This window comes from Zingiber officinale, chromosome 1A (genome assembly GCF_018446385.1).
Source record: "Zingiber officinale cultivar Zhangliang chromosome 1A, Zo_v1.1, whole genome shotgun sequence".
Lineage (NCBI taxonomy): Eukaryota > Viridiplantae > Streptophyta > Magnoliopsida > Zingiberales > Zingiberaceae > Zingiber > Zingiber officinale.
The window spans coordinates 26,683,317-26,827,495 of NC_055987.1; the positions used below are offsets into that span (position 1 = coordinate 26,683,317).

The 144,179-nt window shown below is 37.1% G+C and overlaps 7 protein-coding genes and 1 long non-coding RNA gene across 12 annotated transcripts; 3 read left to right on the forward strand and 5 right to left on the reverse strand.

Annotated features, from left to right (window-relative positions):
• Positions 1-16,935: 16,935 nt before the first annotated feature.
• LOC122021619 lies at positions 16,936-18,099 on the forward strand. The gene has a single exon (XM_042579761.1). It carries the CDS (start codon positions 17,233-17,235, stop codon positions 17,830-17,832), a length of 600 nt encoding a protein of 199 aa, XP_042435695.1. The 5' UTR covers positions 16,936-17,232; the 3' UTR covers positions 17,833-18,099.
• A 14-nt stretch (positions 18,100-18,113) lies between these two features.
• On the reverse strand, positions 18,114-29,461 carry LOC122021599 (protection of telomeres protein 1a-like). Of its 2 annotated transcripts, XM_042579728.1 has the most exons (11): positions 29,311-29,461; positions 29,031-29,173; positions 28,718-28,854; positions 27,725-27,914; positions 27,470-27,537; positions 27,306-27,394; positions 26,339-26,617; positions 26,184-26,257; positions 22,504-22,562; positions 19,703-19,858; positions 18,114-18,473 (listed from the first exon to the last, which is right to left on the reverse strand). In XM_042579728.1, the coding sequence occupies exons 2-11, from the start codon at positions 29,164-29,166 to the stop codon at positions 18,264-18,266; spliced, it is 1,398 nt and encodes a 465-aa protein (XP_042435662.1). In that variant the 5' UTR covers positions 29,167-29,173; positions 29,311-29,461; the 3' UTR covers positions 18,114-18,263. The 2 variants fall into 2 exon arrangements, with proteins under 2 accessions (XP_042435662.1, XP_042435672.1); XM_042579738.1 differs by lacking the exon at positions 28,718-28,854.
• A 3,284-nt stretch (positions 29,462-32,745) lies between these two features.
• LOC122021626 (protein LSD1-like) lies at positions 32,746-34,435 on the reverse strand. 2 transcript variants are annotated; one of them, XM_042579776.1, is made up of 6 exons: positions 34,105-34,435; positions 33,850-33,979; positions 33,549-33,665; positions 33,368-33,475; positions 33,161-33,270; positions 32,746-33,072 (listed from the first exon to the last, which is right to left on the reverse strand). In XM_042579776.1, exons 2-6 carry the CDS (start codon positions 33,905-33,907, stop codon positions 33,043-33,045), a joined length of 423 nt encoding a protein of 140 aa, XP_042435710.1. In that variant the 5' UTR covers positions 33,908-33,979; positions 34,105-34,435; the 3' UTR covers positions 32,746-33,042. The 2 variants fall into 2 exon arrangements, with proteins under 2 accessions (XP_042435710.1, XP_042435702.1); XM_042579768.1 differs by having other exon boundaries at positions 33,368-33,481; positions 34,105-34,423.
• A 2,316-nt stretch (positions 34,436-36,751) lies between these two features.
• Positions 36,752-41,836, reverse strand: LOC122021609 (pentatricopeptide repeat-containing protein At4g21190-like). Its single transcript, XM_042579747.1, has 5 exons — positions 41,542-41,836; positions 39,246-39,344; positions 38,474-38,617; positions 38,189-38,401; positions 36,752-37,427 (listed from the first exon to the last, which is right to left on the reverse strand). Exons 1-5 carry the CDS (start codon positions 41,749-41,751, stop codon positions 37,185-37,187), a joined length of 909 nt encoding a protein of 302 aa, XP_042435681.1. The 5' UTR covers positions 41,752-41,836; the 3' UTR covers positions 36,752-37,184.
• A 426-nt stretch (positions 41,837-42,262) lies between these two features.
• Positions 42,263-57,035, reverse strand: LOC122021642 (phosphoglycerate mutase-like protein AT74H). Of its 2 annotated transcripts, none has more exons than XM_042579795.1 (5): positions 56,524-57,035; positions 45,332-45,451; positions 44,998-45,157; positions 42,732-42,812; positions 42,263-42,615 (listed from the first exon to the last, which is right to left on the reverse strand). In XM_042579795.1, the coding sequence occupies exons 1-5, from the start codon at positions 56,969-56,971 to the stop codon at positions 42,537-42,539; spliced, it is 888 nt and encodes a 295-aa protein (XP_042435729.1). In that variant the 5' UTR covers positions 56,972-57,035; the 3' UTR covers positions 42,263-42,536. The 2 variants fall into 2 exon arrangements, with proteins under 2 accessions (XP_042435729.1, XP_042435722.1); XM_042579788.1 differs by having other exon boundaries at positions 42,266-42,615; positions 44,998-45,211.
• Positions 57,036-69,539: 12,504 nt separating this feature from the next.
• LOC122021655 (protein PAF1 homolog) lies at positions 69,540-75,566 on the forward strand. 2 transcript variants are annotated; one of them, XM_042579805.1, is made up of 12 exons: positions 69,540-70,760; positions 71,688-71,756; positions 72,203-72,310; positions 72,391-72,571; positions 72,662-72,741; positions 72,854-72,976; positions 73,291-73,396; positions 74,152-74,238; positions 74,436-74,504; positions 74,642-74,713; positions 74,786-74,944; positions 75,305-75,566. In XM_042579805.1, the coding sequence occupies exons 1-12, from the start codon at positions 69,853-69,855 to the stop codon at positions 75,437-75,439; spliced, it is 2,097 nt and encodes a 698-aa protein (XP_042435739.1). In that variant the 5' UTR covers positions 69,540-69,852; the 3' UTR covers positions 75,440-75,566. The 2 variants fall into 2 exon arrangements, with proteins under 2 accessions (XP_042435739.1, XP_042435744.1); XM_042579810.1 differs by having other exon boundaries at positions 72,857-72,976.
• Positions 75,567-76,167: 601 nt separating this feature from the next.
• Positions 76,168-77,881, forward strand: LOC122001511. Its single transcript, XR_006117395.1, has 2 exons — positions 76,168-76,556; positions 77,649-77,881. It is a non-coding gene; the product is annotated as an uncharacterized LOC122001511 (long non-coding RNA).
• Positions 77,882-126,329: 48,448 nt separating this feature from the next.
• On the reverse strand, positions 126,330-137,333 carry LOC122021671 (beta-adaptin-like protein B). The gene is made up of 15 exons (XM_042579820.1): positions 137,057-137,333; positions 136,002-136,199; positions 134,818-134,931; positions 134,421-134,671; positions 132,352-132,487; positions 131,764-131,943; positions 131,590-131,682; positions 130,609-130,820; positions 130,433-130,496; positions 130,185-130,364; positions 128,756-128,848; positions 128,289-128,683; positions 128,004-128,193; positions 127,652-127,855; positions 126,330-126,829 (listed from the first exon to the last, which is right to left on the reverse strand). The coding sequence occupies exons 1-15, from the start codon at positions 137,141-137,143 to the stop codon at positions 126,533-126,535; spliced, it is 2,694 nt and encodes an 897-aa protein (XP_042435754.1). The 5' UTR covers positions 137,144-137,333; the 3' UTR covers positions 126,330-126,532.
• Between the last annotated feature and the right edge of the window lie 6,846 nt (positions 137,334-144,179).

Here is a 144,179-nt window from a genome sequence, read left to right on the forward strand (position 1 = left end):
GCCAGAATCTATCCGGGGTGTGATTTACCGAAAGATCAAGGAATTGTCCACCTTACGGACACGCCGAGGAGTAGAGGCAAGTTATCCCCGAACCTCGTACATACTGGTGTTAGTGGTGTTTGTCTCTTTTTCTTGTATTATCTTTTCGTTTGCATATTTCCGCTGCGCTAACGATTTGTAGGAAGAAATTCTTTAAGCTTTTAGAAGAGGCTATTCACACCCCCCCTCTCTAGCCATCCGAAGATCCTAACATTTAGATCGGGTGAGATGACTAAGAAATCAAACTATGAAAATTGACTTAAACTTAAATCAAGTTAATCAACAATTAAATTATCTTTGATTAACAAAACTAAAATCATTTTAAAACTCAATTTCAAAATTATTTTAAAAACTTAAATTTCAAAATTATTTTAAAAACTTTAATTTCAATATTATTTTAAAAACTCAAATTTCAAAATTATTTTAAAAAACTTAAATTTCAAAATTATTTTAAAAACTTAAATTTCAAATTTATTTTTAAATTTCAAAATTATTTTTAAAACCTAAATTTCAAAATTATTTTAAAACCAAATTTCAAAATACTTTTAAAACTAAATTTCAAAATCATTTTAAAACCTAAATTTTAAAATTATTTTAAAACCAAATTTTAAAATTATTTTAAAACTAAATTTCAAAATTATTTAAAAAACTTTAATTTCAAAATTATTTTAAAAACTTAAATTTCAAAATTATTTTCAAAACTTAATTTCAAAATTATTTTAAAAATTTAAATTCCAAAATTATTTAAAAACTTAAATTTCAAAATTATTTTAAAAACTTAAATTTCAAAATTATTTTAAAAACTTAAATTTCAAAACTATTTTAAAACTCAATTTCAAAATTATTTTAAACCTAAATTTCAAAATTATTTTAAAACTAAATTTCAAAATTATTTTAAAACTAAATTCTAAAACTATTTTAAAACTAAATTTCAAAATTATTTTAAACTTAATTTCAAAATTATTTTAAAACTAAATTTCAAAATTATTTTAAAAACTTTAACTTCAAAATTATTTTAAAAACTTAACTTCAAAATATTTTAAAACTAAATTTAAAAATTATTTTAAACTCAAATATCAAAATTATTTTAAAACTCAAAATTATTTTAAAACTAAATTTCAAAATTATTTTAAAACTAAATTTCTAAATTATTTTAAACTCAAATTTCAAAATTATTTTAAAACTCAAAATTATTTTAAAACTAAATTTCAAAATTATTTTAAAACTAAATTTCAAAATCATTTTAAAATTCAAAATTATTTTAATACTAAATTTCAAAATTATTTTAAACTCAAATTTCAAAATTATTTTAAAACTAAATTTCAAAATTATTTTAAACTTAACTTCAAAATTATTTTAAAAACTTAACTTCAAAATTATTTTAAAAACATAACTCCAAAATTATATCTTAAAATTAATTAACTATAAAATATTTTCAAAATGTTAATTAATAATAAACCATAGGCTTAAGTGTTTGCTAAATTACTTCGAATACAATTGAGTAAGATAGAAAATCTAAGGAGTCTACGTCAATTAAGCTATCTTTAAATCCATTAAAAACCAATTCAAACTACTTCATGTGTAGGAATTGGATCAATGGATGTTGGATAGTGGATGCTCCAGACATATGACTGGAGATAAGTTGAAGTTTACTAAACTCAAGTACAAGAAGTTAGGATCAGGGTAAACTTAAAGTAATCGGAAAAGGTAATATTGAACTTAGTTCTGATTTCATTATTCGAAATATATTATTGGTTGAAAATTTTAACTTTAATTTACTAAGTATAAGTCAATTATGTGACAGCGGATATCTAGTCAATTTTGATAAATCTGGATGTCTAGTTAAAAACATCGAAAACCCTGAAATTAGACTTAAGGGACTTAGAAAGAATAACATCTACACAATTGACTTATCAATATCCTCAATAAAGTGTCTCTTGACACAACAAGAGGAAACCCAACTGTGGCACAGACACACACACTAGACTCATTTCAAAAATGAGTCAAAATGGTCTAGTTAGAGGTTTGCCCAAATTAAAAGTTATTGAAAACTCAATCTGTGATGCGTGTCAAAAAGGAAAACAAACCAAGTCAACCCACAAATCAACCAACCTAGAAAGAACTAACTCCGTACTTGAGCTCCTTCACCTTAACCTATTTGATTCACATGGAGCCAAATCACTAAGCAAGAATCAATATTGCTTAGTAATAATTGATGACTACTCTAGATATACATGGGTAAAATTCTTAAAAACAAAAGATGAAACCTATGAAATATTTAGTAATTTTTGCAAATTAACGTAAAATGAAAAAGATACTAAAATCAAAAGAATAAGAAGTGATCACGGGAATTTGAAAATCATAGGTTTACCCAATTTTGTAAAATAAATGGATACCAACATGAATTTTCATGTCCTAGAACCCCCCAACAAAATGGTCTAGTGGAACGTAAAAATAGAACACTACAAGAAGCCGCTAGGACTATGTTAAACGAATATAATTTGAATCATCAATTTTGGGCTGAAGTAATAAATACTGCAAATTATATTCAAAACAGAATTTTAATTAATAAACTTCACAATAAAACACCTTATGAACTTTACTACCATAAAATTCCCAATCTAAACTATCTAAACGTATTTGGGTGTAAAGTTCACATTTTAAATACTAAAGATTACTTAGGAAAATTTACACCCAAGTCTAACCAAGGAATATTTTTAGGATACTCCTCCACTAGTAGAGCCTTTAGAGTATATAATCAAAATACCTTGAAAGTTGAAAAAACAACTAATGTAATATTTGATGAAGAAAATAACCTATCCAATATAAATGAAAATATTAACATCACCCCAAGAGCTTTAGAAGATGATGAAATCCAACTTAACCTTAATGAGTCAGAAGAACCAGTTTCTGACCCACAGCTGAGACCAACTAGAGTAAGTACCTCTCACCCACCAGACCAAATTTTGGGTGACCCAAACCTAGGAGTCAGAACTAGATCATCCTATAGAAACCTTAGTCAGATTGCCCTTATTTCTAAAATCGAACCTAAGACTATAGAATAGTTCATTGCAATGCAGGAAGAATTAGCACAATTTGAGAGAAACCAAGTCTGGGACCTTGTACCTAAACCCATAGATAAATCAATAATAGACACCAAATGGGTTTTTAGGAACAAGTTGGATGATCACGGTGATATAATAAGAAACAAAGCTAGGCTAGTAGCCAAAGGATTTAGTCAAGTCGAAGGCTTAGACTATGATGAAACCTATGCTCTGGTAGCTAGACTCGAGTCCATTAGGATGTTATTAGCCTATGCAGCAAATAAAGGGTTTAAGTTATACCAAATGGACGTTAAGTCAGCCTTCTTAAATGGGTTTATCAAGGAAGAGGTCTACGTAGGCCAACCTCCAGGATTTGAAGACTTAGACTACCCAAACCATGTATTTAAACTAAAAAAGGCGTTATATGGACTAAAACAAGCCCCTAGAGCATGGTATGAAAGATTATCTAATTACTTAATATCCAAAGACTTTAACCAAGGACAAATAGATCCGACCTTGTTCGTAAAAACTATAGAAAAAAACATCTTTATAGCCCAAATCTATGTTGACGACATAATTTTTTGCTCAACTAACTCAAAATTTTTAAAAGAATTTGTTAAATTAATGGAAAGTGAATTTAAAATGAGTATGGTTGAGGAACTCAACTTTTTCTTAAGCTTACAAATAAAACAAACCAAAGATGGAATCTACATTTATCAAACTAAATATGCTAAAGAGTTAATTAAAAAATTCTGCATGGAAAATTCAAAAATTATAAATACTCCAATGGCAACCAACATAAACATTGACTCTGACCCTGAAGGACAACCAGTAGACCCAAAATACTATAGGAGTGCCATAGGTAGTTTACTTTACCTAACTGCAAGTCGACCCGACATTTTGTTTGCAGTAGGTATGTGCACAAGATACCAATCCTGTGCAAAAGAGTCACACCTAACATATGTTAAAAGAATACTTAGGTATATTAAAGGAACTCTAAATGTAGGACTCTGGTACCCAAGAACTTGTACCTTTGACCTTTATGGCTATTCTGATTCAGACTATGATGTGTGCAAATTAGATAGGAAAAGTACAAGTGGTAGCTGCCAGATTCTAGGTCAGTGCCTAGTAAGTTGGTCAAGCAGAAAGCAACATTGTGTTGCTCTATCAATTGTTATGGATGATGCATACATTAAAAGACTATCAACTAAAATATAAAAATACAAAAATCTTTATTGATAATATCAGCTTAATTAATCTGACCAAAAATCCTATTCACCATTCTAGGACTAAACACATAGAGGTAAAACACCACTTTGTAAGGGATCACGTAGCTAAAGGTGAAATTGCACTCAACCATGTTGAGTCCAAATCAAACCTAGCTGACATCTTTACAAAACCCTTACCTGAACTTGAGTTCAATGCACTTAGAAGGCAAATAGGAATATGTTGGGTAGAGTAGGTGTCTCATCTTGTTTTTATTGTTTTTCAAACTTCTAAGAAAAAATTGCTTTCAAAATTCCATTTTTTTTTAGACTTTTCAAAAAGCTGGACCTAGCCTAAGCTTACCCCCTAGAAATCATGTTCCCCTAGACTTAAGCCAGAGCATCTCACAAACACCTAGGCATACCTTGATTGTGATTGAAAAACATAGAACGGCGTGAGATGCATAGGGTACAGCCTGGACTCAAGAATGCTTATATCTGTGCATCGATATGAGTCTGAGCGTTAAATACGCAATATACAACAATCAAGTTAAGTCTTCTAGCTCTAGTCAAATCTATCTGGACCAAAGTGACTTAACTTGACTAACCATGTGAAAGTTGTTGCCCTATAGACAATCAGCAAGTAGCTAAAGGTTAGACAGTTGGTAAAGGATACTCAATTTTCTAGTTAAGCATGTTTGATCTTTAGGGCTCTGATACCTAGTAAGTTAATCTATTGAACATGACTCATGCATAGACTTAAGGACCAACTGACTTTGAATGAATAATCATAGCAACATTACTCCCTTCTTGTCCTAAAAATTAAATATTGTTCAAACTTAAGCTAAGTTTACTGTTAACCTAAGTTTTCAAAATTCAATACTTGTAAAGAGCTAAGCTAAGTTCCAATCTTAATTTTCAAACCTTGTTGAACTTAGCTAACTTTGAAATCTAACTTTGTAAATTCCTGCACAGTTTTTCAAAACTTAACTCAGTACCTTCAAAGATTAAAAAGCAACTTTTCTCCTAAGTAAGAATTATATTTTTACTAACTTTTAAAATCTATCAAAAAGATACACTTCCTAACAGTTTTATAATGTTAACTAAGTTTCCAAAGAGCTAACATCATCTTTTCACTTAGCTAAAAATAGGAAATGACTATTCCTCAAAAGTCTATTATTGCTTATTTTTGATATATGGCAAAGGGGGAGAGTAGCAAAAATCTAAATGTAAAATTCAAATTTAAATTAATATAAAAGGGGGAGCAACAGTTAAGGGGGAGCATATAGTTTATGCTAAAAATAGTTTATACTAAAACTTTAAATTCGTAGGGTTTACTTTAGCAAATTTGCTTTGTCAAATGTGTTCATCTATTCTAGCAAATTTGCATGTGTTAAAAGTGTTCATCTATTCGTTTGTTTACTTAACTTTGAATTTGAGTTGTCATAATAAAAAAGGGGGAGATTGTTGGTGCTGGAAGCATTCGACGATCGAACTCGTGTTTTGATAATGACAAAGGATTCAAAGTTAAGGTGTTTTATAATCTGACAAGTCTGCTTGAGGATTTCAGGAAAGTCCTAGCTGCAGTTAGGCAAAGGGAAAACCCTAGGGGGTGGTAACCCTAGGTCATAGGGGGTGGTAACCCTATGCGGAAAGTCTTGGCAGGTCGATGGCGGCCAAAGTCCTAGGGGTGGTAACCCTAGGTGGAAAGTTCAGTCGGTCTGGAGGAAGACTGGATCATCGGTAAGCGGAAGTCCAGCAGAAAGTTCGGGAGCCTCAGGTAAATCTCCTGAGTGGAGTAGGTGAGGACGGGTTCCCCGTAGAAGGAACAGTAGACGTCGGGTCGACCTAGGGTTTCCGGTTGAAAACCCGAAGTCAGACTCGGACAGCCCGGAGACTGTCTATACTTCATTTATCATATTTATTGTGCTAACTTTGTGTTGCAGGATAGTGTTTGGGACTAACGTATCTTGCAGGTGCAAAGGAGCAACCTAAAGTCTCGGATGAACAGTGTCCGAGGCGCCTCCATGGAGCTTGGAGGCGCCTCGGGTGCAAGCTGAAGCCAGCTGTCCAGAGGAAGGCGCCTTAAGCAGATGAAGTTCGACCAGTTCAAGTTTCATCCACGCGGAGGACTCGGCAGCATGGAGGCGCCTTGAACACCCTTTATAAGGGGGTTTCGACCAGCACTTCAAACAATCAAGTTCCAGGCTTTCTTTCTTCAACGTGCTGCTAACACAATCATTCTGAAGTGCTGCTGTAACATTCCGACGACCCGGAGCTCTATTTTCTTCTTTCTTAAGTTGTCGGTACAAAGTTATTTTAATACTTTCATTGTAATTTGTAATTCTTATCGATCTTATAATTGTTGCCCACCGGAAGCAATCAAGGATCGCGGGCCTTCGAGTAGGAGTCGCCTTAGGCTCCGAACGAAGTAAATCCTCCGTGTTCTTCTGTGTGTTTCTCAATTTCATTTCCGCTGCATTAATTTCTGAACGAGGTTTTAATTACTCTGATAGTTTTACGATTCCGATAAACGAACGATTTAGCCACGAGCGCTATTCACCCCCCCCTCTAGCGCGATCTCGATCCAACAAATTTATGTGGTGATAAATAACAGAAATACCCTAGGTATAAAAAGGGATAAGTTAAGAGAGGAATTGGGGTTTTTATTCTCTCTTGACCTAAACCTCTCCTCCTCTCGACTGCGCAGCGTCCCCTGCTTGGGCGAAAACAAAAAGAGGAAGCTAAGGCTTCGTCTCCGGCGGTCGGCCAAGGACCCAATTCTGAGGGCTTTTCACATCTGCACGATCACCTCGTCGAGGAGAGCGCGTAGACGCAAGGAGTCGCCGAAATTTACGAGATTCTGTAAAACCCTAGAAGCCAATCTCGGCTGTGAGTCAAGGGAACTCTGTAAGTGCTTCTCACCTCCGGTAGGAGTAGCTCTCGGATCTTTGTTTCCTTCTTTATTTTCGAAGCATGCTGTAAAGAATGTTGCTTTTGAAGCATGCTGCCGTGAATCTCAAAAGAAAAAAATAAATGTATAGATTAGACATGTGGTTTAGATTCTTCAGCCCTTATAATTAGCATTTCAGATTTAGATTTTCTTTTTACCTTAATGGGCACGATCGGCTCATTGTTAGCCTTGCAGTTTTCGGTTTTGTTGCTAGGCAATGAGCATGAAATGGTTTAGATTTGAGCATGTAGTTTTAGTTTCGTTGTTACTGCGATGAGCAGAAATGACCTAAATATGTAGCATCTCTGTTTTAGATTTTTTCCTTGCTGCAATGAGTAAGAGCAGCTATGTAAATGAGTATGCAGTGGAGTGGTTATATGCCCTATTAGATCTTTTAGAGGCTTATGGGTAGTTGTAGGTAAAGAAAGACCAAGGTCTTTATAGGATTCCGAATTCCAGAATTTGGATCCCCAGCATGCCAAGTGCTTGAAGAGATGCCGAGGCATTTTATATGAGAAGTATTAACATGTAACAAGTATTTTACTTGAAGAGGCTAGTACTCGACTTTCGAGGTTGTCATTAAACAAATCCAGGCGCCTGATTCCGAGGTCTCAGCCCTGGTAAGACCAAGGTCTTCACCCTCATAGGACTGGTGGCTCGCCATCCCAGTCTCTATTAGGGAGCACGCTTTGATACTACGCCTGGGCCCAAGAGGAAATTTATTATTATTTTGAAGTATAAAAGTATAAGTTTTGAACAAACGAAACAAGCTTTACATAGGTTTTAAATTTCCAGCAAGTGTTAGTTTTGCGCTATAAAAGGAGCGCGAACAGGGGAGCTTACTGTTTAGTTTTGTCTGTGCTATGCATTGGGCACGAACAACCTTTTCTTCTAGGAGTATTCAGTTAGATCTTTTAGTAGCTTATTTAAACATGCAGTTTGGATTTCCTTTGGAATTCTTTAGTAGGAACAATTTGTGTGTTAACCATGATGTTAGATCTCCTGTCGTTATTTTTAACATGCAGTTGTAGGTCCCTTCGTTGTGTAGTTTAGTCTTTCAGTTTCAGATTACCTTGTTAAATCCGAGCATGAACAACTTTAATTCAAGTGTGCAGTCCGAATTTCTTTTGCATTTCCATGAGCAAGAAAAACCCACAAAGTGCATATTATATTTAGATCTTTTGCCGATTTAGTAAGCATGAACAGTTTTTTTTCTTTAGTATGCAGTCCTAAATCTTTCATTGCCAGTGAATAGCCTTTTTGTAGTGGTGCAGATTTATCCTTTTTGCTGTCTTTGTTGAGTGTGAACGGCTTTATAATTGGCATTGCAGATTTCGGGTTCCTTTGAAATTTCTGGACACGAACAACCATGTGTTTAAGCACCTCAGTTTCAGACTTTCATTAAGCATGCAGGTTTAGTTTTTGTTACATATAGACATATATGCACATTGAGTTTTTGTGAGTTTAGACAACGCTTACTAAGTATCCGCTTATAGTTGCATTTCCTCTTACTGCAGATAAAGGAAAAGGAAAGCTATAGAGAAGGAAGGCGACAAGGAGATGTGTGATGGACGTGTGGTGACTGATGAATGGAAACCTTGGGACACTTCGTTAAAAGTTTACAAAGATTCTGTCTTTAGAGCGTTAGGGAAATTTAGATGAATTAATTCCTTTTCGTATTGCTAGTTTTTGTTGGTGCGGGAAGCATCCGACGATCGAACCTTAGTTTTGATAATGGCAAAGGGATTCAAAGTTAAGTTTAATTGTTATCTAATGTGTATGACTGAGTGTTTCAGAAAATTCCTAGCTGCGGTTAGGCAAGGGAAAACTCTAGGGGGTGGTAGCCCTAGGTCATAGGGGGTGGTAACCCTATGCGGGAAGTTTTGGCGGGTCGGCGCTTCGAGCAAAAATCCTAGGGGGTGGTAACCCTAGGTTAAAATTCTAGTGTCGCGAATCGGGTAGAAGTCTGGATGGGTCGAGGACCGGACATCCAGCATGAAGACCGGAAGTATCGGACGCTGAGCAAAAGGACGCGTTCCCCGGAAGAGGGAACAGTAGGCGTCGGGTCGACCTAGGGTTTCCGGTCGGAAACTCGAAGTCAGACCTGGACAGTCTGGTGACTGTCAAATTTATTTATATATATTATCTTTTGTGTTCTAACTTTGTTTTGCAGGAAACTAATATTTTTGTGCAGGGTTAGAACTGACCGCTATCGGTCAACCGAACCTTGGGATCGGTCGACCGAACCTTGGGATCGACCGACTGAACCTCCAAGCTAACAGATCAGGTCTCTAGAAGTTGGACCGGGCTTGACCAGGGATCGGTCGACCGAACCTGGGATAGGTGTCGACTGGATCAAGCCGAGGTAAGCGGGTCAGAGGAGACTGATCGGTCGACCGGACCCTGGGATCGGTCAACCGAACCCAGGGATAGAGCTTGACCAGATCGAAGCGGAGCGACAGATCGACGGATCAGATGTGGTGGAGATCATCTGATCGGTCGACCAAACATGAGGATCGGTCGATCGATCCGCTTCGGGTCAAAGCTGATCCCGAGACTTGGGGATCTGGATCAGACTTTGCAGAGCTATAAGAGGAGGCCTCGAGGTGCAGCTCATACATCGATCTCGAATAGAAGAATCTGTGCTTTCCAACGCTGCTCCGAACGCTTTCAACAACACTCTGCAACTCCGACAACCAACGTCTACATCTTCATTTCTGATAGTGTCGGTATAGTTGTTGCCCACCGAAAGTGGTCAACGACCACGAGCCTTCGAGTAGGAGTCGAGATAGGCTCCAAACGAAGTAACTTCTTAGAGTCTTCTGTGTGTTTGTTAGTTTATCATTTCCGCTGCGTAACTCTTTTACGATTCCGAAATCGATTGTGAAAGCCACGAGCGCTATTCACCTCCCCTCTAGCGCTTTCGATCCAACAATTTGTATCAGAGCGGGGTAGCATTGATCTGGTGCAACCACCAATCACGCATCTTTTTTCGTGGTTATTTTCAGTTTTTCGGAGTCGACCAAAATTAGTATAGTTACTATTTTCCGATCTATTTCTCGTTTGAATCGATTTTGCTCGAAGCTGGTGCAACACCACTTGAGTACATCTTATTTCCTTATTCCCGCACTACTAATCCAAGACCAAGTCTTGGAATAGATTTTTTTGTTGTTTTTGTCGTGCAAGGTATCAATGGCCCAACAAGAGGGTTATAGCATTGTCCGTCCCCCGCTCTTCACTGGAGAGGACTTTGGTTACTGGAAGGGCAGAATGGAGAACTTCCTGAAGATCCAGTTCGAGACGTGGATGATCGTCAAGACTGGTTTGGATTTGCCAACGGATAAAGACGACAATCCTACACCCTGCGAGGACTGGGAACCTGCATTAATCAAGAAGGTGGAGGCAAATGCCAGAGCAACTTGTACCCTCCAGTGCGGACTAACAAAGGAGGAGCTAAACCGCGTCGGTCCATTCTCGAGTGCCAAGGAGCTATAGGAGAAGCTGATCGAGCTTCACGAAGGGACCTCCGATACCAAAGTAAGTAAGCGAGATTTATTATTCAATAAATTGTATAACTTAAAAATGCAGGAAAATGAGACAGCAAGCCAGCTTCACGCGCGCATTCAGGACCTCCTAAACGGCCTTCACGCAATCAACCAAAGAATAGAAAACCGCGACATAATAAGGTACGCACTTAGCGCTTTTCCAAGGAACACCTTGTGGGCATCCATGGTTGATGCTTACAAAGTTTCTAACGACCTCTCTTCAATCAAATTAGACAAACTTTTTCGTAATTAGAATTGCATGAACAGACTAATGCACACCCGGTCGAGAAAGGTGTTGCTTTGATTGCAGGTACTAGCAGAACGCGTGAACCAATGCCAAGGCGCAAAACTAAGCCCAAGTCTAAAGTTGAATCAGATGCAGAGGACGATGACGAAGTTGTTTCCGAACTGATAAAGCTCGTACGGAAGATATGCAAGTAGAAAAAGGTGAATCAAACAAATACGAAGGACAAGTCTGAAGTCACCTGTTACGACTGTAACCAGAAGGGGCACTACAAGCCAAATTGTTCAAACAAGAAGAAAAGAAGGAAGGTATTAAAGGCGACCTGGTTCGAGTCATCAGATGAATCCGAGTCCGATGAAGAAGAACCAACAAGCTTCCTCGCGTTGCCAGTACAAGTAAATATTGACAAAACTGAGTCCGAGCGAAGCCACGGATCCGCATCTGTTTCTGAAGGACCGAACCCCACTGTAAGTGCCTTACTTGCCGAAACTCAATTTGATGATTTGCAAAAGTTAATTCCTTACTTGCTTAAGAAATTGGCTAAATCCAATGTTCGTGTCAAGTCACTCCAAAAGGAGGTAACAACCCTTAAGGAGGTGACGGACTCGAGTTCCTTAACTGAGCCTATTCGAATTGGAAGTTCAACTCAAGTCCAACAACTTGAGGAAAAAAATTCCAATTTGAAAACTCAAATTAAAGAACTCAAGGACACGTTGGAACAGTTCACTATGGGTTCCAAGAATTTGGATCTGATTCTTGGAAAACAGCGAGCCGTTTACAACAAATCCGGACTTGGATTTAAAACCAAGAAAAAAATATAAATCATATATATCTTTAGTAAATAGAAATAATAAAACCATAGTTCAAGCATGGGTCTCCAAGTCAAACTTGGTTAATCAAGTTGGACTTGGACTATATTGGGTCCCCAAGGATCAGATCCATTACCTTGATAGACCCTATCGAGGCTATGATCTTGGGGGAGCCAATAGAAAGACCATCTTTACCAATAGATAGATTGATGCTTGTTTATTTATTCTTCTTTACATTATGCATGTTTAGATTTAGGATAGTTTAAGGACCTAGGCATAATTTACACTTGTTAGTTAAATCTAGGGGTTTCAAAAAGAAAATTAAATATATATTTTCTTTGAACGGTTCTGTCTAGGAATGGGTGGATGATCTCATACCCAAGAAGGCCTAGAGTCTCACCCTGACCTGGGAACCAATCATTGAAATATATATTTAATTGACTTATTGAAAAAAAAACTAATTTTAACTCAAATGTAAATTAATCCTTAGAAATAACCTAAATTACAGATAACCATCTCACAAAATTATATAAGATTATCTGATTGATAACTTAGAATCGGGTGAGATGGATCTAGGTTAAACTTAGTCTTAAATAAATTCAATTTAATCAAATGAATCGACTTAATTAACTTAAATCAAATGAATTAATTATTTGAAAAATCTTTTAAATCAATTTCAAAATCTTTTAAAACTTAATTTCAAAATTATTCAAATATATATATATATATATATATATATATATATATATATATATATATATATATATATATATATATATTTGAAAAAACTTATTTGAAAAATCCTTTGAAAATTAATTTCAAAATCATTTGAAAAATCCTTTGAAAATTAATTTCAAAACTTATTTGAAAATTAATTTCAAAATCATTTGAAAAATCCTTTGAAAATTAATTTCAAAAATTATTTGAAAAATACTTTGAAAATTATTTCTTAAACTTAGAGTTTAGAAGAAATTTTTTTTAAAAAAAAATAAAAGAAACACTTAGACTTTAATGTTTACAAGAAAATTAATTTGAAAAGCTAAGTGTTTACTTCAGAACTCATTTTTTCTCCCCTCTTTATTTTGATATATGGCAAAGGGGGAGAGTATAAGAAAATTCAAAGGAAACTAAAAGAAAACTAAATTCAAAAATTCAAAACTAAAAGAAATCAGTTTAAGGGGGAGCTCCCATTAAGGGAGAGCTTCAATGTGCTTAGGTTTTATTTATGCTTGTACTCATTTATATTTACCTTTATTGCATTTTTTTACTTAACTTTGAATTTCGGTTACCATAATCAAAAAGGGGGAGATTGTTGGTGCGGGAAGCATCCGACGATCGAACCTTAGTTTTGATAATTGCAGAGGGATTCAAAGTTAAGTTTAATTGTTATCTAATGTGTATGACTAAGTGTTTCAGAAAAGTCCTAGCTGCGGTTAGGCAAGGGAAAACCCTAGGGGGTGGTAACCCTAGGTCATAGGGGATGGCAACCCTATGCGGGAAGTCTTGGAGGGTCGGCGCTTTGGGCAAAAATCCTAGGGGATGGTAACCCTAGGTTAAAATTCTGGTGTCGCGAACCAGGTAGAAGTCTGGATGGGTCGAGGACTGGACATCCAGCAAGAAGACCGGAAGCATCAGACGCTGAGCAAAAGTCTAGTCGATCTGGAGGATCGTATTGGCAACAGGTAAATCTCCTGAGAGGAGTAGGTGAGGACGCGAAGAGGAGGCGTCGGGTCGACCTAGGGTTTGCGGTCGAAAATACCAGACAGTCCGTGATTGTCAAATTTATTTATATATATTATCTTTGTGTTCTAACTCTGTTTGCGAAACTAATATTTTGTGCAGGGTTAGAATCGACCGGGATCGGTCGAACCTCCAAACTGCCAGATCAGATCTCCGGAAGTTGGACCGCAGGGGATCGGTCGACCGGACCTCGGGATTGGTCGACCGAACCTGGGATAGGTGTCGACTGGATCAAGCCGAGGTAGAGGAGACTGATCGGTCGACCGGACCCTGGGATCGGTCGACCGGACCTTGGGATCGGTCGACCGGACCCTGGGATCGGTCAACCGAACAAGGATAGAGCTTGACCAGATCGAAGCGGAGCGACAGATCGACGGATCAGATGCGGTGGAGATCATCTGATCGGTCGACCGAACATGAGGATCGGTCGACCGATCCGCTTCGGGTCAAAGCTGATCCCGAGACTCGAGGTGCAACTCATACATCGATCTCGAACAGAAGAATCTGTGCTTTCCAACGCTGCTCCGAACGCTTTCAACAACACTCTGCAACTCCGACAACCAGCGTCTACATCTTCATTTCTGATAGTGTCGGTATAATTCTATTATTGCTATTAAACTATAATACATCTTGTAAACTTTGCAATATTATAGTTGTTGCCCACTGAAAGTGGTCAACGACCACGGGCCTTCAAGTTGGAGTCGAGATAGGCTCCGAACGAAGTTACTTCATGGAGTCTTCTGTGTGTTTGTTAGTTTATCATTTCCGCTGTGTAACTCTTTTACGATTCCGAAATCGATTGTGAAAGCCACGAGCGTTATTCACCCCCCCTCCCTCTAGCGCTTTCGATCCAACAGTTTTGTTCATAGAACTCTCCCGTTCCCATTTGCTATACACATTAGTCTTTTGAGTTATATCACCGTAGCATGCATGTGCAGATCGATATGTTTCAGCTGATACTTAATTGCATGTTTTGAGTTTCCGAGAGTTCTAAGTATCACGATCAACAGCGTGAGCAAGACTAGTTAAGTAAAGTTTATAGTTAAGTAACGTTCACCTTAATGTGAGAAGTGAAGAGGAGGGTGGTCGTTCCACAATTTAGGTAATATGAAACCTAAATTACATGGTTCAGTAATTTGTCGTATGTAAATCGAAGTATAGACTGGGCAGCCAAGCAAACAAGCGACGAGTTATTTTTATAGATACACCCTTCGCATTTAAGATATGCCCTTTGCCTAGGCAACTTGCATAGTAGGTATGATAATTTCGTCTGAACCCGATGAAAAATATGATATGATATCTGACCAGAATGATGGAAGGTATTAACTCTAAGAGTCAATTATGATGGAGTGCTAATACTCATTAAGTATCATTAAGTAAGTTAATGCTCATTAAGTATTTTCATTAGATGAAGTACAAAAGGCATTTTTCTCTCATTTTTTTTTTGGATGAATTTCATTCTTCTTCCTCTCCTCTCTTTCTTTAGCCGAAACTCCTTAGAGGGTTGCTAGCACAACCTTGAGTGTTAGTCTTCTCCATTCTCTTATGTTCGTGTGGATACCGAAAGAGTCACGGACACGTGATCATACTGAGATCCTAACTGTTGGGAGATCAAGCGCACGCATCAAAGGTATAACACCCTATTATCATGAAACTTAGTATATATTGTTGTTTTCTTTCTTCGCATGGATCTTCTAATAGGAACTAGATATTTTCCGCTGTGCTTTCTCCGTGTTTAGAAACTAAATGATATTTGAACAGAATAATGGAAGGTATGGAGGGATTATATATATATATATATATATATATATATATATATATATATATATATATATATATATATATATATAGTCATGTAGGATATCAGTTTTGTTTTTTTTTTTTAAAATGTTTTTTTTAATTTTAAATAAAATAATAATAAGATTTTATTTTTATGGTTCATGTTTCCTAATTGGGTTATAATTTGTTCAGGCTTCCCAATTGGTTTATAGTATTTAGTAAAAAGAAAAATTAAAAATAAAATAAATTTAAGTATTTATGGAGTATTGTAATGTATTTAGGGGATATATTCATGGATTAGGGATTTATATAAAGAAATATTGATTTTTTTAAAAAAAATTAAAATCTCAAAAAAATAATAGATCTTTTTGTTTTATTATTATTTTTTTAAATTTTGAATTAAAAAATTAATTAAAATATTTTTTAAGATTTTATTTTAGGGTTGATGTTTCCTAATTGGATTATAATTTTCAAGCTATTTTAAAAAAAAAAAAATTAGCTCTAGGGTTCAGGTTTTCCAATTGGGTTATAGTGTTTAGTAAAAAGAAAAATTAAAAATGAAATAAATTTAAGTATTTATGGAGTAAGGTAATATATTTAAGGGATATATTTATGTATTAGGGATTTATATAAAGAAATATTAATTTTTTTAATTTAAAATATAAAAAAAATAATTAAAAAGTCTGATATGCACGTCATGCACTGTACCACGTGCAGATTCATATATATATATATATATATATATATATATATATATATATATATATATATATATATATATATATATATATAAACGATTTTTTCAAAATTATAAACTATTGTTTTTTTTTTTTTTTTTTGTGTGTGTGTGTGTGTTTAATATGTTTTTATTAAATATGATTAAATTAAGAGTAGACTATATAGAGGTTAATTTATTTTATATATATATATATATAATATGATATTAATTCTAATATATTTTTTTGAATGATGATAATTAGTTGGAAAGAAGTTAGTATAGACATATCCAATAGGTATAAATATGGAAATGATCAAATGAATATGAAAATGAGAATTGAGGATATAAAATATGATTAATCCGACACATTGTCACTCCTATTGCACACTGCATTAATCAAATTTGAACAAAACATCAACTATCAAGAAAGCTTTACAGAGTTTTTTTCACTGAACCGAAAAGATGAAACTGGAATGTACTCTGGCTCGCCATGATCCGAAGTAGATCAACTGATCAAAAACAAAAGCACAAACTATTTAACCCAAGGCATGGCACTTTTTTGCCCTTGGCTACGGTGCTACGACAAAAGAGCTTGCAGTTAGTCAGGTATTTATTGGTCAATTCCTGACTACGGCGAATTGTGAATTAAGACGTTGGCTGCGGGGCGACGCGTTCTTCTCACCTCCGGAGACAACCATGGGATGTTAGCTGCGGAGCGACGTGCCATTAGCACCTCCGGATTGAAGAGTTGGGTAACTCGATTAAAAAAAAAACATAGCACTTTCTTTGTAGTTTGGATACTCTGTCTCTTTGTCCCCGTGTCCTCTTGTTGATTGGACGGATCAGATTATATCTTAAGGATGTCTTAGACATCACGAGGATACTATACAATTTTAAGGATATCATGATGCCTAGAAATATAATCTGGTCCGTCTAATGGAACACAGAGACAGAAAAATTTCGAAACAGAGGATCCGAACTACTTTCTTTGGCAACTAGTAAAGAAGCTCCCTTGCCGAGAGAAAACCAACCAACAGAGCAAGGAAGAGATACCAAACCATTGCCCAAGCCACTACTTTGCCACCGATCCAAGGTTTCCCCGCATCACAAAAAGAACAACAAATCGTGCCCTCGATGTCGTTCCCCGCAGTTCGTGATGCCACAGCTCATCTCTGACCAAGGACGGCACACCAATCCGTTAGTCTGGCTAGCTGCGATTCTGTGCAGTGTCCTAGCGATCGCTGTCATCGCCGGCGGGATAGTGGTGTTCGCCATCTACATGATCTACAAGCCCAGAGCGCCTTACATAAAAGTGGCCTACGCGCAACTCAGCAGGCTGGATTACGACCAGTCTGGCCTCCTTGAGATCGAGATGGCCTTGGCTCTGGTAGCGGAGAACGACAACGAGAGGGTCCACACTAGCTTCTCCGACCAGAGCATCCTCCTCCAGTTCCATGGAATCGATGTGGCCGCGCTGCAGGCTGATCCATTTGAGGTCGCCAAGAACAGCTCTGTGGATCTGAACTATCTCTTCCGGTCGGGGCCGCTCCCGCTGGACGACAGCGCAATGGAGACCATGGACGTCGCTCTGAAGCGGGGAGTTGTGCCAATCGAGCTCAACGGGCACGCCAGAACAAGATGGAGAGTGGGGGTTTTCCTCTCCCTGAGGTCCTTAGCCCACCTCCATTGCAAACTCCGCTTCTTCTGGCCCAATGGCAGTGCCATCGACTTGGACTGCACCTCCAGAGCCCGCTGATGACACCTGACTTCATATACATTTGGCTATTGCCTTGTAGATTGTTTATTGGATTCAAGTAGGAAAACAAGTAGTACAGAGTAAGGCAAAGAAAATATTATAGATGAATCGTTTTCCACTGCCAAATGATATGATGTTGGACAAGCAATCACCTACAATCGGACCTTAATAGGTACATTTAATGGTAGTACCCTCATCCATAGCACACATCTCTACACTTGATAGAAATCAGATTCACGTATTCAACAATATAATCTAAAAGAAATAAGGAGACTAGAACATAAAAAGATGAAGACTCCAAATACGATATTCACATGTATAGTAGTAAGTCGCAGAAGCAGCATTTGCACATCCCAAGCATCTAAATTTGTACAAACATTTGCATGATGCTGGACTGGATCCCTTATTTCGAATGTGTACATCTTTTCTGTTCAGACAACTAGTTTGGTGCCAAATATTCTATATCTCCTGGTCTCCCTAGGTTGACTTTTGTCGAGATAATAAGAAGCCAAACAACACCTGAACCACGGTGGATTTCTAGCACAATTTGTTGGTCCATCAGAAGAATCAGGTATACCAAGAAGCTTCTTCATTTTGCTCGCCAACACATCAGAGCTTGGATAGCCATCAAAAAAATTCACCTGATATGCATGTATGAAATAAAAATAACGTAGGTTACAGTCAACTCATGATCTTTATATGGATAATAGGGATGCTAAATGTCCAAATTATGATACTCGAATCAATCATATAACAATGACTACAAATCAAAGTGAATAACCAGAAACACTTGGCCAGGCTATACTTGCCACTTACATTAAGTTCATTCCTTTTTTGGTTGATCAAAATTAGATACAAAGTGATATATTTTATGTAGAACTACATTGAGGAAGATAAAATATTTCTTACTATGTTTTATGAAGCTGTTTTATTGCGCATAGTTTGTGGTAGAAGCATACAATGATAATTGTATTTTCTTCTTGTTTATTTATCAGTGAAGAATATACTGATAATAACGTTATAAATTTTCAACAGCAACCTATTGCAGCAAAAGTCAGTTCTGTCTCACATGCCACAAGACTTAAAATCAGCAGAGGAGTAGACTATAGTTAAAATCATGCCATCCTGTCAATGGTCATTATTAATGTGCAGCATTCAAAGCCTCGATGTCATGGATTTGAACCATCATGCTACCTGAATTCACAGGGAACCTGCTGCCTAAAAAGCACCCTAGCTAGTGCCATGACCAACTCACTCACCTCCCCATTGGCTTTACAGAAGATCAATCTCGGCCACTGTCTGTGATCAACGATGCACTCTCAGCTGTGATTGAAGTCCCCATTTTTAGCCTCTATCCTCGTTGTGCATGGTCAAGGGAACTTAAGCATGCTGAAGTCAAGCATCTCCACTCATAGCATTGGCAGGCCAGAATGCAAATAGATTTCCGACTATATATCAAAGCTTTCTGGTAGATAAAAAGACACCATAACTTCACCTATAGCTGGATAACCGCTACCGGTATCTTTAACATCATATAGTCCATTCTTATGTTCAAACAAGCATTGCAGAAAAGAAGAATCTGTGCCTACATGGGTCCCATAAGAGGCTGTTCGAGTTTTTCATTGATATTTTGTGCAATGATACTAGTTGAGGACGTTTCAGGATCAAATTCATGCATTCAACTTCATGGATCAAATTGGATACATATTCCATAACTTCAGCCAGGAGTCAAATTCAGACTTCTCAAATTTTAGGGGTCAATTTGGGATCTTTTTCAAACTTCAGAATCAAACTAGATTTCACACTTTTATATCAACATCACCATTGCCTAAATTCAAATTAATAATGAAATTGAAAGCAAAAGACATACCCCATCTTCTGCACAAAGGTATGCACGAATTCTTCCTGTGGGATCTTCCAAGGTAAATCTAACACGGTAGCGTCCTGTAACTGGAGAAATAAGATCCTCAGCCTTCCATGGATATGCTGCTACCAATCGAACAATGCACATACACTTGTGTGTCACCTGCATCACATTCATCATGTACATTTCATAATTCAAGTAGATCAAGTCCATATATTTATGTTCTAATATATAATAGAAAAAGTAATACAGTAGAAATTAGACAGCATTAGCAAATTTATTTCGAATGAGACTTCTTTAAATATTCATAGAAGCATTAGCAGGCTCATTGTGAGACCATTTTTTACTCTTAGTAACTATTGTAAATAAAACACTTCCATCTAAAAAATTTGTCTACAAATGAGGTTTATGTTGTGAAGATGAAGATCCTGTCAGCCAAAATAAAAATGTTCTCTTTATTTTTTTTTTTTTATGTCTCGTAAAGCTCACTCCAAAAAGCTCTGAAATAAATACGCATCCCTGACTGACTGTCCCTATCAAATGTTTTGTCAATTCAATATTCATAGTTGAGCATTCAGATTCTCAAGCTCTCAGAATAAAGAAGGATTCGACATGAATTTTTTCACCTATCATCTCAAATACAAATTCGAATGTGACAACTGAAAAGTAAAAGCTAAATCAATTGTAAAATAGCTTTAGTTCCCTCAAGCAATGCAAACCAGGAATGCAAATTCTTTAACTACTGTATCCATATAATGAATATAAATTGCACGTATCTATAACAGAAGCTGACACCAAGGCCTATAGTCCATATTTTGTTTAGTATTACATTAGCAAGAAGGGCATCACTGTGACATTGTTATTCTTGCAAGTTACACAGGCTTGTAATTCAGTTGATACAACCCTTTTTGATTCCACTCCTTTTTTACTCCACCACACCTACCACATCCAAGTCGGTAGTTGAGATACTTCCTATCCCAATTACGTTGTCCATTCCATCATCTTCTACTACAACTTAGCCAACACAAGAATCCCAACCAATATGGACCTCTAGTAGATGACAATATATATCTAGCATTGTCTAGAGGAGCCCCATGGATTAGTTCGTACCTGTATGGGTGTTTGCTCCAATAGGTCTTGAGGTCAATTCCTAGCGGATAAAAAGCCTCGTTGGGTGTCTGAGAAAAGATCATTGTGCTAAGACAAAATGCCACCCGATGATACTGAGTCGTTTGGGTTGAACGATATCACCTTTTGCTTCAATAGGTCGTTAAGAGGCAGCTCTAAGGATTGCTAGATACCTAAACGCCACACTAGGATCTCTTTTATTATAACTTAATGCATTCACAACAGTGCCTAATTGAGATTCTCTCCTAGATTACCACATTAGGTTTTTGTATTCTTTTGGGAGGAATCCTTATATTTTAGGAAAAAAATGTAGTGGCCAAATCAATTAATAAAGGTAATAACTTTGTCGAGCTTATTTGTGTCTCAATCACCTAATGCATGGCTTGCGTATCTTGTCGTGGAGCGGACGATACTGAGTCGTTTGGGGTGAGGGATATTACCTTTTGCTTCAATAGGTCATTAAGAGGCAGCTCTAAGGATTGCTAGATACCTAAACACCACACTAGGATCTCTTTTATTATAACTTCATGCATTCACAACAGTGCCTGATTGAGATTAGGAGTTCTCTCCCAGATTACCACATTAGGTTTTTGTATTCATTTAGGAGGAGTCCTTCTATTTTAGGAAAAAAATGTAGTGGCCAGATCAATTATATTTGTGGCTCAATCACCTAATGCATGGGTTGCATATCAATCTTACCAAACGAAATGCAAATTACATTATGATAATCAAGATACCATGAACATTGCTTCCATATCCAACACTAGTTTCATGAGAGGACAAACCCAAACAAATAGTCCCTTTGACATAGAGGAAGTGCAACCTCAGAATATTGTTATATCATTCTTTTTAATTTGAAGGATCACTTGCCATATTTGTTAATTAAGGCTTTGGAGATCTTGAACATATTTATAATCAGCTGAGGTTCTATAATATTAGCCATCTTGAGGGAAAGCGTTGAGATGTGGTTGTAATAGGGTAATACACAAAGATTGTAAGTAAACATCCATCATCTAAAAGATATATAGGTAGCCAGCCCTACCTAGAACCAGCCCTACCTAGAAGTGATGATAATCTTTCACCAAGAAAGGGCAGCCCGGTGCATGAAGCTCCCGCCATGCGGGGTCCCGGGGAAGGATCCATTGTACGCAGCCTTACCTGCTTTTTGCAAGAGGATGTTTCCAGGATTCGAACTCGTGACCTTTTGGTCATATGGCAATAACTTTACCGTTACGCCAAGGCTCCCCTTCACAAATTATATGTGCAAATTTGAAAAGACCAAAATCTACAAGATCCTACCAAGTGTTAAGCAGCTACAAATAAATAAAAAATAAGAATGCATAGCATATGTCTATATGTCTAATGCACAAAAAGTGAATTATCCATTAAAATATAATAGAAGGAAAAAAAGAAAGATAAGGGGCACTAATACATTAACATCAACTGGCTTCCATGTACCTTTAGGTTTAAAGAATTAAACCAAATGTGATTAGGGTCTTAGGGAAGTAAGGTGTGTATCTTACCCTTCCCAAGCAACTCAATGAAAAGATCTTTGGAACTTACAACAAGTCAATATATTGTGTGAACTAAAGATCACAACATCCTAGTTAACATCAACAAAATTTTTCCAACAAAGAACCAAAACCAGCAAAAACTTTCAAATTAAGAAACAATTTAACCTCTGGATAAGCAATTGAATGTCTCAAAGTTATACATGCCACGTCATCACAGTCCACCACTGAAATGACATCAAAGATGAAAAATAGTTAGTAATTATATGCCAAGAATAAACCAAAGTGAGTAGAACTATAGCATTATTAAAAAAAAGTGAAATATTTTCGACAACAGTAGGACTCAAAAAACTTTAAATGGAAAAGAAAGATTTGTCTTATTAACATGGAACTAACAGCTAACTACCTCCTAGTGAATTCTTACTTGCAAAAGATTCATGTTCATCCATTTTGATTATTCCATCATTTCTTTTCTTATTACTGAAATCACATTTCATATATTCAATTTTAATTTTATTTAAAACCATTTGGAAAATTAGGAGATTCTGATTTCATAAAATAGGAATTAATATTTGAAAATCAAGAGATAATCTTTGAGATAATGATTGCATAAAATCAAAAAAGTATTTTGGGAAATCAGGAAATAATTAATTTTAGTAATTTTCATTTCTTATGTTTCCTTTCTTTTATTTGTTTCTATTTCAGCACTTTGTATCTTCTATTTATTGATGTAATGTCTAGTTGAAAAAGAATAATAAAACATTACTCTTCTTCTAATTTTTTTTCCTTAATCTTCTCAGTTTTCTTCATGGTATCAAAGCCCTAGGTTCGATCTAGGGTTTGTTTTTTTTCCATGGCAAATCAACATCTATGGAAGACTGCCTTAACCGGCACCACGAGTAGAGATTCAATGGTGTGGAGAAGAAATGATTGTCAACTCAAATTTAAACCCATCGTATCTTTCAATGGTTCGACGAATGTATTCTCTAATTCACTTCAAGTTAATATTCAGCGTCTCAACAAGAAGAACTACCCAAAATGGTCAGACACCTGGTTTTAGAAGGGAAAGGTAAACTTGGATATGTTATAGGAGAAGTGATAAAACCAAAGACCCAGATTTAAAGGCTGGAAATCTAAAAATTCGCTCCTTATCATATGGTTAGTCAAATTCCATGGAGCCCCCTATCGGAAAGTCATTTATATTCCTACCTACAGCCAAAGAGGTGTGGGAGGCAGCTAGACACATTTATTCAGATTTGGCGAACTCTTCGCAAATTTTTAGCCTAAATCAAGGCTATGGCAAGCAAAGCAAAGGGAACGTGATGTGACTTACTAGTTACTACTACAATGAATTGATGACATTGTGGCAAGAACTAAATATATGTTATGATAATATTTGGAATTGTATTGATGATAGTGTTCATTTGATGAAACGACAAGAGAATGATTGGGTGTTAATTTTCTTGGCGAGACTAAAAAAAGATCTAGATGAAGTAAGGGGTCGAATCTTGGGAAAGACACCTCTATCAACAATCCGTGAAGTATTTTCAAAAGTTCGAAGAGAAGAAGCTCGACAAATGGTTATGCTTAACAAATATATCTTAGTCTCTACTAATTAAGTTTGCAAAGCTCTACCCTTGTTACTAAAGGTTTTCAAGAGGAAGCAAAGAAAGATGGCAAAAGTTTTGGAAAATCATGGTGCGACCATTGTAAATGCCCGTGGCACACGCAGAAAACATGTTGGAAAATCCATGGGAAGCCCAAATATTGGAAAAAAAAAAAAGAACTGATGGTGAAGGTAGTGCACTTCAGACTATTATCTCAGATCAAGAGGGGCACTCTATTCCTAGTGTACTTCACCAAGGAACAAATAGACGAACTGTATAAACTCCTTGAATATCAGAAAAATCATTCTTGTTCAATAGCTCAAAAAGGTAATTGCATGACAACAACTTGTTGGATCAATACGCATATGAGAGGGGGATGAATCACGTATTTTTCAAAAACTTATTTTCTTGTTTTTAAAATCGCGACTGCGAACGCAGCGGAGAGTAGATAAGAAATCGAAAACAAAAACCACAAGAAATCACAGTCGATTTACTTGGTTCGGAACCTTCAGCGACTCCTACTCTAAGACTCAGGTCCCGCAGATCTACCCATGGGTAATCGAGTACAAAAAGAGGGAATCGAGTAAAAAAAGATTAGAACAAGTGCAACACACTGCACTTGTCCTTTTGTAGAAATTAAGTACACAGAAAAAATTCGTTACCGACACTTAAGGATTGAAATGAGAGCGTTCGTGTGTCGTTGTCGGTCTACCGGCCGCGATCGGAAGTCCTCGGAACAGTTTTCGGACGCAATAGCTTTGCAGTAGAGTCGTAGCAGAAGCATGGAGCAGTCGGAAGCTCAAACGGATGCGCAGTAGCTCATATATTAGTGTTCTATCAAAGTCTTCTCGAGACTGCCTTAAATAGGGCTTGGAAGGCGCCTTCCATAGCTGTGAAGGCGCCTTTAACCTGGTAAATTTGATCCCGAGTAGCCCGACACTTATCCGAGACTGCGTCCAAAATTTGTCCTCCAGAAGGCGCCTTCCATGGCTATGGAAGGCGCCTTCTATGAACAGTATGAAAGCGCCTTCACTGCTTGAAGGCGCCTTCAGACATAGTTCATCCAAAGGCAAATTTTCTCCTTTGTCCTGCAAAACAATATTAGTCCAAATAACCTGCAACACAAGTATTAGGACAATAATAATAATTAATAATAAAGAATAGTAATTAATTTTTGTCCTCCCAGAACCAGGAACTAGTTAAGGTCTTAGTTTAGGGATCCCAAATGGACTAAACTGGACCGATGCTTACTGTCCCTCAACCGGGACGCCTCCTCACAAAGTCACTCTCCTCCAGTGACTTACCTTAACTTACCAACTTACTAGAGGTCAGCCCATCAACCTATCTGGACTTCATGCCAGCTATCCGGTCGACTCGTTGACCTAGCTGGACTTCTCGCCAGATATCTGGTCAGCTCGTCGACCTATCTGGACTTCGTATCAGCTATCCGGTTGGCCTGTTGACCTAGCTAGATTTCCTGCCAGATATCCAGTCAGCCCGTCGACCTGTTTGGACTTCTCCTGCACACTTAATCAAGTAGTTAGATCACAACAAAACCTAACTTAACTTACTTGTCATTCATAAAAAACCTGAGTTAGACCGTTAGTGCAAACTCCACCAACACAACCTTCCTTAGTGTCAATTCTAATCGGCCTAGATCATTGATTCAGGTGCAACTGATCATATGACAGGAATGTCAAACCTTGTCTCTTCATATAAACCTTGTGCAGGTAACCAAAAAATTAATATTGCAGATGGCTCTCTTTTAGCCATTGTAGGAAAAGATTCTACTGTAGTATCACCTATGCCTATCACCTAATCTTTCACCTGCTACTACAATTTTTTTTATTTTCTTTCTTAATTCTTACACTCCAGGTCAAAAAAAAAGTGCTAATGACCAATACAACATTTAGGTACACAACAATCATACAAAGTCTCTATTTATTACCCAGTTTTTGACGCATGACAACCTAGTTGCTCAAGGATAATCACAACCATTTCTTTGATGTTCTCTTTCATAATTCTAACACTAACTCAACAAGTATTAATGACTATACAACTTTTAGGCACACATCAATCACATAAAGCCCCTCCTCCCTCTTCCACTTAATGAAAATAATGTTCAATCAGTAACCACAACAGAAGGAAAAAAAAACATTCAATATATATACAACACAAAGCCAAGCAATATGAGGACACACATTTGTTGATCATAAATAGAAAAACTTCTGATGCTGTCACCTGTAATTCGAGAAGGTATAGAAAAGCTCATAGGATATCTTCTCATTGTAATTACATTGCGATCATCATAATTCCTATTTTAATAAATAAATATCGAAATCAATCAACTTGGCCCATGAAAGAACAGGCAGAATATAGCAAAGATGAGTGATTACTTTAAACGGTATTGTACAACCGATTCTTCATCAGAAACAAGGATGATTTTACTAGAAGGTGTCAGCATGCCGTACAACATTCCGCAATGAAGTTCACAAAACATATTCTGCAACTTGACCCACTGACCACCGCCATATAGATCCGAGATCATTTTGAAATGCTTACCAGCAAATACCCACACAACTGAGCCCATCAAAGGAAACGTGCAAAATTTCTCTGCTGAAGGAAGGAACTCTCCCGCATGTAAAGGACATGGATTCTCCCCTTCAAGATCAAGACTGTTGAACCCATTAGAGGAAAAACAATATTCAAATCACTCAAAAAATGACAGGATATTTTATACACAAATACCCCAACTAAAGTGTTGGATCTATCATATCCTTTAAAGCCTTAGTAACTAGCAATTGCCAATGACCTTCCCATAAATACAGATATTCTCTGGTAAATTTTTATGCAAATGTCAATTAGAAACTAGGTAGTAAAGCTATAACATCATCAAAAAGTTGAAGAAGAATGTTATGGAGGAGATAAGGAGGCTAGGGAAGGCCAGGGGATACAATTGGGAGGAACAAGAAGGAGAATGCCAGAGTTTCTCTTTAAGACTGTTATACTGCTATAGATGAGGGTAAGACAAGAAAGTGGGCATAGAGAAATAACAATAGAATGACAAAAGATAGACGTCTAATTGAGCTTTTGACATAGTGGGTACAATGGACAATGCAAGAGAATATAAGTTGGTTATACTAACTTGTAAAGTTAGACATAGATGCTGAAAAATTATAAAACTACTTAAGTGTCGCCAAAATAGACAGTCCTATTCAAACATTTGAATTTATCATCTCAACTAGCTGATAGCAACAGATTAAGATAATTCACTACATAAATAGTTAATGAGCAATCACAAACTGTGACATTAACAGCATTAGATGCAGTAGGCACTGGATCAAGTAGGGAGAAAATGCATACTCAGCTTCTATATTTGCTGTACGAGTATCAGTTCCATCCCACACAAAGAGCAAACAATCCTCTTCAGAAGTTATGGAAACATGAAGAACCTTTTCAAAGAAAAATGTAAGAATTTTTGTGTCACTTCCATCTGAGTGCGAACATTTTGCAAGAAACCAACTCACCTTGCAAACTAGATCAAATGGACATCCTGTCTTAAGATGACATATTGGAAACAACTGGTCTTTTCTCACTAGTTGACGAACACTTGAGAAATTAGAGCCAAAAAAATTGAAGAAACAAGGAAGAATCAAACCATAAAAGCAGAGTTAAATAAAAAGAAGAATGAACAAACCACGAATCAGAGATGATCTTCAAAACACCATAAACAGAGTCATTGAGTATGCTGAAAAATAAAGAGGAAACTGTTAGACATATACCTGCCTCAGGTGCATTATGAAGTAGCCATGCATTAATTTTTGATAAAAGATCATCGTCATGTTCAGTAGCTTGATAGTTCACTGATTTTTGATAATTATGGAAACCCTCTATTGGGTTCCCTTCAAATAAGGCAAAGGAAGAGATCTTCTTGTTATAAACACCGTGTGCAATTCCTTTGTACAGCTTCACCTGAACAATATGTAACAACAAAAGTATGTTCAGAATTTCTAGGCATATCAATGCATATTAAAGAAAACAAAGACTAAAAATGTTGTTAGAAAAGAACTTAGAGAGGCATTGTAAGAAACAACTAAAAGATGACTTCATATTTCCTCAAGTGGGGATCTCATCAATTATAGCGGGTGAGGATGCAGGTGCATGTAGTTGACACTAACAATTGGCCATATGAATTATGCTTTATATACATACCATACAAAATAGCATGAGCTCAAAAGGACAACTAAATATAAGTAGAACATAACAGCAGCAAGCACTTCAATACCAAGAAAACCTATTTGAAGTGGCAGAGAGATTTCAGAAAACATAAAGATAGTGCATAAACTTCGATATGGGGTGAAACAAGTTAAACTTCATATTGAGTATCCATACAGGCACTCCTGGAAAGTAGGGATTGGTGAAATAAACAAGTGGATCTTTCGGTTATGTACCCTTGCCAAACTAATTTAAAAAGATTAATATAGATGCATAATTGATATATTGCAGACATCATTGCAACACAACATCTAAAAAGAGTTGCAAAAGGTAGCATAAGAAAGAAATTATGGTAGTTGCATTTTCAATGTCCTTCAATGTTTGAACATATAAAGTTACAAATGAGGATAAATATGTAGCACTAGATGAGACGAACTGAATGTTTATATCTTATTTTTCTAAACGGATCATCATCATGGCAACAAGATGGAGAAAATTGAAAATTTTGGTATATGATATGAGTTGACATCATAGATAATGTTGATGACAACAATATCTACCTCAAGTTGATGAATGCTAATTATGTCACCAATTGATCTGACACAAGGTAACCTTGTAGGAACTACAGCGAAGAAGTTCACAGAAAATCCAAACTCTGAATAACTGTCGTCGATTATCTTCAATGTAGTAGAAAAGTCTAGAAAGCACAAAAGAAATGACAGGTAAAATGCATTCACTCTGCAATTTAACACTAGAAAATAGTTCATCATAAATTTAAAAATTGCATCATATCTTAACAAATTAATCATAGGGGAGTTGTAAAGCATCAATGAGACAGCACCTGGCATATCCGATCTTAACAAATGCATTCACCTGTTCCTTTGGTCTTCTTTCCTTCGCTGATGGAGGAGACAGCACCCATGAGATTAACCCGCGCGCCGACGGACAACTGCGCATCTCCGATCTGGCTGTAAAAGTAATCCTCCGAGGCATCCATCTTACCACCCATCGCGTCCCTGAAACACATGACACCCAGTCCAACCAAAACGCTCAACGACTCACACCACTCGTCAACTTGAAAAATGCTAACACTGTCCCGGTGCTCCACAGGAAGAAAACCATTCCAGAATCCAAACCCTCACAAAGAAATTACCAGATCGACGAGAATGCTTTATTGGTTGCACGATTCGTCGAACCCTAGCCGTTGGCGAGCGCAGCAGCCGGGATCTGCATACGCAGGTCAAGTAGCGAAAAAGCAGAGCACACGAACTCTGGAGTCGGCCGAGCCCATTTTAACTGATTTAAAATTACTAGAAATTATTTTTTAAAAAAACAAAAATATGTATATTGTTTTATTTAAAATGATAATTTTATTAAATATTGTTAGAAATATTTGACAATAAACACTATTATTAGAGCCCATTGTGGGCGTGGCACAGGAGGGAAGGAGTAGAGATGGCAATGGGCGGAGGCGGAGGCGGAGGCGGAGACGGGAGCAGATTTGTCATCCCTAATCCTACTCCGTCTTCAATTTTTTTTTTTGTTTGGATTTGGAGATTCCTCGAATTCGAACCCATGAGATCAAATCTCCATTCCATCTCATGCTCAAATTTAATTATTATTATTATTATTATTATTATTATTATTATTATTATATCAATATTAATAATATTATTAATAATAATATTTTCAAAAAAAAATAATATTAATATTACCATTATTATTAATATTTTTTAAAAAACTTATTATTATTTATTAATAATAATAATAATAATATTCGAGACGGGTAGTATTCTCATACCCACTTCATCCTCGAAAAAATCAAGGATTCCTATTCCCGTTTCAGATTTTTCCCGCGGGATATGAACCCGCGAAGAAAATTATCATTCCTAGGAAAGAGCTCCGTCTCTATGTAGGAAGTCGCTTATTAACTTTTTAATTTTTAATTAAAATAATTGTTTTAATTTAAATTTAAAAAGTTAATAATTTTTTTATTTTAGATTTTTTATTTCAAATAATGTAATTTATTTTTTTAATAATTAATATTATATAATAGTAATTTATGAATTTAAATTTTATTTATATATAAAGTAAAATATAATAAAAAAATATGGAACTAATTAAAATAATATTTTTTTCGTCAAACTTGTTACGATTTTGGGACGAAAATTATTAGTCCCAAATTTTCGTCCCTAAATTATTAATTTTTTTATAGTATAAGTTGGTTAATTTTTTTTTTAAGAGAGATATATGAAATTTTTTACATAAATATAACAATCAAAAAACTCTTAGAGTTTAACTCGTTTTGGCGTATCGTAAGGACAGTATGTGATTCAGCCAAGTCCAGCGAGGAATCAAGTACAAATGTCAGCATTCAGCCATAGTTACTTCAGAAAAGGACAATAGATTATCACTATCCTATAACAGTTCTATATCATCGTCATTCACGCAAGTGCGAGAAGAGAGACGTGAAAGCAATGTGTTGATGATTAAAAAAAGTTAAAAAAAAAATTCCATGTATTCACTACATGTCGTTTCCTACTTTTAACTTTTCTGTATTAATCATGTGGGATTAATTGACGTTTCTGTATTAATCATGTGGGATTAATTGACGGGCACTGAAATCAGTGGCGTAGTTAGAATTTACATTCAGGGGTGAATTCAAACTGATCATAGCACATTACTGAGGTCACACCTAACCTCGTCACCTCACTACAAGGCCGCAATCAAGGAAAGATCTCACTGTGAAGTTATGGCCAAAGCGAGAACTCCCTATGAGGCCACCGCCAAGCAATCACTAAGAGAGGAGAGGGAACGGGAGAATATCGTGCATACCGACGAGATGCATGCCAGTGCTGGAGATCAAAGAGGAGAGGAGAGGAGTGTGTCAGAGATCGGAGAGAAAGTCGATCAGAGAGGAAGATTTTTAGGGTGCTGAGAAGAAAAATCGAGAATAAAAACCTTAATTAGAAAGTTAATTAGTGACGGAAATTTAATTTTGCTAGAATAGAGACGAAAACTTATTTTGTTGCTGAAATAGCGAGGGAATTAAGTTTTGTAGCAAATTAAATAGGTTAAATAACTATAGAGATGGAATTGACAACGAAATTTAAATTTCATCGTTAATGGCAGATTTTCTTGTAGTGAATTATATGATGAGAAATAGTAAATGATATGATTTAATTGATAAAATTTTGAAATTGTAACAAATCAAACATTAAATGCATAGAAGATCTCAATATCTATAAATATTTGGTATACTTAACTAGAAAATAAATTATAAATATATGAAAAATTAACATTATATGTTTTTCCAACACTTAAATTCGTAATCAAAAGAGATAAAGTAAGAAAACTTTACCTCAATCAAAACGCATTTGCTGTGGAGCGTCGACAAAGCGACGATGGCAGCGTTGCAGCAAATGACAACGGTGCTGGTGATAGCAGCGATAACAACCTAGATGGTAACAACATCAATGTATGACAAAGAATTTGAAGGTAAAATTAAGATTAGGAAAGAATAATAAGGGGATTATGAGAGGAAGAAGACCACAAGAGAGAAAAAAGGAGAGGAGATTAGGAGGAGGAAGGGAGAGGGGGAAAAAGTACGGGCAATGGGAGAGAAAAAAATATTGAGAGAGAAAAAAAAGGTTTGGGTTCTTGTTTGTTTTAATTGAACATTTTATGAAAAAATCTTGAATTTTTTAGATTTTATAACTAAATCCTTTTTTAAAAAAAATCACTATATTAATTTTTTCTCCCAAAATTTTAGAGGGGGGAGAAACACTAAAAAAATAAAAAACTTAAAAACGCGTTTTTTAAGAAATTGAAATCATCCCCATTTTATTTATTATTAAAATAATATCTCATTCTATATTTTTATTTTCAAAAAATATATGTACTTTCTAAAGTGTTGTAATATGTATGAGATCATAACTGATAATAACTACGGTACATTTTGCCCGATGTATATTTATAAGATTTTTTTTTTCTAAATAAGATGTATAGTCATAGAATACTTTCTAGGATACTCGTTATTTATATTTTTTTGATTTATCTTGAAAATCAATGAAAAATTTATATGAATCAATTGCCTCGTTATTACTTCTTTGATATTTTTTTATAGTATGGACATTCCATATCAATATTATATTACATTAGTTATAATTTATTTATTAATATTATATAATTTGCACACTCGTTCAATGTACATTCATAGAGGACTCTTACATGTATGTCTGGACGTTCGAGTGCACCCTTAAGCATCTCGATTCTCAAAAATCGATTCTCAAAAGTGAATCAAGACGTCAAAACTTATGAAAGTCATCTAGAAATATGGGTCAAACGGATGTGCAGACTAATATATATATATATATATATATATATATATATATATATATAATTTTATAATAACTATATGGTTTTATAGTTCTATAATATTATCGAAAATAAAAAAAATTGAAAATAAAAAAATTGAGATGGAATATAGTATTATTTGATAATCATTTTAAAAAAACTATCTCTTTAAGCATACAAACAAAATAGGACACCTATTTTTATATTTTACCCAAAGAAAAAAAAGAGGCAATAGCTAACAAATTCGTTAAGTCTAACAGTTAAAATCATGCATTTCTAGTACATACCAATCATGAGCACCTGGCATTAAAGCTATAGACAACATCCATCCAACTCTAGTTTATTCATGCAATAATTCTTCGCCAAATACACAATACTAAATCTTCTTATTTTGAGGGATATCTCGGAGAGTTCGATTCGCCAAATATGAAGCTCTATACAATCGGTGGAAAGAAGATTGACACTCGGCATTTTTTGCAGGGAAATATACAAACATCTCTCTCTATGTCGATTGAGGATCTCTTACTACCTAGGCCTTTCCCTCAGTGCTCGGTGAAGCCTGTGAAGAAAAATAACTCTTCAGAGCTTCTGTATTATAATAAGTAACAATTTTATTTAACTATAGTCGCGATCTATTTGATACTAACACCAATTGAAGTGACGAAGTTGCAGACTGCACATTTCACTGATCTTGCTCCATACTGATACATGAGCAACATATGGCAGTTCCCACAATTCACATGAGCTACCTGATTTGCTGTCACCAAGCATTTTTTGCTATGATATTTAAGATGGCTGATTCTAAGCTCAAAGAACGGCAGACATATCCTAATTATGTATCTCATATTGCTTACCTTCCAGAGCCAAATTGACTGTGTGACAACAAGAGCACTGGACACTACTGGCTCCCCTTATATACATCAACAGAGTGTGGCAACCTCCACAAATCAGCTGTGCCATTTCTGTTCCTGCATAGAAATTAAATCCTCTAAATTCAATTCAAAGTTGGTAAAAGATTCGCTAAAGAAAAGTTACCGAGAGGTGGAACGGTGGTTGTCACTGCACTGCAAACAGCACAACATACTGACGTCGCCCCTACTGGATAGAGAAGCAGATTTCGGCAGCCCGAACAAACAAGTTGGCTCTGAGCACCTGAACACCCAAAAATGAGATTTCAGAAACTCTAAATGTCTGAAAACCTTCCTAGCAAAACTTGTTCAGATCATAAGAGCACAGAAATCGTCACTAATTTTGATTTCCCGTTTCTAGTAGTCAAATTCCAAACGATCGTGCATGCATATTCAGACAAGTTCAGATTGCAGGGGCAAAAAGGTACCACTTGAGGGTGGTGCAGTAGGAAGTGGCGAGGGATAAGGAGCGAGAGGGACTGGCATTGCCGAATTGCTCGCCAAAGGTTTAACTTCAAGCAGAGAACTGAACCCCCCAATCAGCTAATCTTTAAACTTCTGAAAGAGGAGGAAATAGAAAAATACAAAGATAAGGAAGAGAATAGTTGAATCACACTGTAGGTTCCCTTATCTATCTGTATGCTTTTTTTTTTCCAAGTGCGGTGACAAGTCGGGAGAGATACCGATGTGGTGGTGGGAGTGGGTGAGACTGAGCATTCTGGCGACTGATGGTGAGAAATCGAGATCATGGCGCTGCCTTTTCGTCGCTCCTGCCGCTTGTAGTACGAGAAGGCACTGATTGCCTCTTGATGACCTTTGCGCTTTGCGGTGCCCAGCGCCATGCGCGTGAGCTTCCCGCGTCGACGAGCTTGTGGTGGAGGAACCTCCGCGTGAACCAGGCGATCACTTTCACACGCCGCTTAATTATCTTTAACTGGGGCATTCAATTAGCAGACAAAACTAACGAGATGAGTCGTGAGAGGATCAGCTTGTAATCGTAGGCCACAACCGCATTCAATTAATTCCTTCCCTGATCTCTAAACTTGATGGCGATTTTATGAATCGGGTTGAGGGTGATGCGAGATTTAATTATAAATAAACGGATAAAAACACCATCCTCCCAATCGAGTACCAAATTTTGATTCACGTCAAAAGGGAAATGATAGAGGACAAATGCGTAACCTCCTTTGCCATGTGTTTCCACGATATCTTCTGTCGATAAACCAAATAATCTCAGACGCAGACGTAAACTTGTTTTTTTGTGTGTTTGGGAGGCTCAAGTCTTTCTCAGTATTGACCATGATTCACAAGAAATACAGAAAGGCGATAATCCGTGCTAATTAATGGCACAAAACAAATGTGCATTCAATCAAGTAGCTGTGTTTGTGACCCGGGCTATAGTGCAGCGATAAAGTCTCAAAGACATTTTTAGTTACGGTGCAGCGATAAAGTCTCAGACATTTTTAGTTACGGTGTTCTGTAGAGTATTTTTATCTGGTGGAATGATAAAAGAAATTTAGGGGAGGTTTGAGTAAATGATGGGAATGATTATGAGTATGATAGTGAGTGGAATTTTATTTTTTTATTCTTAAACTCATCAACCAGACATCCTCTTAAGTCAAATTGAAGTAGTCGTTCCTAATGCTAAGTAAAAGAGATCTATGTTTGTGATTATTTCTTGGACTGTAAAAAGTGATTTAGAAGGTCTATGTTTGTGACTAAGTCGAGGTGGAAAGTTGGAAAGATATATATTTTTTAATCTAGTTATTCAATCCGTAAAATTTAAAGCCAGAGTAACGAAAGTCCCTTTCCATCTCTTAACCATCCCACCTTAGTCTCGGGGGCAACTGGGAAAGATATTTGATCCATCAATTTATGGGTTTTGTCACAGAGCGCATTGGATTTATATGCTTGAGTCAGCGTCAAATTAATGACCTGGTCTGTTTTCATGTCCACAAACTCACGTGTAAATGATAAAAGGTCGCTTTTTAACTTTTATCTGGGAATAGAAAGTATCTGAAATTGTCTTTCTTGTTATTATTTTTATATCCATGGTATTCATTTTACTTGCAGGATTAACCAAGTCCAGTGCTAAAGTTTTTGTTATGTTAGGTTTTTATAAAATAGTTTTATTTTTATTTTTGTATTTTGAATGTAATTGTGAAAAATCAATTAATCATAGCAAGAAAAGATAACATCAACCGGTTAGATGTTTTTTTGCTAACCCATTATTCAACTCGTTAATTAGTCCAAAGGTGATAAATTTTTTCATAGGTCATCAAGTAAATCAAGAAACGCAAGCATCTCATTGTTTAGCCAACGTTTCAAATTTTCCATCCATTAGGAAAAGCATTAGGATGCATTTGATAGAGGATTATTATTAATAATTTTGATTATCCATTTAAGGTTATCAATAAAAATTCTATTTGATTTATGTAATCGATGATTTCTAAATAATGTTCCATGCAACCCGGAATCGAAAAACTGAGATTTTTTTTTATTTCGGGGTTAACGAATTTTTTTACTCAAAATATTCTCGAATAAGAGAAAAATATAATAAAAAAGAAAAATATAAAAAATAAATATTTTTTAAAATAAAAAATATAAAAAAACATTTAAAAATTTAAAGAATAGATAAATATAAAAAATAGGAAAAATATATATAAAAATAGAAAAATGTAAAAAATAAAAAATAATTAAAAAACGTAAAAAATTTAAAAAATTTAAAAAACATAAAAAAATAGAAAATAAAAAAAATAAAAAATAAAAATAAAAAAAGTAAAAAAAATAAAAAACTTTAAAAAATTAAAAAAAAATAAAAAACCAAAAAAAAATTAAAAAAATAAAAAATGAAAAGAAATAAAAAATTTAAAAAAACACACATAAAAATAAAGAAAAATGTGAAAAAGAAAAAAATAAAAAAAACGTAAAGTTTAAAAGATATATATGGTTGGTTTTATAACTAAGGGCAGTATAATAAAATATTAAATTAGATTATTTATTAAAACTTTCAAACAAACAAATTTTTATTGCATTATAACCAAAAACTTTAGTTATATTTTATTCCTCGTAATCTTGATCTAGTTATATTTTATTCCTCGTAATCTTGACTATATGATTACTTGATAGTCACAACTAAAATTATACATGATAACTTAAACCAATCACATCGTTAAAGGAAATTATCCTGCAATGCATTATAACTTAAGCTTGAATCATAAATACTTGAGAATTAATTGAGGCCAACTGATTAGATGTTGACTCTCACTGCCAAGGTGGCTAGGCTAGTTCGCTAAGATTAAAAATAAAAATGAAACCGTATTAATGAGGTAGTATAAGCATACTTTATGTTCAATTATAATCAATCTTATTGATTCCACATATTGAGACTAATATAATAGAACATCAGGCCTGATTGTTTCAGCATGCATGCAGGCACTGTTGTTGGTCGGCCAAAGCATCACTCTTACATCATTTTACCACTAAAATTACGTCTATGTTTTTTTTGTCCATTCTATGGACACCCAACATTTCTCAGACCACCTATGTGAAAGTAACAAGACTCAGATCATGAAGCTTTCCGCTCGTTCCTTTTCTCATACACGTGCTCTCGGTCCAAGGAGAAACTCGCTACTTGTAAGCCTCATTCCCCGAAGCAAAAATTTATCGACATGGAAATGCTTATGTTGAAGAGTGCACATGGCAGAATTTATTGCATAGAGAATCGGATGTATTAGAGCTGCAGATTACGATAGATAAAAAGTTAGCTCTGCGTGCTGTCAGCAGCATCAGTAGTGCAGGCTTCAGTAGCTGATCCATGTATTTGCTTCACTGGTATTCTAACACGCTTTCCTTTGAAATATCGATATTCCCATGTCGGCGGTGGATACTTTTTGTTCAACTTATCGTACTTGTCCACCATACCTAACTTCTGAAAGACATCGCCAAGCATGCTTACAATTGACTGATCTGGTCTGATGCCCAACTCTTCCATGTCAGCAAAAACCTAAGGACAGAAACAACATTGTGGCGCTGTAAAAATAGAATGTCGGACCAGTAAATAGGCAACAAAGGATAAAGGAATTTTCAAACCATCAGACTAAGCCACTCTGACACTGGTCCTACTGTTTTAGAAGATTCAAAGAATCGAGAGAAAATTTCAACCAGATTTGGCCGATCTTCCTCAGTTTTGGTTGTCTCTTAACTGACTGATCAAGATTGACCGGTTTTGTCAGCTCTTCTAAATTTGAAGTTCAACTCAGGCCAAACTCAAGACAACAAAGTCTTTATTTTTGTGATGAAGACTTTTAACTTTTGCATATAAGCAGAGAACTTAGATCAAGACCCTACGAGGAAAAATATTAGCAAGGGACTTTGTATGGGTTATTGTGTACAGTGGACCTGTTCAGATGTGCTGAACGAATGAAGTTTCTCTGCATGACTAATTCATATAAGATGACCATACATGATAAGGGATAGGGCTACGCTAATATCCATACTACAATAATTGAAAATTTAGCTAAACAGCTAAACATATTCTTTTCATAAAGATGTTGACCCCTGTTCTAGACAGACAAACAATCACTCCCAACCCCAAAAGTAGAGAAAGGGTTTCAGATGCACCATGTTGCTAACTCAAACAGGTGACTTGCACTCACGAACAATGAGAGATGTAAAAAAAACGAGTTAATAAAAGTTGATGAACAGGCAGAAAGCATGCCAGGAATAAAAAGGAGTGAAGGGATTCAAATATTAACTATCAAATACCTCGAACATCTTTTCGTGCATGCCTTTCCTGTAGTATAATGTTATCATTTTCATAAAGAAAATACGAGGCAAATTCTCCAAATTTTCATTAAATATTTTCATCCATAGTTCTTCTGCCTCTTCAAGACGTCCATCCTCAGCTAAAGCATTTAATAATGTGTAATACGTGCCCATGGTCTTTCCTTGACCTTTGCTGAACATCCACTTGATCACCTGTAGAATTAAAATTCATTTTTAACAGGATGAAGATTGGGACTCCACAATAATGAAATATTGCCATACTACCTGAATTATTCTTTTCCATTCCTTTTCAAACTCAAGTGTCTTCAATGCCTTCTTCACCAGTACCAGGGGAAATTCCAACTCCCAGGCGACAAATGAATCAAGAGCACCATAAACTTCCTCTTTTACATTTGATAAACCTTTTATCTACAGGGTATCAAAATCCTGAATCAAGTAAATGGTAATAAACAAGACATACCTACCAATCCAAGGTAATAAACAGTGCATGCCTACTAATGAAGTTCAGGAAATAAAAAGGAAATATGAACTATGAAGGTTTATTTGACCATAAAGAGATTGTTTAAGAAAATCACATATGTTGATATGTTAAAATATACTATATTGTACACCAAGGATACTTTCCAAAATTAAGCTTTATTTTCTAAAATATGGGCAACACAAGATATAGTGATTTGATTGCATAAGTTATTCCAAAAGTCTGCAAAGACCCACAAGTAATCGACAAGCAAAACCAAGAAATACAATTTTTAAATGCCCACAGGCTGCAAGAATACTCATCAGTCATCAATATAATCATAACGAATATTCATCGATATGCTCTAGAGGATGACTGAAAACATGAGTCTTCCATGGACAATTATTTTTTAAAAATTATTCATATAGACCAAAATAGCAATAATGATCAAAGAATAATTATGTAAAAATATAGAAAGGGTCCTTGTTGTACATTTGAATAAATTCTAAGCATACTACAATTTTATGGTTCACCTATTGATTAATGATCATAACTATTAAAAAAAAAAAAGAATCTTACACATCCAACAAGCTTTTGAGACTTGGAAATTGTCCCAATTCTCTTTCTAGTTTTCCACACACGAGGAAATCTGGGTCTCGGGCCTCTAGCTTCACAAACCTGGCATGCATGAAGATATGTAATTGCATAATTGAATTACAAGTGGCATTGACAGTACTACTAAAGTGGCACATGAAAAACTAAAAAAAGGTAAACCGATTGTTTACTTTTCAAATCATTATGAAGATTCTTTGCTGCATGACAACCATGGCACTATGCTAGTACTAACTTTTATTGAAGAGTGTGAAGGAAAAAGTTACAGATAATGGAGGTTATAAGGAGGCTTTGTTATCTAAATGAGTTGGTATAAAAAAAGACAGAAGATAGAAATTGCAGGCATGGTCTAGGAGATTCAGAAAAGCTACAACTCATACATTACTTGTTATAATGCTCTGTTCTTTTGATCATGGTATATTGGAGCACACTCTTTTGTCGTAAAAGAGAGTATGGTCAACTAGATTCCAAAATAAAACCATATATCTCCTTTCTATAATAAAATGGGCACTTTTGGAGTTCTCCCTACTAGTTGTATGTATTGTTCCATTTAACTTCCGTTTGTTGCCCATTACACACCCTCACGTTGAATGCACAACACTCTCCACCCTCTATAGTTTGCCTCCTAGATCATCACTCAAACTGGATCTAGAATCTCAACATGCATGAAGGAAATAGTGAAGAGGTTGAATTCTAAGATTTCAACCATCATTAATGTTGATCTTGACAATTAAGTGGTTAAGGAGAAGCACCAATTCAGTCCTTGACAGCATAGGGATAGCCACTTTTTCCTGCTATATCAATCAATCAGTCACTTCAAGTTATCATCCCCCACTTTTGGCAACAATTGTTAGTGGCAATGACCCTATGTAAGTAAGTGCAGCTTTTGATCAAGGAGCCGGGGCTTTTAATAACAATAATGATTTTTTACTTTTCAAGTGGCGAACACCAATGGTATCAAGTTGGTGCACAAATCAGTCGGGCTTCCACTACCTCAAGCACTTCAACCGGTTATTGCTCATCTCCAGTGAGGTTGAAACTCCCCAAGGACAACAATGTCATTCCAATTTGCTGCCTTCTTCTTTACAGCAACTCTAGGTCTCAGACAAGCATGCACTCAATAAGTAATTCCAATTTGCTTCAATTTTTTTGAATGCACATGGCTTATTGAGTGAATCATTGTTTTGAGACTCAGAATCATTGGTAAAGAAGGCAGCATTCACAGTGAATTTTAACATCCCTAATATGAGCACGACCAAACTAAAGAGCTTGAGGAAGTAGAAGGTTGGTCAATTTGAGCACCAACTCAATGCTTGCTCTGTGCTCACCACCAGAAATGTCAAAATAATTGCCATGACCACTTCTTGAACTGGCCGCATTGGAGCATCCCAGCCTCTTGTACAACACTGCCACAGGTTTATTGTCCACCCAAGATTATTGCTGGAAGGAAGTGGATGATAACCTAAGCAAGTGCTTGATTCCAAGATTCAATGCATACAGGGAAAAACCTATAATCAGCAGTTGATCTAGAAGGGTAAATAGCAGGTGAACTGCTTGGCTATAGGATTGACATCGACAACGTTGAAAACTGTAAAGTCTGGCCTCTTCACTACTTCCTCCATGCACGTCTAGACTGAATCTAAAAGGAGACAAATATTAAGGAGCGGGAGCAGATATTGTGAGCTTTCTACCGTGTAATGGGAAGTTTTCAAGCAACAAAGGGGATTAATTGTTTCCACCTATTAACTGAGACTACAATTTCAGCGTGGAGCTGAAGTTGGACGGGTAACCACAAAGAGCCTAAAGGGCGTCTATTTTACTATAGAAAAGAGAGATAAGGTCTTGCCTTGGATCTAGTTGTCCATACAAGAGAACTCAGTTGGATGCATAACAAGGGATAAATTTAAACATTCTAGATGAAACTCGCTAAAGCAGCACAAACAAAGCGATTTCATGATGGGCAAAGGTAAATCAACCAACGGGAGATGAAACATAGAAGGAATGCTATCCAATAAAGTAACCTAGGGAAGGCTTGCAAATCACAAAATCAAACAAAGGCAACGAAAAGGAACCAAATTACAGACTATCACCAAGAATAAAACTATAGGTAGACGGCAAGAAATTTTCTTTCAGAAAAAAAAAAAGAAACTAGAAATGAAAAAATCGCGTCGATTGACTGGCTGCGCCAAGCATAACAAGCAACAATAAAATGATTACAGAGGATGAAGTCAAACAACATAGCCAGCGAAGTAGATCCACTCACAATAAGCTTCAGATTCAAGGAAGCCACGGCATCCCGCTTGTGTTGGACCAGGCGGGACACAGTGGCCTCATCTGCCGGAACGAGGAACTTCTTCCTATGGATCGATTGGCGCAGGTCGCCTGTTAATGGGCGAAGAAAAGGAAAGAGAGGAGAAGTAGAAGAAAGATCAGGGCGGAGCGACGATGCAGGCGGAAGCGTAAGCGAAGCCATGGTGTTCGCCCGGAATGGGAAGATAGAATGGTATTTGCTGTCTGGAATTCTAGAACCCTGTACAGAGTATCACCCAGTCACCACTACAAAACGTGTCAATGAAGTGTGTAAATTTATTACGATCATTTGCGTGAAAAAAAAAAATATCTGAGAATAGTATGGATTTTTGAAATGTGATATTTATTTTCTATTTTAGGCCTGAAAAGGTATTACTCGTTTAAAATTTAAAATCAATATTATATAATATTAATTTTTGAAATACAATAGCACGTATTGTTGAAAAAATTACCATAGCATTTTAATTTATTTAAGTCGATCATAATTTTTTCAAATAAAAATCCAATATATTAGTCAGTTTACTTGAATTTTAAAAAAAATGTCGATTTGAGTTGAAAATAATCGAACTTGATGGCTCAAAAATAAATAAGTCTAGCTAAAAACAACTCATTTCAATAAAAAAAAAAAATTAAGTCAGAAATACTAGATATTCTATTTGAGACTCTAAACACTGCCATATGATCTAAACCATCAAGCAGTTTTTAATTAAATATACAAGGAATTATTTATGTTTCTGTATTTTCTCATACATTTTAACAACTTGAATCATGATGCACCACGAGGAATACACAAGGGATTGTATTTAAGTAAAAGATGTTGATAAAACTGTTGTATTATAAACATGTGATGACGATAGAGAGACACTGTTGATTACAGATTTGCCGATGAGTAGGAAAGAACTAGAGCCTTCATTGTGTATTGCCTTCAGTTTTGATCCTTGCATGATGCTAGACCAGATGTGTAAAAAAGGAAGAACCGTTTGTCACAAAATCGTAATTCAACTCACCAATTTTTGCAGTTTTTTGCCTGGAAAATACCAACAAAACATCTACTAATTACTTGAGGAAAACCATTAATGGCCATTAATTTCTTAAGAAAACAACTATTTGGAATTTGTTTTTCAGAGCTCTATAGAGAAGTACCACATTTGATCATCCAACATAGATTCTGTCAGACCAAAAGCCCGAAGCTCCCCCACGGTGTGGTGCACTAGGAGGCTGTATCTGTAATTCAAGGTTTTATCCAAAATTAGAACACAACAATAAGGATACAGATGAGAATAACCAACATATTAGTGGATCGGAAGTTTCACATGCCAATCATATGATTATCCGCAATGTAGGACTCTGTTATCACTAGGATCAATGTGGAAATCACAGGATAACATTCAACCAAAAAAAAAAGGAAGAATCAGCATGATCATTGAGAAATTCCTATGACTGTTTTTGAAGTAGCCCTCTTTTCATGGATGGCCGAATGGATTTTTATATAAATTAAATTTCAATGTAGTCGAGCAACATATGGATTTCCATTTATAGACAATAATTCAGCTATGAAACTATTCCAGTAAAAAAAAAAAAGAAAGCAACGCAATTTAGTTTGCACCGGGAATTTTCTTTTTTTTTTTTTTTTTTGCCCTTAAGCACGTCAATGAGCAGAAAACTAGCACTAAATGAAAGAAATCGACGCCAGTGTATGAAAACATTTGCCAAGACCATTTGCAAGTTAGTAGGATGATGTAGCAAATTATGCACTGTTTGATGAAAGAAACAGTCTCTAATGCTCATTAACTTGGTCAATTGTAAGAACATTACAGATCGTTGATATAATGACTAGAAAAGAAACAGCTGAATAGTGGTAACATAGGGAAATGCCGACCTTAAGTAGATCAAAATACATTGAATCAGCTTCATTTTGGCACAAGAATAAAGTTAGGTACTACGGAAGTGCAAAGAGATAAAGATGTTCTACAAACAAACAGCAGAATGATACAATTATAAGTTTGAATAGAAATCTTCAAATTTAAATTGCTGACTTGAGCAAATATTGGATAAGAAAGTAATGACTTAGAATTGGCAAGTGTGGATTTGGATTCAGATGGAGTGCAGAAACAATTTGATTTTCAACAAGAAAAAAAATCCATGTTCGAATTCATCTGTCAATGTAAGCCTCTTATTGGTAACTAGTTAAGAAGATGGTTATCAAAAAGAGATGTTTTTTAGGTGACTTGAGTTTAGACTTTGTAACATGCAAAATGAACATTTCCATGGATCATGCCAGTTTTTCATCAAAAGAAGAGCAGAAGTAAGACCATTTCAATTATTTGACTGTCATTCTCAATATAATTGGTACATATTACTTTCCAATTTGTTACTAGTTCAATTCTACAGAATGAAAACAAACCAAATAAGAAACTCTGATTGATTGGTATATTTATGCATATGTTCCTCAAGAGATTTAGCAATCAACAGTTTTGGATGGCAACAAAAATTCGAGCCTTTTCTACTGGAATTTTGCACAGGCATGCAATGAAATGAGATTGGATGCATACATGGCCACCAAAGTGTGAATAATTATGTGCTAAGTCTAATGCTCATGGAAGTCCCTAGTATAAATCAAATTTCTAAACTGAATCAAAGAATATTTATAAACACAGCAACATGCTTTCTGGGCTTCCAAATAATTGAGTTGAGAAAAGGAACAAAATCCCAACCTGTGTCAATTAAAAATTAACTGTATAGGCTCATGTAAAGCTTTCCAAAGCTTCTGGTAAGAATACTAACAGCACACGCCAATTGTCAAGTTTATCAGAGCATTAAATACTGATGATAGATTGTTGAAAAAGATTGTTTGTTGGATCAATAAAGAATGCAGAGATTCTAGATAATATGGGTAAGCAGTACATGAATTACTTGCCTTCATCCTAAGCAAAATAAGTCATTCCAGCCACTAAAACAACTGGAATACCAACATGGACGTGTGGGTTACTATAAAAATATTTTAAGAAATAAAATAATATCTGAGGGCAATTAAGTTTACTATAATAGATGATAAAATGAGAGAAAATAAGATGGTGATTTGAATATGTTCAAAGGGCATGTAGCAGATTTTCTAGTTAAGGAGTTGAACTAATTAGTGTGGAAGGTATAAGGTATGAAATAAAAAAATCTTGAATAGAGATAAATGGAGGATAATATTCTTAAAACTGACACCAAATAGTTGGCATAGGTAAAACTTTATGATGATGAGCACAAAAAAACTATTACCCGTGCAAAAAAACTTATGATTGATAAACAAATTAGTTAAGCAATGGGTAATAAGATTGGACATGGCAAGGAGGAAATATTTGAAAATAAAAATTAATGAGGGAAAAATAATAAAAAGGTTGATTCTCATACAAATCAGTACCTGCCCCCACTACCAGTTTGCATGACTAGCAATCCTCCATTGTCAAAATTGTTAAGCCCCTCAAACTGCTCGACTGTCCACTTGTACCATCTCATTAGAAACACTCTCAATGTCAGACCATGTGAAACAATTACCAAGTTCACATTTGGCGATCTTGCACCTGGTGGCTGAAAGCGGCCAATGTCAATATCTGTCTTCAGGGTTTCCCTAAAGCCTGTAGCAGTAATACTGCATAAATACGAAGCTATGTAACTTAGAGAAATAGGTTATTTGTGATAGACATATCTCAACTTATTCTCTTAATCAAAAGGATTCAATCAGGCAGACCATGTACCTGTAATTCGGTCATAGACATCTGCAGCTGATTCACCATCAGGAAACCGATAGAAAAAACGACCATAACGGCGACGGACTTCTTTTTCAATTCGCATTTTCTCCCTATCCTGAAAGTTTCCTATCCCACAGAGATAGAGAGTAAGAAGACACTAAAATCAGACCAGTCAAATAAAATAATCTTTTAAATTCGGCTTGGTTCATAATGCTACTTTAACCAGCTCTCTCGAGCATTCTGATCTATTTTAGGCAGCCTGTTCATGCTCTATTGTTATTACAAAAAAAAAAAATGAGGAAGCTTAGTTGAAATCATTCATACAACTCCATTAGGATTCATGTACTGCTAATTCAGGGAGCTGTAATGATCCTACTGAATCAACAAATTGCAGTTAAGGAAAACTAATTATCAGGAGGAAACTAAGAGGTCCTAATGTCATTTGAATACAAATGACATAAAGTAGATATATGTTGATATGGTGAATATGGGAAGCCTCCATGTGTTCCCAAGGGTCAAGCAGTATGCTTAGGTGGAGGTCAAAAGTCAAGGCAAGTCAACAAAGTGAAGATCCGTTTGGGTAGTTCCTTGAATCCTGATTGGACACTCTTCACCTCTCCTCGTTCGGGATCGCACCAGCAGGAGGCTCCCCACCTCTTCCCAATCAGGTGACCAACTAGACTCATCGAACCAACCAGATGCTCTTCACCTCAGTCGGGATCGCACATATCAGAGCCTCCTCGCCTCTTTCCGATCAGGTCATACTAACCGGGTTGCTCTCTGCCTTTCCACGATCGTCCACATCGGCCGATCGCTCGCACCGACCAACCACTTTGACCGGCGCCTTTTGCCCATGCCCGATCGAGTGTGCTCCCTTATTCCCATATGATCAAGCCGACCAAAGATGCACCCTTTGGGGTCGGGCATGCTTTGTCCATTTCCATTTAGCCCTGGTAATCCGACGTTCTTCTCCTTAACATGCCCCTCTCACCACAACCCAAGGGCATCATGGGTCGGCCTGTTATGGAGAACGGCGCATGTACTGACAAGGTATGTGAATTGTCAGGGCACGTGGGATATCATATCCCGTATCTTGATCGACATGATACTAGTGGATACGATGGGACACCCTCCTTAATACAGTATGATACACGTCCCATCCATAGTTAATACACTGTTAATATACATAAGAAAGAGATATTCGACGGTAGTATTATAAAAAGGGTCCACAAAGGTATGCAATAATCCTTAATGAGACTAGTATTCATCTTCTTCATTTTTCTCCCATCTTCCAATAGAAACTAACTTGAGCGTCGGAGTGGCAACGCTAGGGCACCCCTGACGCCATTCTAACTCGCCTTTTCTTTCTTTGCTAATCCTCAGGTTTCGGTTATTCTCCTGTGAACTTCCCCCCATTGGAGCTCTAGCGATTTCTGTCAACATAACTTCCAGTTCACCGGTGGCTCGCTCTTCGAGGATCTCGGCGTAAGATCAAATTGGCGTCGTCTATGGGAACATATACTTGAACTTAGATACTCAGATAGATGACACCAGAAAACCCACCACCATGACCATAACACAACAACTTCAAAAGAATTGTAGCTGTCGCGGTGCGAGGAGTATTAGAGTAGCAACAAGTGACATGGCAACAACTGTAGATAGCGGACCATCATCCCTCATGGATACCTTCTGCCTTGATTGAATACCTTTAAGTCCCTCGACAAAGACAAACACGACCAATCGAAGTACTTCAGGCTCCAACCATCAATCCCATTGGAGAATCCGTGCGGAGTGAACACTCTGTGGAATCTTCAACCAGAGAACCACCGCCTTGAGATCCCGCTCGGGGCAAAGCACTGATTACCAATGGGTCATGAAATCCTAAGGGTGTGTTTGGTTGAGGGTTATTGTTGATAAACTTGGTTATCTATTCAAGGTTATCAACAAAAATCTTATTTGGTTTAGGTAATCGGCAATTCCTGAGTCATGATGCATGCCTGACACATCAGCAATTTGGGCATACAACCTAGAATCAGAAAACCACCGAGAAGTGAGGTTTTTCTTGATTCCGGGGTTGAGGAAATTTTTTAACCAAAATTACCCTCTAATATTTACCCTATGAGACAAAAATAACCCAACAGATTTATCAAATCTCAATCTTACCAAACCCGACTCGCAGAAAACCCTAGCACTGCTTTCCTCCCTCTCGCGACGATTCTTCCTTCCCATGGCGATCTCTTGGGGATCCTCCCTCTTGCGACGATCTCGTTGTGTTCCCCACTCTTGCGAGGGCTTCTCCACTCGCGAAGAATCCTAGCGGCTTTCACCACTCAGAAGGCATCCCACGCGCAAATAGTCCTCACTCGCCTTTCTGGAAAAGGTATGTTCTTAAACCCTATTAATACGTTCCTTAGACCGATCCAGTCATCAGACACTTGTGGGGAGTAGCAATTACTCTGATTTGTAAGAAACCTGATATATATGAATTTGGATTCTCATATGCGATCTTCTTAACTTTGTCAAACATCTGCCCTCAACAAACCTTGCATTAAACTATCATTATCAACTCTTATTTGTCTCAACTTGGAATAACAACAATGCTAAAACAAAACGAACTAATTTTCGCTCTAGTACGCAGCTTTTGTTCTCTAGCAATTGCATGAAACAATCTTTCAAAACCAATTAGAACTTTAATATTTCCATTATTTCTGTTTATTTTGTTTTGAACCTATAATAAATTTTAGTGGTTTTTATGTTCCAAGTACAAGTAAAAGGCACAATTCAGATTGTGAGATCATTTATACACCACAAATAGTTAGTTTAAAATATGATCCATTTGATTAAATTCTGTTCAAAGCAAATAGTTAGTTTAAAATATGATCCATTTGATTAAATTCTGTTCACCGCAAATAGTTAGTTTGATCTATGATCCATTTTTGATATGCTAATGTGGTTGATTCATCCTCAATCTTGTGCATTCTTTTGTCTCTCTATTTGATGTGCTATTCAGATACAACGATGGCAATTGATCCTTCACTTTGTTTATCTCATTGTTACAAACTTCAAAATTTTGTTCTTTCATGTGGTATGTCATAGGGTTCCCTTTGATGGACAGTGTTCAATATATTGTTGATGCCCTAACTTCAAAATCTTTTATGTAGTTGCGCTTCAGTGTGGAACATTTTACAGCATTCTTGGGTACACTATCTGAACTTCTACCATCTCACCCATTGCTTCATGGTTGAAGAGAGTTGGAGCTTTTGTTACGGTCATCTTTGCTCGAGTTGGAAATCTTTGCTTGAGTTGGAATGGTACTCGACGATCATTTTAGTGAGTTTTGTGGAGCCATAAACTAGCGCAGGCTTGGAGGATGTTGAGAGGATGACACTAACTTGCTGTTGCATGTTTTATTTGTTATATAGACAATTTGAGTTGACTCAGATTATATTATTTTTGGTGATAATTTGTTATAAGCCACTTATGCACTAAATTCTTGGTGATATTTTCGTGAGGCTTTTTCTGTGAATAAATGCACAATAGTTTAGAATTGGTACAAGAGCTGGCTTAGAGATAGTGAAATATGGTGTCTCACGTTGCGGAATGCATTCGGCAACAACTCCTGGAAATGCTTGAGAAAAGCCTCCCATTGTTCTAAAATAATAAATAATAATAATAAATAATAATTATAATGATACTAATAATTTTATATTAGTATTAATAATTTATTTTATTAGTTATAAAAATGTTTAACCAGGGGTAATACAATAAATATAAAACTAAGGTATACACTAAAACCTCCAAACAAATAAGTTTTTGTTACATTAGCTAGGATTGAACCAAACAACATTATATTGTATTCCCCATAACCTTGATTATGTGATTACCTAGTAATCACATAACCAAGGTTATACATGATGACTTGAATCAAACGCACCCTAATGGTCTGTTTGGGAGGAGGTGAGGAAAGGGGAAGGAAGGGAAAATAAAGGGAAGGGAAACTTTGAACCTTGTTTGGGAAGGAGTGAGGGAAGGAAAGGAAAGGTAAGGGTAAGCTTTAACCTTCATTACCCATGAAAAGAGAGATTTTCTTACACCCCGAATTGGGATGTAAGGAAGGGGAAGGTAAAATAAAAGATTTTTTATTCCAATTTTATCCTTGTTCTTAATAGTTTAAGAAATTTTCTAATTTCTAATTTTGCTATGTTACCGGAGTCTAATTTCCTCGCCTTCTTCATAGCTCGCTTGCTGCCAGATCATAAGAGGAGGGGATTCGACACGTCTTCTAACTGAATTGAAGGGAGAAACCAATTTTGCCGTCAAAATTTAAGAGGATATCTACTATTTTTTAATTTTGCCATCAAAATTTAATAATTTTTTAAAGAATAGGAATTCTCGTTATCGGCGTTATCTTTCAAATTTTTTTATTTAAGATTTCTAAAATCATTATTTTCATTATTTCTCATTTAATTACTTGATTATAGGTAATTCATTGTTTTGTTATGAATAGTATAAAAATATTAATTTTTTATTAAAAAAACTAATTTAAATGATACTATAAAAATTAATTTTATCATTAAAAATATCTAATTTATATTTATAAAATAAATATTAATATTATGAAAAATGTCTAATTTAAAAGTAAGGATATTTTTGTAACTTTATCTATTTAACCTTCATTCTCCTTCCTTTCCTCCCAAACAAAGTAACCCATGTTACGTTAATGAACCTTCCCTCCCTCCCAAACAAGGAGAGGTTAAATACTTTACTTCCTCTCACTTCCCCTTCCGTGAATCTTCCCTCACTCCATCCAAACAGAGGGTAAAGGTTCTCCCTTCTCCAAATTTTTAAGCATCAATGATTGGGGAGTACAATGGTGCTATGGACCTAGAAGACCACTTGTGCAAATTTGAAAATGCGGCATCATTACATCAATATTCCGATAGCGTCAAATGCTGAGTGTTTCTAACTACACTATCGGGTTCGGCACAAAGATGGTTTAACCGACTCCCGACGTACTCTGTTCGATCATTCTAAGACTTCCAGATTGTATTTTTGCACCATTTTGCTAGGCCGGAGGTATCATAAGACTCTGCTCAATTTATTTTCTCTCAAGCAGACGCCCAAGGAGAATTTAAAAGATTATATTTAATGATTCAATCGGGTGACTCAAGATGTCCCTTCGGTGACTTCCGAAATATTGATGAGTGTCTTTTCTCAAGGTCTATTAGAGGGGTATTTCTTCAGATCCTTGGTGAAAAAACCCCGTCAAACTTTGATGATCTACTTGACCGATCGGTCAAGTATGTGAATATGAGGAAGGACATCAGCGCTCCCTCCATTCATTCCAAGCGCAAAGCGCTTCCACTGCCTTTGCAGAATAAGGAGTCATGTCCAACTTATCACCAGTCGACGAGTCATAGAGGAGAAAGAGCAATTCAAGCAATAGAAGTTGCTCCTCATCCGACACATGGGTCAGTGGCTTCCCAAAATGATGGGTTGTTTCTGCGCCTACCATCAGACAAGAGGACATGCAACCCAAGAATGTTATAACTATGTTGAATAACTTCGACGAGAGGTCGACGCTTATTAAACTGAAGCCCCCCCCCCCTTCCCAATGCTCCTCTCCCCGAGCTACCCGCCGTGATGATGAAGCTTATCGATTCGACAAGCGCGACCCCCAACGAGAAGCCAATCAAGAAAGAAACAAAGCTAAAACAAAAATCCCTCCTAAAGGAAAGGTTGGTATGATCTCCGAAGGCCGCACATATGGAGATTCTAATCGTGCCCGAAAGACTCATAGTCGACGATTGGAAAACTACGAGGTTGGCACCAGTCGAAGAAGAAGATCTGGCCCTTCTATAAGCTTTGGGCCTAAGGACTTAGAAGGAGTAAAAGCACCTCAAAAAGATGCCTTGGTAATTCACACTCTGATAGCTAATTATAATGTGAAAAGGGTTTTTATGAATACATGTAGCTCGCTCAACATTATATTAAAAAAAAGCTTTGGATAAGATGCAAGTTGATGATGAGGAACTCCAGCCCATAACCACCCCCTTGTTTGGGTTAACCGAACACAAAGTGCAGCCACTTGGCCAGATAAATCTTTCACTAACTCTTGGGGAGGAACCTTTGGAGAGGACCTGACGAACACCTTTTATCGTAGTAGATACCACTTCTGCTTACAACGTTATCTTGGGAAGGTCAGTGCTAAATGCTTTCCAAGCGGTAATCTCTACATTCTATCAAAAGATAAAGTTTTCGGTAAATGACCGAGTTAGGGAAGTCAAAGAAGATCAGTCTAGAACATATTATGTTGATATTGTTAGAACGGATACTCACAAAGCCCAACGAACTGATGAAACATTACAAGTTTCCCATGATGTGCATGTGGCCCGACAGGTGGAAGGAAAAGAAGCAATATTAGACTGACTGTTAGAAAGACAAGAGGAAATCCAAATTCATCTCTAACGGGAGAATGGGACCACCCGAATCTCTGCCCATCTTCATCCATAACTTAAGCAAAGATTCGTGACTTGTCTCTCCAAAAATCATGATATTTTCGCCTAGTCGGTAAAGGAAATCATTGGCGTCTCCCCAACCCTGATGACGCATCACCTCAACGTTCTCCCCGATGCACGACCGGTCAAGCAAAGAAAGAGGCACTTTAGAGCTGATCGAGATAAGATAATTCGAGCGGAGTCAATAAACTCTTTGAGGCCGATCACATTCGAGAGGTGCAATTCCCAACTTGGCTCGCCAACGTGGTCTTGGTGTCAAGCCCAGAGGAAATGACGAGTTTGCATAGATTTTCGGGATCTTAACAAATCTTATCCGAAGGATTGTTATCTCTTTCCTCGCATTGACCAGCTGGTGGACTCCACTTCAGGATGTAAGCTTATCTATATGTTGGACGCCTATCAAGGCTATCATCAAGTTTCTTTGGCCCCTGAAGATCAAGAAAAGGTTAGTTTCATTACCTTTGACAGAACTTTCTGTTATAATATTATGTTGTTCGAACTAAAAAATGTAGGGGCTACTTACCAACGGTTGATGGATCGGGTGTTTAAGCACCGGATCGGTAGGATCATCGAAGTTTATGTTGATGATATTTTAATCAAGACCGGATGGGCTGAAGATTTAATCATGGATATTGAAGAAACCTGTAGTACCTTGAGGCGGTACGGGCTCAAGCTAAACCCAAGTGCCTCTTTGGTGTTGTGATGTCCGAGCGGGGATTAAAGTCAACCCAGAAAAAGTTCAAGCCTTGCAGAATATGTCTCCTCCGCATAATCTTCAGGAAGCACAAAGGCTAGTCGGTCGTATCACGCTCGTTTCATCTCTCGGTCGGCCGACCGAAGCACCTTTCTTCAAGATACTTCGTAAAACTTCCAATTTTGAATGAGATAACAGTTGTGATAAAGCCTTCACTAAGTTCAAAGAATATTTATCACATCTATCGCGTCTCTCTAAGCCATTGCTGGAGAAAGATTATAGTTATATGTGTCAGCTGTCGATCAAGCAATCAACTTGGTCCTTATACAGGGAGAGGATAATATTCAACACCCTATTTATTTTTCCAGTCATTTATTAAAGGATGTAGAAACAGATACACTACCTTAGAAAAATTGACCTTCGGGTTAGTTTTGACGGCTCAGCGGCTAAGGTCTTATTTTTTATTTCACTCAATTACCATCCTCACCAACAGCACTTTGAGGTAGGTATTAATTAATCTAGAGGCTTCAGACAAACTAATTAAATGGGCAACGACGCTAAGTAAATACAATATCTAGTATCAGCCCCAAACAACCATCAAAGCTCAAGGCTTAGCGGATTTCATGACTAAAACATCTAGTTTCGACTCAGATGAGACTTGAAAAATTTATGTAGATGGATCCTCTACTCGACAAAGTAGTGGAGTCAAAGTACTGTTGATATGTCCTCAAGAGGATGTGTTGCAATTGTCAATTTGACTCAATTTTTGGGCCTCTAATAAGGAAGCCGAGTATGAAGCCCTTCTTGACGGTCTTCAAGCAGCCAAACAAGTCGGCTCCTCTCGGGTCATCATTCACTCAGATTCCCAATTGGCCTCTCTAGAAGGGAGCTTCAAGATAAAAAAATGGTCGATTGAAACATTATGCTGAGGCCTTCTCCCGACTAAAAGCAAATTCTTAGGAAGTAGTCCACTAGAAGATTCCTCGGTCAGATAATCTAAAGGCTGATGAGCTAGCCAAAATGGCATGTGCATTGGCTACCTGGTGACTACCTAGACCTTGGATGATTCGGTTTCACAGACCTTATTCATTGCTCATCAAGATGAGCCTACTGACTCGAGGATGCCCCTCGTCTCTTTGCTTCAACAAGAAACTTTACCCGCCGACCCAAAACAAGCTAAACTACTTAAAAGGAGGGTCGGTTGGTTTACTCTTATCGGTGATAATCTATATAAGCGAGCTTTCTCATGCCCTCTTCTTAAGTGCCTCAGTCCCGATGATACTGATTATGCCATGAGGAAAATTCATGAAGACATATACGAAAATCATGTGGGGGTCGGACATTCGGCAGGAAGGTTTTATTGGCCGACTACTTTTGTCCAACTTTACAAACTGATGCTGCTAAATTTGTCACCACCTGCATTCATTACCAAAAGCATCAACATCTCTCCCACCATCCGATCGAGCTCCTCAAGACCTCAATTGTCTCATATCCCTTCGATCGGGGATGAATATAGTATGACCCTTTCCGATCAGGCTTCAATAGAAAAATTACTCCTGGTTGCTATTTTTATTTCTTCAAATGGGTAGAAGCAGAGGCCCTAACTCGGATCACTGAAGGAGCTATGATGAAATTCTTATGGCAGCATATTGATTCAACATCCTTTACAAGCTTGTCTCCGACAATAGTCGGTAATTCCAAGGTCGCAAGCTCAGAGAATAGTGTGAAGGGTTGGGCATTCAGCAAGTTTTCACATCAATAGTCTACCCACAAAGCAATGGGCAAGCTGAAGTAGTCAAGTGAGAGCTTATTTGCGGGCTCAAGATTAAGGTCGATCATGTAAGGGGTAATTGGACCAAAGAGCTGCCAAGCATTCTATGGGTCTATCGAACAACACCTAGAGAAAGTACTAGCCAGACGCCTTTTCACTTGGTCTACAGAGGAGAAATTGTTGTCTTGGTCGAAGTTGGTAAAGAATCCACTACGCGAAGCACCTATGATCAAGACAATGTTGATTGTCGACCGCCGACTCCTTAACTTTGACCTCATCACTGAAATCAGAGAGAGAACTGCCGCTCAGCTCATGGCCTACTGACAAAGGATGCGACAAACCTATAACAAGAAAGTCATCCCTTGAGTCTTCCAAGTCGGCGATCTTGTCTGAAGAAAAATTAAGTCGGTCGAAGATGTCAACAAGCTGAAACCGCAATAGGGAGGACCTATCGGATCATTTGCAAGTTGAGCTCAGGGGCTTATTATCTTCAAGCTCTTAAAGGGGAGGAGCTTAATCGTTCGTGGAGCACCAACTACTTCCAACCCTATAGGCCGAGTGAGTTAGAGTATCCTACATGTACTATTTTGATATACTCCGAATGTTATGTACATAATCTTTTTGCAATGAAAAGCTCAGACTGATCAGTGCTCCATCTCCAAATTAATAAATCACCCTCCCCGATCGCGAGCTAGCAGAAAATCCCCCGATCTCGAATCAGTGGCGTCCATCAGCAACTGTCCTCTTAAGGGCTCACCCTCCCCGATCAGGAGCTAGCAGAAAATGCCCCTGATCTCGGATCAGTGGCATCCATCAACAAATGTCCTTGTAAGGGCTTACCTTCCCTGATCGGGAGCTAGTAGAAAATCCCCTGATCTTGGATTAGTGGCATCCATCAGCAAATGTCCTCTTAAGGGCTCACCCTCCCCGATTGGGAGCTATCATAAATTCCCCTAATCTCATATCAGTAGCGTCCATCAGCAAATGTCCTTGTAAGGGCTCACCCTTTCCAATCGGGAGCTAGCAGAAAATTCCCCTAATCTCGGATCAGTGACGTTCATTGGTAAATGTCCTCTTAAGGGCTCACTTTCTCCCAGTAGTGAGCTAGAGGCAAACATCCTTTTAAGGGCATAAAATTTACAAGGATTTCTCAATCGGGATCCTTTATCGAATCACCGATCGGACGAGAAGAAAACGTCCTTTAAAGGGCACCAAATTTCTAGGGCTTTCTCGAGTCAGGAATCTCCAACGATTCACCGATCGGGTCTCCACCGAATTTTCAGTCGAAAGATTTTAATGACTTTTTAGTCGAGTCTCTAACAAATGCTTAGTTGGAGTTGGGCTCCTAAAGATTTTTCCTACAAAATTCTAAGGATTTTTCGGTCAAAACTTATCCTCCGACTCCTTAGAAGAGCTCCCCGATTGGGATTCTCTCATAACCCCTCATTTGGATTCACACAACGAACTTGATCGGGTTAGCACCCCTAGAAGAAAGAGATATTCGGCGGTAGTATTATAAAAACCATGGACGGAGGTATGCAATAATCCTTAATGAGATTACTATTCACCCTCTTCATTTTTCTCTCCATCTTCCCGCCGAAACTAACTTGAGCATCAGAGTGGCACCGTCGGGGCCCCACGACCCCATTCTAACTCTCCTTTTCTCTCTTTAGTCATCCTCAGGTTTCGGTTATTCTCTTGTGAACTTCCCCCATTGGAGCTCCAACGATTTCAATAAACATAACTTCCAATTCACCGGTGGCTTGTTCTTAGAGGGTCTAGGCATAGTGCAAAGTTTTTATCATGTATTTTTCTTCATTAGCCTGTATGTTTCTTGTCCAAGAAAAATGTTTTACTTCTGATTTGTATTGATTTGCAGAATTCTGCAATGACCTGATCCTGGATTGCTAGGAATTCTCAATACCAACTTAGAGAAAACAAATGAAAATAACAAAGGATAAAAATAAGACTACTCCCCACTTACTATACTAACATAAAAAAGAGTAAATAAAGTAGAAACGAAACCTAAAATGAAAAGCTAATTCATCAAAATCTGCTGATCTAAGCATCGATAATGATGTTAATTGTCTTCAATTGGCTATAGATAATCAGTTAATCACTACCCAAAAACACCAATTCAAGAGAAACATATCAAGATGGACTGCGCAAAATAGATTAAAGAATTGGAATAAAAAGAAGGCGTTGGAAAACGTACCGAAATCTTGCTCTCGAAGACGCGGTTCCTCCCTGACCCCTGCGACCCTCGAGCGCTCAAAGGCCTTTCCTAGGCCACGGAGGGTATCGCGCGCCCTTCGGTAGGGCGATACGTAAAAATAGACCTTCCAGTCCTCGTCATCATCGCCGGCAATGAGGTCGCGGATCCGGAGACCGCATCTTTCGGCATCGCGCCAGCCCTTGGCAGTGAGCCCAATCCTGGGATCTGGGATGCGGGTGTAGGCGCTCTCGTCGATGTTTCCCTCGCTCTGTCCGTGGCGTAAGAGAATGATACGGCGAGGACGGGGGAAGAACGCCGCTTGCGAGCGCTCCGGGAACAAGCACTCTGCGCCGTGTGGCGGTGGGGCAAAGCGGGGGCTGAGACGACCGAGAGTGTCTTCGCAGCAACGGACTCGAGAGCGGGAGGCGGGGAGGGGCAGCGAGACCATTACTGCTGGCTGCTGGTTATCCCTTCCGATTCCGAGCGTGTGGCGGTTGTTCCCCGTTCTCGAAATCGAGTTTATGCAATAAGATGAATTTTATTTTAACTTTAAATTTAATTTAAATCGTCAGCTAGTTCGTCAAAAGGTTGCTTTCTTCCTCTGATTAGACACAATTTTTATACGCATTTTCTCTTTCGTAATTACAATTTGACACTTCAAATTTTGTACTTTTACTCTCTTTTATTTTTATAAACTTTTTTCTATAATTTATGAATTAACAATATTACAAATAGACACTTAAAATTTATAAATTGTGCAACCTATTAATTGTTAATATTATAAATTGGATAAAAATTAAAATTAATTGTCATTTTTTTTAAAAGGATATTTTTTAAAAAAAATCAATATGTTTCTTATTTTAAATTTATTTTTATATGAATGTTGTTGTGTAGAATCATTTTAATTTAATTAAAATTATCCAATATATAGAGTATTGTTTTAAATTTTAAATTGAATTTATAAAATTAAAGTAATCTTAATAAATTTAAATGATTTTAATTAAATTATTAAAAAAACATTTTAATATAAAGTAGTAGTTATTTTCCAAACTGTTAAAACTGGCGGCGACGGCTGTATAAATCGAAGAGCTATTTTACTATTTTAGTAATAGGTATCATTCATTAATTAATTTTGATGATATTTAAAATAAATTTATATTAATATTTCTTCTTTTCTAATGTAAAAATAATTTTAAAGTTTATTAATAGTTTTCATAAATATATTAAAATTCAACTGTAATGTATTACTTAAAATTTTTCTGATTAATTAATGAGTAATCTAGACTTCAAGACTTTTATATTATTTAAAAAAATCTCATTAATTAATCAAGAATCTATAATTCGAGATTCAGTTGCGGCATATTATTTAGAACTTATCTTATTAATTAATTATAAATCTAAGGTTCTCTTTAGTCTCACATCTTAAAATTAACAATACTGTTAGCAAAAAAAATTGAGCCAACAATGTTAGAAAGTATATTTTTTTAATTTTTTTTCCTAATATCAAATATGATATTAAATTAATTATTTATAAGAAAAAGTCTGTTACAATAGCTTAACTTGCTACTGGGATTCTCAAATGTCATCATAGCATTGTTATGGGTTTGACATACTTTTACCTAATTTATAGTTAGTCTTTTGACTAAGATTAAATATAGTATTTGTTTTTATCAATTTAATATCTAATATAAAGAATTAAATTAATTTTTTATGGAGAGTCTGTTATCTGTTGTAAGTTCATGTATCTTGCACATGCAACTAGGAGCGGTTACTCCATCTTAATTTTTTATAAATATCTCTAGAGATATATAAAATTATAAAAATATTATAATCTTGTTCTAAAAAATAAAAATTATATTTAAAAAATAAAATTATTTTCTATAAATTAATTATCACTCAAATTGTTCCTTGCATTGCTCCATCTTACATAAGGGATTTAACTCACCAAATACATGTGCACGATCGCCAATATAAAAAAAACACTCCTAAAAACTTTTGATTAAAAAATTAAAACGCCGCTCCGCTCCAAATTAAAGAGAAATATTAATTGGGCGGTTTTTTCCAAATAATAAATTAAATGGGTACCTCTCTTTATTCTGAAATTACTTTTTTATTCAATATTATTATGGAAGCTGTATAATTATTACAAGTTATAGAAGTTAGTAGCTGGAAGTACAAATATACTATTAACACAAATGACAAAGTGGTAGCAAAAAGATAGAATTTTTTATCCCAGTAGTTTTATATGGTCAGTCTCATGATAATATATAATAGAGTACTAGTAAACGATGGAGAAATAAAAGAATAGTAGAAGAGGTATTTTTATCAACTTTTTAATGAAGATTTAGATAATCAATTTAACTTAGGTAATTAAGTAGTTCAAATAAACATAGAAATTTAAATTTTATCATGGAATTCAAATATTAGAAGTATAACAAGTTTTAAATAAGATGTACAATAAAAAAATCATTAGACCAGATGATATTCCGATAGAGGTATGGAAGTGCCTAGGGAAACAAGTTATTGAATGACTTATAAAATTATTTAATATGGTATTGAAAATGAAAAAATATATTATCAATGGAAGATAAGTACTCTATTTCCCTTATATAAGAACAATGGAGACATACTAAATTGTACAAACTATGGAGGTATTAAACTAATGAATCATACTATGAAACTTTGAAAAAAAAAAGTAATAGAAAGAGATTAAGGAATGAGACTACAGTGACCGAAAATCAATTTAGATTCATGTCTGGAAGGTCGACAATAGAAGTTATACATTTTGTTAGACAATCAATTGAAAAATATCAGGAGCAAAAATAAGATCTACACATGGTATTCATTGACTTAGAAAAAGCTTATAAAAAGAGTTCCAAGAGAAATTATATGAAGAATTCTAGAAAAGGGAGGTGTTAGCGTAACATATATTAAACTAATTAAGAATATATATAAGGATGTAACTGTTAGTGCAGTTATCACCAATGATTAAATTCAAGTTTTGATGAATGCCAAATGGATTAAAGTTAGGTGTTATATTTGTCTAACCTTTTTATCGAGTGTGTAGGAATTAACGGGTCTAGAGGATATAACACCAAACTGAATCCCAATTAAATCTAAGGATTTTATAACTGGCATGAAGTTCAAATAGGTCAAAGAATGCCCCAATATCTTGTGAAAAATCCAATTGGGTCTGCAGGACCTGATAACTGGCCAAAGTCCAATTGGGTCTGCAGACCTGACAACTAGTGGGAAGACCTGGTGGGTCAAAAGCCAAGTCAATTGATTGTAAATGGTAAGTGAGGTAAGTCACTAGAGGAGAGAGATCCACTAATTAGGACGAGTCCCGGGGGGACTATAGGCACGGTGTAGCTTAGAGACATTTAGGAAGTTTAAGCTGAAACCATGACTAGATCTTGGTCTTGGGAAAACATAATTTAAGTCATAAATTGATTATATTTTTGATGTGTTAACTCTGTTTTACATGGTAATTTTTATTGCTTGGAATAACATATTTTGCAAGGAATCAAAGTTACAATGTGGCTGAAAAAGCGGGTCTCCAAGTGTCAGGACTGTGTCTAAGCGCTCGGATGTTCGGGCTCCCGGAGATGGTCCAGGTGCTTGGGAACGGGCCGAATGGGCGACTGGCGAAGCTGAGGTAGCACATGCAGATTGGCCATCATACGTCACATTCCGAGCATCTAGACTGGTTCATGTGCCTAGACCGATCCAGCGCTTGAAGAAGGATAAACTTTCAGAGATAATTTCACTAATGAGCCACCACATCAACAACCCAGGCACCCGGGGGTGGTCCGAGCGCCCGGAGGAGGATAAGTCAGCGACGGATCAGACCCTGTTGGAGGCACCTGGGGGTGGTCTAGGCGCTCGAAAAATAACCTATAAAAAGGCCTTCAACCAGAGGCTTCTACACATCATTCGCTATAACTTTTGTTTTTATGCACTGCTTCGAGAAGGCTCTAGTGATACTGAAAGGCTACTCTGACAACCTATGATCAAGCTTCTACTTTTTATATATTGTCGGTATACTTTTATATACTCGCATTGTACTTAAACTCTGTAATCTCTTCAATCAAATAGTGATTCCCCAACAAAAATACTCATCGAGTGCGGGTCTTGGAGTAGTCAAAGGCTCCGAACCAAGTAAAAGACTTGTGTTAGCAATTGTTCTTCTTTCCTTCTTTTATTTTCCATAGCGTATTCTCGTGATTCTAGAAAATGTGATGAATATTATTCAACCCCCCCCCCCCCCCCTCTAGCATCTTTTCAATTTTACAAGTAATATCAGAGCGAGGTCGCTCTGAATTGGTAAAACCACTAATCAAGCAAGATTTTTTTAAAAAAAATTATATATTATTTTTTATTAAAAAAATATTCTTACGCCTTTTTTCTGATTTTATATTTTTATTTTTTCACCATTAGTCAAAATTAATGTAATCACTTCTTTTGATAAATTTATTATTATTATTATTATTATTATGTTATTTTATTTTATTTTATTTTATTTTTTCTCAATATGAGTGTAACACCACTCAAGCTTTATTTCCTTTCTCACACTATTTACTCCCAAGGTATAGTCACGGAATTCTCGTAAGTTTGTTAATTTTAGAATCAAATGGCCAAGAGTGAAGGTTACAACACTGTGTGTCCACCGCTATTCAACAGAGACAACTTCTCCTACTGGAAGAGGAGAATGAAAGTGTTCCTGAAGATGGATGTCTAGCAATGGTTCTGCATTTGACAAGGATACATGACTCTAAAGGACAACAATAACATGATCATCCTTACAGACAATTGAAACATGGAGATGAAAAAGAATGTGCAAACTGAGTTCAAAGCAATAAACCTCATTCAATGTGGACTAGCAAAGAAGGAGCTAAACTAGGTCGAATCGTACAACTACGAAGGAGTTGTGGGACAAGTTGGTAGAACTACACGAGGGCATGACTGACTTAAAGGTAACTATAAAAGATTTACTTTTAAATAATGTGCTTAACATTAAAATGCAGGATGGTGAGATCACAAGTCAACTTCATGCTAGAATAAAGAACATCCTCAACGGTCTTCACATAATCAGGCACCAACTCGAGAATCGTGATGTGATCAAGTATACTTTAAATTCATTCCCTCAAAACGCACTGTGGGCATTTATGGTTAATGCCTATAAATTTTCAAAGAATTTATCTAAACCAATGTTAGATGAATTATTTTATAAACTAAAACTGCACGAACAGGCTAACTCCTGCCAAAAGATCGAGAAAGGTGTTGTATTTTTTTGCAGGTTCTTCAAAGGAGGGAAAAACCAAGTCCAAACTTGAGTCTGAATCTGAGTCTGACCTTGACTCAGATGAAGAAGAGCAACTCGTGAACATGATGAGGAAGATGTTCACCAGAAAGAAAAAGAACTTTAGCAAGAAAGACCTTCAAAAGATGATCAAGCAAAACTCCAACAAGTCAAGTATATGGGTGTAACAGAAAAAGACACTACAAGCACGAATGTCCGAATATCAAAGAAGACAAACCAATGAAATTGAAAAAGAAGAAGACCCTCAAAGCAACTTGGGACTAGTCATTCTCGGAAGGATCGAATAATGATGAACCAAAGCAAAACAATTACCTCACACTGATGACATTTATATCAGAATCTGAAAATGAATTAGATCAAGATGACGAGTCTGGAAACGAGTCAAGTCACGAGTCTGTACTCGTTTCCGAATGTTCCAATGAGGAATACCCAAATCTATCTACTAAGTTTTTTAAAATTATTGTATGCATGAATAGGAAACTATCTAGATATGAAAAAGAAAATGGAACACTCCTTAAGGAAAATAAAAATCTTAAAGAACAAATCAAATCAAACCCAACAATTGAACCAGTTCAATCTAGAAATCTAACACAAGTTCAAAAACTTGAGGAGGTAAATACCAATTTGACAAATGAAGTTGTAAAACTTAGATAATATTTAGAAAAGTTCACAACAAAATCCAAGTATTTAGATATGATACTTGAATCCCAATGAGTTATATACAACAAATCTAGACTCGGATACAAGTCTAGCTCAATAAATAAAACCTTCATCTCATTAATAAGTCAAAATAAAAATCAAACTAAAGCTTGAGTTCCAAAAGCTTGTATAACCCAACAAGTGGGATCAAACCAATATTATATACCCAAAAAATAAAATTCAATATCTAAAAACAAAATGAGATAACCCTAATAACTTAAATCTAAAAATTAACTACAAACTCAAATCTAATAAATCAAATCAAAACTTAAGCTCTAATAAATCAAATCAAAACTTAAGCTATAATCAAATTTACTATAACTACAAAATAAATCAACATAAACCCAAAACTTAACCCAAGTTTAATAATTCAAGGGAGATATCAAACTAGTTGACACCTCCAAAATAACAGTCTACCTAGTTGGGTAACCAGGTCTAGATTAAAAGATAAGTTGACTCTTGTCCAACCTAATACCAGGGTGGGGCAAGATGATAGTACGTTAAAAAACTTAGTCTAGGGAATCAAGTGGGGTAAGGTGTACCCTACTTGGTCTACTTAGTTAAATAGAAATAATCGAAGTTATCTCACCACATCCTAAATTAGTTAGACTAAGGTTTCTCAGAAAGTCAATTAAATGAATAATTTTATTAAAAGACTTTATCTTAGAAATTGGTCGTTGCTTCAATACCCAAGAAGGTCTTTGTGCCTCGCCACTCCTGGACGTCAATTTTTAAAATGTGTATTTAATTGACTTATAGTTAAATTTGAATCTAACAAAAAAATTAAATCATCTTTAAAACTTAACTAATTCATCTCACCAAACTATAGAATACCATGGTTGAATAATTAGATCCGGTGAAATGATTAAGGTAAATTAAAATTTAGGTTAAAAATATTTTAAAAATTCTTTTAAAAATATTTTTAAAAATGTTTTAATATTCTTTAAAAAATTCTTTTAAAAATTATTGAAAAAATATTTTAAAAAATATTTTTAAACTCATTTTAATAATTATTTTAATAATCTTTTAAAAAATATTTTAGAAATCATTTTAAAAAAATATTTTAAAAATCTTTCAAAAATCATTTTATTTTTTTTAAATATTTTAAAAAAATTTTTAATAATTTTTTATAAATTTTTTAATAATTATTTAAAAAAACATTTTAAATATATTTAAAAATTATTTTAAAATCTTTTTAAAATTATTTTAAAATCTTTTTAAAATTATTTTAAAAATCTATTAAAATTGTTTTTAAAATCTTTTAAAAATCATATTAAAATTTATTTTAAAAATTGTTTCAAAAATATTTTTAAATCATTTTTGAAAAATAATTAAAATTTAATCAAATTTAAACTCAAATCTTAGTTAAACTCAATTAAAAAATAATTAATTTAAACTTAAATCTTAATTAAACTCGATTAAACCTTAATTAATTTAAACTTAAAATTTTATTAAATAATTAAACTAAAGTCAATTCATTTAAAATTTAACATAATTTTAACTTTAATAAATAATCTAACCTTGATTAAGAATTATGTTAACATTAATTGAAAATTTAATTTAACTTTAATTAATACCTTAATTTAGTTTAATTTAACCTAATTAAAGCTTTAATCTAACATAATATAATTTAACCCAATCAAATTACTTTATCAATTAACACAATCTATAATCTTATCGAAGTTTAATTGTAACCTTAATTAAAATCTTAACTTTACTCTAACTCATTTTAAATTAAACTTGACTTAACTTTAAAATTTAACTAAAACTTAACTTTAAAATTTTAATTTAAATTAATTAAAACTAAGACCTTAAATTAAGAGAGAGTGTCTACTAAAGGGAGAGGATATGTTTTTATGATTTTCAAATTTTAGACTATTTCCTTAATTATATTTTCTAGAAATTTTCATTTTTCCTAGTGTTTAAAAATTTGTTATGAACTTAGCCTAGGTATTCTGTTTAGTCAGTATGTACCTATAGTTTTTAGGCAGCTAAGATGTCATATTAAGATTAATTTGCTTGTGTATTCAAAAACCTAGAATGATGTGAGATGCATAGGATATTATCTAAACTTCAAATATTTATTTCAGTGTATCGATAAAAGTCTGGGTAAAATATACCAAAATACATTTATCAAGCTAAATAATCCTTCTTAGTGAATAACTAGTCAGATAAACGTATTTAACTTAACTAACTAAGTGAACATTACTATCTTCTGGTAGTTAGTTAGTAATCAAGGGTTAGACATTTAAAGACAAATTTTTAGATAATTATTTTTAAAATAATATTAGATTCAGGGGAGGATATGATTAAAATTATCTTGATTTTTTTAAAGATGTTTTCAGAATTTTTTTCAAAATATTTGTAAACTTTTGAAAATTGTTGTCTTGAAAAACCATTGCTTTAAAACTTACTCATATTAAAAAAATATTTTAAAAATATTTTGAACATTACTTTAAAAATTATTTTTAAAATATTTTATAAAATACTTTAAAATTTTACTTTGAAAAAATACTTTGAAAATGACTTTAAAATTTTACTTTAAAAAATACTTAGAAAACTACTTTCCAAATTACTTTAAAATGACTTTTGAAAATTATTTAGCAAATACTTTAAAAATTATTTTTAAAAATAATTTTAAAATATCTTGCAAAATAGTTAGAAAAATTACTTGAGAAATACTTTCAAAAATCTCTTGAAAATTTTCTTAAAAATATATACCTGATTTTTTTTTAAAAAAAATATTTTAAAAATCTTTGCAACTCTCCTTCAAATAGATCTAAAAATCTTTATTGTTTTTACTAGCTTATTTCTTGTCTTATACTTTTGGTATAACTTATTTGTATGTCCATTTTTTATAAATGTCAAAGAGGGAGGATAAAAATTTAAGATTAGAAAAATCATAAACCAAGACCAATGTTAAGAGAACAAAATAATAATTGAAATTATTTTTTCATACATGCTAGTATTGTTTTTATTCTGGTAAATTTTTCTAACTTTAACCTAGATTGTTATTACATCAAAAAAGGAAAGATTGTTAGTGTAGTAAGCACCAATGGTCAAATTCAAGTTTTAATGAATGATAAATGGATTAAAGTTAGGTGTTATATTTGTCTAACCGCTTTACCGAGTGTGCAGAAATTGACGAGTCTAGAGACCTGACACCAGGTTGAAGTTGTTGGGACCTTGATGTCCGCTAGAGGGGGGTGAATAGCGTCTCGTCGTGTGTTCGTCGGTTGTGTCTTGATGATATGCAGCGGAATACAAAGACAAAAACAACCATTGCTAACACCTAGGGTTTATTTGGTATCCACCTCAAGATGAGGTGACTAATCCAAGGATCCACATGACACGCTCACTCCACTATGAAAACCTCCTTCTCGGTCGCAGTCGGAGGCGGAGAAGCCTCATACAACACTCACACACAACACAACACAAATACAATAAGAGGAAACAAAAATACAACGTAACACACTCCTCTTCTTGCTTACTTGTGCTTGTCGTCGCCTCTTGAATCTTGGAGAAACTCCCCAAGTGCCTTCAAGAACTGGCGTGAGTAGATCGGGGAAGCTCGTTGTGGATCGCTGAAGAACGGCGCAAAAGATTGCAAGAGATTTACTGAGAAAAAGCTCCGCCTGGGCTTTATACAGTAGCTCCAATCGATTGAATTCATTCCCAATCGATTGCCACGTCACATCCGGACAATCCCAGCTGTCCACCACCTGCATCCTGCACAACGGTCGAATCCCAATCGATCGACCAATCAATTGGGAACATCTGGATCAATCGGTGGATCGATTCAGAAGCATTCTATGCTTCTCGCGATCGCGCGAGAACACCTCTGCCCAATCGATCGATCGATCGATTGGCAGCTCCCCAATCGATCGCCCGATCGATTGGGAAGAGCTCTGTGCTCACGAAATATGGTCCCAATCGATCGACCAATCGATTGGGTCATTCCTTCCTTCGCAGCACACTCCAATCAATCCACTGATTGATTGGTCCCTGGTTCAATCGATCGCCCGATCGATTGATCAACTTGGACTTGACTCAAACTCAAGTCCAAACTCCCAAACCCAACTCCCGGTCAACCGTGATCTGTTGGGTCTCCATGCCTAGCATTTGGCCACTCCCGACCAACCTCGAACTAGCCTTCTAGCCTCCTTCATCAGCCTTGCGTCCCTCCGATATCTCCCTATCCTTCACGCTTTGCCTTCTGGAGCTTCCATCGGCCTCATCATAGTTATCGGGTTCTCCTCGCCAAGTCATACTAGGACTTACTTTCCAAGACCACATGCTTGGACTTACAACCTTTGCCAAGATCACACTTGGACTTTCCAATTGCCTGATTCCTCACCAGGACTTTTCTTTTGCCAAGATTACACTTGGACTTTCTAATTGCCTAGCTCCTTACCAAGACTTTCCTTTTACCAAGATCACACTTGGACTTTCTAGTTGCTTGGCTCCTTACCAGGACTTTCCCTTTGCCTAGCTATACTAGGACTTTCCAATTGCCTGATCTCACTGATCAGGACTTTCACCACCAAGTCTGGTCAACACTGACCTACTTGGATTTTCACTCTTGCCAACCTTCCTGGTGGACTTACCTTTGCCTAATCTCCAATTAGGACTTTCCCAGTCAAGTCTCCTGTCAACCTTGACCTACTTGACTTCTCTCTTGCCTAACCTCCAGTTAGGACTTTCCCAGATGCCTAAACTCCAGTTAGGACTTACCCGGTCAAGTCTCCGGTCAACACTGACCACTTGACTTGTCTTTTCATCAACCTGGTCAATCCCTTGACCATCTCCACAATCGGACGATTGCTCCAGCAATCTCCATAAATTATCAAACATCAAAACTCAATTCCCGACTCAAGCTTGACTCAACTCAAGCTTAGTCAAACTGGTCAAACATGACCTAAGGAAATTGCTCCAATAGAAGCCAGTTAGGTCTGAGGACTTGATAACTGACACGAAATCCAGATAGGTCAAGGAGTGATCCGATATTTGAAAGAAAGTCTGGCTGGGTCTGCGGGACCTGATAGCTGGCAGAAGTCCAATTAGGTCTGTGGACCTAACGACTTACGAGAAGACTTGATGGGTCAAAGGGTGATTGTAAATGGTAAGTGAGATAAGTCACTGGAGGAAAGAGATTCAGTGAGGATGAGTCTCGGTGGGACTATAAGCACGATTCAGCTTAGAGCCATTTGAGAAGTCTAAGTTGAGATCATGACTATATACTGGTCTTGCGAAGACAGGATCTAAGTTATAAATTGATTATATTTTTGATGTGCTAACTTTATTTTGTAGGGTAATTTTTATTACTTAGACTAACATATTTTGTAGGGAATCAAAGCTGCAAAGTAGTTGAAAAAGGGAGTCTCTAAGTGCCTGGACTGTGTTCAAGCACTCAGACATCTAGGGGCTCGGAGATAGTCTATGTGCTTGGGAAGGGGTCGAACGGGCGATTGGCTAAGTTGAGGTGGCAGGCGCTCGGAAAAGGATAAACTTTCAGAGAAAGAGTTTTGCCGATGAGCCACCACGTCAGCAACCCAAACGTCCGGGTGTGTTCTGGGCCCCCAAAAATGGCCTATAAAAAGGCTTTTGACCAGGGGCTTCTACACATCATTCTCTATAATTTTCGTTCTTGTGTGCGACTCCGAGAAGGCTTCGACGATATTGATACATCAAGGATCAACTATAAGTCTATATCTTTTTACATTAATTATGTATGAATTCACTGTACATATTTAAGACACAGTACCGTGGTGCATGTTGTTTCCAAATGATATTGTTTTGGTAGATGAAATACATGAAAGAGTAAATATTAAACTAGAATCTTAGTAGAAAACACTAGAAGGGAAATATTTTAGGCTTTATAGAATAAAGATAGAATATATGGAATTTAAGTTTGACAATATTAGACATAATTGTTAAGATAGGAGATGACGAGTTGCCTGGAACCAAGAGTTTTAACTATTTAGGATTATTTTTGTAAAATGATCGAAGAATTGAGAGAGACGTCTTACATATAATACAAACAATATGGTTGCAATGGAGGAGAATGTCAAGTGTTTTATATGACCATAAAGTACCTATAAAACTTTAAAAAATTCTATAAAATTACAGTTACACCTGCTATGTTATATGAAGTTGAATGTTGAGTTATGACTCGAATACATGAGTAGAAGATATTAAGGTAGATGTATGGACATATAAGAATGAACATAATAAGAAGGAGAGCATTAGAGAGAAAGTTGAAGTTGTATTTATGGAGAGAAAACTTTTAGAGACACGTTTAAGATAGTACGAACATGTACTTAGACGACCAATAAATGTTCCAGTTAGGCGATGTGAAACTATGACATACATATATCAAACTAGAAAAAGCAAGACCAAAAAAGACTTGGTTAAGAATAATAAAATAAGATAAACTTTATTTAAGTATAGATTATAATATAGTAGGAGATAAAGCTCAATGATGTAAAATGATCCATATAACTGATCTCATCTAGTGGGATAAGACTTAATTATTATTATTATAGTAGTATTTTAAATCCAAAATTTAAAATCTTAAATTTTAAACTCACACTAAACACATTGTAATAGCTACCGAATATGTTCTACACAATATAAATCTTAAATTCTAAATTATAAACTTACTTTAAATAAGTTCTAGCAGCTATTGGATAATTTTTACATATTTAATAATTACTCGATAGCTTTTATATATTATAAAAACTACTCAATAGTTACTATACATGGTAGAACTTACCCGGTAGTTTTTAAATCAACATTCAGTTAAAGAATAATTTGAGAATAAAATTTCAGGAGGAGTACCCATTTATTTTTATTTTTTTTTAAAAAAGAACGCCCTTTTTGTGATTTGTAAAACCCAGGGCGTTTTTTTTGATTTTATCCAAAACTTTTTTTATCGTACTTTTCAATTTTACCCTTATAAATTTAGAAGTTTTTGAATGATCCAACTAAAGCCTGGTTCGAGAATTCGTAAACTATTTCGCTATACAAGCCCACACAACCCAGGCTCAATTAATTGGTCTCCGTTTGGACGCCGCCGCCGCACCTTCTCCTCCGGCGAGATCTCTCGTGCACGCTGTAGAAGTAAGCTCGACGTCATCCTCCCCTTCTCTGCCACGAGAGAGTACAGCGGTCTCTTCGTCACCCTCTGTCTTCATTATCAGTCTGCCGCTCTCCCTTTCATCTCCTTCTTCGCCCTAACCCTCCTATTCCTATCACAAAAAGAGGTTGTCCAAGGGTTCCTAATCCGGCCGATTGGAGACGGAGACATGTCTTCCTTCCGTCCGTACCCCCCTCTTCCACCTCCGGTAGGGGGGCCACCTCCAGTGCCCAACCAGAACCATCCCTTTCCCCCTACCCTCAACCCCCAATTCCAGCCCTATCCATCCCAACCCCACGGGGGCTATCCCGCCTCCGGCGCCGACGCCTCCGGCTACGGCCGTATCCCGCCAGGCTCCGCTCCACACCCTGGGTTCGCTGACCCATTCAATCTGCCGGCTAGCCAACAGCAGTATCCTTACGCCCCTTCCGTACCCCAGGCGCCTCCGCCGCCCTCGGGTGCTTACCCCCCTCCTCCGCCACCGCCACAGTCGCAACCTTCGATGTACTACCCTTCTTCACAGTACCCAATCCAGTATAACCCTCCTTCTCAGCCACCACCGCCCCCTCCGTCAGCGTCTCCGCCGCCTCCACCATCGGTTCCGCCTCCCCCGTCTCCGCCGCCCCCTTCTCTGTCTAATCAGGTCCAATCTGCTCCTCCAGCCATTAACTTGCACCACCATATCACCACAAAAGTTGCCCCGCCTTCCGGGCGCCAGCAGAAACCATCGCTCCCGCCTAAGCAGCAGAAGCCTCCTCCTGGACCGTCTGCCGGGAGGCCCACCTTCCAGTCCGGAGGTCCAAATGGAATCTCGGGAAGGATCGAGACGGAGGAGGAGAGGAGATTGCGGAAGAAAAGAGAATATGAGAAACAAAAGCAGGAGGAGAAGAGGCTTCTTTTCTTGAAACAGTCACAGTCAACTGTGCTGCAAAAGACCCAAATGCTTGCAGGCAATGTACGGCCGAATGGCTCAATGACTGGTTCTCGCATGACAGATCGCCGGACAACTCCATTCTTGGGCGGGGATAGAATTGAAAACCGGCTTAAGAAGCCTACGACTTTCATCTGCAAGATGAAGTGAGTAGGAGTTTTCATAATAAACTGCATTGTTTTAGGGGTAGCTGTCCCGCAACTATAACTTTATCTTTACTTTGCAAACTTGTAAGATTTCTTGTTTTTATTTGATTTCATTTGATGTTTGGAGCAAGTAGTTTGCATCTAGCTTGTGTTTTTGCATTTCATGCTATAGTGTCAAAGGTTGTTTATTCATATTCTTGGGGGACACACCTTTGATGTAACGTCTCTGTTACCTATTGATCAGGATTTATATCATTGAAACACCTATTTCAATTTATATCATTGAAACATCTATTGCACAAACTGTCACTCTGGCCCTTACATTGGTTGCTTCTACTTTTTGTGGCCTTATGATTAGACAGGGAAAACATCTTTTGCTATCCAATATGGATTTTGCAAGGAAATTTCAGGATGCATTGCTGCTGTCTTTTATATTAGCCAGGATCAAATACAGTGAGATACAAGTTAATACAAATCCATGCTCATCACCTAACTTAAGGAATTCTAGTTTAGATGCTTGAATAAATTGCAATTGATCTAGATGCTAACATTTGCATGCCTATGACCAAGAAAATGGAACTTTTATTTGATATCAATATCTAGCACCTTTTAGCAAGGAAATGTACTGCAACTTTTATGCATCACAACTTGATATCAGTATTGATTTGGACTTCCTTTTGTCAGCAGTAAATATCAAGTCCCATCTGCCTGATAATAGAAAACAAATACTGTATTTGCCAATTTTGGAGCAATAGTGACAGTTATTATATATCACAACTTGGTATATTGCTCGCTACACATTTTACTTTACTCTGACCTCAAGGAGTATCACTACCAGGAAATAAATGGAATTCAATGCTGTACTAGGATTTTTGCTTTTCTTATCTTCTTTAATCACTAGTCATTTTGACATTCTTCTTGACACAGGTTTAGAAATGAGTTGCCAGATCCAACAACACAACCAAAACTATTAGCAATGAACAAGGATAAAGATCGGTATGAACCACTTCTGTTTTCAGTTATCTCATTCTGGCTTGGTATAAATTTTTTCATAAATCTCTTACTACAATTTGTTCCCCTTAGAGTTAAGAATGCTTGCCACCCCCCCTTCACTGGAATTTATTGTTTGATTTATTATACCTGGACTGTAGTTGCTGAAGCCAGACATTTGTTGGAGAAACTCAATCTATTGATTTTAACTGTGTGGCTTATTTTTGTAGGCAAGTTTATTTGCTTTGTTATTATGCATTGTTTAGTGAACTTTTGTATGAAAGTTTATTTTGTTTTCTGTTATGCATTGTTTGTTTAGCCACATAAAGTTGTTTAGATTGTGATGAATACCATCAGTTTTAACTGTTTCTTCTTTTGAAGTTTGTTGCATGGTTTTGTTTTGTTTTTTTTTCTGATTTTAATGATAATGAAATGTGTTGCTGTGTTTTCAGATTTAGCAGGTACAAAATTACATCCATAGAAAAGATGCTAAAGCCTAAACTCTATGTTGAACAAGATCTTGGGATACCTCTTGACCTACTTGATATGAGCATATACAAGTATGATTCTATATTTTCCTGCTAGACAGTTTGACTTCTGTAACATGTGTCCCAGATAACTCACTTATACTCTTCTCCAGTCCTCACGCTGTTCGTCTCCCCCTTGCCCATGAAGATGAAGAACTATTGCGTGAGGAGGAGGTAGTAACTCCTATCAAACAAGAAGGTATAAGAAGGAAAGAGAGACCTACAGATAAAGGTGTTTCTTGGTTGGTTAAGACTCAATACATTTCTCCTATTAGCACGGAAGCAGCAAAAATGGTAGGGGAGTATTCTGCAGTGGAATGTTATAGGTGTGCCTCTATTGCTAGCAGCTAATTGTGCATATGCAATCTGAAATGCAACTTGCAGAGTCTTTCTGAGAAACAAGCAAAGGAGATGCGTGAATCAAGAGAAGGAAGAAATCTTTTCTTGGAGAATCTGAACAATAGGTATACTACTTACTAACCAAAATTGATTACCATGTTCTCTACTAGAACTTTTACTAGCTCAAGTATATCAATATTCTTTTCTACTAATATTTTTATCATTTTCCTATTGTAGCAGGGAGAAACAAATTCAAGCTATCGAAGAATCATTCAGGGCAGCCAAACTACCTCCTGTTCATCAATCTAAACCTGGACTAGAACCTGTGGAAATTTTGCCTTTGTTACCATTTTTTGACAAGTATGCAATGCGTTTAACACTAATGCTAGTTCCTCAATTGCTTGTGTTTTCACTACCTGCCATGACCTCTATGTTTATACATCAATAGCTAATCTATGCTACTAATTGTGCCTACAAAGTTCTATAATTTGCATCACAAGGGTTAATTGTCGCTCTGTAATTAAAAGTTTTTTTTTTTACAAGCATCGTAGTGCATTTTTCTGTAGCAAATAACAAATTTATGGTTTAACTTGTTTGGAAGCATAAATCATGTGAATGGGTTATTTTGATTTGAACATTGGTTTTTAACTCAGTGCACTCACTTCTTATGCTAGATATGAAGATCAGTTTGTTATGGTAAACTTTGATGGAGATCCAACAGCTGATTCAGAACAATATAACAAGTTAGACAGATCTATTCTCGATGAGCTTGAGTCACAGGTTTGGCTTTCTTCCCCTTACGACCTACATACATGGTTATTTGCAAATAATGAAACCTCTAATTTAGTTGTATTAGATGTATAATGGGTCCACTATTTTTCTTTTTTTGATAAATATCCTATGAACCTTTCTGTTTTGTTTTCAATTGAAATACTTTCGAATTTATGAAGTTCTTCATACGAATTCACTTGGTTTCTTTTTGCTTCTTTTCATAATAGGAGAGACGGGGAAAAAATCTTGAGATGTGGGTCATCGGAATATTCCTGAACTTCAACTCTTAAATGTTATCTTCCTTATTTTCAATGGAAGAGCAAATGAGAAATAGGTTTTTTAATCCTTTTGTCTTCTCCTTGTATCAAAGTATAGGAAGAGAAAGTTAGATGTCTAGTACCCTTACAAATGGATGAAAGTCAGATTCAAACCTTTGTTTTTTCCCTTCTTGATTAAGTAAATAGTTATCAATTCAGTTACGACATTGTTTGAAGTTTGTGTTGGTGTAGCTTTCATGCCTCAATGTGTGTTGAAGTTTGTGTAGGTGTAGCTTCCCTGCCTCAATGTGTGTTTATTTTAGAGATGTAGCAGTATTCTAGTTCATCTTAAACTTCAGGTACTTATAAATTCTTTAAATTGTGGCATGGCATATCCTTGATGGTGCAGTATTTTCATGGTGTAAGAGTATCTTATTCCTTTATGAACTATTCACTACCTTACAATTGTAAAAAACAAAGTCATGATGAGCTTTTGCTTCTTCATAGGCTATAATGAAGAGCTTTATAGTGAATGGCTCAGATCCAAACAACCCTGACAAATTCCTTGCCTACATGGCTCCTGCACCAGATGAGGTACCTCTTGTGGATTTGCTTGCTTATATTTCATTTTTTGTCATTACCTATATGACTCAAAGACTATTAGTATGCTATTAGATTGCACTATGACATTTTTTTCCTCGTTCCTCAAGATTAGTGAATTACATTGATACTCCATTATTGATACTCCATTACACATCTTATTAACTTCAACACTTGCAACTTTCATTCAGTTGTACAAGGACAAGAAAACTGAAAATGAAGATACAACATATACCTGGCTTCGGGAGTATCATTGGGATGTATGTTTCATTTTTTTCTCTACTTGTGTCCCTTGCATGTCATGTGTTATAGACTGCAGGTAGAAGACTGTAAAATTTGCTTCATGATCAGCTAGGTCAAACAATGATTATTTCTGAACAAATTCTGCGTATTGTAGGTAAGGGGTGAGGATACTGATGATCCAACAACTTACCTAGTTACATTCGGAGAGAAAGATGCCCACTATTTGGTACATTTATCTGAGTTTATTTTATTTTTAAGGTTCTGTGTAGTTATGATAGAAATGCTGCTTGTTATGAAGCCTCTACCTACAAAGCTTGTTCTGCAAAAGAAGGCAAAAGAAGGAAGGTCAGTAGATGAAGCTGAGCATTTTCTAGCGCCATCAAAGGTTACTGTGAGGAATCAATCAGCTAACACAGTTGCAGAGTCGAATGAATATGAGGAGATATCAGGAAAAAATGTATGTTGCTTTTTCATAGCCCGATGAAATGCATTTTAGACTTTGAATTCCTAGCAAATTGCAGCTTAGTAATATGAATTCCTAGCAAATTTGCTGCTACAAAGCACAGCGATAGTTAGATACATATTAGTTATTCTTTTACAGTATGCCTTTTAAGACCATTACGTTGTTGCTTGTTTATTATTTCCTACATTTGATTATCAAAGATATTATTGTTAGAACACCCAGAAAAAGTCTTTTGCATTAATAATTCCTCATGTTGGCAGTCAGTTTTCTCATCACACAGTACCATAATAATCAGTTCTCTTAATTTTCCTCCTGATTTGTCTACGTGAGTTCAAACCACACTTTCGTTTTCAGGGAAAACCAGATGGTGTAAAGAGAAAGGGAGGAGCTTCTTCAATGTATGATGATGACCTCGAAGAGGAACGACATAAATTTACGAGGACGGATGACATAGATCAGTTAAGCGGAGAGGAAGAACTGTATGATTAACAAACTGTCCAGTGTCAAAACTCTGAAGCAGATAAAGTACCAACCTGCATTGTATAATCCTCCTGTTGAGTTATTGCATTGCAAAGTAGTTATTATTATTATTATTCCCATTTGGAATTAAGTTTCATTCGTATTCTCCCATGATGTCGATTCTCGCATAAGTATAGTCTTGTTTGGCTGTTGATCTTTCAGCTGATCGTCCCAATTACAGAGAAGTTTAAGTATTTTGGGGTCGTCAGTTGGGTACCCTAAACTCGTGTCGATGATGACATTTCATTATCTAAAATTAAAATAATTTTTGCAGTGTGATTCATACATATTCTACAAAGGATTGGCTCCATAGAGTCGGCTTCTAGAACTTGTACGGTTGTATGTTTTAGCATAAGCCATTCCCTGTGTTTCTCTCTCCGCTTCAAATATTATTGGGTTTCAATGATTTTTACTCAATCTATTCTCCTGCTTTTGGTGACAAAAAGGAGACGTGAACTCGTCCCAGGAATACGGAGGAGATGAGTATTTATCTCGATTTTATCGAGATTTGAATCAAAAATATCATAATAATAATATTTCATCGGCTAATTACTAAACTTATCTCAATTTTATCAAGATTTGAATCAAAAATATCATAATGATAATATTTCATCGGCTAATTACTAAACTCATCCGAAAGGTCATATATTCTTTTGCTTTTGTACCTTCTTATGATTGAATGTCTTAATGTAGATATCAGCGTGGGCCTTGTACCAGACAATCACTGAAGGCAAGGCGAGTGAGTCAGACGTAGATCCAATTGTGGTATGGCTATTTTTGGAGTCACCTTGCTCTTCCAAGTGTCCCCTTTTCAGGCGATTTGGAATTAAGAAAGAAGAGACGGCAATTCTAAGGATTTTCATTTCTTCTTTTTCTTCGATCTCCCGCTCTCCTATCCATCTCTCACTTTGGGCGACCTTCCCCGTGATGCTGGAGTCGGAAGAGAGACGAGGTGAAGCTCCTTCGTACGATGACATGGGAAAGAAGGCCTATAATGTAAGCCCTACATGATCACCAAGTTGAGGGAGAGTTGGACCGAGCAGGATCACGACACGTTCCTCGAGTGGAGACCTTCCAGGTTCCAGCTGTGAGAAATCTCTCCCCTCCTTTGTGTTTCTTTCGTGTCTCCTCGTTTTCATTTCCTTGTCGTTGATCTTTCTGAAAATTCATATTTGCTATGAAATATAACATCTTCAATGTCGTGGATTCCCCTGTGCTTCGTTTATTATATTACAACTCATGATCGAGCTGGGAGAGGACGTTTTTCTTTTTTATTGGATGGTTGTAAGTGTTTGGGCCGGAGAAATACTCATTTTTCTGGTTCGTTGTTGTAACGTTATTGTTTCTGACTGTTGTCTTAACTCGACGTGTCGTTCTTTGCCGACATTGCTAAAGCCTTCCAAATGCTTGTTATTATTGGCGATAACTTAACTGCTAGTTACATGTTTTTTAGCTTTCTTGTGAACTGCTGCGAGATTGGGATTTATCTGTTAGCGGGAACCATAGCTTTTACCTTACCACTGATGAACATACGATTGATTTTGGAGATGTCGGTTAGATTTGGTTGTGGAACGTGTATTGTTCAGCTTAAGAGCTTCTTCTTAGAGTCCTTTTTTGGTGGTTCATGTCAGTTCCTTATTACTTTGTTGGACTTCATTAAAAATCATTTTTTAGTCAAATTGTGCATGAGATGCTCGTTTTCAATTGATAAGAATAGTCATTCTAAAGCACAACAGGCCTCAGATATAGGGGTCTTGTATTGGGAAAGTACAAGTATAGATAAATATACATAGATATATATCTTTTAACATAACATTATAAGTATATGATATGTCTTGTATTGGGAAACAGGGAAAGTATTTCATATGTTGTTGATGGATGGTCGACTTTGGCTTAAATCACCATTGGAATAGTACATGTGTCAAGTTATTTTCCCCCCTGTGGGTTCATGACTTCCCATAGAAGACCGGAAGTTGGTCACGGGTGGATTTATATTCCGAAGGCTTGTGGGTTTTCACATTCAAAGACAATAGTTGTCTTCCACACACTGAATGTTTGGTTTGTCTTTTATGTAATTGAAGTTGGCCTAGGTTATGTGCCTTGAATTCTGATTCCATAACTTAATGCCTGACTTGACATATGAGATTCTCTAAATGGAAAACCACACTTTCATTTTCAGGGAAAACCAAATGGTGTAAAGGGAAAGGGAGGAACTTCTTCAATGTATGATGACGACCTCGAAGAGGAACGACATAAATTTATGATGACAAATGACATAGATCAGTTAAGCAGGGAGGAAGAATTGTCTGATTAACAAACCGGCCAGTGTCAAAACTTTGAAGCAGATAAAGTATCAACCTGCATTGTATAATCCTCCTGTTGAGTTATTGCATTGCAAAGTAGTTATTATTATTATTCCCATATGGAATTAAGTTTCATTCGTATTCTCCCATGATGTCGATTCTCGCATAACTATAGTCGTGTTTGGTTATTAATCTTTCATCTGATCATCCCAATTACAAAGAAGTTTAAGCATTTTGGGGTTTTCAGTTGGGTATCCTAAACTCGTGTCGGTCATGACACTTTTGTTGGTGCAGAAAACATTCGACGATCGAACATGAGTTTTGATAATAGCAAATGATTCAAAGTTAAGTTATTTGTGGTCTAACAAGTTTGAATGAGATTGTAGGAAAGTCCTAAGGGTCCTTAGGCAAAAGTCCTAGCTGCGATTAGGCAGGTGGAAAGTCCTAGAGGGTGATAACCTTATGCAGAAAGTTTTGGCGGGTCGAGAGCTTCGGACAAAATCCTAAAGTCGAGGACTCTAGGTTGAAATCCTCGTGTCACGAACCGGGTGGAAGTTTGGGCGGCTCGTGGAGCGGACGTCCAGCATGAAGACCAGAAGATTTGGACGTTGAGCAAAAGTTCAGTTGATCTAGATGATCAATCTGGCAACAGGTAACTTCTCCTGAGAGAAGTAGGTGAAGACGCATTCCCCGAAGAGGGAATAGTAGGCGTCGGTTCGACCTAAAGTTTCGATGAAACTCAAAGTCAGAATCGGACAGTTAGAGACTGTCAAATTTCAGTTTATATATATTATTTTATGCATGGATTAACTTTATTTTACAGAAAATAAGGGACTGGAAAAAGCTGGTCCGGACGCTCGGAAGGGGTCCGGGCGCCCCGAGCTGGTCTGGGCGCCCGAACTCAGTCCAGGCACCCGGAACTCAAAAGTTATCACCAAGTCAATGTGGCGCGTGCGGAGTGGCCGAGCCATGTGGTCCAGGCGCCTAGAGGGGTTCCGGGCCCCCGGAACAACCTATAAAAGCAGCTTCGATCAGGAGCTTTAGAACAACACAACGAACGACTTTCGCTTCTCAGAAACGCTTCCACGACGTCCGAAAGCTCCGACGACGATTCTTCTAGAGATTTCCTTATACAAAGTTGTTAGTATTATTTTATTTAAAGTTTACTTGTGTTGGCGCAGCGGAGCCGGTAAGAGGACACAACGTCTGTAAAGAAAATAAAAACATTTCTCTTTTTCCAACTAAGATTAGTAGCACTATCACAATAATTATAATCTCAAAAATGAACAACTAATAAAAAGAAGAGACAAATATATTTGACTTGGTTATAACCTAAGTGGTTGTTAATCAAAGGCGGTTGCAAAGCTCTACTAGAAAAATCTCCTTCTCTGTAGACGGAGAAGTCTCTTGCACTCTTTGAAAGCTTAGAAAAGACTAGGAAATGATTACAGCAGTTGTTCTCAAGTTCTTGTTGATTTTCTAGATCCAGGGGTCTTTTTATACCCCTTGGGAAATCTCATCCGAAGCTTGAAGGTGCCTCCAAAGGACTTGGAAGGTGCCTCCAGCAACACTTGTCGCTCTATTTCGCTCCTTTGCTGCTGCAATCTCCTGGGTGATTTCGACCACCGGAATATGGCTCAACTGAATCTAATTTCTAGTCTTCTCCTCGAGCAGGCTTCCGCTCCGGCTTCTCGTCCCTCGAACGTCGCGTACGTATTCTCCTCCATCGGTGTACTCTTTCGCAACCCTTTCGTCCCTCGGATGCACCGAGCCTATCGGCTCTCTTTCCGTGCCATCATTCTTGCTAGCTGTGTCTTCCGCTTGACTTCTTGTGCTCCTAAGCTCCTGCACACTTAGACATGATTATTAAAAACAGATGACCCAACCTAATGGTTGATCACAAAACAACCACAGGGATCCAACAATCTCCCCTTTTGATGTGTATAAACTCGTTCAAGTTAGGATAAATAAAATAGTAATAAAAGAATGCAAATAAAACATTTTAAGTATAAAGTTTGCAATAAAGAAATTTAAGTATGAATTAAGTTGATTTATCAAAATTCAGACTTATAATAGAGTTAACAAAATTCAAAATTTTGAGAAAAAATTCTATCTCCCTACTCCCCTTAAACTTGTATCTATTCCTCCCATTTGATCACATCAAAAATATGAAAATTTAAGTTTTAATAAAAACTTGATTCAAAAACTTGATTTAAAATAATTTCTAATTTATGGAGTTTCTAAAAATCGAAAAATATTGAAAGTAATTATCTTAATTAATTAATTATTAAGTTTAATAATTAGGTGTCGGTGAGACACTAGGTCTTCTTGGTTATTGGATCATCAACCACTTTTAGAAAAGACTTTTAAAGAATTTAAACATAAAACTTTAAAAATGTTCAATCTAAGTAAAGACTTTGGAACCCAATATATGTTCCTTCCTAGGTTAACTAAGAAGTGTACATATTCTCTGAAAATTTTTCTAAGTTGATCTTAGTGATGTCTAATATATCAATTTAATCTACCATAAATTCTATGTTTTGATTTTTGAAAGTGATTTGGTTTTAAGCATGCATTGTCATTTTCTAATTTTTCGATTTCTATTTTCAATTTTTCATTTTCTAATTTTATATTATCATATAATTCTAGAGGACATGCTTTTGCTAAGTTCAATTTCAACTCAGCATTTTCCTTTTCTAGTTTAACTAGATCTTTAGTAAGACTTTTAATAAAATTAAAGAAGAACTGCTAGAAGATACGTACACTCTCACTTACCTCGATGCTCCCCTATGCTCATCGCTTCTTTCCTGATGATCCTCCCTTTCATTTATGCTGAGCTGGTCTCATCTTCTTCTTGATGAATTGGCGTTAGGGCTAGCAGCGGATGCTTCGATTTCAGGAGGATATTATTCGCTCACGTGGCTTTGAGATTATGTTCGAGTCTGGCATTCTTTTCCTTGCCTTTGTTCTTCGTTCATCATCTTTAATGTGCCATTCTTCGTTGCAATTGTAGCATCGGATGTTCTTTGTGTTTCGATCTCGCTTTCATGATTTAAATTTATTAGATTTAATAAATCTATTGAACTTCCTTACCATTAGGCGCGCTTCCTTTTATTAATTGATTCTTGGAGTCTGAATCGTTGGTTCTTGTCTTGGAGCAATCGACTTCCTTTGTTGTCCTCTGCAGAGATTCGGTTGTAGGTAAAAGACTTTCTAAAGTACTTACCTCGAGATCATTGGATAGATCATAGGAGTCTACTATAGTTGTCTATTCAGGTGTTCTTGGGAATACATTTAAAGCATACCTTTGTGCGTCTTGATTCGTTACCATTTCTCCGAGGTTTGTTAGTCCGATGATCATCTCCTTGATTCTTCCATGTAGTTGTGCTATTGACTCTCCTTCTTCCATCTCGAGGTTCATCAGTTGATTCCGGAACACGTCGTCCTGCCTGCAAGCTTTGCGTGTGGAACTTCCCAAAGTTCCTTTGTTGAGTTATAATCTCCGATTCGATTTACTTCCGGGTGGAAGAAGACGTTTGTGTTAGTCTTTAGACCATTGTAGCTTGTTCCTTAATTTAATATTGCTATTTTCTTTTGTCTTTTTTGCTTTCTTTGGATTTTTAAACATAATTCATTATATTTTGAATTACTTCTCTTCTTTACCTTCCCCTCAAACTTTGGTGGTAGAATGTATCAATGCTCTTGATCTTGATGGATCAGTCGGCGGTTAGTCCTTTTGAGGTGGTTGGACTCTGATACCACTTGTTGGCGTAGCGGGGCCGGTAAGAGGACGCAATGTCTGTAAAGAAAACAAAAACCTTTCTCTTTTTCCAACTAAGATTAGTAGCACTATCACAATAATTATAATCTCAAAAATGAACAACTAATAAAAAGAAGAGACAAATAAATTTGACTTGGTTACAACCTAAGTGGTTGTTAATCAAAGGCGGTTGCAAAGCTCTACTAGAAAAATCTCCTTCTCTGTAGGAGGAGAAGCCTCTTATACTCTTTGAAAGCTTAGAAAAGACTAGGAAATGATTACAGTAGTTGTTCTTAAGTTCTTGTTGATTTCCTAGGTCCAGGGGTCTTTTTATAGCCCCTGAGAAATCTCATCCGAAGCTTGAAGGCGCCTCCAAAGGACTTGGAAGGTGCATCCAGTGTGGCAAGTGGATAAAACTTTATCCACTTGCAAATGGCTAGTTTGACTGGCCGAAGGCGCCTTCCATAGTCTTGGAAGGCGCTTTCGCACTATTCATCGAAGACACCTTTTAGCCATGGAAAGCGCATTCCACAGAAGGCGCAGAGGCGCCTTCAACAACCTTTGAAGGTGCCTCTAGTAGTACTTGCAGTTCCATTTCGTTCATTTGCTGCTGCGATCTCCTGGGTGATTTTGGCCACCAGAATAGGGCTCACCCAAACCCAATTTCTGGTCTTCTCCTCGAGCAAGCTTCCACTCCGGCTTCTCGTCCCTCAAACGTCGCATACGCTCTTCTCGTCCACCGGTATACTCTTCCGTAGCCCTTTCGTCCCTTGGATGCACCTATCCCGTTGGCTCCCTTCCCGTGCCATTCTTCTCGTTAGCTGCGTCTTCCGCTCAACTTCCTGTGCTCCTAAGCTCCTGCACACTTAGATATATGGATTAAAACAAAACAGGACCCAACCTAACTTGATTGATCATATCAAAATAACCATGGGGTCCAACAGCTTGTACTACAACTGTAATCATTTTGTATTGTTTTGGATTGATTAGTGATTTCCCATCGAAAGCACTCTTATGTGCGGGCCTTGGAGTAGAAGTCACCACAGGCTCCGAACCAACTAAAATCTTAGACTTGTTAGCATTGCTGTGTTTTCTTTTCTTTAGTTATTTCACTGTATATTTACTTAAAACGAACGAAATAGCCACGAGTGTTATTCACCCCCTCCCCTCTAGCACTTTTCGATCCTACAATTGATATCAGAGCCAGACCGCTTTGAATTGGTGAAACCACCAATTGAGTAGAGAGTTTTTTTTGGAAATTAACAGTTTTTTTGTGGATTACTAGTTTTACTTTTCTACCGCACTACTAATCCAAGACAAAGTCTTGGAACATTTGTTATTTTTCTTTTGTGTGCGAGATTCTTTTTTTAATGGCCCACCAAGAAGGCTACAGCACAGCTCGCTCGCCTATCTTCTCCGGCGAAGATTTTGGCTACTGGAAGTGCTGAACAGAGTACTAACCTCCAAACCCAACTCGAGATGTGGATGATCATCAAAACCGGTATCTCACTCCCACTCGATGGCACTGGAAAACCAGTATTATGTGAGAAATAGGACGCAAGTCTGATGAAGAAGGTTGAGGCCAACGCTAAAGCGACATGTACTCTTCAATGTGGTTTAACAAAGGAGGAGCTAAACCGAGTAGGCATGTTCTCAAGTGCCAAAGACTTGTGGGAGAAGCTAATTGAGCTGCATAAAGGGACCTCCGATACTAAGGTAAGTAAAAGAGATTTAATTTTAAATAAGTTGTATAACATAAAAATGCAGGATGGCGAATCTGCGAGTCAACTACACGCATGCATCCAAGACCTTCTTAACAGTCTCCACGCAATCAGACAGAATGTGGAAAATCGCGACATCATCAGGTATGCATTAAATGCATTTCCTAGGAACACCTTGTGGGCATTAATGGTAGATGCTTACAAGGTCTCTAAGGACCTTTCCTCCATTAGATTAGATGAATTATTCTTAGAGTTTGAATTACATGAGCAGACTAATACACCTATGGCCGAGAAAGATATTGCATTGATTGCAGGTACGAGCAGAATGCAGGAAGCAAAAGCAAAGCGCAGAACTAAACCCGAGTCTGAAGAAGAACCGTACTTAGATGACGACGACAAAATCATAGCCGAGCTGGTAAATTTGGTACGAAAACTCTACAAGAAGAAGAAAGGATTCGCCAAGAAGGACATCAAGAACGTAATTCAGTCCAAGATGGCGCAAGCAAGTCCAAAAATAAAGTCCAAGGTAACTTGCTACGACTACAACAAGAAGGGACACATCAAAGCCAACTGTCCGAACCAAAAGGAAACAAAGAAGCAAAGGAAGAAGAAAGCACTGCAGGCGACATGGGATAAGTCTTCTTCAGAAGACTTTGACGAAGAGCTCGAACAGACGAGCTTCCTCGTGCTTACGACCCAGGAACAAGTCGACGAATCAGAAATTGAGAGCGAGTCAGAAACAGAATCCAAGAGAAGCCACAGATCCATATCCATTTTCGAAGGGCCTAACCCCATTGTAAGAATCTCTCAATTAAATAAATTGCATAATTTAGTTAATTATCTCATGCGTAAATTAGCCAAATCCAACCTCCGAGTCAAGTCACTCCAAAAGGAGGTAACACTCCTTAAGGAGAAGAGTAAACTAAGTCCTTTGACTGAGCCGGTTCAAAATGGAAGTTCAACTCAAGTCCAACAACTTGAGGAAGAAAATTCTAATTTGAAAACTCAAGTTAAAGAATTTAAGGACACGTTAGAATGATTCACCTTGGGTTCCAAGAATCTTGATCTGATTCTTGGAAAACAAAGAGCCGTTTACAACCGATCCGGGCTTGGATTTAAGGCTAAACAAAAATACAAGTCTTACTTAACACTTGTAAATAGAACTAATAAAAAAATAGTCCAAGCATGGGTCCCCAAGTCGAACTTGGTTAATCAAGTTGGACTTGGTCAATATTGGATCCTCAAGGATCAAATCCACTACCTTGATAGACCCTATTGAGGCTATGATTCATGGGGAGCCAATAGAAAGACCATATTTTTCGATAAATAGATTTGTTTGATGCTTGCTTTACTGCTTTTATTATATACATGCTTAGACTAGGTTAGATAAGGATATAGGCGTGATTCACACTTGACTAGTTAGATCTAGGAGTTTCAGAAAGGAAATTAAATATCCAATTTCTTTGAAAGACTTTGTCTAGAAGTGGTGGATGATCCTATACTCAAGAAAGCCTAGTGCCTCGCCACAGCCTGGAAGCCAATCATTGAAATAAATATTTAATTGTTAATTGTAAAATCTTAATCTAACTCAATTATAAATCAATCCTTAAATAGTAATTTAAATTAAAGATAAAATTAACCATCTCACAAAAACCTATAAGGCTTCCTGATTGATAATATAGAAATGGGTGAGATGGACTTAGACAAAATTTAGTAATTAAATAAATTAATTATTAAATCTTAATCAAATAAATTAATTGATTAATAAATCTTAATCAAATAAATTAATCAATTATTAAATCTTAATCAAATAAATTAATCAACAATTAAATCTAATCAATCTAATCAATTCAACTTAATATTCTAATAAACTTAATAAGTTCTAAGCAATTCAATTAAACACAAAACTCAATAAACCATCTCACAGTCACTCATAGGAATAACTTGATTGAAAATCTAGATTGGGTGAGATAAAAAATAAGGGGTTGAACCCAATCCAATCTATCTTACAATCCTTTAAAATTGGATCCAAATCAATACTTTATGTGTAGGAGCATAACGATTTGGACCAATGGATGTTGGATAGTGAATGTTCTAGACACATGACTGAAGACCGATTAAGTTCACCAAGATAAAATTTAAAAATCTAGGGTCAGTTGCATTCAGCAACGACGGAACACTTACCCTCTGTTTGGGAGGAGGTGAGTAAAGGGGAGGGAAGGGTAAACATGGGTAAAAAGAATTTTTACACTTGTTTGGGAGAGAGTGAGTCATGAAGGGGAAGGGGAAAGAAGGGTAAAGCTTCCCCTTGCATGCTCAGGAATCAGCGAAATTTCTTACACCCCAATTTAGGGTGTAAGGAAGGGGAAGGAGAAATTATTCTAATTTTATCCTTATTTATTTTTTCACATGCAGATTTATTAAAAAAATAAGAGGATATTTTTGTAAATTTATATATTTAACCTTCATTTCCATCCCTTTCCTCTCAAATGAACTTTCCCTCCCTTCCAAACAAGGGTAAGATAAATATATTACTTTCCCTTCCTTCCCCTCCCTTCCCCTTCCATTAATGAACCTTGCCTCACCCCATCCAAACAGAGGGTTAAGGTATCAGAATAGGTAATATCAAATTGAGTTCCGATTTTTATATTTGAAAAGTTTTATTGGTTGATCAATTAAATTTTAACTTACTTAGCATTAGTTAGTTATGTGACTCTGGGTACTTAGTCACATTTTCAAAATCTGAGTGTTTAATTAAAAATGTTAAAAATCCTGAAATTACACTTCAGGGAATTAGGAAAAAGATCATCTATACAATTGACCTACCAACCTCCTCACTAAAGTGTCTCCTGACACAATAAGAGGAAACTAAGTTGTGGCACAAAAGACTGGGTCATATTCATACCAGACTCATTTAAAAAATGAGTCAAAATTATTCAGTTAGAGGTTTATCCAAATTAAGAATTATAGAAAATACAATCTATAATACTTGCCAACAAGGTAAACAAACCAAGTCAACCCACAAGTTAACTAACTTAAATAGAACTAACTCAATACTTGAGCTCCTACACTTAGATCTGTTTGATTCACATGGAGCCAAGTCACTAAGCAAAAACCAATATTACTTAGTTATAATTGATGATTACTCAAGATTACTTGAATAAAATTTCTAAAAACTAAAGATAAAACTTATGAAATATTTAAATCCTTTTGTAAGTTGATAGAAAATGAAAAAGATACTAAAATTAAAAGAATTAGAAGTGATCATGGAGGGGAATTTGAAAACCATAAATTTATTGAATTTTGTGAAATTAATGGATACAAACATGAGAACTCATGCCTTACAACCCCCCAACAAAATGGTCTAGTAGAGCGGAAAAATAGAACCCTACAAGAAGCCACTAGAATAATGTTAAATGAATATAACCTAAATAATCAATTCTGGGCTAAGACAATAAATACGGCTTATTACATTCAAAATAGAATTTTAATCAATAAATTTCAGAATAAAACTCTTTATGAAATATATTATAATAAAATCCCCAACTTAAATTATTTAAAGGTGTTTGGATGTAAAGTCCACATTCTAAATACTAAGGACTACTTAGGAAAATTTACATCAAAATCATCCCTAGGAATCTTTTTAGGGTACTCCACAACCAGTAGAGCTTATAGAGTTTATAACAAAAATACCCTAAAATTTGAAGAAACAATCAATGTGATTTTTGATGAAGAAAATAACTTACATAATTCAATAAATGAAAATATCAATCAAAATACAGAAAATATTAATACAAGAAACATAGAAGATGATGAAGATATTCAAACAAACCTAAAGAATCACAAGAACCAGTTGGTGATCCTGGCATAAGATCTTCAAGAATAAGTTCCAACCACCCATCTGACCTAATTTTGGGTGCGAACTAGATCATTCTACAGAAACCTAAGTCAAATATCCCTTATTTCTAAAATTGAACCCAAAACTATAGACGAAGCCTTACCTGACCCAGATTGGATCTTATCAATGCAAGAGGAGTTAGCCCAATTTGAGAGAAACCAAGTTTGGGAACTTGTACCTAAACCCATAAGTAAAACCATAGTTGATACTAAATGGGTATTTAGAAATAAATTAGATGATAAGGGTGAAATAATAAGAAATAAAGCTAGACTAGTAGCAAAAGAGTTCAACCAAGTAGAATGGTTAGATTATGATGAAACCTATGCACCCGTAGCTAGACTTGAATCCATAAGGATACTGCTAGCCTATGCAGCACATAAAGGATTCAAGTTATACCAAATGGATGTAAAATCTGCATTCCTAATTATAACTTCTATTAATCTACGTTCGATTTTGGACTCGAACAAACTGAATGGGCCGAACTTCTTGGACTGGTTTCAAAATTTGAGAATTGTTCTCAAAGATGAGAAGCTAGCTTATATCCTTGACCAGCCTCTTCCCACTAGTCTTGATGCCGATGCAACTGCGGACCAACTATTGGTCCTTCAGAAACATAAGGATGATTCTATACTTGCTAGTTACATCATGCTAGCCGCTATGACTCCTGAATTGCAGAAATAGATGAGCATTTGGATGCTTATGATATTGTCTATCATCTTCATGAGCTATTTGATGAGCAAGCTAGATCTGAAAGGTTTGAGGTCTCCAAGCTTCTCTTTTGCTCGAAGATGCAGGAGGGTTCGTCTGCAATACAATACGTATTAAAGATGAACGACTATATAGAATGTTTAGCATCACTCGATTTTACGATGGATTATGAGTTAAGTATTGACTTAATTCTACATAGTTTACCAAAAAATCATTCACAATTTGTGATGAACTATCGGATGAACAATTTAGAATCGACCATCTCCGAGATGATAAATATGCTCAAGACTATGGAGCCTTCTGTTAATGGTGAATAGAAAACTATAATGTTAGTAGACTCCTCCAAGAAAGGTTTTAAGAGGAAGCCAAAACATCAGGCTAAAGGGAAGAGCAAAAAGGCCAGGACAGTAGAACCGACACAAAGTGCCCATGCCATCATTGTGGTAAGATGGGACACTTGCAAAGAAATTGCAAGATCTATCTTGAGTCCATGAAGAAGGATAAGGCATCCGATGTCCCATCCTCTTTAGGTATTTTCGTTGTTGATTGTCATGTTATTTCCGCAGACACTTGGATATTGGATACTGAGTGTGGCTCACATATATGTAATGACATACAGGGGCTAAGGAATAGTAGAAGACTCATCAAGGGAGAAACAAGTCTGCGAGTTGGGAATAGAGCAAAGGTTGCTACCTTGTTAAAGCTTCCTAGTGGACTTGTCTTAGAACTAGATAATTGTTATTTTGTTCCAGCATTAGTAAAGAACATTGTTTCTATTTCTTGCTTAAATAGAAAATGTTTTCATTTAACTTTTAGTAACAATTGTTGTTATATAACTTTAAATGACATTCTTTATGGCACTACGAATTGGCACTACATTAGATATATCTAGTGACGTACTCAATACGAAAAGAGCAATAAACGCGCCCGAAGAGATAATCAATTAACCTCTTACTCGTAACATTGTCGCCTTGGCCATATAAGCAAAAAACACATGCCCGAATTGTAAAAGATTATAGTTCTTGAATAATTTGAATTAGATATATTTGATACATGTGATTCATGTTTAAAAGGCAAGATGACAAAGTTACCTTTTTCTCGAAAGGGTTAACGAGTTGATGAGTTACTTGGGATCGTACATACCGATGTATGTGGACAAATGACAACTCATGGATTAGGAGGTTATAGCTACTTCATTATTTTCATTGATGATCACTCTCATTATGGGTATGTGTATCCAATAAAACACAAGTCTGAAGCCTTTGAAAAGTTTAGAGAATTCAGAAGTGAAGTAGAGAAATAACTTGGTAAAAATATTAAGATACTTCGATCCGATCAAGGTGGTGAATATTTAAGCCAAGAGTTTCTAGATTATCTAAGGGACAATGGTATATTGTCTCATGGACTCTACCTTATATGCTACTGTTAGGATGTATACTAAAAGCCTAGCTTTTGGTATAAACATTTATTTAGAAATAAGAATCACATTGGTCAAATGTCTACATTTATGATAAATGTAGTTGTTCAATTAATTTATATTGTAGATAACATGGTGTGTGGTATCACGGAAGATCATCTTGGTATCTTATTTAATGGTGATCACCACCAAAATGGAAAGGAACAAACCATTAGAAGGTCGTGGTGTTAATTAGGTATTAGTTTATCTTGACTATATAATTACACTAGTACACTCGTAGTGTGTGATATGAGACCATTTGAGGTCGTCTTTTACCGACTTTATAGGGAAGAAAGACCTGTTATTATGGAAGTGTGTGCTCTTAATCCTAATATAATAACAAGCACATATATTTGATATTTATTTCTTTAATTTATCAATGGGTGAGATTTAGTTCGATGAATCAAACCCGATAAGTTGGGAAATGGTATCACTTATAGTGTGTGTTGTTGATTATAGAAGGAAGCGTGTCCTAGAGATACTAGGTTGATAATGTCCTCAAGAGGATCTCATAAGGATTGTCATGTTAAACTGGACTTAGTCCGACATGACGATAAGGTTGAGTGGTACTACTTTTGGACTAAGATATTAATTAAATGAGTTGTCAACTCACTTAATTAGTGGACATTCGACATCTTAAACAGGGGAGACTAACACACTCATAATAAGAAGGAGCCCAAAATGTAATTTGGGATTGTGCGTAGTTCAATAATAGTTTTCTAGTGGAATGAATTATTATTGATAAATTAAGTTGTGTGTAGGGCGAACAGGATGCTAATTTTATGGAGAAAAACAATTCCTTCTCGGCTATCATCCCTATAGCCTCTTGTATATAGAGTTATACCCACCACATACCCACCTTCTTACCTATTCAATAGTAGCTGGCTTGGAACCCAAAGATGCCGGCAGAAGACCAAAGCTAGTGGAGTTGAGTGCCAAGCTTGGGTCCCAAGCTTGGGTGGCTGACTAGAATATTAAAAAGGATTTTATTAAAATTATTTATGTGGATATCATGGTTTTAAAAGAGAGTTAAAAAATTAAAATTTCCTTTTATAGTTTTCTACAAAGATTAAGAGAAGAGATTAATCTCTTTCCTTATTTGTAGATTAAAAGGATGGTTTTAATTTTTGGTAAAAACCTCTTCTTATTTGTAAATCATCTACATGTTTAAAAGAGAGTTTAAAATTTGAAATCTTTCCTTATTTGTTGATTAAAAGGTGGATTTTAGATTTTAAGAAAACTTTCCTTTTAACCATGTTCATGATTTAAAAGAGAGTTTAAAACTAAATATTCTTTTTATAAGTTTTCTGAGATTAAGAAAAGATTTGATATCTTTCCTTATTTGTAGATTTTAATTTTTAGAGATAACTTTCTTTTATCCACATGTTTAAAAGAAAGATTTTAATTTATAAAATTTCCTTTTTACAGCCATGAAGGATTAAATTATTGGAGAAATTTTATAAATTTCTGGACAAATAGGAAGTTTTAATTAATTAAAACTCTCCTTGTTTATAGCTTGTGGTGGCCATATAATTGATGAGAAGAAAATTGTTTTAATTAAATAATTTTTCTTTTCAATGGCAAAAGAATTAAGGAAGTTTTATTAAATTTTCCTTATTTGACAAGACCAAGGATTATAAAGAGGAGGCTTCATGGTGAGCGACTCTATTCTATTTTCTCCCTTTTTCTTCCTTCCTGTGGCCGACTCATTTCTCTCTTCCTCTTGTGTGGCCGAAATCCTTTATCTCTTGGAGCTTTGAGGAGGTGGCCGGATCTAGCTTGAGGAAGAAGGAGAGAAAGATTGCATCCCTTGGAGCTTGGTTGGTGAAAAAAAATTCTTCATCCTTTAGAAGATATGCTTGGCCGAAACTTGTAGGAAGGAAGAAGAAGGTGCCTTGGTGGTTCTCGTCTCGAAAGATCATTGCCCACACAACGTCCGGGATTATAAGAGGAATACGGTAGAAGACCTAGATGTTTTTTTGTTTGCAAAAGAAAATGTATACTAGTATTTAATTTCCACATCATACTAGTTTTATTTCTTTGTAAAAATACCAAATACAAGAGGCATGCGATTCTAGTATTTCGAATTAGTTTTCGATGTTGTGTTCTTTTGTTTTTCTTTTCCTTGTGATTTGATTGTTCCTTGTGGTTGACCTAGAGTTATTTAAGGAAATTAAATATTAGCTTTCCTTAAAAGGCTTTGTCTAGGCGGTGGTGGTTGTTCCCATATCCAAGAAGGCCGTGTACCTCGCCATGCAGTCCTGGAAGCCAATTTTAGAAATTAATATTTAATGGAATTAATAACCTAGGTGATTTGGATCGAACATGTTAAGTTCCGCAGGAGATCCAAGTCTAAACCTAAAAGAACAAATAAATTAAACTTAGGATCAAACGTGTTAAGTTTCGCAGGCGATCCAAGTTTAATTTAAAAGAATACATGGTAGCTAGGAAAATGTTCAGACCTTTGTACAAAATTTTTGTACAGTGGAACCGATAGGTTTTCCGAGTAGCAACCAACAGCTACAACATAATGATGTATCAGAAAGGCGTAATCGAACCTTATTAGACATGGTTAGATCAATGATGGATCGTGCAGATCTTACCAAAACCTTTTCGGATTATGCACTCATGACAACTATTTACTTTTTAAACAGAGTCCCGACGAAGACAATCTCAACTACTCTATATGAGGTATGGACTAGTAAGAAACCTCTCATATCTTATTTGAAGATATGGGGATGTCCTGCTTATGTAAAGAGGACTATATCAGACAAGTTGGATGTCAAGTCTGATAAGTGTTTATTTATTGGATACCCTAAGGAAACTAAGGGTTACCAATTCTATCACTCCTTAGAATAAAAATATGTTTGTTTCAAGGCATGCTACCTTCCTAGAGAAAGAATTTCGCTTACAGGAAGCAAGTGGGAGTATGGTTGAACTTGATGAAGTTCAAGAGACTAAACACTAATGAGATGCTTAGTTAAGAACCACAACCGATTATGAAACAACCTCCTTGTAGATCAGGTAGAGAACACAATATTCCTAAGAGATATGGATCTCTTGTAAGAGAATCGAATGATGTGTTACTCATTGAGGATGAGGAACCTACTGATTATGAAGAGGCTCTGAATAGTTGAACTTGGTGGACCTACCTGAAGGCATTACACCTATAGGATACAATGGGTTTTCAAGAAGAAAAACAACATAGATGGTAATATTATTACCTACAAGGCAAGGTTGGCGGCAAAAGGCTATCGTCAAAGGTAAGACATTGACTATGATGAAACTTTCTCACCTATGGTCATGCTTAAATCCATTTGGATACTCCTGACCATATCAACTCATCATGATTATGAGATATGACAGATGAATGTGAAAACAACTTTCCTTAATGAAAATCTACTCAAGAATGTGTATATGACACAACACGAAGGCTTTACATCTATCATCAAGAATAAAGTATGCAAGCTTCAACCATCCATTTATGTACTAAAGCAAGTATCCAAGAGTTGGAATATCCATTTTGATGAGGTGATTAAACAGTTTGATTTCTCACAAAATCTAAACGAACCTTGTGTGTATTAAAAGGTTAGTGGGAGTGTAGTCATATTCGTAATATGTTGATGACATATTACTTATAGGAAATGATGTGTTAGTTCTATAGTCAGTTAAAGTTTGGTTGTCCAATATGTTCTCCATGAAAGACATGGGAGAAGCAACTTACATCCTCAGGATAAAAATTTATAGAGATAGATCGAAAAGGTTGCTTGGTCTTTCACAGTCGACATATATAGACAGAGTGCTAAAACAGTTTAGCATGTCTGGATCCAAGAAAGGTTTCATACCTATGAGGCATGGAATTTAACTTTCAAAGTCTATGTGCCCACGCATAGAAGACGAGAGGATTTGCATGGATAAGATACTTTATGCATCCGCAATAGGATCTACCATGTATGCTATGTTATGTACAAGACCCGATGTATCATATGCTCTGAGTGTTATGAGCAGATACTAGTCTGATCCAGGAATGGATTATTGGGTGACTATCAAGATGATCCTTAAGTACTTAAGAAGAACTAATGATATGTGCTTAGTTTATGGAGATGGTGATATGACCATACGCGGATATACAGATGCTAGTTTCCAGATGCACAAGGATGACTCTAAGTCCCAATCTGGGTTCATATTCATATTAAATGGAGACGTAGTTAGTTGGAAAAGTTCCAAGCAAGACATTGTTGCAGATTCTACCTATGAGGTGGAATACATTGCAGCTTTAGAAGAAGCAAAGAAAGCGGTTTGGATCAAGAAGTTCGTTACTGAACTTGGAGTGGTTCCATCCATTGTTAAAGCATTACCTGTTTATTGCGACAACATTGGAGCCATTGTACAAGCAAAGGAACCGAGGTCTCATCAGCGATCAAAATATGTGCTTCATTGTTATCATCTGATCAGGGAGATCGTTAGTAGGAAAGAAATACAACTCGAGAAAATTCCTACTGAAAGGAATCTAGCGAATCCTTTGACAAAGGCTCTACCACAATGCAAGTTTGAGAGTCACATCTGTGCTTACAGTTTAGGACACCGTGGTGATTGGTTTTAGGCCAAGTGGGAGTGTTAGAATTTGAGGGATGTCCTAAGACAATCGCCTTATGATTTTTTTCTATTTATTTGATAAGTATAGATTCACTATTTGAGTGCATATTATATATTTGATTGTCTTAAACTCATTTAATGAATGCCCATAATATAATTCATAGCATGAGAGGATTTGTGATTGGATCACAACTAGTGATTATCTCTACATATGCAATTATGAATATATTGAAATTTCCTTAGTCTTCGAATTGGTGTATTCGGACACCATCAATTCTGTAAGACTAGCACGGGTCATACTCCTTGGTTCGGTTAAGCAGCTGTTTTCTCATTGGTTGGAGACATTGGGATGTCTAAAGTTAAACGTGGATGTTGGTTATGGTAACTAGTTCATTGGAGTGACTCGTTGTAAGACTTCATATGGTTATATATATATATAATGTCTGTGAAGTTCTTACTGCAACACGAGTGCAAGTTTCCTTTGACTTGAGATATACAAGTCATCTTGGTCATGGAGACTTATACTTTGACATCTTAAGTAAACATCTCATTGAGGTGTGAACCCGTGATGATTGGGTATACGTTAAAGTGTCCGATGGTGTTTGAATAACCCACAGAGGATTCACTGCTCCTTGCGATGAGAAGTCTACCCTATGACCACTCGTTAGGATTATTACTCAAAGTCTTTGGCCAAAGCATCATATGTTAAGAGTGCGAGACCCTTGTACTCATGTCTGAGTAATTTGAATCCACAGAACGAGGAAGTATTATTTGGGCTAGGTGTGACGTAGTCAGCCTAGTAGGGATAAGACACATAGACTATGTCCTGAATCAAGTGGGTACAAAATGAGTGAAAGGAATGAGGCATGACTCACTGTAGCTGTTGAAAGATTTAGAATTAATTCTAAGATCAACTATGATTTTTCGGGTAATTGAGGATCATGATGTACTATTAGGTGTCACTCATGATCGTTCTATAATTAAGTAGTTAATAATGGACGACCAAGATAAACCGGGAACCTATTGGGTCACACACACTAACGAGTTTCTAAAAGACATAAAACAAGTTAAAGAATATGATTCTTAGATTAAGAGATAAATGTTTGGTTGGACTATACATAAGCCAAATATGGAAATATTTATCGCAATGGAAACGTGGATGGACTACATCTTTTATAAAAGAGTTGGACTATATTTAGTTTAATGATAAATTAGTCATGAACCACTTGGTTTAGTTGTGAACTAAACTAAGGGGTTAATAGACTAATTTTTGGTTAAAGGATAATAGGTTGGATTTGAGTTTTCTAATCCAACTCATTAATAATGGCTATATATTGATATGGTTGAGAGAAGATTATACACATGAGATCATTAATTGTCTTGTAAGGTTTTTGGAAAACCTTAACCCAAATTTTCTTCTCCTCTCCCTCTCCCTTCTCTCTTTCCCGCCACCAACAAGAGGGGCTCCCTCTTGTTGCCGCGACCACCACAAGGGAGAAAACTCTCCCTTGTGTGCTTCTCTTTCTTTTCCTCTTGATCTCTCTTCTTCGCTCATGGCTAGTAACTTTCGAAGGAGAGACTTGTACTGAAGGAGTTGTCTTGAGGAGCTGAGCGTGGATACGAATAGAGGCGAGGTTCGAAAACGTTGCTACGGTTGATGTCCTTCTCATTACAGGTCATCCGTAAGGTATACCTAGAGTAAATTTACTTTCCGTAAAAATTTAATTATGCGATCATGTTTGGTATGTTGTATCCTTGTATGCGTGTAATACGTGTGATGTAATAATTTAGGAATTATTATTATTTTATTTTCTACTAAGCATGTTTACGAAACATATTTTAACATACATCACATCAACCATATCCCAACATGTTGAACTTCATTAAAAAATATTTTTTTAGTCAAATAGTGCATGGGATGCTCGTTTTCAATTGATAAGAATAGTCATTCTAAAACCTGCAACTCTCAGATTTCTACATCTTGGCCTTGATATAGGGGTTTACATGCTACATATGTTAATAGTGTAAAAAATATGGAAAGTAAATATTATATTTTATAAAGGATAATTAAGTGTATTGATAAACTCTTCTAAAATATAGGCACAAAGACTGTCACTGGTTTATTATGTCAAATTGTTAGATACCTTAATGTAATCTCCAATGGTGTTTGATGTATTCAATTACCTTGTAGTCTTCTGGTGTTTACAATTTTGATAGAGATTGGAAATTTTCTTGAAGAATTTGTGGGGACAAACAAAACTATCCAGGTGATCTCCCAAAGTATCTTTGTTCTTTACATTGTTGGATAGATCAATACAACAAATATAACTTTTTGTAGCACGCAATTATGCTATCCCTAACGCGCATTGCATGCTGCACAACTGCAAGCTGTTGAAAGTCATAAGATATCGACAGTACACGCCACGAGTTGTAGTTAAGTGTATTCGCAGCGCGCACCACGCGTTGTGACTAAGAGCATTCGCAGCACACACCGCACACTATAGTTAAGAGCATTTGTAGCGCACAGTGCGTGCTGCGGTTAAAAGAATTCACAACGTGCATCGCACGCTACAATTAGGATGTGATATTAACCACGTATAATTATCAACATCAAACCATTATCATTAATATTTATTCAAAATATATAATCTAAATTTTAAATTTAGACATCATCACAATTTATTCATCACATCACATAAAATAGAAATACAAATTTATCAACAAAAAATCAAAATATGAATACATAATTTTTATTCATCTAATAAACATCTGAGTAAATTTTACAAATGAAACACTAATGATAAGTCTTTTACCTTCAAGACGTGTCCGAGCGGACCACCTGCCTAGCTCAGGATAATATGACAAAAGAAACTCAATATGGAGCAACAGAACGCTGAGACTGGATAGCTTGTCTGAACAGGGGAGGACACGCAGGTCGATAGAGCGGAGGAGTCCCAGCCAAGCGGCTACCCCGCTTGGCCAAGCAGTGAGACTTAGCCAAGAATGGAGCGGAGGGGTTCCGACCAAGCGGCTACCCCGCTCGATCAAGCAACGGGACCACCACAGTATTTCTCGACATCCTTTTGGGAGATAGTGCTGCTGACACGAGGTATGGTCGATAGGTGGATCATACGGTGGAAATTTCTACTATCTTGTCAGGATATGCATTCCCCGTTAAGGTATGACGTCAGAGTTACTTTCCTAACAGGTCTCTTCATGGGACATATGTGAGAGAGTGCTCATGCTTCGAGAAGCGTGCACATCCCACCAGGGTTCTATATAAAGGGGGTCCATCATCGGTGGAAGTGCACATTATTACCGTTTGGTGCTAGTTCTACTGTGGCTCCGCTTCTTCTACACTTCCGATGACTGACTTGAGCATCGGAGGGCTAACGCTGGGAACCCCTTCCCTGGCTCGGTACTGACGTTACTTGTTTTGTAGAGCGAAGCGAGATCTACAGTCGGTTAGTGAAGCCACCACATCACCAGTTTTCCACCTTCCCGCTTTCGGACAAGATCATTTTGGCACCGTCTGTGGGAATATAGCCTGCATCCGAACGAGAAGATGGACGACGCTAGATGATTCACCATAGTGACGCTAACACAAGAGGAGCTTGAATGCTAGTACAAGCCCGAGCGGCTAAGATAGTGGAGCAACAACAACAACAGGCGTTGTCCAAACGCCAAGTGTAAGAACCCGCAACATCAACTACTAGTCGACTGGCTGAACGCAGTAATCGAGCGGACCAAATATCTGCTCGAGGGAAGAACAAGAAGTTGACCGACACATATGGGGAAGCGCCCAATGCGCCTATTCCTTTCCATTGAGCGATGTTCATGACCCCTGATATGGGTTAGGTTTAGCAGGTCCCTGGTGAAAAGAATAAAGGAGATAATAGAATCTAGGGGAGTAGGCCAGTATCGATCGAGATATACCTCAAGGGAGGTAGGCCAATATTGGTCGGGATAATACCTTAAGAAAGATAGACTAATATTGGTCGGGATAAAGATATGCCAATATTGGTCAGGATAATACCTTAAGAAAGATAGGCTAATATTGGTCGGGATAATACCTCAAGAAAGATAGGCCAATATTGGTCGGGATAAAGATAGACCAATATTGGTCGGGATAAAGATAGACCAATATTGGTCGGGATAATACCTTAAGAAAGATAGGTCAATATTGGTCAGGATAATACCTTAAGCAAGGTAGGCTAATATTGTTCAGGATAATACCTTAAGAAAGATAGGCCAATATCGGTCGGGTTTACACGTCTAAGATAACAAACCAGGATTGTTCAAGGTGATATACCTGAACCCAGACTAATACTAATTGAGTATACATTATCGCCCGGATATAAGAAGAAGGCTCTATAAAAGTTATAGTATCCTATTGAATGATTAGTTGAATGATAGTAATAAATCGACTGGACCTAGTCTAGGCTTAACTTCAGCTGATACAAGGCACTGCATCATGTTGGGTTGTCTATAGCATAATAAGGACAGGGCAAATAAGTAAGGGTGACAAATATACTTCGATATAACTTATAAGACAGAGTAGGGGCAAATATTTTAGGAATATCCAAAAATAGTTTATTGACGATATCTGTGGTGTGTGATTACATAGCAGGTTTGCTAAAAATGGCGGGAAGAATGCTTCTAGACTCTTCTGCAGGTACTAAATAACAATGAGGGTACATCTGGAGTACGAAAAAGATTCCTTAAAAGCTACTTCTCCACAAGTACATAACTGAGGTCATCTTATAACAAACTCTAACAAACTGGGGTCCACTTCATGACGACGGAGGTTATATGAAGTGGTATAAAAGGGGGAATCCTCTCCGTTGGCCAGGTAAGTTCACATCATTGCGCACATTCATAACCCTAATTTTTTAACTACTGTTCATCTTCTTCCTCCTTCTTCCACACCGAGAGAGATCATTGACTTGAGCGTCGGAGGGCCTAGCCAGGGATTCCCACCCCGGTCTTAGGTCACTGACGGTAGTGTTGGTTGGTCTCTTGTGCGTAGGAAGCCTTGGGAGCTCCGAATCTGGGTATTCTTCGATCGGATCTCTTCATCGCCATTGGTATCTTGCATCGAGAGGGCACTCTTGTGGCTTTATCTTCTTGAATCCACTTTGGGTTTCTCGGATCGGCGTTCCATAGGTATTATTCTCCATCAGTAGTAGGTTTTTTCTCCCGGCTCTCCGTTTTGTCCAGCTTCTCAGACAGGATCAAATTTGGCGTCGTCTGTGGGAACTTCACCTGAATCTGAGACTACAAGATGGAAGAGGTCGGAAAATCAAATCTACTCACCATCAACCGTGAGGATCTGGATTTCCTCATTAATTCTCATGTGCAAAAAGCCTTGCAACAACAACAACAACAACTTCAGGCGCATACTGGAGCTACTCTGCCAACAGCTCCTAACCCAACAATTTCAACTACTGAGCATCAGAAGGGAAAAGAACTAGAAGAAGAAGAACATGCGTATTTTCCTCCAGCCACAGCTTCCCCAACTAGGCGTCCTCGAGCTTTCCTTCGCACTCCTTTGGAACAAGGAGGACGAAAGCCTATATTTCAAGAATCCTCTGGCGAAGCACCAGATAGAGAAAAACGCAAAGTCAAGATAATAACTAGCGATAGTTCGCCGGAAAGAATCATTTCTCCATTCTCTCAAAGTGTACTAGATGATCCGCTTCCTAAGAGGTATCAAAATCTTCAGATCAGCGAGTACACTGGGACTACAGATCCGGAAGATCATTTGTTAAAATTCGAGAATGTAGCGCTACTACAGCAATTTTCTGATGGAGTAAAGTGTCGGATGTTCCTTACGACACTCGGAGGAGCAGCTCAACGCTGGTTTAAAAGATTGTCGAAGAATTCTATCCGAAGGTTTAAAGATTTCAAGAAGGTTTTCTTGCATCATTTTCCAGCAACAAGAGGTATCATAAAATTCCTTGGAGCTTATTTTCAATTAAACAGGGATCTAAAGAGTCCTTTAGAGCCTATATTAAGAGATTCAATCAGGTAGCCATCGATGTGTCCAATGCTACCACTGAGATATTGGTAAGTGCTTTTACTCAAGGCTTAAATGATAATAATTTCTTTAAAGATCTGGTGAGAAATCCTTCTGCCAATTTTGACTCATTAATTGAACATGTTATTGAGTTTATTAATGTCGAAGAAGCTCAGGCTGTATGCCGAAAAGAAGATACCACTTCTTCTCCTGTTCCTATTAAGGAGAAAACTCCTGCTCCTGTTCTTCCACCAAGAGAACCTAGAGTAATTCACCCACCCCATCATCATCCAGAATATCGTCCACAAGTAATACAACATGTGGAGATGCAGCAAGAAGCACCAAGAAGATGGTGCACTTATCACAAGACCAACAACCATCATACAGAAGACTATTTTGTTTTGAAAAATAAGAAAGCAAATAGGGATTGTTATCAAAGGCGAAACTATTATTAATAGCAATATCCCAAGCAGCAAAGTCCGCTCAAGTATTTGTCAATTGGGGGCTTTAAGTCGGAACCGACCAGGATTCCTTAAGGATTCTCAAAGACGTTAAAAACATCACAAGGTTGGTGCAAGCATTTTAGTTTCCCTCAAATAATAGTCGATCGGGAAATCTCATGAAGTAACTCAGATGAGTCTTCATGGGAGGAACCGAAGACTTTAAACTATCATAAAAGCATAGTCGATGGGGAAATCTCATGAAATAACTCGGACGGATCTTCATGGGAGGAACCAGAGACTTTAAACTATCATAAAAGCATAGTCGATCAGGAAATCTCATGAAGTAACTTGGACGGGTCTTCATGGGAGGAACCGGAGACGGACGGGTATTCATGGGAGGAACCGGAGACTTTAAACTATCATAAAAGAATAGTCGATCGGGAAATCTCATGAAGTAACTCGGACGGGTCTTCATGGGAGGAACCGGAGACTTTAAACTATCATAAAAGCATAGTCGATCGGGAAATCTCATGAAGTAACTCGGACGGGTCTTCATGGGAGGAACCGGAGACTTTAAACTATCATAAAAGCATAGTCGATCCGGAAATCTCATGAAGTAACTTGGACGGGTCTTCATGGGAGGAACCGGAGACTTTAAACTATCATAAAAGCATAGTCGATCGGGAAATCTCATGAAGTAACTTGGACGGGTCTTCATGGGAGGAACCGGAGACTTTAAACTATCATAAAAGCATAGTCGATCGGGAAATCTCATGAAGTAACTCGGACGAGTCTTTATGGGAGGAACCGAAGACTTTAAACTATCATAAAAGCATAGTCGATCGAGAAATCTCATGAAGTAACTTGGACGGGTTTTCATGGGAGGAACCGGAGACTTTAAAGTATTATGAGTAAAATCATGCGAGATTGATACATCACAATAATTTGTGGACCCGAATCACTCGGGATCACACGCCCGACCAAAATTCAAAGACATCTGGATTTCTTTGTCACTCAAAATTACACTCCTGACCAGGATTCAAAATTCAGTGGGAATTCTTTCAAAATTATACTCCCGGTCAGAATTCATAGTCTTATGAGATTCTTATGATTTCCTTATATATTACTGCTCAGGATCAAGTACTTGATCAGAAGTTGCAATCATATGGAGTTCTTTATATATAATCATTCAAAATTATACTCCCGGTCAGAATTCATAGTCTTATGCGATTCTTATGATTTCTTTATATATTACTGCTCAGGATCAAACACTTGATCAGAAGTTACAATCATATGAAATTCTTTATATATAATCATTCAAAATTATACTCCCGGTTAGAATTCATAGTCTTATGAGATTCGTATGATTTACTTATATATTACTGCTCAGGATCAAGTACCCGATCAGAAGTTACAATCATATGGAGTTCTTTATATATAATCATTCAAAATTATACTCCCGGTCAGAATTCATAGTCTTATGAGATTCGTATGATTTACTTATATATTACTGCTCTGGATCAAGTACCCGATCAGAAGTTACAATCATATGGAGTTCTTTATCTAAAATCGCTCGAGGTTATACTCCCCACCGGAGTGCATAAATCCTAGGGAATTTTTCACATAAAGTTGCTCGGGATTATACGTCCTTCTGGAATACGGATGGAATCTTATATATATATATATATATATATATATATATATATATATATATATAGTCATGCCTGATTGAAGTTCAAGGAGTTTATGGAAAGTCTTATTGTTCAAAATCATATTATCAATTAAGATACCACAAATGGAGGAGTTTATCAAAATAGTGCCTAACTTCGAGAAATAAGAAAGAATTCTTGAACAAGATAGTACTTATTCTCACGAACATCTCAAAGGAAGCAGTAGCAAGATAACAAAGGTCAGGAAAGCAGGTAAGTACAAATTTTTACAAAAATGCAAGTATTTAATTACAAGTCTTTTATGAATACATAATCATGCTTACACAAAATTGCTTGTCAAGTTTTCGGGCAATTCCTGATTAAGTCCGCGACAGTTTATGAATAGAGAGGAGGGTTCTCAAGATAGATAACCACTTTCCCTTAATTATTGAATAACCCCTGTCACGGAATGATTTAAAGTCCCTATTATACGGCGGACATATTCATCATTAAACTTCGAAGACCTCAGATAGGCGAAATGCATGTCCTCCCATCGGTCTTCCTCATGCTCCTTATAACTCTGAAATTCGGCTTGAAGTTTAGTATTTTTATCTTTGAAAGTGTCTCTTTCCAATTTAAGATGTTCTAGTTCTTTTTGGAGTGAGGATATCTTTGCATCCTGAGCCTTTCTTTGTTCTTTCTCTTGTAGAAGAGTAAATTCTTTTGATGATAAATCTTGAACTTGCTCAGAAAGAAAAATATTGTGAAGCCTCTCTACTTTCTCTAAGACAATATTTTTATGAGAAACATCTGAAATAACTTTGTCCTTCAAAGTAGTTTCCACCTGGAGGCTGGAGTTTAACCGATCCACTTGTAACTCCAAGGTTTTCCTCTCAAGCTCTTTGTTTTCTAATAATTGGTGTCGATGCTGCAGTTCTTTCTTCAGAGCTTCCAATTGTTGATTCTGTAAGGCTATTTTTCTCGTGATTGAGGGAGATCATTGTGGGAAGGAGGAAGAATAGCTTTCAAAGCTTCTATTTGGGCCCTTAATTTACTATTATCCCTTTCCAAAGCAATGAGCAGCTGGTCTAAATAAAGACTTGAGGCAAGGAACTAAACAAAATAATAATGCGGTTAGAGGAAGTGATAAGAAGTTAATAACATATAATTAAAAACACTTACAACAACAGTTTGACGACTGTGACTCCTCGTCGTGCGACAAATCGAATTATGTAAGGGTGGATGACACCTCGTCGTGCGCCTCCAACATTTTCTTACCGTAAAAAAACCAATCATAATCAAGGAAGTTCTGGAAAAAGTACGCAATTTACCAAGTGTAATAAAGAAAGATGGGAGAAGAATAAGAAAAATAAAAACTCAGGTCTAGTCAGTCGGTTGACACCTCCTTCGACTAGACTTGGAGGGAAGGCTAGTGATATGGGTTAGGTTTAGCAGATCCCTAGTGAAAAGAATAAAGGAGATAATAGAATCTAGGGGAGTAGGCCAGTATCGACCGAGATATACCTCAAGGGAGGTAGGCCAATATTGGTCGGGATAATACCTTAAGAAAGATAGGTCAATATTGGTCGGGATAAAGATAAGTCAATATTGGTCGGGATAAAGATAGGTCAATATTGGTCGGGATAAAGATAGACCAATATTGGTCGGGATAATACCTTAAAAAAGATAGGTCAATATTGGTCGGGATAATACCTCAAGAAAGATAGGCCAATATTGGTCGGGATAAAGATAGACCAATATTGGTCGGGATAAAGATAAGTCATTATTGGTCGGGATAATACCTTAAGAAAGATAAGTCAATATTGGTCGGGATAATACCTTAAGCAAGGTAGGCCAATATTGTTCAGGATAATACCTTAAGAAAGATAGGCCAATATCGGTCGGGTTTACACGTCTAAGATAACAAAACCAGGATTGTTCAAGGTGATATACCTGAACCCAGACTAATACTAATTGAGTATACATTATCGCCCGGATATAAGAAGAAGGCTCTATAAAAGTTATAGTATCCTATTGAATGATTAGTTAAATGATAGTAATAAACCGACCGGACCTAGTCTAGGCTTAACTTCAGCCGATACAAGGCACTGCATCATGTTGGGCTGTCTATAGCATAATAAGGGCAGGGCAAATAAGTAAGGGTGACAAATATACTTCGATATAACTTATAAGACAGAGTAGGGGCAAATATTTCAGGAATATCCAAAAATAGTTTATTGACGATATCTGTGGTGTGTGATTACATAGCAGGTTTGCTAAAAATGGCGGGAAGATGCTTCTAGACTCTTCTGCAGGTACTAAATAACAATGAGGGTACATCTGGAGTATGAAAAATATTCCTTAAAAGCTACTTCTCCACAAGTACATAACTGAGGTCATCTTATAACAAACTCTAACAAACCGAGATCCACTTCATGACTACGGAGGTTATATGAAGTGGTATAAAAGGGGGAATCCTCTCCGTTGGCTAGGTAAGTTCACATCATTGCGCACATTCATAACCCTAATTTTTTAACTACTGTTCATCTTCTTCCTCCTTCTTCCACACCGAGAGAGATCATTGACTTGAGCGTCGGAGGGCCTAGCCAGGGATTCCCACCCCGGTCTTAGGTCACTGACGGTAGTGTTGGTTGGTCTCTTGTGCGCAGGAAGCCTTGGGAGCTCCGAATCTGGGTATTCTTCGATCGGATCTCTTCATCGCCATTGGTATCTTGCATCGAGAGGGCACTCTTGTGGCTTCATCTTCTTGAATCCACTTTGGGTTTCTCGGATCGGCGTTCCATAGGTATTATTCTCCATCAGCAGTAGGTTTTTTCTCCCGGCTCTCCATTTTGTCCAGCTTCTCAGACAGGATCAACCCCATCGGAGGAATGGAGTCGAGCGGACAAGGGGTCGAGATCTTCATTGGATGATGCGCCCGTTCAGGACGCAAGGAAAGGGAAGGCGCCGAGGGACGATGTTTCGCCTGAGTGAATCAATCAGTAATTTTCACAAGGGATTCTAAACGATCCCCTGCCCCGTCATTATACTCTGCTAGCGATCGAATAATACAACGAATCTACCGACTCAAATGACCATCTGGCCAAATTTGACAACGCGATCACACTTCACTAGTACATCGACGGGGTGAAATGTTGGGTCTCCCTCACCACCCTCTCTGAATCAGCGCAACGTTGGTTCAAGAGACTGCCGATCAGTTCTATCCACAACTTCAAGGACTTCCGGGAGACATTCCTACACCATTTCATTGTAGCCGTCACCACCAAAAGACGAGCGTGAACTTGTTCTCACTGAAGCAAGGGCCCAGGAAAGCATTGAGGACCTACATCCAGCGCTTCAATCAGGTGGTCATGGGCATCCTAGTGGTCTCCTCAAATGTATTGGTGAACGCCTTCACCCAGAGGCTCACCAAGGGGGAGTTCTTCTTCGTTGATTCGGAGATTGCCGAAGGACTTCGACCACTTGCAAAGGAAGGCCACAGATTACATAAATAAAGAATAAGCTCAAGCGGCCGGAAGAAGGGAGGTGTCGGTCGAACCTGTAACAACGCCTGAACGGTGTTCGTCGAGTTGCCATCAGCCTCCCAAGGGACCTCGATCGGGGGGAGCGCAGTCACATAATGAGCCAAGGATGCATGCAGTGTAGCATGTGTCGGCCAGTCACCCAAAAGCTACAAAAAGGGAAAGTGTGTGTTGGCTGGTCCTAGGAAGATCGTATCGGCTCCATTGTACAAAAATTTTGTACAAGTGTCGAACCTTTCCTAAACAACCTATTGTGTACTTTAGAAATTAAATTAGGAATCACAAACGGAACTTAACATTATTGATTCCAAATTTAACTTATCTATTCTTAATGGTTTAGATTTGGATCACAAACGATGCTTAACATTATTGATCCAAATCCACCTATGTTATAAATTCAATTAAATATTAATTTCCAAAATTGGCTTTCAGGACTGCATGGCGAGACACTAGTTCTTCTTGGGTATGTGATCATCCACCACCGCCTAGACAAAGTCTTTTAAGGAAAGCTAATATTTAATTTCCTCATATAACTCTAGGTTTAACCAAAAAGAATAATCGAATCACAAATTCAAAAAATAAAAAAAACACAAACTCGAATCACAAATTCGAAACTCTAGAATCATATGCCTCTTATGTTTGGAATTCATACAAAGAAAAAACTAGCATGATGCGGAAAATAATTACTAGTTATACCTTTTCTTTGTATGCTAATAACCTCGAGATCTTCTACCGTATTCCTCGCCTCCTCTTGGATGTCATGTGGGGGACGATCCTTTAAGATGAACACCACCACAAAGAAATAAAAGAGAGCAAGGGGAAAGCAAGGGGAGAGGGCCGACCACAAGAGGGAGCACAAGCAAGAGAATAAGAATTGATGTCTCATGATGCCCCTCCTTCCCTTCTTTTATAATACTAACCCAAGGCATACAAGGAAAGATTTTTACAAAAAAAATTAAAATCTTCCTCTTGTTTTTCCTTTCCTCCTTTTTAATTCCTTTTTCTCCTCTTTGATTGATTTAATTGATTGGCCGGCCCCTTGCTTGGGCACCAAGCAAGGGTGGCCGACCCTAAGAGGAAGGAAATAAAAATCTTGTAAAAATTTTATAAGCAAAGAAGGAAAGCTCTTATAAAATTTTACAAGCTCTCTTTTAATCTCCTAATGTGGATGTTTAAAAAAGGAAAGTTTTCTTTATTTTAAAACAAGTTTTAAAATTTAAAACTTCTCATTTAAAATTTCCTTTTTAAACATGGTGACAAAAAAGGAAAGTTTCAAATTTAAAACTCCCTTTTTAAAAACCATGAGGATGGTTAAAAAAGGAAAGTTTTAAAACTTTTAAACTTTCTTTTAAACCATGTGGCCTAATTCAAATAAGGAAAGTTTCATAATTTAAATCTCTCTTTTAAAACTTGTAGATATCTACAAAGAGAAGATTTTAAAAATTCAAAACACCCTTCACAATTTGAATTATGTGGCCGATCCCCTTTGCAAGACTTATGGTCGACCCCTTTAGAGAAGATTGTGGCTGGCCCTTGGCTTGGTTACCAAGCCTTGGGCCGACCCTCTCTTGGACACCAAGATGGGCTTTTCATGAGTGGATATGAGACATTAATGAGGCTACAATAGGGACCTAGAGGAGAAATTAGTTTTTGGCCTCCCGACGAGCTCGAGTATCCCGTGTTCGCCCCGAACACACAACTCAAGTTCATCAATAACAACTCATTCCACTAGAGAGTTATTATTGCACTACCGCACCAATCCCAAATTACATTATGGGTTCCTTCTTATCATGAGTGTGTTAATCTCCCTGTGTTTAAGATATCGAATGTTCACTAATTAATTGAGTTACTGACAACTCATTTTAATTAATGTCTTAGTCCAAGAGTAGTACCACTCAACCTCATCGTCATGTCAGACTAAGTCCACCTGCAGGGTTTAACATGATAATCCTTATGAGCTCCTCTTTGGAACATTATCAACCTAGATTACTAGGACACAGTTTCCTTCTATAATCAACAACACACACTATAAGTAATATCATTTCCCAACTTATCGGGCCTATTGATTTATCGAGCTAAATCTTACCCTTTGATAAGTTAAAGAAATGAATACTAAATATATGTGCTTGTTATTATATTAGGATTAAGAACACACACTTCCATAATAACTAAGGTCTTGTTCTTTTATTAAGTCAGTATAAAAAGAACTTACCTTAAATGGTCCTGCTCAATACACTCAAAGTATACTAGTGTAATTTATTAGTCAAGATAAACTAATATCTAATTATACTACGACTATTCCAATGGTTTGTTCCTTTCCATCTTAGTCGTGAGCTACTATTTATAATTTATAAAGAACTGATAACATGATCTTCTGTATGTGACACCACACACCATGTTATCTACAATATAAATTAATTGAACAACTACAAATGTAGATATTTTTTATCAATGTGATTCTTTATTTCAAAATAAATATTTACAAAAGGTAAGCTTTTAGTATACACACTAACAGTGTGGACGTCAATGTTCTGTTCCTTCCACCAGTCGGCGATGCACAACACACAGGACTGTTACTACCTGACACCAATAGCTAGTAGGCCAACTCCGCGGGGATATCGCCACCGATCCCCATCTCCTGATTAGTGACATAGACACCGATCAGCTGAGCGAAGGGAGGAAGAAAGGACGGTGGCCGAACCATGACCTCATCAATCTCAAAGGAGGAACAACCGGAGTCCTACCCAAGCTTCGGTCGTGTGGAGCAAACCTTCAACTTGAGAGGAAGAGAACAGGAGTAACACTGCTCGGGGAGAAATAGGAATGATCGCTGGGGGACGACCGGTGGTGATTCCAATCGGGCGGGGAAGTCGCATGCTCGGCGACTCAAGATCCATGCTATGGGTTGTAGCAAGAAGAGGGCCGAAGGACCCGAAATCAGTTTTAGCCCGAGGGACTTAAAGGGAGTGGAGATCCCTCATGACGATGCGCTGATCATTCAAGCGATAATCGCTAACTACATTATTCACCGAACTTTTGTTGACACAAGAAGCTCGGTGAATATCATATTTAAGAAGGCGTTCGATCAGCTACAAATCGACCGGAGCGATTTGTTGCCCATGACGACTCCACTCTATGGATTCACAGGTAATGAAGTGTTGCTGATCAACCAAATCCACTCTACGGATTCACAGGTAGGCGAAGTCAAAGGTGACCAGTTGGTCGCTCGGCGATGCTACGTCGAGATGGTTAAATTTGAAGCAAGGGCTGCTTGGAAGAACCCACACTTGGAGGTGAATGCTATCACAGAGAAATCTTCTATGCTGGTATATGACGAAAAGGAGGAAGTGCAGATTCACCCAAGTCAATTGGATGCAACTACCTTAGTCGCCACCGACCTGGAGAGCGAGAAGAAGAGTTGGTCGCCTACCTCAGACAAAATCATGATATATTCGCCTGGTCGACACATGAGCTCCCTGGGATTTCACCGAGCGTGGCTCAGCACGAGCTTCATGTCCGATCGGACGCTAGGCTCGTGAAGCAGAAAAAACGGGATTTCAACGTGGAACAAAATCTAATCATCCGGGTGGAGATCGAAAAATTATTGGAGGCCGGACACATCCGGGAAGTCCAATTCCCGAGCTGGCTCACTAATGTCGTGTTGGTCTCTAAGCCAGGCAACAAGTGGAGGGTCTACATCGACTTTTGTGACTTGAATAAGGTGTGCCTAAAGGATTTCTACCCGCTGTTAAGGATTGATCAGATGGTGGACTCTACGGTAGGCTACGAGCTGATCTGCATGCTCGACGCGTATCAAGGATACCACCAAGTCCTGCTTATCTATGGACTCATAATGGATTAGATCCTCTATATAAAGGATTGGTCTATGAAGGTTTAGGGTATAATCTTGACATTTTTTGATGAAAAATTTTCGGCATCGTCACTTTAATTCCCTTGAAAGATCTTCTCTCACTTCTACTTCATCTTCTTCCACATGGATCGTTCAAACAAAGCTATAGGACAAAGACAATGACTCTTCAATGAGATTCCTTGTCATTATTTATACACTTTATTATGTTATGTCATGTTAAACGTTGAAACTAGATCCATGTACTTGTATTTCTTGTTATTAGAGTTCATATTTAGTTTCTAGAATTCATGCGGTTTAGGATATACAAGAACTATCAATTGATATAAGAGTCATAGGTTCTCTTTCATCATTTTTTTCATGGCAATAATGTTAAGATTTTTCATCATTTTTATTGTTTTATGCTAGATTTAATTTTCTGATATAAATCAATGTTTGATCATCGAAGATCGAGCAAAGAAAACCTAGGAAAGACTTGATCTTCTAGGTTTTTTGTGATTTCCACGAAGAACACGAAGAATAGTGGTAAACCACCGCCATCTTCGGGAAGAATTGTCACGTTCAATCTATTTTTAGGTCAAATTACGATGGTGTAATCAATTGCCTTGGTTAGGTAATGATTAACAAGCCTAAATTTGTGAACATAATCATTTGGAATCAACTGACCTGATCGATCAGTTGTCATCAATTGATTACCTGATTGACAACTGAACTTGGGTGTAAATTAATTAAAATTGTTTACATGGATACTACCAATTGCCAATCAATTGATGGTCTTGTTGTGAGCCACAGAATCAATTAGAATTGATCTGGTCAATCAACTGAAGCTATCAATCGATTAACAACCTTGAAGTCACAACTGGATAGTTTTAATCGATTAGCACAGAAGCTTTTGAATCGATTTAAGTGATCAATTGGTGACCACCAATTGATTGATATAAATCAACAATCAATTGATGAGTTAGATGTTGGACACACTAAGGTTTGTGATCGATTAGCAAGATTGATTCATTTGCACCAATCGATTGACACTCATCATCAATTGATTGATGATCCTAAAATCACATACAATAAACTTACACTCATCATCAATCGATTAATGATCCTGAAATAACATACAGTAAACTTTCAAATCGATTAAGGTAATCAATTGAGTGATATCAATCAATTATCATATGATATCAATCGATTGATAAATCTAATTTTTGAACAATCAAGGCTGATTAAGTGCTTATCTATTCTATTAAAGTTCCTAGAGTTTGCTTCGATCTATTTACACATGTACTACTAAATTGAACTATTATGTTGACCTAAAAGAAGACACATTAGGTAGGTTTAGTGCATGTTGTGTCAATAGACGTATATTTATACTAAAAGTAATTGACCAAAAGGAACATTACTTTTATGTTAGATATATGTTCAAGGTAACTTACAACTATAGAACAAAAAAAAATTAGTTTTTTGTTTAGATCATGCACAAAAAATGTCACCTTGAAGGAAGACACATTATGTTGTTTATTAAGGCTGTTGTGAGCTATAGATCAATATATAACTCATATAAAGGGTCAAATTATGTGCATAATAGGTCGGCCTAAATGAAGACTCATTGTGTAACCAACTAAAGTTAGTTATATTAGAGAGTACCACTAACAAATTGTATTTTAGTCCAAAGAGTAAACTGGAATGTTGTATTTGGTATCTTATAAAGAGTTCATCATATGCATTTAAAATTTATTTTTATGCGTAATCTTATGTTTATTATTTGTACTTATATACATTCTTGACTTTAATTAAAATGTGAACATACATTATATTCTCTTTTTAATTTTAGTGCAATCTATAACTGATAGTATTAATAACATTTCTACACTAACTGGTTCTAACTTTGTTGAATGGAAAGAGTATATTATCGTAGTCTTAGGGTGCATGAAATTAGACTATACATTGAGACACGATCACCTCATGACCCTAACTAGTACTAGCACTATAGAGCAGACACCTAAATTTGAAAAGTGGGAGCGATTGAATTGCATGAGTCTAAGTATCATGAGACTTTCTATTCCGACACTAATTAAATGTTCTATAACTGAGGGAGAGGATGCTAGGAGTTTCCTTAGCCAATTAATAGATTGTTTTGTGACAAACGAAAAGGTTAAGACTACCATATTTCTTTTGAAATTGGTGACTATATGTTATAACGACAAAAGAAACATCAGGGAGTATATTATGGAGATGTCCAATATCGCTACATGTCTGAAAGCACTAAAACTCAAAATTTTTGAGTCTATGTTAGTGCATTTTGTCTTGATGACTTTGCCTACACAGTTCACTACTTTTAAAATTTCTTATAATACTCAAAAAAGTGGGCATTGAATAAACTTATAGCACAGTGCAAGCAAAAGGAGAAGAGACTAAGGTGTGAGACACTTGAAAGTGCTCACTTAGTTTCTAGTTCTCAAGGGTCGAGCAAGAAATAAAAAGGGATCAATAATAAAGGAAAGTGAAAGCATACTATAGATTTTTGGGGTTTTGGCCATAAGGAGCACAAGAAATAGATAAGGAGTCCACTTTCTTTTTCTACAAGAAGAAATGTCATATAAAGAAAGATCATCCCAAATACACCAACTAATGTGTAAAGAAGGTAAAAAGTTTATACTTTGTTAGTTTAGAATTCAATTTGCTATTATATCCATTGACACTTGATGGATAGATACCAGTACTATTACTCACATAAGTGTCATTATGCATAATTGTCTCAGGAGTGGTTTTCCACTTGATGGTGAAAGTATATCTATACGGGGAATGAAAAGAATACTAAAATAGAGTCGATTGGTGATTTTAGGCTTTATTTAGAAATTAATATATTTCTGGATTTAGAAAATACATTTCTTGTACCATCTTTTTGATGGAATTTAATTTCAATTCTTGTTTGGATAAATAATTTTATTCTTGTTCATTTGGAAATGAAATTTTCAATAGTTTCTTTAATTCAGTGTTGGTTGGCAATGATTTTTTGGTTGATAAACTTTATAACTTAAACACTATAACTCCTACAATTGACAACGTGATTATGCATAATATATGTACTAAACGTAATTGACTGACGAGAATTCATCCATATTATAATATAGGTGTTTAGGATATATATTCATACAACACCTAGAAAGGTTAATGCCACAGAATTCTCGGTTCCCTTTGTATGTCAAACTTTAATATTTGCATTGAGTGTGTTAAGGAGAAGATAACTACCAAAAAAAAAAGGAGCAAGTCGATATAGTGATATCTTAGAGCTAATACATACGAACATTTGTGGCTCATTCTCTAAGATATCTTGGAATGAACACACATATTTTATCAGCTTCATAGATGATTACTCTTGATTTGACTATCTATACTTTATTTACGAGAAATTGCAATCTTTGGACATATTCAAAATTTTCAAAATTTTCAAAATTAAAGTTGAAATCAACTAGTTAAGAAAATTAAAACTGTTAGATCTGACCGTAGAAGTGAATATTGTTGGATCGTGAAACGTCGATAGAGGGGGGGGTGAATATCGATTCAAAAAATTAGCGTTAATAAGAGTTAAGTGCAGCGGAATAATAAAAAAACTTAAACAAACTGAACACGGTGTTTTTTTACTTCGTTCGGAGCCTGTGACGACTCCTACTCGAAGGCCCGTACTCCGTGAGTACTTTCGTTGGGCAATCACTAGCAGTTCGAAAATGATTACAATTTAAAGTACAGGAATACTAGCAAAATAATGAAAATACCGACAAGAATTAAAGAAAAGGAAAGGAGCGTGTTGTCGGATCTTTGTTAGCGTCGTTGGAGCGCAGAGCAGTAGAGCAAGCAGTAGAAGACTTTCTTTCTGTTGATCTTCTTGAAGCTCCCCTCTGACCCTTCTTTTATATGAAGCTCGGGGCGCCCCGGATCCCTTCCGGGCGCCCTGGTGGGATGTGGCAGGTCCAACCAGCAAGCTCCACGTGGCGACGCGCGAGTTTGGATAAAACTTACCTCTGGGCGCTCGGATCCCTTCCAGGCGCCTGGACCTCCGGGCGCCCGGATCCCTTCCGGGTGCCTGGACCTCCGGGCGCCCGGACCTCCTATTTCCAGGAACTCATTCTCCTGCAAAATAGAGTTAGTCCGAGGCAAATATATAATCTGTAAAATAGATTGTTAGCACAATTAAAGTTCAACAAATTAATAGAAAAGAGTATGACTTAGATTCCGTCTTTCCGAGACCGGAATCTAGTCACGATCTCGACTTAGATATCCGAAATGGATTTAAGTCGGATCAACGCCTAATGTTCCCTTCCCGGGAATGCGTCATCGCAGTCACTCCCCTCCAGTGTTACCTGCCAGACGTCCGGTCAGCCCGTCGACCTGTCTGAACTTCGTGCCAGCTATCCGGTCAGCCCGTCGACCTAGCTGGACTTCATGCCTAAGCGTCCGGTCAGCCCGTCGACCCGCTTGGACTTCGTGCCAGCTATTCGGTCAGCCCGTTGACCTAGCTGGGCTTCGTGCCAGACATCCGGTCAACCCGTCGACCTGTCTGGACTTCTCCTGCACACTCGATCAAAGTGTCAGACAACAACAAACTAACTTAACCTGATTTGTCATTCCATCAAAACCTGGGTTAAATCGTTAGTGCTAACCGCACCAACAATCTCCCCCTTTTTTATGGAATGACAACCTGGTTAAGTTACTGAAAACATATGCAAGAAACAACATGCATTTATGTGGTTTTTGTATTTTCAGTTTTGGTTCAGCTAACTTAACCACCTAACCCTCCCCCTTTGGCATTCATCAAAAATAAGCATGGATTAAGTAAGCATAAACATAGACTTCAGACAAAGTAAGAAATAATGCCAAGTTAATCTGGGGTTGTTTAAAACATAGATTGTTTTACTTTTATTTCTTAAATCTTTGAAAAAAAACTAAGCCTATTTTGCTTTTTATTTTGTTTTCAAAATCAAAATTCCAAAACTAAGTTTGAAAGATTTATTTTTCAAAACTGATTGAAATTTATTTTTCAACACTAAGTTTGTAAAAGTTTAAAAAATCTAATTTACACAATTTTCAATAACAAAGTAATTTTTAAAATTAATTTTTGTAAAATTTAAACTTTCAAATCAAATTGTCAAAATTAAGAAAAAAAATTCAATTTCCAAAACTAAGTTAGATATAATTTTCAAAATCAACTTTTTAACAAAAAGTAAAACCCAAAACAACTTAGTTTTATAAGAGTTAGTTTTCAAAAATAAGTTTAAGAAATATTTAAGAAAACATTTTTCAATCACTAACATCTTTAAAAAACATTTAAAAAAAATTGCACATTTTTAACCAAGTTGAGTTTAGACTTTAATTTTCAAAGATAAGTTTAACAAGTCAATTTGAAATACTGAAGTAGTTTTATTTCTCCCCCTGAACCTGACATTAACTCAAATGTCTAACCAGTTTGTTACTGACTGACTTATCAGAAGATAGCAGTTTTCACTTGGTTAGTCAAGTTAAGTTCAACCTTAACTTGATTAATGTATATTTTGTATTTAACGCCCAGGCTTATATCGATGCACTGAAATAAGCATCTTAAGTCTTAGGCAAGTGGCCTATACATCTTGCCCCTTTCTATGTTCGTCAATCACAAGCAAGGTAAGCCTAGAGTTTTGGTGAGATGCTCAAAACTAGTCCTATGGGTGTATGCTTTCTAAGGATTTTGAACTAGTCTAAGGCTAAAAATATATTTAAAAATCTAAAAATAGGAAAGTTTTGAAAATGAAATATGTTTTAACCTATAATTTTAGAATAACCATTTTTGAAAAATATTTTTTGAAATTTGAAACTCCTAGTTTATTAAGATCGAACATAATCAATCCATATCAGAAAGAACACTAGATAGATCAAAAAGTATTCTACAAGTGATGCAGATAACTGAAGTGTCATAACTAGAGCTACTGAGATGAGGAAGGGGGTGGTCCAGATCCCAAGGAGCGGAGTAGTGTCATCAGCTCAGTGTGTCGGATCTGCCCGTCAGCTCGTAACTCGGAGACCTCTCGCCGCATGTCACGCTGAAAGTCAGAGTTCTCCTGCTGGAGACTCGTTATGGCTCTCTCTAGTCCAGTCATGCGGTCAGCTAGAGTGTGTGGTGTGTGACGTGGTGCTCGAGCTGGTGGTGGAGGTGGAACGGCCTCCTCCGGAAACAGTGCAAGCATGAACTCATCCTGCTCGGCCTCCCCGTGTGCGTCTGGATCGTGCTGATGTCGTGCCCCCCTCCGCCAAGACATAGTACCGTCACTCTCATCTATGTGGATACTAGCTAGAGAGAAGTTCCTAGCTGCTATGACGTCAAACTCAGTCATATAGCGAATGTCTCCTCTAGTGACATCAATATCCAACGAGGACATATATGCTGTCAGAATGTGACAGAAAGGCATGTGGACTCGTCTATTAGTCACGTATCCAGCAGAGTAGATAATAGCGGAGAAGATATGTAGGCTGATGTCAATATCTAACCTATGACTCAGGGCATAGAGTAAAAATGAATGGAATGGGCGCATCACAGCGATGTCCCGTGTAGTCAGTGGTAAAATGCAGAAGACTAAGACCCTATAAAGAGCGTAGTCCTGGACTCGAAGTTCTACCGACCTAAACTGGGTCACAGTGGGATCTCGCTCTCCCCCAAAAAAATACGAATAAATCGTATCAAGAGTGATATGTGAGTAGGGATCTCCGAATGGTAGATCCCCGGGAGGATAGCACAAAAAGGAACAAGTGGATGGACGTAACCCTAAAAACTCCCGAATCGTCGTAGGGGATAGCGTGATATCAGTACCCGCTGCTCTAGTAGTATAGGTAAGGTCGTCTACTTTCACTAGGTTGTTACAAAATTCAGCACACAGACTTATGTTTACCGGACTAGTACATTCAACAAGGTTCCGTAAGTTATAGTGGTTTATAACCTCCATAACGGGAGCACAAGAGACTAGAAAGAACGATCTATCTATACATTTAGTCCTAATGGCCATATAAATGGTTGACTCAAACTTGACTCTAAGTTCATCTGTGGGAAACCTAGGGTCAGTACTAGCGTTAGAGGGCCCAGCACCAGTATTCTTTCGTTTCCTACCGTATATAAAAGAGATATTCTAAATGAAAATATCAAGACAAATTTAAAAGAATTCTAAGAGAACTGACGACCTCGGTTGAGTCGCAGCAGCGTCTTCACCGCTAGAAAATTTAATTTTAGAGCACTCTCACACTGAGGTTCGAATAGAACCTTGGTAAGAGTGAAAGGTTGTGGGGCAATTGTTGGGGGCGCCTGCTGCCCCCTATTTATAGGGAGCTCCGGGCGCCCGGGGTTGATTTTGGGCAAGGTCTTTCTTTAGCTAGTAAAAATAAAGGATTGGCTATCCATCTTCTTTCAGTCTCTATACTCTTGTGACACAAACCCAATGTTGATTACATCAACCAAATTTACATTTAACGCAACATGAGTTTTATACAATGTGTGGTGATGGCTTTATGAGTTTTAATTACCAAATTGATGTTGAAACTTCTCTTTATCTAGAATTTTATTAACTAAAATTGTTTAAACTGAAATCTGGATTTTCTCTGACGTTTTAAGAATCAAAGTATACATTGTCCCCCAGCTTGGGTCAGCTTGTCGCCTATTCCAGCAATCTTGGCAGCATTGTTGTCAACCAACTTCACCAAAATCTTCCTGTTCATAGGTAGTAAAATATTATTGGAACAATATTTTAGAACTTAAAGTTAGGATAAAATAATTTATATAATTGCCTAATTTTTTTAAATTATTTTTTAAAGTTAAAATTTTAAAGTTAAAATAATTTTTAAAATAATTTTTTAAAGTTAAAATAATTTTTAAAATTATTTTTTAACTTAATTTTAAAATAATTTTTAAAGTTAATTTAATTTTTAAAATAATTTTTAAAGTTAAAATAATTTTTAAAGTTATTTTTTTTTTAAAGTTAAAATAATTTTTTTTAAAGTTAAGATAATTTTTAAAATAATTTTTAAAGTTAAAATAATTTTTTTAAGTTAAAATAATTTTTAAAATAATTTTTTAACTTAATTTTAAAATAATTTTTAAAGTTAATTTAATTTTTAAATAATTCAAAATTTAATTTTATTTTATTTTAATTTAATTTGAAATTCAAAATTTAATTTGAAATTCGAAATATAATTTTAATTTGAAATTGAAAATTTAATTTTAATTAATTTTAATTAATTTTAATTAATTTAAATTTAAATTTAATTTAATCCTTATTCATCTCACCCGATCTAGATTATCAATCAGGGAATCCTATAATTTTGTGAGATGAATTAGATTTAATTACAGAGTTTGGTTTAACTTGTGTTAGATTCAGGTTTAGCTTTGGTCTCAACAAATAGGCATTCTTCGGATAAACTTCTAAGCTTGGTGAGTCACTTGGACGTCATTAGAAGTAACCAACCTTTCGAGGTTTTCCGAATAGTTCTATCCACAGAGCTTAGTACTAAATCTTGGTCTAACTAGTTAGGATCCATTTAAGGGTAGCTTCAGTCAGTTCCACTTGGCCAAATGCACCAGATCGAAACCATATCTTTCTAGACATGCGATGTCCAAGCTTCTCTAACGTACCATCATCCAAAAACTTCACCAGTACCATGATTCAAGTTAAACTTGGTCTCTTTTTAACTAATCCTAATTACTCTGCCGGGTTAGTTTGTTTAGGTTACCCTGTCGGGTAAGTTAGTTTTGAAGGTGCCAGCTATTCTGGAGCCTCCCCCTGAATTATTGGCCTTTAATTTAAATTTTCGTTTTAGGTTTGTGTCGATTTCTTTTATAATTATAATTAACTTGGTGATTGTTTATATTTTGTTGAGTTTTTTATTTCTTTGACTTGTATTTTGTTTTTTGATTTGGTTTATTCGAGTTTATATAATATATTTTTTCTTTAGGTATGTAATATTGATTCATTCCTACTTGCGTGGTCAAACACGCTTTCGGAACCCAACCTTGATTAGTTGATTTGTATTGGGTTATTAGTGACTTAAAGGTTTTATTTGAGTTCGACTTGTATCCAAGTCCGGTTTTATTATAACATGCTTTTTTATTGTTCAGGATTAAGTCTAGATTTTTTGATCTTGTAGTGAATTTCTCTAGTATTTCTTTTAAGTTATTAATTTCTGATTTTAATGATAAATTCTCTTCAAGTATTAGATCTTGAGTTGGATTAAAATGTTTATTTGTTCCTTGAGGCCTTGATTTTCCTCAAGGAGTGATTTGTTTTCATTTTCTATTTTAATTAACTTACTATTTAAGCATGAAATAATTTTAAAAAAATTTTTGTTTAAATTAAAATGTACCTCATCCGGGCCTTCGGAAACGAGTACGGACTCGTGGCTTGATTTGAAATCAGACCCGTCTTCATCTTCCGACTCGTCTTCCGTTTCAGCTTTGCGAGCCATCAGCGCGAGATGGCTCTGGTGTTTCTGTTCTTCTGCCTCCGATTCGTCCGAGGAGTCGTCCCACGTTGCTTTGAGGGCCTTCTTTTTGGTTGGCTTCGGTTTGTCGAACTTCAGTCTTGGGCATTCGTTCTTGTAGTGCCCCTTTTTATTGCATCCGAAGCACGTTACGTTCTTTTGTTCCGAGGGAGAACTGATCTTTTGCAGGTCCTTCTTGCTGAAGCTTCTTTTTCTCCTGGTGAACATTTTTCTTACCAGGTTCACCAGGTGTTCTTCGTCTTCGGTATCTTAATCAGAATCTTCTTCATATTCAGGCTTGTTCTTCTTTTCTTTGGATGAGCCTGTAAATAAAGCAATACCTTTCTCGGCTCCAGCATTAGTTTGTTCATGTAATTCTAACTCACAGAAAAGCTCGTCTAATTTTAACTTAGATAGATTTTTTGAAATTTTGTAGGCATCTACGATTGATGCCCACAAGCTATTACGAGGAAAGGCATTTAGTGCATACCTTATTAAATCTCTGTTTTCCATCTGGTGGCCTATCGCGTGGAGTCCGTTGAGGACGTCCTTGATTCTTGCATGCAGTTGACTTGCCGTTTCCCCTTCCTGCATTTTTATATTAAATATTTTATTTAAAAGTAGGTCTCTTTTTGTTACCTTCGCATCGCTCGTTCCTTCGTGCAACTCGATCAGTTTGTCCCACAATTCTTTAGCATTCTGATGCGGTCCGACGCGATTCAGCTCTTCTCGTGTTAGGCCGCAATGTAGCGTGTTGATTGCCTTGTTTTCTGTTGATGCTTTTTTCCTCATGTCCGGAGTCCACTGTTCCGGGTCTAGTGGATTCAGTTGTTGTTGGTCACGCGCTTTTATGCTGAACCATTGATGATCGTAGTCGTCTTTAGGTCTCACCTCTCTTTTCTTCCATACGAGAAGTCATCCCGTTGAATAGGGGAGGCCGCTTGTAAAGCACCTTCTAGTTGAGACATCCGCACACAAGTAAACAACGAAAAAATTCAAGACTTGGTCTTGGATTAGTAGTGGGGAAAAATAATAGTTGTATCTAAATTGGTGTTGCACCAATTTAGACTTAATAAAAAAAATTCCAAATTAATAATAATAATATCAGATTAAATTTAAAAACAAAAAGAATATTTTCCTAAATGGGGGTGGTTGACCGAAGGAGAGCATACTCTCCGATACCACTTGTTGGATTGTGAGTCGATAGAGGGGGGTGAAAAAACGTCAAAAAGAGTTAAGTGCAGCGGAATAATAAAAAATTTAAACAAACTGAACACGGTGTTTTTCCGTTCGCGACGCGACTGCGTCTACTCAGGCCCGTACTCTGTAGTACTTTTCGTCGAGCAATCACTAGCAGTCAAAAATGATTACAATTTAAAGTACAGAATACTAGCAAAATAACGAAAATGACAAGAATTAAAGAAAAGAAAGCGTGTTGTTGGATCTTTGTTATTAACGATGCGAGCAGAGGGCAGAAGTAGAAGGAAGACTTTCTTCTCGTTGATCTTCTGGCCCTCCCTCTTCTTTTTATATGGGCCGCGCCGGATCCCTCTCGGCGCCCAGAAACGTGTCCAACCAAAGCTCCACATGGCGGCGCACGTTTGTACTTACCTCAAACTCACCTCGGTCGGACCTCCTCGGTGCCCGGACCTCCGCTGCACCTCCTATTTCGGAACTCTCCTCAAATTAGAGTTAGTCCGAGGCAAATATATATCTGTAAAACATATTGTTATTGGTTAAAGTTCAACAAATTTATAGAAAAGTATGACTTAGATTGCTTTTGGGAGGACTCTAGTCACGATCTCGACTTAGATATCGAAATGGATCTAAGTCGGATCGACGCCTATGTTTCCTTCCGGAAATGTCCTCTTCCACGCACTTACTTACGGACTTCCACGTACTGGCCGCCGTCGTCTCGATCCGTCGGACCATATCATCTACGCCTGTGCCGTCTAGCTTTCTCGACTCTGGCGTTGCCTGCTCGGCCACATCCGGACCGCTGACTTGGTGGTCATCGGTCCGAATGTTGACGACTGGGTCTTCTTCACGCGGAACATCACGGTCAGCCCGATCAACTGTCCGGACTTCTCTCACACTCGATCAAAGTGTCGACAACAAAAACTAACTTATTGATTTGTCATTCCATCAAAACGGGTAAATCATTAGTGCTAACCGCAACAAATATTATGGTCAATCGATGGATCGGATATGAACAACCGTAACATTTTATGAATTACCTTTCGTGTGATTGTGCCTCAATATACATGCATGATACTCTCTAAAATAGTAGTCACAATCGTATCTTAAAAAATATGGTAAGAAGTATGATGACTTTCACTTCTTTACCTGAATCCTTATGGGGTGAAGCATCCAAGATTACAGTTTATGTATTTAATAAAGTATTTAGTAAGACAATAACCAAAATCTCATTTGAGATGTGGATCGACAAAAAATCTAGCATTATACATTTACATGTTTGGGGTTGTACAAATGAGACTAGGCCTAATGAAAAAACTGGATTCAAGGATGGTTAGCTATAATTTTGTGCGTTACTATAAAAAGTCAAGGGAATATAAATGTTATGATCCCACTAAGAGATCCTTTTTCGAAATGAGAAACGCTAAATTCATTGAGGACAGTCGAAGCACTAAGCTTAGGGAGATATCTTTTGAGAAAAGTATTGACAATCCTTTTGTGGTCACTACTAGTGCAATTACTAGCGATATGTTTCCATAGTGTACATTATAGATATTGTCAATCTAGTGGGAGTGCCTTCTCCAATGTAATTAAAGGGTCTTTCCACTCAAAGTGAGATATTACCTCATATTGATGAGTAAGTATCTCAACTACCTCAAGCACAAGTATCTTTAAAGCGATTCACTAGGGACAGGAAATTTACGATTTCTCGGGAGTATGTTTATCTCCAAGAGCATGAGTTTGATATAGGGTTGGAAATTGATCCAACATCTTTCCAAGAGGTTAAACAATGCTCTAACCCTGAAAGGTAGAGAAACGTCATATAAGAAGAGTTGAAGTTTATGGCAAACAATGACGTTTAGGAATTTGTCGAATTGCCTAAACGTATAAAACCAGTTGGTTATAAATGGATATTTACAACTAAGTGGGATTCAAAGAGCAATGTCGAAAAGTATAAGACTTGTCTTGTTGCCAAGAGATTTAGTTAGAAGGAAGATATTGATTATACGAAGACTTTCTCACCAGTGTCAACGAAATACTACTTTAGGGCAATTATTACACTTGTAACTCATTTTGATTTAGAGCTACACCAAATGGACATAAAAACTTCATTCTTCAATGGTGACATTGAGAAGTTTATATATATATATATATATATATATATATATATATATATAGTGCAACTAGAGAACTTTAAGCCTAAAGATTCAAAACACTAGTATGTAGATTAAAGAAGTTCATTTATGGTTTGAAGCAGACATCCCATCAGTGGTATAGAAAATTTGATCAAGTGATTATCTCATTTGAATTTAAGGAGAACCATATTGATCAGTGAATATTTATCAAGTTCAGTGAGAGCAAGTTTGTTATACTTATCCTATATATGGACGATATATTGCTAGCAAATAATAATAAGGGTCTATTGTATGAAACTAAGTCATTTCTATCTAGTAATTTTGAAATGAAAGATCTTGGTAAAACATCCTTTGTTTTAAGCATATAGATCTGTCATGATCATTTAAGAGGTATTTTTGGACTTTCACAGAAGACTTATATTGAAAAGGTACTTATAAGATATGATAAAGATTGTGCACCTCGTGACACGTCTGTGTTTAAAGGTGACCGATTCAGTTTGCAGCAGTGTCCACGATTTGAAGTTGAAATAAAAGAGATGGACTAATTCTCTTATGCGTCAGTTGTGGAAAGTCTCATGTATATACAGATTTGTACACAATCAAATTTAACATTTATGGTGGGGATGTTAGGCAAATATATAAGTGACCTAGGATTATCACACTGGAAAAGCAGTAAAGAGAGTGATGCAGTATACGAAGAACTAAAGGACACAGTCACACATTGGAGGTCAGATTACCTAGAGGTGATTGGATATTTTCACTCCGATTTTGCTACATGGTTAGATAGTAGGAGGTCCATTTTAAACTATATTTTCATACTCGCTAGAGAGGTTATATCTTGGAAGAGCATCAACCATATGCTAGTAACCACTTCTATTATGGAGACAAAGTTGATAACATACTATGAAGTATCCAATCACAGGATTTAACTGTGAAACTTCATCATAGTGTTATAGATCGTTGATGACATTGACATACCATTAAGGATCAACTGTGATAATAAAGCTGTAAAACTCTATGCCAAGAACAACTGCGGTTTATCAAAGTCCAAGCACATCAACGTCAAGTTTTTGACAGTTAAAGAAAGAGTTCAGAGTTGTCAGATAATGATAGAGTATATCAATACAGATTCTATGTTGGCAGATTCACTCACCAAGGGCTGGTGCCTAAGGTATTTCATGCGCATATTGTAGATATGGAAGTCTTTATGGAAGAAGAACTCATCTAGTAGGAGTTTATATTTATTTTATTGCTTCATGTTAATAATGAAAAGCATTTTATTTTGATTATTGTACGTACTTAAAGTTCAAAACATTAATAAGTATTTACATTTGTTTGACACTCTGAATAAAGTATCATTATTTACTATTGTTAAATATTTAATAATTATAAACATGATATAGATTCTTTTTATGAATCATAAGACTTTGATTATGATTTGTTATTATAGTTTAGTATAAAGTATTTACAAATATGATAGTACTCTTCTATGTCACTTTAGGACTAATTAAAAATTGACATGTACTGATCACATTTCATATTATTTCCATACTACATCTCCATATCCTAATCTATGTCATTAATGACATCAGTATTGTGATTACAGTTAGGCTTTTTATAGTTATATAAAGTGTTATGACATTTTTAGTCTTATATTAATGAAGTTAATGGACCAAATTATTTGCACCGGTATATAGTACCTATATAGTTTGATATCAACTAAATTTATACATTTATATCTTATACACATAACATGTAATTTAAGTGGGAGATTGTTAGATTAATTTCTTTAAAGCGGGCTTAATGTAATTTGTATATGTGAATACGAACCGAACCCATTTAAGTGATCTAAATTGAGATGATTGAGTTTCATGTTATTGGATATGGGTTGAATATGTCGAACCCTTTAACTGGATCTGTTATTATTTATGGATTGATAACAAATTAGATTCTCTATATAAGGGATTGATATATGAGGGTTTAACTTTTAAGGTATGAATTTGACATCTCTCCATTCTCCATTACGAAGAATTTTCGGCACCGTAATCTTAATCCCCTTAGAAAATCTTCCTCTCGTTTCTATTTCATCTTTTTCTACAGGGATCTTTCAGATGACACTATACAAAGATAATAATTCTTCCGTCAGATTTTTTATCATTGCTCTTATACTTTATTATGTTATGTCATGTTAAACGTTGAAATTAGATTCATGTACTTGTATTCTTTTGTTACTAGAGTTCTTATTCGTGTTTTTAAAATTTATGCGGCTTAGGATATACAAAAATTATCAAACTGGACATCTACGTTTCTACTGTAACCTCACGCAGAGAAGTCTATTTTCAGCATATGGAGGTGATGTGAAGGACGCTAAAGGCTAAAGCACAAAAGTTTGCCAATTTTTTAATACAAGAGAAGCTGCAAATACTCCACTTCTGTGAGTTCTTGCCGCAATAACTTCTCGTCCTATTTCTTTTCAACTGGTTGACTAACATGCGCAATTGAATTATCTAGGGTTCGGGGGGAACAAGTTCTTCTAGCTAGTAGCTAGCGTTCAGGCAGAATACCCAGCCAAAAATACAAAGATGGTACATTTCAGCAATGTCATCCTCAAAATGTTTCGACTTTCAATGTAGAATTTAGTTTTAAGCTTTGAGAATTGAGATTGGTTTATAAAAATTCTATATGATTGTTTAACTGATTCCTATTCTCAAAGAGTTATGAAACGAAGTTTTATTCAATTTCATATATTAAACTGATTCGAAAGGAACAAATTAACAAAAAGAAGTAACATCTAACAAACCAAATAATGAAATCAAACATTCAAATCATAAATAAAAAACTACATCTGAAAAAGAAATAAAATTTTAAAGCATCATAACACATCTCAAACGGACCGGATTCTCTGGACTACTTTTTACGGTTCAGGAGATGGTCCCTTTGTATGTATTGATGGGGATGAATGATCTCCACCTATTTTATAAGTGGGGTCATTCATCCTACCAATATATGTAAAGGGATCATCTTTGGATCATAAAAAGTGATCTAGAGGATCTACTCTCCATCTCAAATCCCAATAAATAGATTCTCTATTGCATTGAAAGAAACAAAAGTTTTTTATAATAATTTCTTAATTTATGATTGTCAAGATAAATGATAAGAATTTTATTAAAGAAATCCAAATTAATTAGTGTGGAGAAAAATAGTGCAGCTCGTATGTTTTTGTAAAAAAAATTAGTATTTGTTATCTAGTTTAGATTAAGATGACTAATTTAATCCCATGAAAATTTTCTATTGACCAGGTAAATCGGGAAGTATTTATAATGAACAATCAATTATTCTAGTATTTTTAGGTCAACTATCTATTAAAAAAATTTATTTATTAATTCATCAATATTAAGATTTAATCTTTATATGTCAAAAAATTGAGAACATGGTGTATCAAATAAAGTATACAATATTTACATTCAGATTAATTATTATTATTATTATTACGTTTTTTGGAAAAAAAAAAAAAACATGTGTCCAAGTGGAGCTGTAATCGGCAATTTTGTGAGCGGAGAAGAGTCCAGAAAGTTTCAGCATGTAGAGATCGACGTTGGATCAGCGGCTACCCGTTGAGAGACGTCTAATTTTGGCTTGAAAGTGTCTTCAGTGAGACATGATGATTAATATGATACTTCAGCATGTAGAGGTCGACGTTGGGTCAGCGGCTACCCGTTGAGAGACCTCTAATTTTGGCTTGGAAGTGTCTTCAGTGAGACATGATGATCAATATGACATATGATCAGGATTGTGCGGGCAAATGTCCCTTCGGATGGGTCTAATAGCTAACGTATGAGATGTTATCATAATGAGGTCTAGAGTTCGAATCTCAACAAAGCCGAGGTAAATACCTCCCTTATGTGCTAGTCACTATTCCAAAGACTAGTAACCGCCTGTGATTTACCTCCTCCATGTTGACCTTGGGACGGATTGACAGAAATACTGGGGGCGAACGTTTCGCCTTTTGCCACAAAAAAGGATTGTGCGGGCAAACAATCAATTGGAGAATAGAAAATCAAAGTTGGCCAGCAAAATGAAAATTTTCCAACCCAAATGCCCATATTTCTCTCACAGTTATGAATCAGAAATGTTTCCAACTTGAATGAGGAAGTTAAGTCAACATGTAATATCAAGTCAAAATCAATTTGCTTCACAAAATAAACACTAACTCGCAATAACAAAGATCTACTACCGGGAAAACAACATGAACTTTAAATTCTAAAAAGAATATTGGATATCACTTCAGCAAGGTCTCCATGGCTTCAAAGAAGAATGCTGCCATATCTGGGCTTGGTGTCTTCACTGCACATTTTACTCCGGGAATACCAAGAACAGCAGTAAGCTCTATGAGGAAAGGAATTCCTTGAGGAATTTTGGCTGACAAGTACAACAGATCTTTGTTGGCATTCCTTCGTTTTGCGACGAAGAAGACGTTGGCAGCAGCTAAGTGTTCAATTGTAGCATCAACATTGTTGATGGTGGAATTTGTCAAGTCCTTCCCCACTTCATTTGTGTCTGGAAGGGACTTCCATGTCTGCATTTGGCCACAAGACAAAAGCAAATCTACTTAGACATTATTGCATTTACCCAGTCATTAGATCTTGACCAGTAGAATCATTCTTGCTGAGATACAAACAATGTTTCAAATCGAAATAAAGAATTGTTCTGATTTTTATCTAGTTCATGTGAAAAATAAATGGAATCCACAAACCGGGCAGAAAAACTGGTTTTGCCTGTTTTAGTTTATGGCACAAACATAAAACAATGTTTAATTGACAAATAATGTGTAGTTTGACAACTATGACATTTCTTGTTGATCGGAAGTTTCTAAAAACTCTCAGATTTAAGGTAATATGCTACCTTACTATACCAATCTGAGAAGTATGACAAAGTGTTCATGCAATCCAATCACATAGGAATTATTTTATTGGTATCAACATCTAAGGAAATGAAGTTCAATTTCTAGATGAAAAGCAATCTTATTCTCCGCCAAAAAAAAAGAAGAAATATTTAAGGCGGGTGCTCTAAAAAAAAGTAGTTTCAATTTGGGAGTGAGCATAGAAGGTAGAAAGCTCCTTAACTCTAATTTGATTCTTTTTCATCAAAGGAGAATACCCAACATTATAGATCCTTCCTTTAACTACGATCATCTCTGTTCTTGATTTATACCAATATTTTTTGTTATTTCCTCAAAAGGAAACCAAATAAAGAAAAGAATATATATGAGAAGAAGCAAATTGCGTCAACAATTTAGGCCCCAAATGATCTAGAATCACAAAACACAATCAGGTCTTGGTCATTTCTTAAATGTACCGTGCAGCATGAATAATTAAAATACATTTCAGAAACTTCTTACCTCAAGAAAATTTGTGCGTTCCATTTTACCATCTTCGCCAAAGAAAACATGCAGTGAAATTTTGTCATTGAAATACCAGACTGGCTGCTGATTATTTTTAACTGCAACTTGCAAAAGTGTGCTAGGAGGGCCAGGTGAGATATTCTGGGATAAAACTAGAGGAAGAAGGGTTCTCGCTGAAGATCCAGGTTGCAACGGCGGGAACTACAAACCGTAAATACAAAATGAAAGAATAAATCAATAAAATTTTTGAAGTTTGAACTACGAAAAAACATGTCAGCAGAATGTAAAACTTGGTGACCAGTCAATTCATCAATAAGCATACTATTGAGATCATATAAAAAACAATCACCTGCAGAGGCCCTGCAGCTGCAAGACCGAATGTATTTTTGTTAAACTGTATCATGAATCCATCTAATACAACCTGTGTGTTGTTCTCAAACATTATAGCATAAAATATCTGGCCATCTTGGCGAATCAGCTGTGCACTTATCTGTAAACCTTGTCCAGTAGATGCAGGAAGCAATACAGGTAAGGGAGGTCTGAATAACAAGTAAAAGGCATCAATCTAAAAAATATTCAAAACAAGTAAATAAACTCTAAATACCAAATGGAATAAAAAAGGTGAGGACCATACTCAGTAGGTGTTGTTGGCTGGTCTACAGGCACAATAGCATTATCAAGACCAATTAAATCTCCTAATACATCTGGCACAGGCGCAGAGATTTCAGCTGTTGCTCGTGCCTGCTGTCTTGTTTCAGCATGAGAAACATTACTAGGAGAAGCACCTGTACCATCAATAGCATGAGACTGTGTCTCAGAATAAGTTGTTTCTCCTCCCTCAGCAAAATCATCATCCTCTGGTTTAGTTGCAGCTGACTTTGCACGGCTTATAAAAGCATCTGGTATCTTATGGTAAACAGAAGAAAGGGTGGCAATATTTACAAGAAGCTCATCCAAAAGTGAGGGATCAAGTTGGTTTGCATCATCACTGATTACTGGTTTTTCAGCTAAAACAACATCTTTAGCAGCCTAAGAGAAGGAAATAAGCATACATCATATAAATGTCATCTTTAGAAATGAGTATGTTTCAACTGACTCTACCTCAGGATCAGTAGAAAGGAGACGCCAATAAATGTATGCACGATCACGCAAATCGGGGTTGTCTGTCTCCATTGTTGCATTATTAAGAACAGCCTATCGCATACATTAATCCATATTAGAATTATGCATTTAAGTAAAACTAGCTGAAACTTAAGAGGGTGACCACATAACATTAATAAAATTCTCAGCCATAAGCAAGAAGTTCTACAACAAAATATCAAATTATATCCCGTTATTCCTCTAACTAAATTACCATAGAAAACACTTGCAAGCTGTGATTGACTGGAAAATAAAAGGAAAGATAATTATAACTTTCTTCCCTAAAGTCTACACACACATTGTGGCAACTAACAGGGTGCCAACTAGCATGGCAAGAATGCAGTTGGTTTTTGAGGTTTATGCTCAACCAATGCAAACTGAGACACAGCAATTCATTGCTTGGTTGAAGTACTGTATAATTATAGATGTCACTAGAAAACCCTTTTCAGCACTCATAAAAGAAGGCAATGCTGAAAATCATTAGCTTATTGATTAATATCCAGTTTGTCCAAAAACTGACAAAATCCATCAAACTTTATTTAATATAATTAAAAGTGATGATATTACTAGTGACATAGTATTACATAGAATTGAATGGGAAGATAAAGTGTAACTAATTCCAAATGAATTCATGTCTTATTTTTGTTGATGTAGATGAAGGTGGCAAATAATGAGTAAAAGAGGATCACCATCTCTTTGGCAAGAAAAAACGGTTTCTGAATTGCATTTGGTAAAAGTAGTTGTATGTGACAATCCAAGGGATCATCTCAGTCAGTGTACACACAAAATAAATAAATAAATAAATAAATAAAAAGAAGCAAATTGATCATCTGTCTTCAAAAACAATTAATAGCAAAATAGTTGTGTGGATATTTGACTTATTGACACCCACAATGAGTATTGAATGACACTTAAATAAATGAGAAAGTATTGTATAGTAAATGCAACTCAAATAAGTAACATGCTACTTCTGATATCTATGAATTAACATGCAAATATTACTCCAAAAATGTTTTGATTTGATGTCATATGCAGAATCAACACATAATAGCATGTTGCCACAAGAAGCAGAAATTCATTTGTTCTGGATTATCTCATAATTGTCTCATAGTCATTAATTAAAAAGAGATGGAAATTGGAGTTCATTTGGTGATGATATCAAGAAATCAAATCCTAGAATGGACCCTTAAAGATCCAAAGTCTACAAGTCTAATCTTAACTTGAAGAGAGACAAAGCCAGACGAAATGCCAAGTGAGAATAATTTGGCTCTTACATATTTTTTTTAAGAAAAAAAAAAGAATATTGATATCTGAACCAAATTGCCTACATGAATTGTCAGATATAAGAGGCTACATGGACATCTACATTTTGTATAAGAAGAATAAACACCTGAATCATCTGCTGCGGGCTTTCAGTTGGCTTCTTAAGGAACAGCTTGACCGTTGCAGTGAGCAGTTGCAATTGTACTAGTGCAGGTTCTTCAGGGAAAGTTTCTAGAAAGCTCTCAAGGAGCTCATCAGCATTGTCAATCCTTTCAGCATATTCACCGATTATCCATATCATTGATGCCTGAGGCAAGCAATGCATTTTTGAGATAACAAGACAAAATTAGCCTAACTCTCATGACAAACAGATACCTTAGCCTCTGGCTCGTCTAATGTGTCCAAACTTTCACATAATGTCGCAATGATGGATTCGTAGCTGAAGAAAATGCAGAACTAGATAATAAGAATCAAGAAAATGTTGCAGAATGCATTTCAAACAGAGATGATAATGCCAAAGGCAAAAACTCACACTAAGCAACTTAACTCACGTGTTAGGATAGCGTCGGAAGATATCCTTTATGACAATGATAGCTTCTTGCACAACATAGTTGACTTTTATCTTTATCAGCTCAAGCAGTACACTGATGCATCGTTCAGCAGCTCTCTCTAACTTGATGGCACAGCGTCCAATTGCACGTACGGCCTTTCTAACAAAGTCTACATCTACTTCTGTGGCGTACTCTTTGAATTCCAACAAAACCTGCAGTGGATAAATTAGCCTCTGAAATAGGACCATAAATACTAGTTTGTTTTCTTAGTCTAGAAATTCTGCAAAACACATAATATAAACAACCTTCAACAAGTCTTTGAAAAAGGTCCATCAATGTCATTTTTTCTTCCTTAATCTAAACAATTATTGAAAACATGTATTATGTATTGACATATGATGGAATGATACCAAAACATTTTATAACAATATGTACAAGATAAAAAAGGATTGGTTAGTTCTTACTGCAAAGGCACCTCTCCTTATGTAAAGCACCAGATTTCTTCAAATCTTAAAGACTATCAGGGCAAGCACAAAATTTGAGTTGATATAGAATACAAACATTGCCATTTTGGGTACCATCATCGACTAAATTCTAGCTAGCGTCAGATTAGCCAATTAACCTGGATTGCATTAATAAACCACACCCTTGTATTTAAGCATTTATTTATTCATAACCTTGGGGCTAAGGAGGTCACAAATTCTCCATTTACTGTTGTCACCTAATGAGAAAACATTTAAAATGCATTTATATGTGCTGGGAATCTGGGATAGAGAAGAGTGCATAAGATTCCTGTAACAAAGAGTTTTTTAACAGCTGCTAAACAGACACTGTGCCCTCCCATTGAATGTTCACAGCTTCCTTATCAAAAGAACAAGATTTAAATTAGCTGCTTTTCTCTTGCATAAAAAGGGATGATAACAAACCAAATGATCATTTAAAATAACAGGAACCAACAAAATCACAGTCACATCTTTATACCTGGTCTATGTTTCGATCTGAGGCTAGCTTTATCATGATCTCCAATTTTTCCATCTTAACATAGATAGGATCATTATACTTGCAAAAGAAAACCTAAAAAAGAAGCATAAGAACAAACAGTAAAATTAAGAAAAAATTAATGAAATTTCATTAAGGAAGCCAATTTGCACTAACCTTGATCTCATGTGCAAGTATTGTAGGTCTTTTCTGCACAATAAGATTGATGTTGCGCAAGGCTACATACTGAATTTCTGGTTCTGCAGAAAGAAGAGTTACCAGAGGTGGTGCCATCTTCTTGCAAAGATTTCGAATCACGTCAGTACTAGTTATCAGTTCCATTTGGAGAAGGATCATCTGCAGAGAGATTAAGTCATTGCTATATTTGAAGAAGAAAGAAAACCAATAAATTTTCTCACATAATATATTTGGCTGCAAAATCTGTTTTACAAAGCATTAATTTGACCTTAAGTGCATGCATAGATTTTTCAGATATGAAATCGAGCAACGAGATATAGTAAAGTTAATCATCTAACATTCAGTGAAGCCAACTGTGTCCTAATGCTGTCTTCAAGAAAAAAGTGGGGAAATAAAAACTGTTTTCTGAGGTTCAACTCTCATAGCCTGATGCTCAGCTCACATTGTACTTTGAGCTAAATAATTAAAGAACCAAGGTCATGTGTTGACCATAAACAAGCAATGTATGAATTTTGTACACTAACGATTTCACAATTGAAGATACACAGCATGGGTGTGTATACCTACCTTGACAGCAGAAAGCACAACAGCACAATTTGCATGTTGAAGGCGTGGGGTTACTCTCTCTACTGTATTTTCAGCTTCTCGTGCATCAGAGGCTTTATACCTTGATAAAGCATCCAAAATGAATACTTGACCCCATCTGCAATGAAATTATGTTAAGATTAGATTGCCCACCGTGCAAAATATTAGTTAGGCATTTGTAACCTGAATTCTGGACATGTAACATCATCATTTTGCAGACTTGCTGGATGGTTAGGTGCAATACAAAACAGAATTGCAAGCTAAGCTTGCAAAATGATGACTCATCTAGGAAAGATAACATCATTGTAAGGAATCTTGCAGTTGTAAATGCAACTTTCTCACTGTTGAGTTAAGATTTTAAAAAGTGTATACAAGCAATAAGCAATTAACATACTGCGACATATTGTATGCAGGAGCAAATGCGATAATTACTAAAAAAAAATGATCTACAATTCTCTATTATCTACAAATGGACAAACAAATATATTAATCAAACCTATACAATCTATAATTCAATGTAAACAATGTTATATTAAAGAATCTATATTAATAAAAAATGTAGAATAGATCATGCAAGTAAACATGAAATACGTGTTTAATTTAACACTTACAATTTACTACCAAAAAGTAGCTTATAGAAGTGTTTCATAATTACAAGAATAACTCTTACTAAAAGGAGAGAAATATCATAAATGCAACCATTATTTCAAAGGGAGCTAATGTGGCAATTAATAATTAGGATTTTTTATTCAATCTTTTGATTTGAATGAACTACAGAATTTTGTCAGACCACATATGGTACATAGGATGTGATCTTCTATCACATTTGCATAGAAAACTGCATTTGCAACTGCTATAACCATTTTTTTAAATATTGAATCAAGTTTTATCTAAGGTCAATAATAGCAAAGCCACTTAGATAACTAATTACTTTACGTAATTCATATCTTTTTAAATTAATTTTAACATTATATTGTTTTGATGTACTAAAGCATGCCAAACATTCTAAGAAAATACTTGGATTATACCATGAAATAAGGTCAACAAGAAAGAAATAACAAAGAGTAAAGAAGCTTGTGAAAGAGACTGCTAAAGGAAGTGAGCTACTAAAGGAATTAGATAGTGATGTTTTGTGTTTCAACCTATAAAAAATTAAATATTCAAAATGCACGTGTATCTAATTCATATCAATACATAACTTGGTCTAAGTGACTTCTTTATGTTTTAATTGAAATTTGCATTATAAAATGATGATCTGTTCCTTAGTGACTTCTTTTAAGAACCACCAAGTTTTGGTTGAGGTTCACATTATAAAACAATAATCCGTGTTCCTTAGGATGCAGCAAACCTCTATCTTCAAAATGAATATTTCTGAATTTCTAGGAAACCACCTAGCATATCCATGTGAAGCCTAGCTATGTAAGTTATTTAAAGGCCATTTTGCTACTTTGTTTCACCAAACGCAATGCACTGAAATTGACTTTAACGATGCTGAGAATGTTTCAGATCTTGGGTTTGCATAACTTAATCAGAACTCAGAAATGAAATTAAGAAGAATTTGCATTTACTAACAAGTAAAGACGGACTTGACCAGCTAGAGCCTTGAATCATTAGTCTTAATGGCACTTAGTGAGTCGAATAACTACTGGCCAGGGCATAGCACTAAATCACTTTAGAAAACTCCATGTTGTGCATATTTTCAATAGGTTTATCAACACAGTAGTCAGTGAGATTTCAATTAAAGCAAAAGTCCACAATCATCTACCAAATGGCCTTAAGGAAGCCAAATGAATCAACAAATGACCTTTCTTATGTCTTAAATGGAGAAGACGCATTTAGAGGGACTTGATTTAGTGTCTAGGCAGTTTCAATTACTTATGCTAGATCCTTTTCCAACATGTCAGAAACCAAGTTCCATTAGAACAGCTAGTCTCAGTCTATAACAAGAAGTTCAGCAAGCAAAACACAACATCTAAAGCATGTTGCAAATTAGCACAGATGAAACAACTGCTCCATCAAAAAAATAGCCAACTCTGAAGGAGAAAGCTTACTCAGTGCATTCATTCAAAGCAGTCAGAAGCTTTGATAGTGTCTGACTAGTAATCTCAAAGATCGGTTGGCTGCTAGTTTCCTGGATCTCTGCAAGTGCTGCAACTGCATTTGCTACAACCATTGGATTGTTGTCAGATATCAAATCCTTGAGTGTATCCAAGAAACCCCTATCTTCCACCAACTCAGCATTTATGTCATATAATTTAGCTACACATATTGCTGCTGTCTTTCGGACATAAGGATCATCATCCTGTGTAAACATATTTACAATTCAAAAAACTATAGGAGTATAACATAGACAAATCATTAACACAGTGGAGAACATATTTCTAAAAACTTACAACACTGGTATAGTTAACAAAAAGTGGAAGGTAAAGAACTGGAGAAACAGAAGACCTTTAGACATCTTTGAAGAGGATCACACAGGTATTCTGTGATTTTGTCAACACGGATGCAGCCCATTGTCCTCACAGCTAAGGCACGGATCAGAGGATTAGGGTCTTGTGAGTCCTACAAAGTTCAATGAAATCATGATCCACAGTTATAATGTCCAAGCTTATTTAATGAATAATCAGTCCAGAAATGCACTAAAAACACTGAAGAACTTGCAAGTTTATGTGGCAGAAGTTAATATTTGCCTTCCATGAGCAATCTATTTTTTTCTTTAACATCAAGAAAAATCATATCGTGGAGTACAAAAGGACTTGTCACTTCAAGAATTTGTGCACAACTTCCATCATTCACTAACTTTCAAATTGTATCATATATTGACATGTATTTTGCATCAAATGCCCATTAAGTCAACATTAATGTCTCAAAATATGAAGTTTATTTTTAACCTAAATTTTGGAGTTAATCTTGATTCAATATAAGCAAAATAATGTTTTATTTCTACTAATTTTCCACATCTAATGGCCTAAATAGCTAGAGAAAATCTAATGGCAAACATTGAGGTCAATCATTAGTTACAAAAAAGATGTAGAGAAGATGAGTGATTAGTTCCTAAGGAAATTAAATGTGATATAGATTGAAAATTTAACTACACCCTTGCCACAATATAGTAAACAAGTTTGAGAAAAGATAAAAAAATGAAGAAGTTTGATAGAAAATAATTCAATTTTCAAGTTTTGGCTATAACTTAAAAAAATTAATCTACATCCTTGCTACAATATAGTAAACAAATTTGAAAAAAGAAAAAAAAAAAAGTGAAGAGATTTGGTGGAAAATATTTCAATTTTCAAATTTTGGTTACAACTTGAAAATTTATCATAATAGATGCAGCCTACCAAGTTAGATTTGGTGGATGACCACTAATTCCAAAAGGTTTGTTGAGATGTAGTGGATTGACTCAGTTGGGGCATATTATTTCACTATAATTGATGGGAAGGAACCTAATCTATTTTTTTAATTTTTTGTAAACCACTTATACAATTACAGGAATTATGCTATAAACAAGTCAACAACTACTTGAAGTTTGGAAGCAGTATCAATGAAAGGTAATTAGGTTCCAACATTAAATGTTCAAGAGAAGAATCCACAATGACAGGAGAAAAAAATATGATTCGTGAGCATATTTCTACCTTAACAAATGTATTCACAGCGAGTATGGCAAGATCTGGTTGACTCTTTGCATAGTTTATCAGGTACAAATAGACAAGTTTCTTCAGTTCCAGATTCTCTGTTTGCATGCAGTTTACAACGTCTGTGAACAATGATGAAACATCTTTCCCAACAGTCATTGCAGCTATCACCTTCTTCACGGCATCTTTTCTCTTATCCTATAGAGAATATTAGTATGTAGTAAATACTAAGGTTCAACCTCATCACAATCTTCAAAAATTAAACATGCATTTCAAAATATTACTATTATTCTATGGAAACATTCATAATTCTATAAATAGGCAACAGCAATATGGTGAAAAGTAATAAAATAAAATAAAAAACTGGAGGTGAACAAATTAAAAGTTTGAGCATGTATTCCTTGTGCCCAGGTCAATATTATTATTGAGAATAGCTGATAGGAGAATGAGGAAAGAACAGCATTAATTACCATAGTGCTTCTAAGTTCTAACAAATAACCAAAGTTCGTCACCAATCAATTAAGTTCCTTGCAATCAAATAGATAAAGATACCCTAAAGTATGGTATGATTGATATAACGATCCACCAAGACCAGTTAAGGTTTTGTTCGAGAAGCAATTTACCAAATGTTGCGAAAATAGTTCGAGAGACACTTGTATCAGATTATATGCTCCATTATTCTTGTTATTGCGTGCAAAAACTCTTTAATAAGAAAAGGAAAACAAGTTATTTGTCATACGCATACGCGGAACCGGACGAGACTCGTTAATTCTCAAAATACGCTACTGCGATCAAACTACTATTTTTACAAATCCATTCGTCAATCCCAAAATAAAATTATAATCTGGAACACGCTTTCCTCTTTAACTTGTATTTTCTCACGGACATCCGTCTATGAAAAAAAAAAGAACAGATCGCAAAAATGAAAAAATAGAATGGGTCGAAATCAAACAGATTCATCAGATTTGATGCAGGGTTTCGGGATCCAAATGGATCCGGCCCTACCCGAGGTCATCCGAAACCTAGATGGATCAGATCCGAGGTGAGAAGCGTACCTTGTACTGCGAATTGAGCTCTTCCTTGAGCTCGGGGATCTCTCCCTTCTTGGTGGTGGAGAAGTATTTGGAGTCGTGACCGCTCATCGCTTCCACCCCGCTTCCTTACGTTTCTTCTTTGTCTTCGTCCGCCGCGAAGGAACCAGGCGAGGAAACGGAGACAACGGAGAGGGAACGATGAAGTTGTTATCGGTCTGCGTTGGAGACCACGAGTGGCGCTTCTTCGCCCAGGAGCCGAGAAATGAGCCGAATCGACATGGTGAGTGTGAACCGATTGAACCCGACTTCCGGCTCATAAAATATGGGTTGGGAAATATCTGGAAATTATAATACCCTGGAAGTTCATCTATACTCAAAATATTAATATCAAAATGCCTTAGATTTTTCGTTAGAGATGACAATGGATCAAATTCGGATTAAATTTTATATCCTCTGTCTTTATACTCATTTGATATAGGATATTCGATGAGTATAGTTATACCCATTAAATAATCGGATATCTTCTATAGTTATAATTTTTTTTCTTTCTATCTGATCCGGTGGTCAAGGTAGGGGGCCCCATTGCAAGAGGTCAACGCCACGTGGAGATTAAAGGGCCGAGGGGTCCATCGGAGGAGGATGAGCCGACCGGACTCGGAAGAAAAGGATAGACCGATCGGCTAACCGAGAAGCATCCAACAGTAAGAGGTACCCTGACAGGGGTCGGGGTTCCGACGCTCAGTTGAAACAATGTCTAAGAGCCGAGCGGAAGGCACTCGCCCGGAAGTCTCCCCAGCCGGCCGGACGTACGTCCCGGCCGGCGGTGGGTAAAGGGGGACAAGAGCATCTTCTGACAACCGTCAAGTCCTATAGCTAGGTCATACTCCAAGTCTGACAACGAGGTGTTCTGTTGTCCCATCGAAGACGTGATTGAATGAGCATGATGTACGCGGCCGGATGGCTTTCGACAAGCACATACCGGTATGGGCTACGGACATGTATGTGCGGTGGGCGCGGGAACCCTTCCACCGCTCTATATCTGAGTCTCATAGGGAGGTATCGTGAAACACCTTTGAGCTACTTCTTCCACCATTTACTGACGGCTTGTCGGAGGGTCGCGCCGGGAACCCTTCCCGCCCGACTCTTGGCAGTTCGCGAAGCTTCGTGCCACCAAGATCCACGCGGCGATCAAGAGCGCCTGCGCCGTCGCTGTTGATTCAAGATCGACAAGATCAATTTGGCGCCGTTGGGGACGCTCCCGCATCCGAACGGGAACAATGGACGAGGGCGGCGGACAGACACACACGGTGGCGCTCGGCGGAGGAACTTGACGCGTCGAGATAAGGGCCGCAAGCTTGTGGAGCAAAACAGAAGCACGGTAGGCGGTAGGACAACAAACAACGCTGGCGTCCGGCGGTCGAGCTAAGCACCGCCACCGTTGCATTTCATCGAGCCCTATTCCGCGATTCCTGAAGCGCATGACTCGATCGGGGATCTTCTCGGACGAAATGCCTAGACGAGATGAGAAAGGAAAGCCCCGAGCGACGTGACGCGAGAGGATTAATCGCCAATTTTCGGAGGCTATTCTACGAGCTGCCAAGCACTACGTGCCCTCGACGATCGGCGAGTATAATGGGACAACCGACCCAGATGATCATCTCGGTAAGTTTGATAACACGACAACCCTGCATCAATACACGGATGGGGTGAAGTGTCGGTTTTCCTCACCACCTCTCCGGGTCAGCTCAACGGTGGTTTCGGAGGTTGGGACGGATCCATCACAAGCTTGAGGACTTCCGAACGGCCTTCCGCATCATTTCGCAAGCGGTCGGCGCTATCAAAAGACCAGCTGTTAGTCCGCTTCATCAAACAAGAGGCCCGTGAATCGCTCCGAGCTACATCCAGCGGTTCAACAAAGTGGCGATGGACATTCCAACGGCCACTTGAAACCATGATGAATGCCTTCACACAAGGCCTGGTGGACGGGATTTTTCCGATCACTCATCCAAAGCCGCCCGAGATTATGATCACATGCTACAACGAGCTAACGAATACATCAACGTGGAAGCGGCCCGGAAAAAAGAAACTCTAATCGAGCGGGCTCCTCCTGCCGAACGGAAGACGCACGTTGCTCATCACCGCCCAGGGGACCAAGGGCCGAAGCAGTGCCAGAGGTAGCTGTCGCCCGGCCCAAGCCAAAGAAGAAATGGACCCGATGTTCCGCTCCTTCCACCGGACGGATACGGCACAACACAAGGGATTGTCAAGTCTCCCTCAGCCCGTGCCCGGAATGGCGGCCGATGGTCTCCCTCGGATCGACAGGCGACATAGAACTAATGAAGCCGATCGGACGCCGACGGTGAAAGCGGACAAGAACAGACTCGATCGGCATCGTTCTCAAGGCGGGAGAATCGCGGAACGCCCAGCGCCGACCGCATCCATCTCGCTCGGAAGAGGAAAATAAAGCAATACTTCCGGCGATATCAACATCATACTGGTGGGCCGACGGATGAGACTCAACCGAGCAGCGAGCGGCTCCCCTCAATCCATGCACATACAGGAAGCGGGTAGTGGACCGAATCGTTTCGGGGGGACTCGAAGGAGTTGAAGTGTTCCACACGGCTTCCGCTCATCAAAGCGGTAATAGCCAACTACACTGTTCACCGCGTATTTATTGACACAGGAAGCTCGGTCAACATCATATTTAAAAGGCGTTCGATCAACTACAAATTGACCGAGGCTGCCGCCATATGCGACCCGCTCCTGTGGTTTCTGAGCAATGAAGTCCCGCCGGCGGGAAAATCCGTAGCTATCTCGGGAGGAGCCGTTCCAGAGGACGAGGGCAAACGAAACCGTGGTGGTCGACTCTCCTTCTTCCTAACGTCATTTTAGGACGACCGGTCGGCGAGTTCGGCGGCGTCCTTCCACAGAAGATCAAATTCCCGTCAAGACAAAGTGGGAGAGGTACGGGAGACCAAGCGCGGCGATGCTACATTGAATGGTCCGAGCGGCAAGTTCCGCTCGAAATCGCCCGGATCGAGGTAAACGCCATAACTGAAAAGCCTCCTCTTTAGTTTATGAAGAAAAAGAGGAAGTGCAGATACACCGATCCGATCGGAGGCCACGACCTTCATCGCGTCCGATCTGGAGGCCAATCAGAAAGAGGAGGTGATCCAATGCCTCCGAAGAAACCATGATGTCTTCGTCTGGTCGACGCATGAGCTGCCCGGAATTTCACCAAGTGTAGCGCAGCATGAGCTCCACGTCCGACTGGACGCTCGGCCTGTGAAGCAGAATAAATGAGGCGTAATGCCATCATCCGAGCGGAGGTGGAGAAGCTTTTGGAGGCCGGCCATATCCGAGCTGGCTGGCTAACGTAGTATTAGTCTCCAAGCCGGGCAACAAGTGGAGAGTATGCATAGATTTTCGGGGCCTCAACAAAACTTGCCCGAAAGACTTTTATCCTCTGCCCCGGATAGATCAGTTGGTGGACTCTACGGCCGGCTGTGAATTAATATGTATGCTCGATGCTTACCAAGGCTATCATCAAGTTCTGCTCGCCCGTGAAGATCAAGAAAAAGTCAGCTTCGTGACGGCCGACGGCACATATTGCTATAATGTAATGTCGTTCGGATTGAAGAATGCGGGAGCCACCTATCAACGCTTGATGAATAAAGTATTCAGAGAGCAGATCGGGCGAAATCTGGAAGTGTATGTGGACGACATTCTCATCAAGACCGTCCGAGCGGCCGATCTCTTCAAAGACATGGAGGAAACCTTCCGAACGCTACGCAAATATGGGGTCAAGCTAAATCCCCAGAAGTGCCCGTTCGGAGCAAAAGGGGCGTTCTTGGGGTACACATAGTAACCGAGCGGGTATTGAAGCAAATTCCAAGAAAATAAAAGCCCTACAAGACATGTCGCCCCAAGGAATCTGAGGGAAGTACGTATTGTGACTCGGATAAACTGCCTCTGTATTCATATCCCAAAGCCAAGACCTTCCTTTTTCAAAATTTTACGCAGCACAAAGTTTCACTGATGAAGAATGCGTCAGCGTTCGACTTGAAGGCATATCTGAATTCTCTCCGGTTATGTGCTGCTTACCGGCGGTGAGCCGCTTATTTATCTACTCTTATTGAAGCAATCGGCCGGCTTTAGTGAGCGGAGAAGAGCTTGTGTATTTCCTTAGTCACATTTTAAAAGATTGAATCTCGCTCGGGCTCGAAGGCGGGTCCCGTTCTGGTCTCCGGCTGAATCCCATACTTCGCGCATACTATCATCACAAAACCAATAGCCCGCTTGGGCGTGTTCTACTAAATCCGGAGGCATCCGGACGGCTCATCAAATGGACGAGTTAAGTGAATTTGATATCAATACCACGGCTTCAATCAAAGCCTTGATCCTTGGCGATTTTGACCGAGTCACAGTCAGCCATGTGGAAATTATTTGTGGACGGATCGTCCACTGCATGAGCGGATTGAATGTCCGCTCTCCCTCAAGGAGAGAAGATGCACTTATCCGTCTGGCTGGATTATAAAGCCACGAACAATGAAGCGTATATAACATTCCTTGCTGCGGCGCTGGAGGCAGCGCGGGATCCGAGGATTCTTACGCCACTCTCTGTACCTTGAAATCAATAGTGCCCGAGCAAGCTCATCGCTGAAGCCTCGAGAAGCTCAAAGCCGATTTTAGAGAAGTTATTATCCGGAAGATACCCAGAGCAGAAAATCAAGCGGCCGATGAGTTAGCCAAGCTAGCTCAATAACGTCGGTCGCCATTCAACAGCCAATTGAAAAGTAATCTTAGTGGTGGCGCACGTCGGATGGATGGACTCACGTTTCCAAGCGATCTTGACACCCATCATAGAGTTCTCCCGTCGGGCCACGTCACCCGATGAGAATGAAGCCTAGCTGCTAAGAAGGAGAGCCGGGTTCACACTCATCGGCGATCAGTTTTACAAGAAGGCTTTCTCACGCCCGCTGTTGAAATCGTGAGCTCGGAGGACTCGCTTACATCCTCCAAGAAGTACACCAAGGATCGTGCGGAGGACATCCGGGCGGACGATCACTAGCTAAGAAGATCACGCATGTGGATACTTTTGGCCGACTTATAGCATGTGCAGCAGCTAGTGACGTGGCTGCCTTTCATGCTAGAAGTACCATAATTTCTCCCACCGACCGTGAGAGGAAATGAAGGCATCAACCGTTTCATGTCCGTTCGATCAATGGGGAATGGATATTGTTGGTCCATTTCGATGGCGACCGGGCAGATTTTGTAGTGGCGGTCGATTATTTTTCCAAGTGGGTGGAGGCCGAGCCGCTAGCAAAGATCACCGAACAGATGGTCAAAAATTCATCGGCAACACATCATCCGTCGGTTCGGCATCCTCCGCGATTGGTTTCGACAATGGCAGGCGGAAGATGCTAGAGGATTGGTGCAAAAGCTACGGCATCGAGCAACACTTCACGTCCGTGGCTTATCCCAAAGCAACGGTCGTGAAGTAGCTAATCGGGAAATTCTTCGCATTCTAGCGCTCGGCTCGACCATTTGGGAGGAAGTTGGGTAGATGAAGTGCGTCTTATGGGCCATCCGAACGACTCCAAAGGAAGGGACAGGCGCTTCCACCGGTGTATTGCGGTGAAGCGGTCATTCCTGTTGAAGTCGGAGTTGAATCCGCTTGGATCCAAAATTATGATGAGGACAACGCCGAGCGGAGGAACATGGAGTGGACTTGGGTAAGAAGAAAGGACCAAGGCGTCGGATTCGGTGATGGCGCACGCGGCGGATGAAGAAAACTACAACCGGCTGAATCCCCGGATCATTCCTGTGTCGGCGATCTTGGAAGAAAGTCAAGAGCCGCGCGACGTCGGAAGTTAGAAGCTCCTGGCGGGCCCTTCAAGGTTATTGAAAGGCCGCGGGAGCCTATTATTTGGAGGATGAAGTCGGGCGCCCAAGGAATTGAGATGAATCATCTCGACTTTATCGGGCGGGTGAAAGGTGCACTAATGTAACTTATTTTGCATATATTTTCCTGCATTTGTAATGCAGGAAGCAAAATTAATCCAAAGAATGGCCAATGGGTTTGCCGAGCGGCTGTGTTAGCCTAAAGGTCGCCGAGCTCGACGTTAAATATCGAGACGAGGTGTCTATAAACGTCCCGCAGCGGACCGCCGAGCTCAGCGTTAAATATCGAGAGCGCAAAGCTTATAAACGCTCCGAGCGGAGAGACCGCCGAGCTCCGGCGTTAAATATCGAGGCCGAGCTCCTTAGAAGGAGCGGGACCGCCGAGCTCAGGCGTTAAATATCGAGACACGCCTATAAACGTCGAGGTAAGACCGCTCAGACTCAATATCGAGAGACAAGGACGCTTCGATAAGACGTCCGCGGAAGCGAGCCGAGCTCGAAAAATCGAGAGACGGGCGTCTATAAACGTCCGAAGCGGAAGACCGCCGAAGGCGTTAAAAATCGAGACGAGCCGGCGTCTACAAACGCCCGAGGAAGACCGTTGAGCTCCGAGCGAAATAACGTCGAGAGCCGCTCTAAACGCTCGCAAGACCGCCGGCGACGTTAAATATCGAGACGAGCCGGCGTCTATAAACGGCGGAAGACCGCAGCGAGTCCGTTAAATATTGAGACGAGTCGGCGTTTATAAACCCGGAGCGGAAGACCGCCGAGCCGACGTTAAATATCGAGAGACGAGGTTCTATAAACCCGCGCTGAAGGAAGACCGCCGACTCGACGTTAAATATCGAGAGACGAGCCGGCGTCTATAAACCGTCCAAGACCATCGGGCCCGACGTTAAATATCGAGGGACGAGCCGGCGGCGGCTCGCATTGCAAAAATTTAGCGAAAAACCCCTTTGAGGTAAGGCACAAAGCAAAAGATGGTTAATTAGAATTAAAAATGTGAGCACGTGAACGAGTGATGTTCGCGCGCCGAGCGGCTGCCCAATTGCATGGCGAAAGACGTTAGTGAAGGCACTTAATGTGACGAAAGAAAAATTTCTTGCCAAAACAAAAGTTGAAGGAACGGAAAAGATAATCTATTTATGTCGAGCACTGGGCAAACCAAAAAAGTTACAGCAAATAACAAGTTTGGCCGAACGGCAAGGATACAAAAAAGTTGATGAGAAACACTCCTCAC

Bases quoted from the DNA above. Each gene is read 5' to 3' on its own strand.
- LOC122021655 (XM_042579805.1), top strand. From the start codon at position 69,853: ATGTCTTCCTTCCGTCCGTACCCCCCTCTTCCACCTCCGGTAGGGGGG. The intron at 72,977-73,290 runs GTATGCAATGCG...TTCTTATGCTAG, and splicing joins TTGTTACCATTTTTTGACAA to ATATGAAGATCAGTTTGTTA. The intron at 74,505-74,641 runs GTATGTTTCATT...TGCGTATTGTAG, and splicing joins TTCGGGAGTATCATTGGGAT to GTAAGGGGTGAGGATACTGA.
- LOC122021619 (XM_042579761.1), top strand. From the start codon at position 17,233: ATGCCACAGCTCATCTCTGACCAAGGACGGCACACCAATCCGTTAGTC.
- LOC122021626 (XM_042579768.1), bottom strand. From the start codon at position 33,907: ATGCCAGTCCCTCTCGCTCCTTATCCCTCGCCACTTCCTACTGCACCA. The intron at 33,482-33,548 runs GTAACTTTTCTT...ATTTCTATGCAG, and splicing joins AACCACCGTTCCACCTCTCG to GAACAGAAATGGCACAGCTG. The intron at 33,073-33,160 runs GTTAGTATCAAA...TTTTCTTCACAG, and splicing joins ACTTCGTCACTTCAATTGGT to GCTTCACCGAGCACTGAGGG.
- LOC122021599 (XM_042579728.1), bottom strand. From the start codon at position 29,166: ATGGGTGGTAAGATGGATGCCTCGGAGGATTACTTTTACAGCCAGATC. The intron at 22,563-26,183 runs GTGACAGCATCA...ATGTCATTTCAG, and splicing joins TATACCTTCTCGAATTACAG to TGGTGGACTGTGATGACGTG. The intron at 18,474-19,702 runs GTATGTCTTTTG...CATGCATATCAG, and splicing joins ACCTTTGTGCAGAAGATGGG to GTGAATTTTTTTGATGGCTA.
- LOC122021671 (XM_042579820.1), bottom strand. From the start codon at position 137,143: ATGAGCGGTCACGACTCCAAATACTTCTCCACCACCAAGAAGGGAGAG. The intron at 132,488-134,420 runs GTAAGCTTTCTC...ATTTCATTGCAG, and splicing joins GCTTTGAATGAATGCACTGA to ATGGGGTCAAGTATTCATTT. The intron at 131,944-132,351 runs GTAGGTATACAC...ATCTCTCTGCAG, and splicing joins TTGTGCTTTCTGCTGTCAAG to ATGATCCTTCTCCAAATGGA.
- LOC122021642 (XM_042579788.1), bottom strand. From the start codon at position 56,971: ATGGTCTCGCTGCCCCTCCCCGCCTCCCGCTCTCGAGTCCGTTGCTGC. The intron at 42,813-44,997 runs GTACTGATTTGT...CTTGAATTACAG, and splicing joins CAAACTGGTAGTGGGGGCAG to ATACAGCCTCCTAGTGCACC. The intron at 42,616-42,731 runs GTACTTCTCTAT...GGTATTTTCCAG, and splicing joins ATGTTGGATGATCAAATGTG to GCAAAAAACTGCAAAAATTG.
- LOC122021609 (XM_042579747.1), bottom strand. From the start codon at position 41,751: ATGGCTTCGCTTACGCTTCCGCCTGCATCGTCGCTCCGCCCTGATCTT. The intron at 39,345-41,541 runs GTGAGTGGATCT...CATGCATGCCAG, and splicing joins CCTTGAATCTGAAGCTTATT to GTTTGTGAAGCTAGAGGCCC. The intron at 38,402-38,473 runs GTAGTATGGCAA...TTAATTCTACAG, and splicing joins AATGGAAAAGAATAATTCAG to GTGATCAAGTGGATGTTCAG.